General features: G+C 43.9%; 3 protein-coding genes across 7 annotated transcripts; 1 reads left to right on the top strand and 2 right to left on the bottom strand.

Moving 5' to 3' along the window:
• Positions 1 to 7,129: 7,129 nt before the first annotated feature.
• TMEM60 (transmembrane protein 60) lies at positions 7,130 to 10,453 on the top strand. Its single transcript, XM_014063307.2, has 2 exons — positions 7,130 to 7,219; positions 9,798 to 10,453. The coding sequence occupies exon 2, from the start codon at positions 9,846 to 9,848 to the stop codon at positions 10,248 to 10,250; it is 405 nt and encodes a 134-aa protein (XP_013918782.1). The 5' UTR covers positions 7,130 to 7,219; positions 9,798 to 9,845; the 3' UTR covers positions 10,251 to 10,453.
• A 17,343-nt stretch (positions 10,454 to 27,796) lies between these two features.
• Positions 27,797 to 61,516, bottom strand: RSBN1L (round spermatid basic protein 1 like). Its single transcript, XM_087722350.1, has 8 exons — positions 60,862 to 61,516; positions 52,922 to 53,041; positions 49,357 to 50,033; positions 35,761 to 35,898; positions 35,212 to 35,354; positions 32,983 to 33,150; positions 29,403 to 29,511; positions 27,797 to 29,315 (listed from the first exon to the last, which is right to left on the bottom strand). Exons 1-8 carry the CDS (start codon positions 61,460 to 61,462, stop codon positions 28,668 to 28,670), a joined length of 2,604 nt encoding a protein of 867 aa, XP_087578476.1. The 5' UTR covers positions 61,463 to 61,516; the 3' UTR covers positions 27,797 to 28,667.
• Positions 61,517 to 67,308: 5,792 nt separating this feature from the next.
• On the bottom strand, positions 67,309 to 123,092 carry PTPN12 (protein tyrosine phosphatase non-receptor type 12). Of its 5 annotated transcripts, none has more exons than XM_087722346.1 (18): positions 122,889 to 123,092; positions 97,806 to 97,914; positions 95,773 to 95,849; positions 93,651 to 93,746; positions 93,132 to 93,170; positions 92,327 to 92,398; positions 91,637 to 91,696; positions 89,979 to 90,121; positions 84,743 to 84,809; positions 83,994 to 84,071; positions 83,787 to 83,885; positions 80,368 to 80,453; positions 76,324 to 77,306; positions 74,656 to 74,694; positions 73,406 to 73,497; positions 71,273 to 71,303; positions 70,759 to 70,875; positions 67,309 to 68,180 (listed from the first exon to the last, which is right to left on the bottom strand). In XM_087722346.1, exons 1-18 carry the CDS (start codon positions 122,985 to 122,987, stop codon positions 68,119 to 68,121), a joined length of 2,349 nt encoding a protein of 782 aa, XP_087578472.1. In that variant the 5' UTR covers positions 122,988 to 123,092; the 3' UTR covers positions 67,309 to 68,118. The 5 variants fall into 5 exon arrangements, 4 of the variants coding, with proteins under 4 accessions (XP_087578472.1, XP_087578473.1, XP_087578474.1 ...); XM_087722347.1 differs by having other exon boundaries at positions 73,406 to 73,491; XM_087722348.1 differs by lacking the exon at positions 74,656 to 74,694.
• Between the last annotated feature and the right edge of the window lie 19,823 nt (positions 123,093 to 142,915).

Genomic DNA, 142,915 nt, shown 5'->3' with positions numbered 1-142,915 from the left:
GTGTGTGTCCTCCATGGCTCAATTCATAGGGCATGCAGAGCCACGCTGAATCACACAGGAGAAAACAAACTCCTAAAACCCCATAACATCCTGATAATGCATAACATAACATTCTGAGATGTGCCCTTACCATTGACGTCCAGGATTTGACCATATATAGACTGAGCAGTAGATTAGAAATTGTACTTTTACAGGCTGTTTTTAAGCACATGCTGATTGCTCCTCCTGCCTTTGTCCTATCTCAATAAAAGGGGCTCAGACCCCCAATCTGGGTCGCTCCATCTCGAGAAAGTTCGTGTCCTGTCTTTTCTCAACATTGGCCTCATGGACGACCCACGGGAACATCACATTTCGTAGCAGAGGATGGTTACTTCACATCCGCCATTAAGACCATCTTTCCAGCCAACTTCCGTGAATCCAGTGCCTTTTCCCCCACTTGGACCTGAACCCAGGAGGACATTCCTTCCAACAAGGACAAAAAGAGGGAGAGGTGTACTCTAGATCTGCAGAGGGAGCAAGAGGGGGAATGTGGAGTGAGAAGGGGCCGAAGGGTTGAAAACGGCGAAGTGTAAATGGGTAGAGATTTCCATTTTGAAAAGAAAAATATCTTCAGACAGAGGAGGAGGAAGAGACAGAAGAAAGAGGGAAGAAGAGGGAGGAGGAGAGGGAGGGGGAGGAAGAAAGGGGGAAGAAGAGGAAGAAGGAGGAGAGAAAGAAGAGGAGGAGATGAAGGAGGAGAAGGAATAGGAGAAGAGGAAGAAGCAAAAGAAAAGGCGGAAGGAGAAGAAGGAGGAAAAGAAGAAGAGGAGGAGGAGGAGGAGAGGAGAAGAAAAAGAAATAATAATGATGGTAGACAAGGAGGAGGAGAAAGAGGAGAAGGAGGAGGAGAAGAAGAAGGAGGAGGAGGAGGAGGAGGAGGAGGAGGAGAAGAAGGAGGAGGAGGAGGAGGGTGGTAGAGAAGGAGGAAGAAGATGAGGAGAGGAGGGAGAGAAGGAGAAGAAGAAATAATAATGGTGGTAGAGGAGGAGGAGGAGGAGGAGAGGAGGAGGAGGAGAAAGAGAAGAAGAGGAGGAGGGGGAAGGGGAAGGAGAAGAGGAGGAAGAGGAAGAAGATGAAGAACAAGAAGAGGAGGAGGAGGAGAGGAAGAGGAGGGGAAGGGGGAGGAGGAGGAGAGGAGGAGGAGGAGGAGAAAGAGAAGAAGAGGAGGAGGGGGAAGGGGAAGGAGAGGAGGAGGAGGAAGAGGAAGAAGAAGAGGAGGAGGAGGAGGGGGGAAGGGGAGGAGGAGGAGAAGAAGAGGAGGAAGATGAAGATGAAGAACAAGAAGAGGAGGAGGAGGAGAAGGAGGAGGAGGAGGAGGAGGAGGAGGAGGAGAAGAAGAAGAAGAAGAAGAAGAAGAAGAAGAAGAAGAAGAAGAAGAAGAAGAAGAAGAAAAGAAGAAGAAAGGTGGTAGAGAAGGAGGAAGAGGATGAAAAGGAGAGGAGGGGGAAGGGGAGGAGGAGGAGGAGGAGGACAACAACAACAACAACAACAACAACAACAACAACCAACTTTCAAACCCTTATCTACCTCACATGCACATATATAAAATTTTCCCAGGATGGTTAGACGGATAATTTTTTTCTCAATTCCCTACAGAAAATCCACTTATTGAGTCTTCTTGAATCCTTGCAAAATGTAAGGCAAAACAAATCTCCATAACTAAACAGCAACCAAAATGTACATCAATGAATATTGAAGGGCCCTCAAGCCAGGGGGAATTCCTGCCGACCACCTCAGTCTGTCTTCATGTCATCCGATAGAATCGAGCGATGGCATTTTTGAGCCACCCCTGGCATGTAACAACTATAATAACCCTCTCCGGACATTTATTTACACTCCCAAACTTTACAAGTCCTTTCTTTCCCTCGTTGTCTCTCAGCGTCCGGCTATGAACAGCCCAATATGATCGCTGAAAGAAAACACAGTTTTAAGAAAGGAAAGAAAAAGTTCCTTTCCTTTTTAATTTTTCGCAATTAATTCTCGCCATCCTTCTCAAATAAACTGTCCAACTTCCGTCTTGAGCCCGATAAATGCACAAAAAAATAAATAACAATTCCGCCACCTTTTCGCACCGTCTGTGAGTTCACGAAGCTGAAAATTACCTGCACATCCATTAAACAAATGCCCAGGTCCTCGTTTCATGCCTTTTCCCTGCTCTTCTCTGCGTTTCAAAAAAAATCCAGCTTTTTAAAATCATTATGATAAAGGTTCTTCAAAAGAAGAATTAAACATTCTGCCAGGCCCACCGTTAGCCTCAACGTTGCCGTATTTCTGCTTTGCAGAATTTCACATTTCCTTCGGTTAAAAGCTGTCACCATTCCACCGGTCCAGCGATAAGCATCTTGGCTACACACACACACACAAACACACACACACACACAAATTGAGCTCCTTTTTCAGCTTTGGCTCTGTTGAAGCTTTAGTCTACTCAGATTGTGTTTCCAAATGACTTCTTTAGCCATGCAATAACCAGAGGGGCATCTCCCGATTAGGAAACTTTATTCTGGCCCTCAAACTTTTGGAGAAGTTTCTGTAGGCTGCAGCTTCTGTGACCCGTCAAAACCGCGGTCCACTAAAGCGCGCTCGATCAAAGCGCGTACGTGACATCATCAGCAGCGCGACAAATAAAATTAAAAATAAATTAAATTAAAATTAAAATTAAATTAAAGCAAGCCGATTCACGTAAAGGTAAGGGTTAGGTTTAGGGTTAGGGTTAGGTTTAGGGTTAGGTTTAGGGTTACGTTAAGCGTTAGGGTTAGGGTTAGGATTAGGTTAAGGGTTAGCGTTAGGTTTAGCGTTAGGTTTAGGGTTCGGTTAAGGGTTAGGCTTAGGGTTAGGTTTAGGGTTAGGTTTGGGGGGGTTAGGTTTAGATGTACGCGTTAATTTTAAGTTTACCGCTCACAGCGTGCTGTTTTCGTCGCGCTGTGATGACGTCACGTACGCGCTTTCGTCGAGCGCGCTTTAGTCTACCACGGTTTTGTGGTGGAACCCCAGCTTCCCCCCCCCCCCCCCCGCGCCGCCCCCAAGTTGGATTTTTGATCTTTCCAAAGGACCTGAGGGTAGGGACAAGAAGCAACGGATGGAAACTCAACAAGGAGAGGAGCAACCTAGAACTAAGGAGGAATTTCCTGACAGCGAGAACAATTAATTGGTGGAACAACTTGCCTCCAGAAGTTGTGATGGCTCCAACACTGGAAGTTTTTAAGAAGAGACCGGACAGTCATTGGTCTGAAGCAGTGGTGGGTTTCAAAAAATGTTTGGGACCTCTTCTGTAGGGGTGGCCTGCTTTCCGGGTCCACTGGTGGAACCTCTTCTAACCGGTTCGGTAGATGTGACGAACCGGTTCTACTGAACCGGTGCGAACCGGTAGGAACCCACCTCTGGTTTGAAGTGGTAGAGGGTCTCCTGCTTGGGGGCTGGATTAGAAGACCTCCAAGGTGGAACAAGCTTGCCTCCAGAAGTGTTCTGACCCAGCTCCCAAACACGACAAAAAAGTTGACTCAAAGATTCCTTTATTAGGAGTTCCAGGATCCCCGGCAAAAAGTTTCTCTCTCATCGTAGGCCAGTGGTTCTCAACCTTCCCAATGCCGCGGCCGTTTAATAGAGTTCCTCATGTTGTGGTGACCCCCAACCATAAAATTGGTGTCTCCGTTCCTACGACCACCGAAAATATGAGATTTCCGATGTCTTAGGCGACCCCTGCGAAAGTCCGAAAGTTGTCTGCCACATCTATTCATCTCCACCCACTGCCTTTTATCCCTAGGATGGGGCTTCATTCTTCTGTCCCAAGGACCGGCCCATAGATTTCCACTGCTCTCCTCTCCTCCTTCTCAAGGACCGGCCCATAGATTTCCACTGCTCTCCTCTCCTCCTTCTCAAGGACCGGCCCATAAATTTCCACTGCTCTCCTCTCCTCCTTCTCAAGGACCGGCCCATAGATTTCCACTGCTCTCCTCTCCTCCTTCTCAAGGACCGGCCCATAGATTTCCACTGCTCTCCTCTCCTCCTTCTCAAGGACCGGCCCATAGATTTCCACTGCTCTCCTCTCCTCCTTCTCAAGGACCGGCCCATAGATTTCCACTGCTCTCCTCTCCTCCTTCTCAAGGACCAGCCCATAGATTTCCACTGCTGTCCTCTTCTCCTTCTCAAGGACCAGCCCATAGATTTCCACTGCTCTCCTCTCCTCTGCTTTCTGTGCATCCACGCGTCAGGCACTGGGCCTAGCTGTTCCTCCTCTTCCTCATCAGCCACCTCCAGTCCTGGGGGCTGTTGACTCTCCAACTGAGAGCTGATGGACAGCCCAGGCTCCGCCTCCCTCTCTCTCTCTCTCTCTCTCTCTCCCCCCTCCCTCTCTCTGCCAGCTCTATTTCCTCTTCCCCCTCGAAGCTCCAAGGCTGCCTTGATGCTGACCCTCCCACGCCTCTTTCTCCTCCTCTGACTTGGCTGCTGGAGGGGCCGGCGGCCAACCACAAGAAATCGTGGCTACTCCATCACCGGAGGTTTAGAAGAGGAGATTGGATAACTCTTTGTCTGAAATGGTTTTGGCACTCGCTCCCGAAAAGAAGCTCTCCCGGGTGCGGCCAAATGGAGACACGTCCCAGGAGGCATCACCCAACATCTTGCTTAATCGGATCACTGAAATAACCCCTGTCCTGCTTTCACCCAAAACCAGGGCTGTTTGCAACACCATAATCACCATTTTCTCCCTTACTCCAGAGCATTGTAATTAGTTCTGTTTTGCTATCTCTCTCTCTCTCTGTTTTTTTTTTTTAAATCTGAATTACGGGAGAAGTGGGAATGGTAGGGTGCCCAAAACACAAGCGATCCACTCAAAATCAGCCAGAAGGAAGCGGAGTAGTGGATTTTCCACCGGGATCTACCTGTCAGCTTAATTCAGCTTAGCATGCTGAATTAAATCTTGAATTACTTGAGGCTGCTTCCCTGGGAAGGATCCAGGCAGGTGGGTTTTCTGCAAGTGCAGAATAGCTGCTAGGGGGGGTCCTGACTGTGCCCCTCCCCTGTTCCATCGCCCTGCAAGGGGGCAAAGCAGCTGAGACCCCCCCCCCCTTGTAGATGAGGGGAGGAGCTCCCTCCCTGGGAGGGGGCCAAGCAGCAAAAAACCCTTCCCCCGGGGGATTTTTGCTGCTTTTCATCCCTTCCTACTTGGCAAGAAAGTCGAGACCCCCCACTCTTTTACTGAGGGCTTAGAGCCCCCCACCTGACTTTGTATGGGTTCCCAACCTCCCTGAGGGGGGACCAAACAGATCCAATCGTACAGGGGAGGAGGGGTGCAGAGCCCCCTCCTCACCTGCTCCCTCCCCTCCTATCTCTCTGCAAGGGGGCAAGGAAGCTGAGACCCCTTTTGGGGGAGGGAAGAGTCCAGAGCCCCCACTTTTAACTCCTGAATCCCACCTCCCTCCGAGGGGACCCAGCAGCAGAGAACCAGCCCTAAGGGGGTGCACAGAGCCCCCTCCTCACCTGTGCCCTCCCCTCCTCCCCTCCCTACAGGGGGTAAAAAGCAAGCAAGATCCAGCCCAGAGCCCCCTCCTCACCTGTGCCTTCCCCTCTGCCCTCCCTGCAATGGGGGCAAAGCAACCGAGACCCCTTTCTAGAGATCCAGCCCAGAGCCCCCTCCTCACCTGTGCCTTCCCCTCTGCCCTCCCTGCAATGGGGGCAAAGCAACCAAGACCCCTTTCTAGAGATCCAGCCCAGAGACCCCTCCTCACCTGTGCCTTCCCCTCCTCTTTCCCTTAGGAGGGGGGGAGTGGGGCAAAACAGTCGAGACACCTTTCTAGGAGAGCCCAGAGACCCCTCCTCACCTGCGCCCTCCCCCTCCTCCCCACCTGCAAGGGGGCAAAAGCAGCAAAGACCCCTTTCTAGAGATCCAGCCCAGAGACCCCTCCTCACCTGCGACCTCCCCCTCCTCCCTCCCTGCAAGGGGGCAAAAGCAGCAAAGACCCCTTTCTAGAGACCCAGCCCAGAGACCCCTCCTCACCTGCGCCCTCCCCCTCCTCCCTCCCTGCAAGGGGGCAAAAGCAGCAAAGACCCCTTTCTAGAGACCCAGCCCAGAGACCCCTCCTCACCTGCGCCCTCCCCCTCCTCCCTCCCTGCAAGGGGGGCAAAAGCAGCAAAGACCCCTTTCTAGAGAGGGGGGGCATGCAACCCCCTCTCCTCTGCCTGGCATGCAACGACGCCCCCCTTCTCCCCCCCCCTCCCCAGTCACGTCGCCCTCCTCCAAGGACAAGCCCCCCCCCACACTCAAATCCTGGCTTTGCATCCTCCCTCCTCCTCCTCCTCCTCCCCAGCGGCAATCAGCCCCCCCCAACCTCCCAGACCGTTCCCCTCCCAGCTGAAAAGCGGGGTGGGGAGGGGGGGGCACTCACCGGGTTCTTCGCTGTCTGGCAGGCGAGGGGCGGGAGGAGGAAGAAGACTCCCCCACCCCTGCAAAAAAGAACCTCTGCAGAGCCGGGAAAAGGGGCAGCGGGAGCAGCGCGTGGTGGTGGGGGTGCACGCGCGCGCGCGCTCCCGAGACGGGGGAGGGCAAGAGAGGGAGGGAGGGGGGGGGAAGGAAAAGCCGCGGCAGCAGCAGCAACAGCGCGCCGCCGTGGGAGGACGGCGTGCCAATCTGGGCTCTGCTGGCCCCGCCCCCTTTCCTCCTCCTCCTCCCCGTGGGCGGAGCGAAAGGAGGGCTCCGCGGCGCGCCAGGCTCGAAAAATCCGCTCACGTGACCCCGAAAGCCTTCCTTTCGCTGATTGGGCGAGACGTCGTCCGTGGGGCGGGGAGGGGAGAGAGGGAGGGGCGCGGCCTCAAAGCGCTCGGGCTTGGCTGGCTTGACGTGATTGACGGGCGCGCGGCGAAACCATCCAAAGGGAAATGACAGCTCCGGCGGGGGGCGGGTGAGGGCGGGACTTGAAGAGAAAACGATTCTTGATAGGCAGCTTGGACTGCCGAATAGGGCAACACAGGGGAGGAAGGAGCCGCGCGGGAATGACAGGCAGCGCCTCCAGCCGATGAGAACGGCGGAAACGAACCGAGACCGGCCAATGGGGAGAGATGCGTGGTGGATTGGCGGGGGGGGGGGGAAACTCTCTGTCTCTCTCTTCTCGCTGGTCAGGCGGGCCCGGCAGGTGCCGTCCTAGAGCGGCGTCGCTTGGCGGGCGCCCATGGGGTCCTGAGGCGGGTAAGTAACGGCCTTTCCCGCCTTTTCGGGGCTCTGGAGACGAGGCCGGGGCGGGCCGGTCGGCCTTGCTTTGCCTTTCGCCGCCGCGGGGACCAGGCCGGGCTCGGAGACCTTCCTCCGGAGCCTCCCTGGAGCGGCCTCGGGCCTCTGTGCGGTGGTTGTGGTCGGTGGGGGTGAGCGGCGGGGAGGGAGGGAGGGTTTCTTTCCTCTCCCCATGAAGAGCTGCGTTGTGTGGAAAGGTCGAAGGGGTTTTTTATGGGGGGGAATAGCTTTGTTTGCCCCTGCGACTCTGGAGCCCCTTTTCGGCCTTTTAGCAAAAAGGCCCAGCGCTCCCGGGAGCCCTGATGATGTTCCCTAGTTGGGTCACGCAACGTCCGCCAAGAGAACAAGCCAGCTCAGAAAGGATCAAAATCCTCCTCATTTTTCTCCTCCGCAAACCCCACTCCCTCCTAGTACTCCTGATGGTGTTCCCTAGTTGGGTCGTGAAACGTCTTCAGGAAAAACCCCAAGTTCAGAGAGCACCAAGGACCCCACAATCCTCCTCCTTCCACTCCCTCCTGGCATTGGTGATGTTACCTAGCTGGGTAAGGAAACGTCTTGGAGACAAATCGCCCTACAGTCCCCCTTTCCCTCTACAAACTCCACTCCCTCCAAACACTGATGAGGTTACCTAGTTGGGTAATGAAATGCCTGCAAGAAAACAGTCAACCTCAGAGAGGACCAAGGACCTCCATAGTCATCGTCCTCTTCCCTCTCCTCCTCCACTCCCCAAACCTCCCTCCCTAGTAGCACTGATGATGTTACCTAGTTGGGTATTGTAATGCCTGCAAGAAAACCACCAAGCTCATAGAGCACAAAGGACACCACATTATTTTCTCCTCCTCCTCCTCCTCCCTTCTAGCACTGATGGTGTTCCCTAGTTGGGTCATGAAACGTCTTCAGGAAAAACCCCAAGTTCAGAGAGCGCCAAGGACCCCACAATCATCCTCCTTCCACCCCACAACTTCCACTCCCTCCTGGCATTGGTGATGTTACCTAGCTGGGTAAGGAAACGTCTTAGAGACAAATCACCTAAGCACACAGAGTATTGAGGACCCTACAGTCCCCCTTCCCCTCTGCAAACCCACTCCCTCCAAACACTGATGAGGTTACCTAGTTGGGTAATGAAATGCCTGCAAGAAAACCACCAAGCTCATAGAGCACAAAGGACCCCAGTCTTCCTCCACCTCTCCACAAATCCCACTACTTTCTAGCACTGATGATGTTACCTAGTTGGGTAATGAAATGTCTGCACCCAGCTCAGACAGCACCAAGGGCCTCCATAGTCCTCCACCACCACCCTTCCTTCTCCTCCCCTTTTCCCCTTGTAGCACTGATGATGTTACCTAGTTGAGTCACGAAATGTCTGCCAGAAAACTAACAAGCTCAAAGGATCAGGGACCCCCAAAGCCACCGTCCTCCTCCACAAATCCCACTCTCTTCTATACCCCTGATGGTGTTACCTAGTTGGGTAATGAAATGTCTGCAAGAAAACCACCAAGCTCAGAGAGCACCAAGGACCCCACAGTCGTCGTCCTCAAACCCCGCTCCCTTCAAGCACTGATGCTATTGCCTACTTGGGTAATGCACCATCTGCAAGAAGACCAGTAAACTCAGAGGGCTCAAAGGACCCCCTTAGTCCCCCTCCTCAAACCCCACTCCCTCCTAGCACTCCTGATGATGTTCCCTTGTTTGGGTCATGCAAATTCTTCAAGAAGACTATGAAGCTCAGAGAGCACAGAGGACCCCACAGTCTTCCTCATCATCATCTTCAAACCCCACTCCCTTCTAGTCCTTATGCTATTACCTAGTTGGGCAATGAAATGTATGCAAAGCCACCAAGCTCAGAGAGCACCAAGGATACCAAAGTCCTCCCCCTCCCTACTCTTCCATTCCACAAACCCCCACTCCCTTCTAGCACTGATGCTGGTGCAACATTCAGCACTGTCAAACTATTTACTAATAGTTTGCATTACTATCACTATTCATCTTCTCATCGTTCCTATCACCCATCTCCTCCCACTTAGGACTGCAGGAGTGTAACTTTGCTGCTTGTATCCTTATGATTTATATTGACTCTTAGTATGATTTGATGGCTTATTTGTACCCTATGTCTATCATTAAATGTTGTACCTTATGATTCGTGACAAATGTATCTTTTATTTTATATACGCTGAGAGCTTAAGAACCAAAGGCAAATTCCTTGTGTGTCCAATCACACTTGGCCAATAAAGAATTCTATTCTTATTCTTATTCTATTCATTGTCCTATTCTATTCACTATTCTATTCTCTATTTTTCTTCTCCCTCCCTTCCCTTTCTATTCTATATTCTATTCTCTCTAGTGCAAATGAATTAAATGGAACAAGTAGAAATTTCCCATTCGGTTTTACAGAACTCATAAAATTCCTAGTTCACGTTGTCCCCTGGTTTTTTTGTTTTTGGAAAAATAGCAAAAGCTTAATGGCAGAAACATGCAGAATGTCTTTTTATATGCTTTTACCCATCACCTTATTTTTTTTCTTCCCCTTTTATTCTAGGGTGTTCTCTTTTTCTGTTTTGGCTACTGACCTACCGAGGCTGTTTAAATGAGAATGTCCTTGGCCCAGAGGGTGCTACTCACATGGCTCTTTACGTTACTCTTCCTGATCATGTTGGTGTTAAAACTGGATGAAAAGGCTCCCTGGAACTGGTTTCTCATATTTATCCCGGTTTGGATCTTTGATACCATCCTCCTAGTGATGATCATCGTGAAAATGGCTCGCCGTTGCAAGTCCGGCTACGATCCTCGCAACGGTTCTCAGAACCTCAAGAAAAAGGCTTGGTACCTTACGGCGATGCTTCTGAAGCTGGCTTTCTGCCTCGCTCTGTGCGCGAAACTGGAACAATTCACCGCCATGAAACTTTATTACGTCTTTATTCCCCTTTGGATTCTGCTCATTGGAGGGATGATAGAACTGGGCTATAATATTTTCTACGTAAGGAGGGACTAAACTTCCCCCCCCCTCCCCCAACATTCCTGAGATTCAACATTTTTTTTTTTCCAATAACACCGCAATGAGCTTTACCGCCTCTAAAAGGAATGATTTCAAATAGGCATTTGCTCTGCAAGTTGTTAGACGTGGTTCTTCGGTATGCGAAGCGGGGCCATCTGATCTCCATGTATATAATGTAAATAAAACAACCTCATATTTTCTGTGGTTTCTACATTTTAAGTTCTTGGCCTCCGACGTGTCTAGCGAGCGAGTCACGGGACACAAATTTGCAATTACACAGCCGTACACCAGAAACCTTACTATTTCTGCTGTTGTCTTCAGCAATTCTACCGTCTTTCCAATGTGTACAAATGCCACAGGTTAATAATTCTGGTAATGAAATCTACGCTTCTTCGGGGCATCCAAATTGCAGAAGGTGGTTTTAAAAAGGGTATCCAAGAAGATGAACAAATTCTTGCAGATAATCAAAAAAATAACAGTAAAATGAGAATTGGGAGGGGAAGGGGAGGAGAAGGGAAAGAGGAAACTCTAGGATAAATGGGAAAAGTCAGCCCTTTTGGTGCAGTAGAATAAGGCAACTACATACAATCTCAACTCTTTAAAGGTAAAGGCTTCCCCTGGCCGGTTATCTCCGACTGAAGGGTATGGTGCTCATTTCTGTTTCTTGGTCGAGAGAGCCAGCATTGTCCAAAGACATTTTCCATGGTCCCCTGGCCAGCATGGCTATATGCCAAAGGTGCACAGAATGTCGTTCCCTTCCCACTGAAGTGGTATCTATTTGTCTACTCGCATTTGCATCCTTTTCAAAGAATGGTACGGTAGCCTAGGCGCGGAGCTCTCGCCTCACAAACAGGAGGCTGTGAATTCAATCCTAGGTAGAGGCAGATATTTCTCTCTCTCTCGGCACAATGAGAATATATCTGCCGAACAAAGCTCCGCATTGGCGACAGGAAGGGCATCCGGCCAGTAAACACTCACTCAGCTCCATTCAGTTGCCCAGACTCCACCCCACAAGGGATTATGGGGGTCGTTAAAAGGTAAATTTGCATTCTTTCAAACTACTAGGTGGGCAGGAGCTGAGGCAAAGAACGGGAGCTCACCCCAGCACGCAGAGCTTGGGTCTCAAACCTGGCAGCTTTCCACCTGGCAAGCATCCTTTTGCATACAATCAACCAACTCCATAATATGGTTGATGCTAGCAGCATTAGATACCAAGCACGTCTTCAGATACAAAATACTACAACGTGGAATTTTGTCTCCGGTGAACATTTTGCTTTCTTGTTTCCAATACGGGACAGGCTTTATACTGCTAGTAGATACAAAGCTACGGAGGCTGCGTATGGAAAGATTGCTGCTCAGCTGTTATCTGCACAACATATTTAAGTGGGTCAAGGTAGAGATTGGTGGGTAGCTTGAAACAAACTTGAAATAATCCGTTCCAGGCCTGATTTAAGCCTTTCTCAGCTACGCCATGCAAACTATCAAATTATTAACAGCCCCTTCCCACGTCTCAAGACGGAAACCGCATCCTAGGGATGCTTTCTGACAATGGGACTTTTTAGAGTTCCCAGCCACACGGTGGAGAAAGCAGCAAGAGAGAATTGAAGAACTGGCGGGGGTGTGGGTGTGAAATGCCTATGCACACAATCCACGATTACACATTGTGGTGCCGGAGAAGTTGGTGACATTACGTCTTCCTATACGGTAAAGGTTCTCCTCGCACATATGTGCTAGTCGTTCCCGACTCTAGGGGGTGGTGCTCATCTTCATTTAAAGCCGAAGAGCCAGCACTGTCCAAAGACGTCTCCGTGGTCATGTGGCCGGCATGACTCAACGCCGAAGGCGCACGGAACGCTGTTCCCTTCCCAACAAAGGGGGTCCCCTATTTTTCTACTTACATTTTTTTTACGTGCTTTCGAACTGCTAGGTTGGCAGAAGCTGGGAGACAAGTAACGGGAGCTCACTCCATTACGCGGCGCTAGGGATTCGAACCGCCCACGTTTCTGATCGACAAACTCAGCGTCTTAGCCACTGAGCCACCAAATCCCACTTCCTATAGCAGTTGGCAATTCCTCATTTAGTAACTCGGATATTCACCGAGCGTTTCTGTTCACGCATATGAATAGAATTGAAATGGATTTGTGCAAGTATGAGTTAAATTCAGGGCTGGGGGATTCCGAAATCGAAAGCCGTCCAATGACCAAATGGATGGTTTCACAGCCAAGTCTTATTTTTATTTTTTTATCAGTTTGAAAGAAGCAGTAAAATTACTCAAGCGTACAAAAACTATAAAATTTAACTGCACTGGGTATATTTCGTAACTTTTACCTTCCTTGTAGGACTTTTAAAGTCCCATAAAAATTCCTGAATTATAGAATGATCTGGAAGAGAATGTGAAAGATTTTTATAGCTAAATAGATCTAAATCAGGGGCGTCAACTTCAATTTCAGGAAAGGCCGCATCAGGGTTGTGTTTGACTTCTGGAAGGGCTGAAGTGGGTGTGGCCACCATGACATCACTTGTGGGGGCACACCTGTGGGGGCCCAAACACACTGCCAGCAAAAACGGGCTCCTGAGCTGCGTTTTCAGCTGCAACGGCCTCCTGCAACCGTCTGCCAGTGAAAGCGGAGCTCAGGGCGGCCATGCCCAGTGCTCATGAGCTCCGTTTTCAGCTGGGACGGTTTCCTGCAACCGTCTGCCAGCGAAAATGGAACTTGGGAGGGTTGCACACAGCCCTCGCAAGCTCCGTTTTCACTGGCAGAGGCATCGTGGACCGGTCAATTGCTATTTCTAGGGTGGCCCGTGGGCCGGATCTAAGCACCCAGTGGGCCGGATCCGGCCCCCAGGGCCTTGAGTTTGACACCCCTGATCTAATTGATTCAAAGAGGTATCTTTCCATTTGAGCACCAACCTCTGCAGATTTCATTGTTGTATAAGAGCCGAGGTGGCGCAGTGGTTAAATGCAGCACTGCAGGCTACTTCAGCTGACTGCAGTTCAGCAGTTCGGCTGTTCAAATCTCACCGGCTCAGGGTTGACTCAGCCTTCCATCCTTCCGAGGTGGGTAAAATGAGGACCCGGATTGTTGTTGAGGGCAATATGCTGACTCTGTAAACCGCTTAGAGAGGGCTGAAAGCCCTATGAAGCGGTATATAAGTCTAACTATTGCTATTGCCTTTCTGCTTTCCAAACTACATCGGTAATCTTCCTTTCTCGACACGTTTTCAAAAGTGCCATATATTCCGCCGTATAAGGCGACTGGGCGTATGAGGCAACCCCATACTTTCAGGTACCCACGAGCCGACTGAAGGCCTCCGAGCTGCCGGGCTTTCGTAGTTTGAACGCAACGCTTCCTCCTCCAGACCACCAGCCAGACCTTAGTAAGCCATCCCAGCGCTCATCCATCCACGTGCCCAGGCGAGGAGCGCCGAGTTATCAATTAAAAATCCGGCATCTGTGCTGGTGGCGGCGCGGATTTTTGCTTGGTGGCGTTGGTTTTTCTTGTGTTTTGTTTTTTAGGGTATGGCCTCTCTTACACCCGGCGTATAAGACAACCCCCGATTTTTGAAATAATTTTTTGGGTTTAAAAAGTCATCTTATACGCCAGAAAATACGGTAAATGTGGCATTCAATAATCTCGGAAGCGCTCGATGGCTAATACTCAATTTTTGCCCTGTTGGAAGCTTTTGACACTGTAAACCAAAATTAAAGTGCCGTAACCACTTACTAAAGGATTGTATATTTAGTTATAGGCGTTTCAGTTACACCCTTCCATTTAAGGGAAGTTATTGGGCAGTATGCAAAGATAATAATAACCACTTTGTTCCTGTACATAACAAGATTTCAAATTGGGAACAAGACACATCACCTCTATCGTTTTCTCAATAATCATCTGAGGATCATTCATTTTCGCCATTATGAAAATGTTAACCTGCATTTGAACCAATCTGAACACTCCATCTAGCCAAGTTTAAGTCACTCCCAATTTTTATGCTACTCCAAGTTTTGCTTTCTAATTTAAAAATAAAATAAAAATGAGAATATTGGTTACCAGACAGCTAATAGGCATAATATATTCTTTATAAACCCCTAGCTGATAACCGGGGTATTTATTCATAAGAGGGAAATGTCCAGACTAAACCTACTTTCTAATGTTGGATTTTCCCCCTTACCAGAGGGAGCCCCCTTGGGAAGTATTATGAAGCCGTTACCATAGCAACTCCACTCCACTGTGCAGTAGAAGCCGTTTTAAGGCACAACAGGCTGTATCTTAACAGAACGCACACACCCACAGTATTTTTCCCCGAGCGTAAGTCATCTGTGTACCAAGTTTGGTTGAAATTGCTCAAGGTGTTCCAGAGTTATGCTGGTGCTCACACACGCACGCACGCGCACACACACACCAGAGCCATTTTTATATATATAGAAGATTCAGCTAAGCAGATAATAGATATTTTCATGCCATTAACGAAAGAAGCTCGTAAAGATGAAGGAACTTTTTTTTCCCCTACCTTGGTAAGCAAGAAATTTAACCACAACGGATGAGTATCGATCTTCCAACTCTCTCTTCAGAAAAAGGCCTAGCTGCTGAAAATTGTTTTGAAGAAAACAATTTCTGAAGGAATGGATAACACTGTTGGCCGGAGGAATTTGGAAACAGGCGATCTTAGAAAGTCTGGTGCTCTACTCAAGAGAAAGAGTGCGACCAATGCCCAGCCTGGGGAAGAGCTGACTTTTAAGTCAGCTCTAGTCATGTTTCAAGATTAACTGAGAAATGAAACTCTTTCTTGGAGTTACTAACTTCCTGTTAAGAGAGGAGACGGAACGAATTCCAGGGAAGGGGTGTATTAGTAACACCATTGCCTGATCTGACCCCTGCAATAAATCCAAGGAGACATTTCTTTGCCCAAATACAACAGGAAAAGGCTGCCATCTGCTGGGCTGCTGATCATCTAGAGATGATCATCTAGAGTATCCAACACTGGCAACTTTTGGTGGACTTCAACTGCCAGAATTCCCCAGCCAGTATGACAGGGTCTTAAAAATGCCAAGTTTGGATACCTCTAACCTTAGATAAAAGGGATGCGGTGGTTCAGGGGCTAAGACACTGAGCTTGTCGATCAGGAAGGTCAACAGCTCGGCGGTTCGAATCCCTAGCGCCGTGTAACGGAGTGAGTTCATTGTCCCAGCTTCTGCCAACCTAGCAGTTCGAAAGCACGTAAAAAATGCAAGTAGAAAAATAGGAACCACCTTTGTTGGGAAAATAACAGCGTTCCGTGCGCCTTTGGCGTTGAGTCATGCCGGCCACATGGACACGGAGACGTCTTCGGACAGCGCTGGTTCTTCGGCTTTGAAATGGAGATGAGCACCGCCCCCTAGAGTCGGGAACGACTACCACACATGTGCAAAGGGATCCTTTACCTTTAATGTCAGATATTGCCGTGTTGAACTCCAAGATTGGGATGTGTATATTTCAGCTTACGAGTACCAGGAATGTATCTCAAATGCACTCCATTCTCATTACCAAAACGGGGAGCTCTCACGAGCAGGAGAAAAACCTCCAAATCTCCTGACAGCATTTACCCATTGCCTCATGCAGGGGTTTATTAAACCACCATTGGCTGGTTTGAGTCACAAACCACAGCTTACAGATCACAACTGGCTTGACAGCTGGACTAAAACAAAAGCAGGTTATAACTTCAGCTGTTATGTTTATTAGAAGGTGCAACAGATGATTATATACCTATCCTCCGCGAGCTGCACTGGCTACCTGTTGATCTCCGGGTGCGCTTCAAGGTGCTACTTATCACCTATAAAGCCCTTCATGGTAGTGGGCCTGGGTACTTGAGAGACCGCCTACTGCCAATTACCGATTGCATCGCATTGATTAGGCCTCCTCCGAATCCCATCTTCTAGCCAGTGCAAACTGGCAACTACCCGGAGGAGAGCCTTCTCGGTGGCTGCTCCGACCCTTTGGAACGAACTCCCCGTGGAGATTCGGACCCTCACCACCCTCCAGTCCTTCCGCGCCGCTGTAAAGATCTGGCTGTCCCAGCTGGCCTGGGGTTAAGATTGTAGCCCCACTCGAATTGTGCGATTGTTGTGTTCTTTTTAACATGCTGTATTGTCTATTGTTTGTCTTTTCCCCCTCCCTTTTTGAATTGTGAGCCGCCCTGAGTCCCCTCAGGGAAAAGGGCGGCATACAAATAAAGGCAATAACAATAACAATTAAGTGCTACCCAATAAATGCAACCTCAAAAGGGTCAAGAAATTTGAAAATCTGCGTATCAAACCATTATAAAGATGCCACGTGCCCAGACTGTGATTGCAATCATAAACCTAGCCTTACACCCAATTTCTTCTTAGCATTCACAATGAACTCCTCCAAAGAAAATGTATTCAGCTAAAAATACTCCAGAATCTGGCGCGCAATCGATCATGATAAAGATGGCCGACATGAATAGATCTATCACAAAAAAAATCCACCACTTGGGAATCTGATCAAAGCAGAATATTATGAACATTAGCTTGGAGGGTTGGGAGACCGTCTTTGGAGCTGATCAGTTCAGAATCATATAATATGACCCTTCCCTTAAGACAACTTCATAAGAGCTTCATCATGGAGCCACTTGATTTCAAAGCAAAAAACTATAAGTGTCAGCAAATACGAAAGCATTACAACTACAGAGAACTGAAGAGGCTTCTTGGGATGAGAAGCAAAACCTCTTCCAAAAAAACCCGGAAAGTCCAGTTACCTCTTGTGGGGGAGGGGGGAGAAGCACCTTTGGGACAACCATAATCTGGATGATCTCCATAGACAACTGCAGAGATTGGACCTTAAAATCCCCCCCAAAAAACGCCACCAAGCTCAAAAGAAACAGCCACCTCTTCCAAGCTGACCCGTTGAAGAACACCAACGGATGGATCTAACACTACTTTTCCCTCTTTCAAGATAGCAAGAACAATGGCAATAGACATCAACATCACCCTGGCCCTGTTTGCCACAGGACTAGCCGTGGACATTCAGGTCATCCCGATTACCGCTTGTTCATTCTGGAGACACTAGGAGGATCTTCAAATTGGCGATGAGCACAAGGAAGGCCTGTCCAGTTACAAAGCTACTTATAGTAACCAGGCTCAGACGGGCCTTCATCTTGGCACCCCGAAATTATAAAGGAGTAACTCCTGAGCAGTCAACTCGCCTCAAGATACTGTCACACGTGTTCACCTAATGAGCATCCAAATATTTTTATGCCTAGATCAGGATCTTCTGCACCACGGGTTGGGTGGGAGTGATCCAGGAGGAGGGCTACTGGCTTATTTTCTGGAGGGAAACAAATGCTTTCTTAAGTTTCTAAAGTGGTGCTACACATCACGTGTGGGTGACAGGATCAAGCCACCCTGTGGTTTTCTTTTGAGCTTAATGTTAAAACAAAGGGCTGCAGATGCTTTAAAAATGACACGGCGCTGCTTAAAACCTTGTTGAGATCCATTGCTATTTCTGTATATAGGACAAGCTAAGGCTGTCTGGAAAATATAGGCCAAAGATGGATACTAACAAAAACATTCTTGCTAGCAATACGTAAGCCCTCCTATTAATTAGTGTGCCTTTCTGTACCAACATCTATCTAGCAGTTAGCATGGAATGCGGAGCTGCTCACTTTCCTCCCTCCCCCCTCCCTATTCCTTATCTCACTTCTCCTGCCCAGGGAAGAAGCAGCCCCCCTGCCACTCACCCCCTCTTTTGCCCAGAGACGAAGCTTTTTGCCACGCTGTATATTTATCATTGGATTATTTAGTCATGTGCCTGTTGATGTAATATTGTATACACCTTTCCTTTGTTTGGGACTAATAAAAAAGCCTCCCGGGCATTGCTCGGGGCCAGAGCTCATCACAAGAAGGATTTGTCCGGTGTTTTTCTTCCCATTCGGCTACAAGCATGAGCGGCCCATCAGAAGTGTGTAAAAGCCGCAACTGGTGACCTCCGACGTGATTGCTGATCAATCCGTCCCATTTGGAGTCCTCTTACTCATCGGCGAAGGAACGCCTCTTGCATACCAGGACCGGCCGTCGTAGACGGAGCATCCTCCCAGATTCGTGAGTAATGGGGGCAGAATTCTCTAAGCCTCAGGTTGCATACCTTTTCGAACTTAGAGAATTGTCCAAATCCTCAATATTAATCTTAAAAAACAATGGGAACTTTCTCCCCATCCCTTCAAAAAAAGATCTTACTAACTTTCTCAGGTACATTTATCAAATTTGTCCCACCTATCCTGAGAAGGGCTCAATTCGAACAAACATTTGGGCAAAATTAGGGAAGTATTTTCTCCAGCCCCTAAGGGCACCAGCGAAAATACTCCCCACTTGGCAGATTGTCATGGAATGCTTAAAAGTTCATGAAAAGGCCATGATGGGGGGACCGGACCCCCCCCTGCCATATTTGGAAACCTCTTCACTAAATTCACACTTTGAATCCAAGGCTTTCTCTTCCTTTATATGCATGCCTTTGTCACCCTCAGCCTTTGAAGCTCCCCGGCATCACATCCCTTTAGAGGAAGCTTCTGCCTGCTTTCCAACCTGACTCATAGTCGGAAAACTAAGCCAGCCTCACAAAAAAGGCTGCTTCTTATCTTCCTTCTTATTTCAAACTCTTGGCATGCTCCAATGCCTGGCTCTTCTTACTTTCTTCCGGTCATCCTGGCTACCTCTATGTCTCAAGGAGTTCTTGCTATTCCTTTTCTTACTGGCTCTTTTGATTTCTTTTCTGTTGCTTTGATGACATTGTCCTGCCTGAGCACCTGAATCTTTTTCACAGATGTTTCACAGAGCAATTGATTTATAGGATCTGAATTGGAATGGAGAAAAATGCTTTTGTGCATGCATGAGTGTGTTTGTGTGTGTGTGTGTTTGAGGGAGTAATAGAGAAAGTGACTGAAGAATGGAAAAGAGAGTGAAGAGAAAGTGATAAAAGAGTGGGAGAGAGGAAGAAAAAAGAGTGACAGAGACTGAAAGAGACAAAGAGAAAGAGTATGAGAGAGACAGAGAGAGAAGAGAGAAAGAGGAAAGAGATATCCCACAGCCTTTATATTACCCCAGTGTTTGTTATAAAAAAGAAATCTGGTAAATGGCGTTTTTTGCATGATTTGAGGGCTGTTAATAAAATTCTCCAACCGATGGGAGCGCTGCAGTGCGGCCTCCCCAATCCAAATTTGATTCCCCAAGGGTGGGATCTCATGATTATTGATTTAAAAGATGCCTTTTTTTCTATACCACTCCATGAAAAAGATCGCAAACTGTTTGCTTTTACTGTCCCAGAATTTAACAACTCCAAACCTGCTTCTCGCTTTCAATGGACAGTCCTGCCTCAGGGAATGCTCAACAGCCCCACCTTGTGTCAATATTTTGTAGACAAAACTTTGCAGCCGTATCGGACGGCACATCCTCACTTTTTAATTTACCACTTTATGGATGACATCTTGGTGGCAGCATGTGGGCCCCCAGGCACGGTTTTAGCAACATTACCTTTTTTGACTAATCTTCTCCATAAAAATGGCCTGCACATAGCTCCAGAAAAGGTTCAAACAGCACAACCTTTTTCATATCTGGGTCATAAGCTTTTGGCCTCTCATGCTGCACCTGCAATGCCAAAATTGGACTTGCCACACACTCCCACATTAGTACAGTTACAGCAATATTTGGGCTCCATTAATTGGGCACGCCCATATATGGGGCTCACAACCCCTCAATTGGCTCCATTGTTTTCTGCATTAACAATGGGCAAAAACCCTGCAGATGTTATTAAATTAGATGAAACACATCAGCAAGTTTTAAAAGAGGTAAATGAGGCCCTTTCACAAATTTGGGTGGATCGTTTTCTGGATAACACCCCCTTAGCTTTCATTATATGTAACACTCTTGGACTCCCAACAGGAGCCGTGGTACAAAAAACTTCAAAATTATTAATTATTGAATGGGTACATTTGTCTCACACCCCAAAATCCACAATTTCTCAGAAACCTGCACTTTTTGCAGCTCTAATTACAAAAGCCCGTGTCAGAACAAAATTGTTGGCAGGAATTGAACCTTCCACGATCTTTGTCCCTTGTTCTTTATCAACTTGGGAGACCTTATTTGCTAATTCGGAAAACCTTCAATTTGCACTCGCTGACTGGCCAGGTGAGATTTCTTGCCATGCACCCCCTGACCCAAGATTGGCTCTTTTGAAAACTGTTCCCTTGCAATGGCACACTCCATATTCCCCCCTCCCACTTCCTCAGGCCATGACTATTTTTGCTGACGGAAGCAAAACCTATGGTGCTTGTGCCTGGCAGGAGAATGGTCGGTGGTGTACAAAAATCACCCCCCCGCAGACTTCTGCACAGCGTGCGGAGCTTGCTGCCTCCATTTTGGCTTTTTCAACTTTTCCAAATACACCCTTTAACTTGATTTTGGATAGCCTCTATGTAACTCAGATTGTGAAATCAATTTATGAGGCCTATCTTTCTCCCTCATTAGAACCACAATTACTCTCGCTCTTTTTATCTTTGCAGAAGTTAATCTCTGCCCGCATTCACTTTTTTCATGTTTCCCACATTCGAAGCCATCAGCCCTTCCCTGGGCCTCTCCAGGAAGGCAATGATGTGGCCGACACTGCAGCAGCGGCTGCTGCCAACTCTTCTTCTCTTTTAACCTTGACAGCTCCCACTCCATGGGAGAGTCATTCTTACTTTCATCAGAACAAGAAAGCGCTCATGAAACAATTTGGCATTACTGCAAATGAGGCTTCTGCTATTATTCAGCAGTGCCCTTCCTGTAGCCAGCATGCAAACTCTCTCCCTATGGGGGTAAACCCCAGGGGGACAGAGTGTTGCCAGATTTGGCAAATGGATATTACTCAATATCCTCAATTTGCCCCTTGGAAATATTTACATGTTTCCATTGACACGTATTCAGGCTACATTATGGCATCCCCCCAAAGGGGCGAAGCCACCAAACATGTTATTAATCATTGTATTCGGACCTTTGCATCGCTGGGACGCCCAAAAGAATTAAAAACAGACAATGGCCCTGCTTACACAAGTGCAGCCTTCGCTGCCTTTTGTAACCAATGGGGCATTGTACATAAATTTGGCATTCCTTATAACAGCCAGGGTCAGGCGTTGGCTGAGCGCGCCAACCAGACATTAAAACATGCCCTGGACAGATATATTGGCAATAGGGGAAAAATGCCCCCTGGCCTCCCAGCAGTGCAAGACACGCTTAACCTCTGCCTTTATACCCTGAATTTTTTAAATCTTACCGGCAGCCCACCATCCTCAGCAGCGACTCGTCATTTTGCAGCTCCACCTACTGCAGACACCCCCCGTCCACCTGTCTACTATCGCTGCCTGCCTGACCTGACGTGGCGAGGACCTGCTGACCTGATCACTTGGGGACGGGGCTACGCTGCCATCCAGCTAAAAGACAAGGTGCTCTGGGTGCCAGGAAGACACGTAAGACCTTTTCTTCCTAAATCACCACCACACACTTCCAGGGATGGCGATCGTCCGTCAGTCCCCAAATGAGGTACAGCTTGTGGAGGTTGCCTCCTGGCCTGACCTGGAGAACAGGCCAGGACACCCTCCACCATATGAGAACACAGAGGCTGTTTCCTGCCCCGACCAGGAAAACGGGGAAGGACACCCTCCACCGTATTCGCCACCAGAAGGATGTCCCTTATTTCGAAGAAGACCTCCAGGTTATCCCCTGTCGCGGTGGCAGGAGTGTATGAAACCTTTCAGTTTTAGAACTTTTTCATATCATTATGTTATTTTTTCACTGTGTGGCATAGTTTTAGTATTGCTTGCATTTTTAATACGCTGTGAAATTTCCCATCGTGCCTCTTACAAGTTACAGGAACCATTACATGTGCCTACTAGATCTCTCACACATAGGGTGAAAAGGTCAGCTGCTTCTCACAGTCTGCACACTCAAATGACATACAACCTGTGGATGCGTTTGGCAGAACAGGCAAACGTATCCAATTTTTGCCTAAGCGAAGCTGTGGACCTGAACATGTTATTAGGGAATTGTTTAATACCAGTTTGCACACCTCTTTCTGTTATTTTAAAAGACACCCAGCTAGCAATGTTTAAAAAAAGAAAGGAAGTTAATTACGGTGACTCTATGGTGTGGGGCCCTTTTACAAGACGGCTCCCAGCTGATGCCATGTCTCTCACCACACCCTTTGTAGCTAGTGGACCCAACGTTACATGTGCACGCATTCAAAATTGTACTGCTTCTCTCACACAATCCTGTATGCCCACGGGAATCTTTCCCGCCAACTGTTCCACCTACGAGAACATTTCCTACAATCGGGCTCACGTTCTGCTTCCTGCTGGTTGGTTTTTCACATGTGGTCAAAAAACTTTTAATTACATACCTGCTAATCTATCAGATACACGTTGCTGTCTGAGTCGCCTCACTGCGGTTCTACCAACCAAACAGGACCTCACTTCACGACCACAGAGGTCGGTAGTCCTTGATGAAACATGTGACAGCTCAATTAATCTTTTTAACGAGGCTGAATATCTTTCCCTTGCTACCTCTATAGTTGGTGTTCCGGCATTAGCAATGCATAACCACAGGACAGCCCATCGCATTGCCTGTTCCCTTGCAAAAACTATAAACATCACATCTGCAGCCATAGCTGCCTTGAATATGGAACAGGCAGAGATTAGACATGCTGTCTTAGACAACCGTGCTGCCATTGATTTTCTGTTACTGGTACATCATCTAGGCTGTGAATCTGTCAAAAACATGTGTTGTTTTAACCTGTCAGACACCTCTCAATTGGTTAAGCATCAGATCAGTTCCTTAAAGGAGTTGGCTTCCCAGATTCGAGAAGACGTCCTGCCAGCCTGGTGGGATGGTCTGTGGTCCTGGCTACCGGATGGCTCCTGGTTAAGAAGCATTTTTTCCTCCATTATATGTATTATAGTAGTGCTGGTGTCCCTTTGCTGCTGCATTCAATGCCTACCCTCCCTATTTCAGCTATTCAAAGGCCTTTTTTCCTCAGCTAGGAAGAACGTGCTTATCCACGAAACTAAGTCCCTTCTGGACGCTGAGGACGACCATGAGTTGGACAACAATTCGTTTGTAAAGGTGTTTGCTATAACCAGTGATGATGAAGAATCTGCATTTTGATATGTTTGCTTTCCTCCTTCTCATTTTAAAACAAAAATGAGGAGATGTTGAGATCCATTGCTATTTCTGTATATAGGACAAGCTAAGGCTGTCTGGAAAATATAGGCCAAAGATGGATACTAACAAAAACATTCTTGCTAGCAATACGTAAGCCCTCCTATTAATTAGTGTGCCTTTCTGTACCAACATCTATCTAGCAGTTAGCATGGAATGCGGAGCTGCTCACTTTCCTCCCTCCCCCCTCCCTATTCCTTATCTCACTTCTCCTGCCCAGGGAAGAAGCAGCCCCCCTGCCACTCACCCCCTCTTTTGCCCAGAGACGAAGCTTTTTGCCACGCTGTATATTTATCATTGGATTATTTAGTCATGTGCCTGTTGATGTAATATTGTATACACCTTTCCTTTGTTTGGGACTAATAAAAAAGCCTCCCGGGCATTGCTCGGGGCCAGAGCTCATCACAAGAAGGATTTGTCCGGTGTTTTTCTTCCCATTCGGCTACAAGCATGAGCGGCCCATCAGAAGTGTGTAAAAGCCGCAAAACCTCACGTGAGCATGAGACTTCCCTGCTCATTAAAGCAGCCACAACTTTGGTCAGGCCACCCTCAGGCCACGTGTTTGCTTTTGAAGGTCATTTTAATGAGTTGATTCATTCAAGCAGGCATGGTTTTTGAGTCTCCCGCAGCAGCCCAAGGAAAGGCTGCTTTAATTAGCAGCCGAGATGTCCTTTGCTCATGCTAGAGTTTAAATCAGTCCTGAAGCGTAATGAGCCCTGTATATATATACTAACGTATCATTGGGATTTATATTTTAGCTTAACCAATTGCAGTTTATTGAATAAACCATAATTCAATGCGGCAGGCAAGCCGATCAACGGATGCAGTTACCAGGGTAAGCAAAGATGGGCCTTGTTAGCGGAATCCACTTTGTGTTATACTACCAAAATAGAAATGGTGATGGAGAGAGTTTGGCGTTGGGGAAGTGAAGTCTCTCTTTGTGTATGTAGTCTCTGCTAGTTCGTTTCATGCTCATTTCTGAAGTCTTAGAAAATCCAGACATTTTCATGGAAAAACCCAGTTCCACCAAGAAATCTTTGTATTCAATATAATTCATTAACTCATTCATTAAATTTATTAAAATTGTGTGTGTGTGTGTATCCACCTACATGTCACAACTAATTAGTTCTATGTGTAAAAAATGATCGTCTAATATTGCCCTTTTTCAATGAAGAAAATAAAAGCAATTGACATTAAAGTGCTTTATGTAATAAGATACTCATGAAGATATATTGCTTCCTCATTGTTACTTACCTCTTCCATTTACACCAGGTATTCACACATCATATTAAACCTGTACTGTGGTTTGTTTCGGTACAGATTAGCGAAATGCAAATCCCACCATTGTGGCCATGTTTAAACCATGCTTAAGCCAGATCAGCATAATTTAGCCTCGCCTTACATACAATGACATGGAACCAAGAGTTCATGTGCTATTTCACTTATTTTTCAACACCAGGAGAACATTTTTGTTTGTTCTCAATAAAGGTAAACCGATAGTATTCCATGAAGGAAAAATGTGGCAACTAATCAGGTTTTTAGTTTTCAATGAGAGCAAAGCGGCTTTTTTTTTTAATGATATGGTTAGAAGAATTTTTGGAAGGATGCATACAGTTAACAGGAAGAATATTGCAGTCGTGATCCGATTCCTGCTTGTTCTAGCTTCTGCAAATTTATATTGATAGAAATCTAGAAGGTAGACATATGTTTTATTTCCTTCCCTTGCTTAGTTGACTAGGGACCAGGTAGTAAGGAACTGTCTTTTGGACCAAAGCCATTCAGTTTCGTAGTAAGAGTTTAGATATAACCCCACACATATTTTCCCAACTTGGTCTCTTCAGAAGAATTACAATTTTGCTTGACTAGTTCAGTATAAATAGTGAATACGTTATAGGACTCTTCCATCAGGAAGTGCCTATAGCATTCATCACCTTCTCAACGAAGCATACGTGATTTGCATACTATGATTAAACCAAGTTTTAAGCATAATCCATGAATTAGAAGTTTTGTTGCCTAGAATACACAGTACAAACATTTTTCACTTCAAAACAAAATTTGTAGTCGATTACATGACTACAAATTGTGGAAAATCCTTCGTTTTTCAGAAACAGTAAGTCGTATTTTGCTATACTTCACTGAATAGGGAGTTGTTATAATCGTATCTCAAATTCAAAAATCAGGGGAAAAAAATGTTTTAAGCACAAATCTCTCCAACCCAATTGCTAATGATTGCCTACTACATAATACAGGTGATCCTCAACTTACAACAGTTCATTTACTGACCATTCAAAGTTACGGCACTGAAAAGTGACTTATGACCTTTTTTCACACTTATGACCATTGCAGCCTCCCCCATGGTCACATGATCAAAATCCAGACACCTGGCAATTGACTCATGACGGATGCAGTGCCCCAAGGTCACGTGATCCTGTTTTGTGACCTTCCGACAAGCAAAGTCCATGGGGAATCTTGATTCACTTAACCACCGTGTTACAAACTTAACAACTGTGGTGATTCACTTAACAACTATGGGAAGAAAAATTGTAAAATGGAGCAAAACTTATTTAACAAATGTTTCGCTTAGCAACAAAAATGTGGGACTCAACTGTGGTCATAGGTCAAGGACTACTTGTATGTTAAAAAAAGTAGAGGGAGGGTAGGGTGTCATAACGAATCTAATCCCAACAATTCAGATCCTACTTGGGAAAGATTAAACTATACAGAATGAAAATAGTTTTTTTTTTTTTAATTGTAGAGTGAGGTGGAGGGTATGAAGAAGCTCAGAGAACTTTTTTTTTTTTAAAAAAAGGTAGCATTTATCTGTTGTTGCATCATTCAAAGCAGGTAAGTGGCAGGAGACTAGAAAGGACATATTTCTGGAGAAAAGAACAAGACTAAGGCTAATATATTTGGGATGCAAAGATGGGAGATAAGTACTAGATGACAGCAGAGAATTAGAAGACCCACTGCTGCCTCCTAGAGGCCATCCAGGTTTTCACACGCCAGATATAATAGCCCTAACCAAAGACAGAGATTACAATATCCAATGACAGCTTAGTTTCGGATGAACAATTGGTTTAAACAAAAGGCTTCAGCGCTTCGTAACATTTTCAGCACACTGCATAAACCTCAAAGGGAAAACACAAAAGGAGCCTCTTACAGGAACTGCCTGATATTGTTAAGACATGTTTATCAAAGGTGTACCAAAAAAAAAAAAAATCAACCCAACCCCACAAAAATGGTGGCGTTTGCTGACATCAGCAATCTGAAAGGGCTGTGAGCATCACTTTGTATAGAAAACCATGTTGATTCTTATATTCAGAGTCTTCTAGTGCAGGGGTCTCCAAGCTTGGCAACTGTTAAGACTTGTGGACTTCAACTCCCAGAATTCCTCAGCCAGTGAGGAAGTTGGAATTGAAGTCCATAAGTCTTAAAAGTTGCCAAGGTTAGAGACCCCTCTTCCAGAAATCATTCTCCGTGCTTAGAATGCACAGCAATGATGACATCTGGTTTTAATAAGGGCATCTCTGCCTCTCTTTTGTATGGAAACAGGACGGTACATATTCCCTACCACAGATCAATTTTAAATTAGAGATCCCCTAGTCCCATTGAAGGCTAGCTCATTCTCAAATCTTTTTTTCTGGCAGCAGCTTCTGTGGCATTTTGGATTCAGGCCCACACATTAAACCTCGTTGTAAAAAATAAAATAAAATCCCACAAGCAAATGAAGTCTAATGATTTGCTTGTCTCTAAAAATTACCACAATTACAGCTATGCAAGCTAAGATATTCAACTGATATGACCAGGAGAGGTTTTATTGCGTATTTAACCGAATTGTGGGGCCGGGGGGGGGGGGTGATGCTGCGAAAATAGTCATCACCTGAATGGCAAAGCTGAAGGCTCAAAATGGAATTGATGAGACGGGTGGATATTTTAATGGATTTTTTTTCATATTATACTCCCCGCTGGGAATAATGGAAGTCATAATTTGTGCCAAAAAAAAGAGGGTCAGAAAGAGACAGCTGTTTCTGTGTTCTGTTACATACAGGAAAACGTTTAGGTTCTGGCACAGAAGGAATTAAGCTAAGCATGTTCCTAACTTTATTCAGCCAGACGCATGAGGAATGAGATGCTCTTCCCCCCCTCCCCTTTCTTACATTTATCGTAAAACTCTCTTTCGTCATCTGCTTGTTGCCATTACAGAATTAAGGGCCCAGCCAAAGGATAGGGGGGGAAAAGGAATTAAGTAGATCACTGCTGGTCTATTTATATATTTTGTTCAAATAACTGGCAAACTGAAGTAGTATTCTTTTTTTTAATCCCTCTTTTTTTGTATTTATTTACGATTTGCACTCATTAGGACTCCACTTTAGTGATATGCCAGTCAAGAGTACTCAAATGTTCAATCCTTGCTGAAGTCTAACGTTCGTAAGATAGGAAAAAGGAAGAAAGTTATGCTTTCATTCTGACATCCTGTCTAGCATCCGACCAAAAGGAAATGAACCTTCTTATTCTTCTCCAGATAGGATTTTGTGGAAATTCAACAACAAATTTTATCTTACTTAATACATCTATGCATTTTTAATATAAGAATATTTCCCTTTTTTTTTTTAAACCAGGATTGAGATTTTCCAAAATAAAAATAAGTATTATGAACCTTTATTAAGCGGCTCACATTTTAATATAAATCACACTAAAAAGTTTTTTGTTTTTGTTTTGTGTTCGTTTTGTTTTTTTTAAAAAAAGGCTATTTACACTACAGTGCTGACACATTTAAAAAGGAAAAAAAAATGATATAAATAAGCTCTATGGAAAAGCCTGGAATTGTCAAAAAGAATTCTGGCTTATCTTACAAAAAATATATATGTTAAATGTCAGCTCTATTCTAAAACCTACAACTCATATTTAAAGACTTTTTTTTATGTTATACCTGCAGTGTTTACAGTGCATCTGGCCCTAAGTGCTTTCAAACAGTTTACAGTTACGGACAGGCACTGAGGAATGTTACAAAGCTACATGTACTATTTTTATGTTGCCACAACTGCAAGGGCAGGCCAGGAAAAGACATCCTGCCTCACAGAATGTAAGCCTCCTTACATTGTCGTCATTATATTTTAAAAGTACTTTAAAAACATATACGCACGCCCACGCCCACGCGCACGCACACACAGACACACTTAACACAAAAAATCATCTTCTGGTTTGCCATGCAGACTTGGGTAAGATGAGCTCCTGGGTCTCGTGTCTTTCAGATTCACACGACCCCCGGGGCACAAGCTGTCCTGTAAGTATTTGTGGCCAGGCTCAGGGTTCTGGTCAGTCTCAAGTCTCCACCCTGTCAAATATGCGTGATCCAGTCTCGCTTTCACTTTCGGACATTCTGCAGCACTTGAGGCCGCCATCTTTTCTGGAAGGTCGACGGGAAGGGTCTCCTCGGGATTCTGGAGAGATAAATCGGGTTCGTGTGGCGGGCACAAAACCTCTTGTTTCACGCATTTCGTCTGAAGGCTACTTAAGAATTTGGTTCCTTCGGAGGCGTGGACGTCTGCGGGATGGGTGGCACCCACAGTCTGAAGTCCCGTCACAGAAGACGTGGCATCGGTCGGGGGATCCGTGTCGCAGGCGGTTTGGTTTTCGGCCTCCGAGTGGTAGAGCTTGAGCCGCACGTGCCACGCCAAACTGCACACCGCTGAAACCGTCTTAAACTGATGTATAACATTCCGTGGGATAAAATAAATATCGTTATCGTACAACTGAATCCTGGCGTATCGGATGCCTTCCCTTCGTAACTGGTTAAGTTTCGCGTCGTCCACCCATTGGACGCACTAGAAGGAAAAAGAGAGAAAATAAAAGAACCCCCCTTCAAAGATTCGGAACATTCTTAAACGTCATCCGGCCATCGAGACAGTTACCTGGGAAAGTGGAGGCTCGTGCAAATCTAACTGCAGTCGTTGAACTACTTCTAAGAAATCGTCTGCGTGAAAACAAATTACGTCTTTGGTTATGCGAGGCTGTTCAACCCTATACATGGGAGGAAAGAAAAAAGTTGCCATTCAGAATTATTAATAATGGTTAGTAATTTTTTATAAGCAAGTGAAGCTAAACTTACAATGCAAAGAGCTGTACAGGTAAGTCTCTGACTTACAAAAGCTCGTTCAGCGATCATTCAAAGTTACAACGGCACAGAAAAAAGTGACTTACGACCATTTTTTCACACTCATGACCGTTGCCGCAACCTCATGGCCACGTAATCAAAATTCAGACACTCGGCAAGGATAATGGCAACAGCACTTAAATTTTATATACTGCTTTACAGTGCTTTACAGCCCTCTTTAAGCGATTTATACAGTCAGCATATGGCCCCCAACAATCTCGGTCTTCGTATTACCAACCTTGGAAGGATGGAAGGCCAAGTCAACCAAATGACTCATTTATGACGGTTGCAGTGTCCCGGGGTCATGGGATCACCTTCTGACAAGCAAGATTCACTTAACAACCGTGTTACTTATTTAACAACTGTAGTGATTCACTCAATGAATGTGGCAAAAAGGTCACAAAATCAAACAAAACTCACTTAACAACTGTCTCGCTTAGTAACAGACATTTTGGGCTCAATGGTGGTTGTAACTCGAGGACTACCTGTACAGAACTATGTCTTTAGTGTCATATAAATCATAGCAGCACATAAACTGCATTTAGGATAAAAAACATTTAAAGCAGAACACGAAACCCCACTTAGCGAAGAAGCAGTGGCGGAACACTATGTTCAGGGTGACATTTATTATGGGGAATAAAACTAAAAATTAGCAGTTAATACGACTGCAAAAGTACACCTAGATTTGCATGTCTGTGGAACTGTCTAATCTTGGAACTGTGAACATACAGATGGCGGAAGGTTTGTCCCAATGGAGGAAAGTTAGGCTTTAAGGGAAAGGTTACATAAAATAACCCAGAATGAATGCCTCACACTGTGTCGGATTTGCAATGCAGATGAGACTGGCTTATTCTGGCGCACGGTTCCTAAAACACTCAAGCAGTTGAGGATGAAGGATGAATAGAGGAGGGGGGGAAATTCAGCCAGGGGAAGATCTTGGCATCAGGCTGCACGATCACAGATGGAGTGCCCAGCTGATTGCAGTATGCAAATTGCATCAACCAGTAGTGCTGAAAGGCATCACGAACCACTTGCCAATCCTATCTTGCAGTTCACTGATGTACAATTTGTATAATTTACATTATCGTTTCTTTCAAAAATAGCTCTTCTTCTTTGTGCCCAAAATAGGAAGTATTAGATGTTGAGAATATCACTTTAGCAAATGAAAGTTCTTTCATCCATCAGACAAAAACATTGAGAATGAAGATGAAAAATTTAATATTGAAGTCTATCAACCAGCCAATGAACTATTCTTGCAACCAAGAAGAGGCGATAGCTATGTTGGAAAATGAAACAGGAAAAACAGTTGAAGGACGGCTATGCTAATGGATTTCATAAACCACCTTTGAACGTTAGCAGTTTACAAATTGTTTTTTTTTTTAAAGCAAATAAATTTTCTAATCTTCATTAAGGGGGGAAATGCCTTACAATGTTGATAAGTGCAGTTTGAAGGGTTGGACTACAGCAAAGCCATCCCAAAAGCTGTTGAGTTCTATTTCGTAGTGACTTAAGAGGTATATCGTGGGTGATATAAGATAGTGAAATGAGGAAACTACACGGATCAAGAAATCAAGATGAGAATAAAAAAAACTTGTGAAATCCCAAAGTAAAATTACTGGCTTTGAGAGATCCACCTCAATAGCGTGATTTCTGTCATTGGTTTCTCATCACATCATGATGTCCAGTGTACTATCCACATGTACATGCTCGTCAAGAGATAAATATATAGGAACAGCCTGTTTCCAAGATTATTAAAACTGGACATTTTCTTCAAGCCAATCAGAAAAAGAAAAGCATCTTTTCTCTTCTCACCCTCTCTCCCTCCCTCCCTCCTTCCTTCCCTCCCTCCCTCTCCCACTCCCTCTCTCTGCGTGTCTCTATTTGCTTGTTGGCTTTTCTTTCCTATTGCGTTCTGTAACTAGAAGTTGATTCTGATATACAATTACTGGAAAATTAAATGTCATACAGCAATATTGCTTTTGTAACTGTACAAAATGTAAAAAGGGACTATTGAAAATTGTCCCATGTATTGAGTATACCGTGGAAATAAAGCTCACTTAGCATATCTTTCAATTTAAATTTAACAGATATAAAGAAAGGCATTGTAGTAATTGATGCCAAAGTTCAGCATCTTGTACTAATCGTTGCTTAGTGAGGAGAGAACCAAATAGTTCGGCAACAGACTCACGGAAATGAATTCAAGAAATGTTTTTCACTGAGCTATGAGAAGAGAATAAAGCAGTAGGATTCACAAGTCAGATAAGCTGCTGACTCAGTGCAGAGCAGCATCTGGCTAGCACTGTCTGAGGTTGGAAGTTATGCTGAGACCATCTTGGTTAAGGTGCAGGGATGAGTAACCATCAGAAACAGATAGAAGCAAAGTATTATTTCCAAGAAAACTACATGGAGACTGGAAATATCCGTAGAGTAAGTCACAAGGACTTGGAGGCTTTACTACTAACTATATAATCCAATTTCAAAAGATTTATTTATTATTATCCCATTCTTCCATTCTTCAAGTGCCAGGGTAATTACCAGTTCTCCAATCAAGATATAATTTTCATTTTCTAGGTAACTGTGTGGATTACCCCCACTGATAAATATGGCAACAAAAATAAGTCTTCCTTCAGAATCATTTTAAATGTCTTCCTTTAATGCTGCTGAATGCTGTTTAATATGAAAATTCTTACTAAATTTTATTTTTGATAAAATGCCTAGAAAAAAATGGGAAAAAGACATTTAATCCGACCTCCCAGACTAGTATGTTTGAAGATATCCAGTGAAAAAGATCTCAAAATCTCTTGGTTTAATTGGTTCCACTATCAATCTGCTCTTATCGATAAGATATATTTCCTAATCCAAAACTGCCCTGATCTATAATTAAAAATCATTGTGTGGGGTCTTTGGTGCTCTCTGAGCTTGGTAGTTTTCTTGCAGGCATTTTATTACCCAATTAACATTATCAGTGCTAGAAGGGAGTGAGGTTTGCTCTTACACTGGCAGGGCAAGCCACCAGTATACAAAAATAAGAGCAAACGCCACTCCCTTTTAGTACTGATGGTGTTACCTAGTTTGGTAATGAAATGTCTGCAAGAAAACCATCACGCTCAGAGAATACCAAGTAGCCCACAATTCTGAGCTATATTCTATCTATAAACATCGGTGTGCCATATTTTGCACTTTTGAATGACAGAAAACAAGGCTTGATCTTTTTCTGTGAGACACCCCTTCAAGTACTTGAAAGATGCTATCATAACCCACTTTCGGACAATTTTCTCATTGCTAAATACGTCTAGTATTTTGCAGATATTTTCCTGAATCGACTAGCAATTACATACCATTCTCCACAACGCACTGCCTTTAACACTCCAACGGCAGCTGTAGTCTGTCGTTCAAACCCTTGTCCTATGTGATCTGCGTGTGCTCGCGTCCTGTCTTCAAAAAGCATTTCACGAGGCTCGCTAGTACGAGGTAGGTACTGCAGATTTTTAATTTCATTGGTAGTTCTGTTAAAACAAAATAAAAGAAATTGTACTTACTCATTTTAAAGATTTCAGCTTCATAGGCTTAATTTCACTCACAGCATAAACTGGAGAGAGACAGTCCTACAAATAACCCGATCCCAACACACACACACACACACAGAGAAAGACACACACACACATCACACCGCTTTCCAATTCTTCCATGAGATAGGATGGGTTGAGAAAGGGTGATTAATCCAAACAGCACCAAGTGATTTTTTATGGCTAAAAGTGGATGTGATCCTGGGATTTTCCTTGCCCTAAACCACAACACCTTTATCACTAGACCATACCCGACTCTTTAATTAACATAACCATATCCCTTTCCATAAAGGAAGCCTCCACCACACTGTCAAAATACGAGCACTGAGTTCTCAACACTGAGACATGTCTGCCTAAAGACTAAATAAAAACACTTAAGGCCAGAGTCATAGATATGAGCATGTCTGATCAAACTCTGCAAAAATGAGTATTTACATATGAAATTAAATCACAGAAAGACCTACCCAATCTGTTGTTGTTATTATTATTTAACCATTGAATGTCACCAAAGATAGCAACTCATAATTGAACATGGACAAACTAATTTTAGTTTATTTTTTTCTTCCTTCCTTCCAGCCTTCTTTAAGTCCTATAAACAGGGCTCCCTAACCGCTGGGCCGTGGACGAGTATCGGTCCATGGCCTGTTTGGAACTGGGCCACATAGCAGGAGGTGAGCAGCGAGAAAACGAGTGAGCCAGCTCCATCTTTATTTTGCAACCGCTCCCCAGTGCTAGCATTACTGCTCCAGCCCCAACCGAGATCATCAGGTACTGGATTCTCATAGGGGAATGAACTCTACTGTAAACTGCATATGGAAGAGATCTAGATTGTGTGATCCTCCTCCCCTGCCCCACCTCGGAGCCAAGGAAAAATTGTCCTCCACGCAACCAGGCCTTGGTGCCGAAAAAGTTGGGTACTGCTGCCATACATAAAAATCTAACTCCCATTTTCCTCTACAATTTTTGCTTTCCTGACAAAGTTCTTATCATTTTACCCAAATCCATTTATAAATTTTATGAAATAATTTCTCTGATATTTCAATGTAAACGCATAGTCCACATCATACTTTTTAAAAAAATAGTTTTTATTAAACATTTTAATCTTTAAAAACAGAAAGAAAAACACAAGAAAAAACAAAAAACAAAACATATATAACAATATAAAGTAATTATACAGCCGTATAATTATTCCACATCATACTTTTGATACATTATTTGTATACTGATTTTTTTTAAATGATCATCCAATTCCATTTGTAAATCCAGTATTTACATCTTTCTTTCTTTCTTTCTTTCTTTCTTTCTTTCTTTCTTTCTTTCTTTCTTTCTTTCTTCTATTTGGGGAAAGGGACCCCACCCTTTAAAAATATATTTTTGTGTTAGGTTGATGGATTTATCTATTTTATTTAATGATTACTGAAATAATTGGGGGGGGAGAACCCAAATAACATTAAAAAGTGGCATACCTGCTGTATGCAATGTGGGCTGCTTATTTTCTTAAAAGGAATAATTATTAAATAAATTTATTTCTTTGGCAGGAAATAGCATCTTTAAGAGCAAGAGGTGGGGGGAGGAGGAACATTAACATAATCTTTAATTAACTATCTGACATCAATCTCTAAAGCCCTTTTTAGATTTTAGCTGCTGTTTTGGACAAAATATGTGATAACTGAGAAACCAGTTCTTTAGGGCCTGCCCTCTATGCACTGGCTATACACAGTCACTGCATTGCCAATTGTCAGACAGGAAAGATCAGGTTCACACATAAACCTATGTACCAGAATCTTCTCAACTAAAGGCAGGTACCTGCTTAAGAGTTAAAGGTCAAGGGAATTCAAGGGAGGTTGGACTTAGTCTGCTTGTGGCTACATAGGATTCTAGACTGATTGCTCTTTTAACTCCACCTCCCAGATTCTGCCATTCCTTCTGCTACACCAATCCTGGAACCGAGTATTAAATATTATTGAATATTAAAGACAACCAGATTTTATTACAACATACCTTTTCCTTTTGAAAGGCGACTTTGGCATATCTGCCACAGGAATCATCTGTTCTCCTGGACGTACCCACATGATGGGACCATCATCGCTATCTTTCCGACTTTCTAGTTTAAGACTAGAAAGAGTCCCCCATGGTAAAGTACACTAAAATGAAACACTTATGTTTAAAATCTATGTTAGTTTCTGATACTATTTTAAACTATTTATTTATTTTACAAAATGAAAAAGCACTGGGTATCAATCTACAAACATGATTGGCAATTTGATTAATGCAAACCATTGGAACATTCAATTTGAACTGAGATTGAAACCAAGACCAAAACTTGTACATTCCCAATATTTTGAAATCAAAGTGATGAGCATTGCAAACATGCCTATTTCTGCAAGAGACAACCTACTATCTACATGTTATGAGCTTCGGAATTTTAATATTTCAGTTTTGCTTGAAGATGTGCAATGGATGCAGTTTTAAGAAATTAAAGTATAAACTCTTAAAATATGAATGTAACATACAAGTTGACATATACATATATAAATATCTACATCTTACTTTTAACAAAGGTGAGTCTTCCAACATATCAAGGAACTCTGGAAAATAATCTCCAACTTCCTCATCTACTGCTCCAACCAAGCTGATTTGTCTCATCGGGCCTGCTCTGTATGTACCATGGGAATATGTTCTTTTTACCTGAACAAAAGCCAATTAAAGTAAAAAAAGAAAGCACAAGTTTATTTTATACCTAGAATAATGTGCAGAATTATATAAATATGTAAAAATATCCTAAATATTTTCTGAAACCCAAGCAATACTTGGTATTAAATGTTGTTCAGAAAACAATAAACATAATTTTAGATACAGATTGTTGTCAAATGCAATGTTAAATTACCATATCAATATATGTGTAATGAAAGAATATAATCTTAAATATTATAAAAATTAAACTTAAACAAAAATGGCAAATTTTCCATTTTCAGGTCAGTTAAAAGAAGCAGTCAGAATATGTTCTTAATTTTAAAAAATGAAAACATTCATACACAATATTTAATTTTTATTTTAAAAATACCAGTATTGAGAATAATTGTTTACTTTTTATTACTTTTACCTTATTACTTTATGACTTCTCTGTGTCAAGGTATAACTTTGAGAATGCATTTCCATTTATAAGAGGAAAAAATGGTCTCTCATCTAATTTGCTATCTCATTTTTTTGCCAACACTGCTTTGAATGATGGAATCAATCAAGTTGTCATCACACTGTACTTTCAAGGTTATTCAACTGAATAGTCAGCATCCAGTAATGGCTTTTTAAATTACCAGATGATCTAATGCACACACAGAGTTTCCTATATTCAACCCACTAAAATAACAGATTGTACAGTTGTCACTTATGCAGCAGGGCTAATCTTTACATCTCTCTAATCAAAGATTCAAGTTTCTGGGCGTTAGACAATGCTTTTTTTCATTTGTGTGTTTTGTTTTTTAAAAAAGTATGTTGTTCCCACAGACAAAATGCAATAAACCATTCACTAGCATCCTGGCAGCCAAATAGCAGTCCTAATCCATTAAGCATACTACTTTCACAGAAGCCCCTATAGATAACTTTAATTTACTAACCCACCAATCAAAGCTGGATGCCCTGTATTTTTACACACAAACTCATACATGCATGAGGAAAATTTCTGAAGATATTTTGAGAGATTAAACTCTTTATTTTGCATAATTCATATACAGACCCAATTCCACAAACTCTGGGCATCTTACTGAAACAAAGCCAAAACCACAAGAACACTCAATTAGCACAATGGACATCATTAAAACAGTCTAATGGACCAGGTCTTAAAGGCTAAGAACCATTTGGTTTAACTTGCTGAGCATTTTAAAGTGCACTGCAGGGTACTTGCTCTGTAACTGATTGTGGAAAATAATATATCCAAATTAAAATTAAAGACATTGGTATTGATTATGTAAGTAATGCAGTAACCACTCTGATTTTAAAAAAAACAACCAGTCAGCCTTTTTATAACAATTTTGGTTTTAGATTTTGATCCAATAAATGTAGTTAAAATCAAGCTTATTCTATTAATTCTTAAATTACACTTTTTACTGCATCCACAATGACATCAAAAACACTCTCAAAAAGCATGCTAAAAAAGATGATTATAAAAACTTTTCCAGAAATTTATCATATGGTATGGATGGAAAGTTATCACACAAAACATTCCGGCCTATTTATAGATGTTAGAGAATGCAACATATTTCAGGGAAATTGCCTGCCCTGTTTCATCTGTTCTAGCTATACAGTATTATAAGAAAAATGATGAACTTTTATCTATACAATTTAAATAGTGGAATAACTATCTTTTCCTCACTCAGAACTGTTTTCATTTCTGCTGGGCATTGCAATTAATACAGGTAGTCCTCGACTTACAACAGTTCAAAGTTATAATAGCATTAAAAAAGGTGATGTATGACCACTTTTCACACTTACATTGCAGCATCTCCATGGTCACATGATTAAAATTTGGATGCTTGGCAAGTGACTCATATTTATGACAGTCGCAGTGTTCCAGAGTCACACGGTGACATCTTGCGATTTTTTGACAAGCAGTCAACAAGGAAGGGAGATTCACTTAACAACTAATTTAACAACTGCAGTGATTCACTTAACAACTGTGGCAAGAGAAGTTATCAAACAGGGCAAAGTTCACTTCACAAATGTTTCGCTTAGCTACAGAAATTTACAGCCCAATTGTGGTCATAAGTCGAGGACCACTTACGCCATCTAATCTGTTTTCCTTCATTTCCATCCTTTTCTTCCCTCCCTCTTTTTGTTGCCTTTACTGTAAAGTCTGAAGTTAAAGACAGAATTGCCACTTCACGGATTGTTGTCACCTGCTAAAACTAGGGATCGTTTTGAAATGATTTTTCACAGCTAAGCAATTCTGTTTTCACTTCCTTTTTCTTCTCCCCCTTCTCAACTGAAAGTTCTACTGAGGCAATATTCTCATTGCTTTGTTGCTGGCTCGTCAGGAAGTGGTTCATCGGCTTTTAATTGCCTCATATATTCTTTGTCACTTAATAGACAATAAATAGAAGAGAAAAATCTAAAACCGCATAGATAAGTCTCTCTCTACACACACGTGCGCACACACGGAAGGGGAGACAGAGAAACTAAATAAGAATTCTGCTTCCACCACCCCTTTGAATGAGAGTAATGAAAACAAACATTATTTCATAAAGACAATATCAATCAAATGTTTACATTGTGAGAAATGACTTAACCTCTTGATACATTGTAATGTACTTTGTTTGGTTTACGCTAAATGAAATAAGTCTAGTTTTTCTAGTTTCCAAGCCGTGATCTATGCCCTAGTATTATGTATGAACTAGGCCAAGTGGCTTACTCAGCATGCCAAATTATATCTGACTTCTAAAGCAGAGAAATTTGTCCACTACGTTTCTTCTAAGACTCAAAAGAGACATGTTGCATACGTAGAAACACACCTAATTTACAAAGCCTAAATGTAACACAGGTAGTCCTCAACTTGCAACAGTCTGTTTAGTGACCATTCCAAATAACAGCACTGGGGAAAAAGTGACTTATGACCATTTTTCACACTTACGACGTGACATGCAGCATTCCCATGGTCATGTGATTAAAATGACAATTGCAGTGTCCTGGGATCACCTTTTGCCACCTTCTGACAAGCAAAGTCATTGAGTGAAGCCAGATTCACTTAACAACCATGTTAATAACTTAACAACTGCAGTGATTCACTTAACAACGGAGGCAGGAAAGGTCATAAAGTGGGGCAAACTCACTTAACAAATGTCTCACTTATCAACCGAAATTTTGGGCTCAATTGTGGTCATAAGTCGAGGACTACCTGTAGTTCCTTTTCATAACAGCCTTGCAACTCCTTCTGCAAATAAATGCAAACAATTATTTTTTAGGAGAGTAACTGGGGAGTCTGATTTATATATATTGCACTAAATAATTTTTTGGTTTAATAGCAACTTACTGAATAGCAGGACTCATATAAAATATTCTCTCTCTCAAAATCCTGTTTACCCGCACTCAATATTCCACAATCACATTATCAAAATTCAATAGTCAAATGACCATATGTGTTATTTATTATAGTGCAATTTTGGGTGGGTTTTTTTATTTTTATTTTTTGATTCCCTCATTAAAAACAAAGAAGGAACTAAAAGTGAAAGACCTCTGGGAGATAAAGTACATTTTATCACCAGAGACCATATCACCATATTATGGCTTAAATTCAGTAACATGATTTCAAGATATCTTGGGAACTTTTAAACATGGATATAGTAGTTCTTTTTCTCTCCGAGGCCTCGCAATTTTTATTTCAACCCCAAATCTAGAAAGGGGGGGAGGGAGGATTAAGTCTTGTCACATCACCTGATACAATGAGTTGTGACTCCCACTACATCTTTATTTCACATACTTTTGCTGTACACAAATATGTAGCTTTGGATTTTTCTCAAATCCAGGAATAAATATGTTTTATTTGTTTAAATTGGGTTCTCTCAATTTAAATTTAGGACTTGGGGCATAGTATTATATAATACTATAGTGGCATTCAAAAATTTAGGGCAGTTTTTTTTAATATCACTGTATACTTTTTAGCTTCAGCTGAGTACATCCCAAGTTAAATTAATTATTCATTAAAAGGTACCATCTCAAAATTTAATAATCTCAAGGTTTTATAATGGGTCCATGATATGGTTGGAAAGTGAATCCTGGTGCATCAAGAATGGGGCAGATCTGCTCTTAAGCCTAGCAGGCATTTTGTTCAGCTCTCTAAATATAGAAAGAGAATGATTACATATGCTGTGAGTGAACCTGTTCTATTTTTAGAGCAAGAATGAAATGAACAAGTTTAAGAAGCACCAAATTATATTCTAATACAAACAATGAAACTGGCTGAAATTCTACTTCTCCACACAGGAGCAAAATCATGTAATTCGGTGTAATGGAACGTCTGGATGATTTTGGGGAAGGAGGGGAAGAGATTCTTCTTAGGAAACCATCAGACAAGAGAGCCCCCATACCTGCTTCTTGTTACTTGTTACTCGTTTGAGTTACTTATAAAAATAATAAAAGGCAGGATAAAAAAATAAATCTCAATAAATAAAAGGACAGTCAAGAAAAGAAACTTGTCAAGTACCCGCCCCAATGGATCAAGCAGTTAAAATTGCTGGCAGGAAGTTTGTATTTTCAGACTTGCAAGATTCTGTCAACATGTTTCCTGTCTGGTTTACCTGGGCAGGCAGATATCAATCTTGCAAGTCTAAAAGTCTGCAAGTCTAGCTGCCACTTTGAGCTGCTTGATTCATTAAGGGAAGTCCTTCCTACGTTTCTTCCTTTGATCATAAGCAGCTGGGGGCTCCTGCCTCTCTTCTCTGATTATTTCCTAGCCAGCATCTCTCCCACATTTTCCATTACATCTATCCAAGTATGAATAGAGTTCCCCTTTGTCATTCAGAAATCCTCCATTCATTAATATAATAAGGAATATATTTTTGTCAAGAGATAAAACAGTTTAATCACATTCCTCAAACATACAAAACTTTCATTTAAAAAATCAAACAGGAAATAGCCAGCGAATGAAAATGAATTATTGCAATTTATGAAAAGTGCAACTGGGCTCCCCCCCCAACAGCCCCTTAATTCATCCTAGCATCAATATTATTTTCATTATATAATTCCTCTCTGAACAAAAGGAAGAGGAGAGAAACTAACTTGCAAATACAGTACTTAAACATGTATTTGATACAAAGCCAAAACTGATACAAACTGTTTTCACAGGAAGAAAACAATAGCTAAAAGGCAATATATGTAAATAAATTTCAAAGACTTCAGTTTTGAGCTAGTTCTCCAAAAGAAAACACAATGTAGATATTGGCATAAAATTCTAAAAAGGTTTTCCGCCTTACATAATTCTCTTCACAACTTCTTTATTTTTCCCCCCAAACAACACCAAGTATTACTAAGATTCTGACAAAAAAAATAATCAATGTACAGGGTAGCAATACTAACAAAAAGAGCAGTTATTCTGGTTGGGGTTCTAGTCCCTTTGAAGGATGAAGTTTGTGACTTTGTTATGTTCTGGACATTACACCTCAATATCAAGGTAGCTGCTGTGACTATGAATGTCGTTATGAATCCCAGCCACTACTATTGCATCCTTTCCTCTAAAATATATATATGGGTGTATAGTTATATATCTGAGGTCAGCTTTCTACAATGAGTCATTTTCACCTCTACGGAATCCCAGAATTCTTCAATCAGCATGGCTGTTACTGAGAATATTCCAGGGTTTGACAAAGCTGGGTAATTCAACATCCAAATTAAATTACTGTAACAAATTCTACATGAAACTCTCATTAAGGAGTATCCAGAAGGAGAATAGAACAAGATGTGGTCACCCAATCATTTTTATAGCTTGCTAGGGGATGGTTCTCAGGTCCAATTCAAAGTGTTGCGTACTGAACCTTAAATTGCCTGGGATAAGATTATTGGAAAGACCATGCGCGAGAACGGGAATGGCCGCCGAGCTCTAACGCTCCGGCTACCGAAAAGAAACAGCGGGAAATTTCCAGGCGACGAGACCCCGAATATGACAACAGAGGGGTCCTCGCAAACGATCAGCTGTCAGGCTTCCAGGGAAGGTAACTTTCTGAGGAGGGGGCCACCTCCGGGTGGTCCCGGGACGGCGTTACCTCCCTCGGTGACTTTTCTTCCGATCAGCTGGGCGGCGGCGGTGGCGGCGTTGCGCGAGCGGCGGCGGCTTCGGCCCCGCTGCCTCAGGAGGCTGCCCCGCTGCCTTGGGAGGCTGGATCCGGACTTTGAAGTGCCTGTTTGGTTTGGAGGTTTATTTTTCTACCCTCATCGTAATCCTGGTGCCTGGCATCACGGCCCTATTGACGGCTCCCTCTTGAACAGCTGGGCGGCGGTGGTGGCGGCGTTGCATGAGCGGCGGTGGCTTTGGCCCCGCGGTCCCAAGAGGCTGCCCCGCTACCCTGGGGGGCTTGATCTGTGCCCTGATCAGAGGGTAAGGAGCTGCATGGAAGTACCTGTTCGGTCTGGAGGACTTGGTTTCTATCCCCACCACAATTCTACTGTTTTGTATTGCGGCCCTGTTGACTGTTTTTTCTCCCCTTGGTACGACATCTCCTTTGGGTTTTATTGCTGCTTTCACTGGGCCTTGCAACGTTTTATCTACCATCTATCTTCCTGGATTGTGATCCCAGGACTGCAACAACAAACTTTTTATTGTGTTGGGTACCATCTGCTGCTGTTGCTGCCTCAGGAGTGCCACGTCAGACAAAACTGTCTACCAGACCATCTTGCATTGGACACCATTACTCCGGAAAGGCAGCATATGTGGTCCTCTGACTCCCTCCAGTGGCCATTACTGGCGCTTCCTCTAGTTCTTGGCTGGTTTCATCATTTTTACCATCTCTACCGCCTTCTTAATTACCACCTACCCACTCCACCTACAATTACATCCATAATTACATCTACCGGGCCTCTACACATGCGAACTAACTGCATCCAGCTGGTTAATATTATCTTTTATCGCCCAAGGGAAACCATCTTAACTGCCCAGACTTTGCCTTTACTGACACTATTGATAAATCGGACTTTAACAACTTTAATAATTTCTTCTAATCGCCTGGACTTTTTGGGACCTTCCCAAATATATAAGAAGGGACGAAGGCTACTCTCCCTTCTATATATATTCTTTTATAAGATCTACGGACGCTGCGCAAACTTTTAAATGGTATGGTGAGTGCATGGGATTGAATGTGTGAATTGGATGATCCCACTTTTTATTACCCTATGACTCTTGTATTTTATGTGTTTTAATTATTACGTGGGGACCGCTTGAGTGTATAAATGAGTGTGCTTGATTCGGAGGACCTGCCGGGAGTTGCGGGGGCTATGGGGGTGGCTGAGGGGGCTAAAGACACGGGAGAGGGTCGGGGTATTGCGGTCGTGACAGGGAGGGGCAGATACGGCGGGGACTCTAGGGCAGGCCATTACCGGGGAAGGAGGGTTCGCTACATCACAGAGATCCCTCCTTCCGGCCCTAGGAGTCCCACTCCAAGACCAGATGGTGTAAGTAATCAGGACCCTGGTCTCAGGCTGTTGTCGCTAAATGCCAGGTCTGTTGTACATAAAGCACCTCTCGTCCGGGACTTAATTTTAGACGAGAGGGCAGACCTGGCATGTATTACTGAGACCTGGCTGGGCCCAGAGGGAGGAGTCCCCCTTGTAGAACTGTGCCCAGAAGGATTTCAGAAGGATTTCAGGTGCTGCATCAGCCGAGAGCCCAGGGAAGGGGTGGGGGTGTGGCCGCTGTTATCCGGGAGTCGTTAGTTCCTCGTAGGGTCCCTGCTCCGGAGATTGTCGGGTGTGAGTCTTTGCTGTTAAAGTTGGACCTCAAGGGTCAAGTGGGTTTGCTGCTAACGTACCTGCCTCCCAACAGCGTTGCAGCAGCCCTCCCCTCGCTCCTCGAGTCAGTAGCCGAGCTGGCAGTTGAGTTCCCTAGGCTGATGGTCCTGGGGGACTTTAATCTGCCGACGCTCGGTGAAAACTCTGATGGGGCGCAGGAGTTCATGGCTTCCATGACAGCCATGGGCTTGACTCAAGTAATCCGAGGCCCAACCCATTCGGCGGGACACACGCTTGACCTTGTATTTCTCTCGGAGCAGTGGATGTGTGATCTTGGTCTGAGGGGGAGTGACATCGTACCCCTGTCGTGGTCAGACCATTGCCTACTGAGGCTCGACTTCCGGAGGCCAAACCCCCACTGTAGGGAGGAGGAACCGACCAGGTGGTTCCGCCCCAGGCGTCTTATGGAGCCAGTAAGGTTCCAGACAGAGCTTGGGGTTATTCCTGATACTCTCACCCACAGTCCGGTAGAGACTCTGGCTGCTGCGTGGCACTCGGCAGCGTCAGAGGCCCTCGACCGGATTGCGCCACTGCGGCCCCTCCGAGGCAGCGGATCCCGGAGACCACCTTGGTTCACCGAGGAGCTCCGGGAGATGAAGCGCCGGAGGAGATGCCTAGAGCACCGTTGGAGGTCCGATAAGTCCGCATCGAACCGAGCAATGGTAACCACCTGCACCAGGGAATATACTAGGGCACTTAGGGCAGCTAAAAGATCACATATAGCCTCCCTGGTTGCGTCCGCTGAGTCCCGTCCAGCCGCCCTGTTTAGGATAACCCGCTCCCTGTTGAATAAAAGGGAGGCGGGGGAACCCTTGCAGGGCAGAGCTGAAGAATATGCCCAATTCTTAGCGGACAAAATTGCTCGGTTTCGGACGGACTTGGACTCCACATCTGCAGTTCCAGCCGAGACTCAGGGGGACCAAGTTCAACAGCTCTGGGTTGAGTTTCAGGAGGTTACCCCCGGGGATGTGGACAAGGCCATGAGAGCTGTGAGTTCCTCCACCTGTGTTTTGGATCCGTGTCCCTCATGGCTGGTTTCTAACTGCAGTGAGGTGACACGAGGCTGGATCCAGGCGGTTGTAACCGCCTCCCTTCGGGAGGGGAACTTCCCCGCCACACTGAAGGCGGCGGTGGTGAGACCCCTCCTGAAGAAGTCATCCCTAGATCCAGCTGTCCTTAATAACTACCGCCCGGTCTCCAACCTCCCCTTTTTGGGGAAGGTTGTTGAGAAGGTGGTGGCCTTCCAGCTCCAACGGTCCTTGGAGGAAGCAGACTATCTAGACCCCTTCCAGTCAGGCTTCAGACCCGGTTACAGCACTGAAACCGCCTTGGTCGCATTGATGGATGATCTCTGGAGAGCCAGAGATGAAGGACATCCCTCCATCCTGGTCCTCCTTGACCTCTCAGCGGCTTTCGATACCATCGACCATGGTATCCTTCTGCGAAGACTGCGGGAGGTGGGAGTGGGAGGCACCGTGTTACGGTGGTTCTCCTCCTACCTCTCGGACAGGTCGCAGTCGGTGTTAGTGGGAGGGCAGAGATCGTCCCCAAGGCCCCTAAAATATGGGGTGCCGCAGGGATCGGTCTTATCCCCCCTACTATTCAACATTTACATGAAACCGCTGGGAGAGATCATCCGCAGGCACGGGATTAGATACCATCAATATGCGGACGATACTCAATTGTATCTGTCCGCCCCGTGCCAAATCAATGAAGCGGTTGACGTAATGGACCGGGGACTCGAAGCCGTCATGGACTGGATGAGGATTAACAAGCTTGTGCTCAACCCAGAAAAGACCGAGTGGCTGTTGTGTTTTCCTCCCAAAAATTCGGCTATTAATCCAACACTCAGGCTGGGGGGTCAAATTTTACACCCCTCAGAGAGGGTTCGCAACTTGGGAGTCCTCCTGGATCCACAGCTGTCATTCGACCATCATATAGCGGCTGTGACCAGGGGGGCATTCGCCCAGGTACGCCTGGTGCGCCAGTTGCGACCCTACCTGAACCGGGAGGCTCTCACAACAGTCACTCGGGCCCTCGTGATCTCTAGGCTGGAATACTGCAATGTGCTCTACATGGGGCTGCCCTTGAGGAACATCCGGCGACTTCAGCTAGTACAGAACGCAGCCGCGCGAGTGATCGCGGGTGCACCCCGATTCACCCGCATTACACCTATCCTCCGCGAGCTGCGCTGGCTACCTGTCGATCTCCGGATGCGCTTCAAGGTGCTATTGACCACCCATAAAGCCCTACATGGCAGTGGATCTGGATACCTGAGAGACCGCCTTCTGCCAATTACCTCCCTACGGCCTATAAGATCTCATAGGTTAGGCCTCCTCCGCATTCCATCGGCCAGCCAATGCCGGCTGGCAACCACAAGGAGGAGGGCCTTCTCAGTAGCGGCCCCGACCCTTTGGAACGAGCTCCCCGTTGAGATCCGTACCCTCACCACCGTCCAGGCCTTCCGCACAGCCTTGAAGAACTGGCTCGCCCGTCAGGCCTGGGGATAAGGACCATTACCCCGCCCGAATGGTGTATGCATGTTGTGTATTATTTTATTATGTGTCGTTGTCTTAGTATTGTATTGTATTGTATTCCCCTTTCCCTGGTTTCTGTGAGCCGCCCTGAGTCCCCTCAGGGAAAAGGGCGGCCTACAAATAAAATCAATTCCAATTCCAATTCCATCTATTCCCAAAGAATCTGCCCTGACAGCTGGGGCCATTGAAAAACTGTTCTCTACAAGAAAAGGCAGGCCAGATGGTGACAGTACACTGTTTTTTCAATGTAGCACTTCAATTTGACTTTGCCCTTCCTGCCTTGATACTTTTGAGATAAGCAGCCAATTTTTTTTTATTTTACAGGCTTTAAACAGCTTAATTGGTTGTTAAACTTGCTTCTTTGATGCCTCTTTCAAATTGCATTTTAAGGTATTTCTTACTTTAAGATATTGTATAAACATGTAATTAACTCATTCTGAAGATGGCATAAATGTTTTTATAATTATAACATCATTCCAATTCCAAGTTGGAAAATATTTTCAAACCCTTTAATGAATATTTTGATGTTGGATTTTGAACTTCATTATTCGTATATGTAATATTTCACTATTTTTTAGATTACAAGTAAGATAGAGATGAAGATTATTATATTGAACTGAAATGAAGAGGAATCCAAATCTGAGATGATGTCCTTCTGCCAGGAAAAAAAGTAGTCTCAAATAAAATTCAGTCGCCTCTAGATGAGATTGGCAGCATACTAGTTGAACAAACAAATAAATAAGTAAATAAATACCGTATTTTTCAGAATATAAGACACACCAAAGTACAAGACACACTCAGGTTTTGAAGAGGCAATTTTTTTAAAAAAGTAGGTAGATAGATAGAGGGAGAGAAGGGAGAGAAAGAGAGAGAAATACAGTAGGTAGGTAGGGAGTGTGAGAGAGTAGGTAGGTAGGTAGGTAGGTAGGTAGGTAGATAAAAGGATAGAGAGAGAGAAATACAGTAGGTAGGTAGAGAGAGAGACAAAGATAGATAGATAAATAGATAGATAGATAGATAGATAGATAGATAGATAGATAGATAGATAGATAGATAGATAGATAAATACAGTAGGTAGGTAGGGAGATAGAGAGAGTAGGTAGGTAGATGATTCCAGGTGTATTTATCCATGTGCTGGAGAAGGAAATAGCACCTGTAGCACCTAAAACTTTGTTTCTTCTGGGACAGCACTTGATCAATGTAATTCTCATCAACCACTCTAATTAAACAGCTTTCCGAAAGGGGAAAAAAAGATTTTGCACTCTGCAAACTTCCCCAAAACGGCCTGTTTTTCATGAAAACGGGCCTGTCTTTTTTTAAAAAAGAAAATACATAAATAGCCTTGGGGGGGCTTGCAGAGTGCTCCTGTGAGGGGGGCAAAAACAAGCAAAGAAACAGCCCATTTTTTTGTCAAAAAAATTGCATGCATAGCCTTATGGAGGCTTATAGAGTGCTACTGGAGGCTGGAAGGGCAAAAAATGGCCCGTTTTTTTGCTCATTTCTGCCCTCTCCAGCCCCCAAGAGCTAACTGAAAGCCACCATAAGGCTTTCATTTCATTAACGCCATTTTGGTGAAGGGGCGGGGCTTCAGGAGGCAAAATATGATGTATTCAATGTATAAGACGCACCCAGATTTTCAGTCTATTTTTAGAGGAAAAAAGGTGTGTCTTATACTCTGAAAAATATAGTAAATGAAATGATTATAACAGGCAAAAGATCCTGTAGAGCATAGGTGTCAAACTCGTGTCACGCTGCCATCATGTGACATTTTGCAACGTTTTTCTGAATCGGGAAGCTGGGGTGGGTGTGACCTGCACATGACACATTAGGCCGGCAGGCTGCCAGTTTGACACCCCTGCTGTATAGCATCTGACTTTCTCTCCTTTTCAACCTAAAGTTTCCAAGTGTACTGAAACCAATCCAAGAGATTCCCTGCTCTATAAATGGGTATATGAGGAAATATCCCCCCCTCTCCCCTTCCCTTCCTCCCTCACCCTCTCTCTGTGTCTCTCTGTGTCCACATTCCCCCATCTCATATATAGCAAAGCTTATTAATTAAATGTAACAATCTTGCTCTTAACATTGAACTTTTCCATGGAATGATTACTAAATGATGAGTACTCTTGGCCTTTCTTTTAAATGCTTCGAAACAACGGTGGCCTAGGAGAACTCAAACATTAGCAAAACCATACATCTTCTGCAACATAAAAATAACTTTATGCCACACACTGCTTCTGTTCCATTTTGATTAAACGCTTTAATCAAAGCAGAAAATTGCTGGATGTTTGTTTATAGCCAAGTGGCAAATACTAATATGTGAAAAACTCGAGAATAATCTATTTTTTTAAACAAAGTGTAAGTGGAAAATCCAAAATCAGAAACTGTCAATCTTTCAAAAGTCCACTTGCAGGCATAAAACAAGCGTGGATTATTATTCTAATTTTGCAATGGAAGGGTTGGATATATTGCATTTATTTTCCTTCAGTTACTGTAACACAACCACACCTTAAGATGGGCTCAAGGCTTCGCTGGTCCAGGCGTGATAAGCATATACAAGACTGGAGGCAACTAGACTTTCTTGTTTTTTCTTTTTAAGACTCTTCACTTCTCATTCGAGAAAGTTCTTCAGCTCTGACTGGATGGTGGGGAATGGAAGCATTTATACCCCTTACAGACATCTGGTCATTTGCGTCCTTTTAGAGGGTCATGACCTGGATGGCTGAGAATCTCCATAGACATTGACCTGCTTCGATTTTCATTAACTATTTTTAAGAATTGTTCTTTCCCCTACAGTTTCTATTTTTTGTTTTTTTAGCCTTAATCAAAGCGGAAAGGTCCACAGACATTCAGAATATATAAACCTAGCACCTCCTACCCCAGAGCCAACAAGGGAATACAAGGCAGAATTTCCATGAATTATGTAGGCAATCTAAACTGTGACCAGGTAATTCACAGGACCTTTTTATTCGCCTTATCAAAAATAGATGTTACTGCTATCATTTTTGTACTCGGTCATTGTCTTACCTAACAAATTTAGAGAATGTCAGCGAAAAGGAGCAATAATTGGAACACTGTATAGGAAGAAAAATGTTTTTTTTTAAATATATGAAAGATAACCTCTTACCTGAGCATGGAAATTGGACATGGTCGTAGTCTCTATGTCTTTCTTTCCCAAAATCTCCATTTTCACTGGCGAATTAGGAAAATTAAATGAAAAGTAGTCTAAAAAGTCAGGTAAATAAGTAGCTGCCCCGTGAACAATTCCCATTACATAGTAAGCGGCACAGTCCTCCTTTTCACTAAAAACCAGAGCCAGAAATTCTTCTGCAAATCTCTCCATCTCCACAGGAGACAAGTGGGAGAGCTCCTTCGTGTAGGCGTGAACCACCGAGGCACCTCCATTAGGCTGGTGCTCCACATGAATGAACTCTTTGAATTCCAGCGTGTCCAACCTTTGCAGCTTATCCTGAACCCGCGGCTCCTTTAATGAGACAAAGGGAAACTCACTGCTGTCCACCCTCTTGGACTCAGAGTCCTTCTTGGGATTCTTATGTTTCTCATTGAAATCTTTACGATGATGGTGGTGGTGGTGGTGGTGGTGGTGGTGGTCGTGATCCACAATGCCTTTGGCTTCTTGATCCTCAAAATCGGAAAGCAATCCTGAGCAGATGGTCTGAATAGATTTACTGTACATTTTTGGACGCTTCCGTTTTTCGCACTCTTTGTGTTTCTTTTTCTTTTTCTTCTTTACTTTTTTAATCTGTAGGTCGTCTGCGTTGCTTTTCACTTTTTCTTTTATGTCTATAAAGAAAGAAAAGTTTGCTTTAATTTATCAAAAGCTGGAGCTACGTGAAGATGGAAAATATCCTGTGCAATAATATGCCAAGCACTGTAAACCGATTTAAGTTCCAAAGTATAATAAAAACATACTACACATGAATCCTGAAGAACAGCAATATCACTTTTACCTTCAATCATTAATATAGATAAGCTATCAGGTCAGGGTTGCAAAAAGATCTGGGATTCCTAGTCAAAGATAAATATTACCCGCAAGGTTCCTGGAGTCGGGCGTTTTAAATTGTTGGTTCCCTTCTCCAGAATAGGATCCCCCTGAAGGCAGACAGGATCCAACCCTATTGACTTGCCATTAAGACTAGGCTGCTATTTCAGTGAGTCCTTGGACTGAGTGATTGCTCTTGTTTTCCTGATGGTGGGAGTGGGTGAGGGCAGGGGTGTGTGTGTGGAGGCAGTTGCGTATACGGGATACAGCTTTTCGTCAGCAGTAGGAAATGTTACCAATATATTGTTCTTTTCTAGTTTATTTCATTACTGTTTCAGAAGTCTGTAAGATGCTTGAAGTCAAGAGAAGCATAATGAATGATTAAATAAACATTGCAACGAACGCTTGACAGCAGGAAAAAGTTAATGTTTTCCATTTCTTTTTGCTACAAGTAGTTGTCTGGAGTTTAGCAGGCTAGACCTGAAAATAGTAATATCAGCATGCAACAACTATTGGAGAGATGCTGCAAAGATCATAGCTGCTTCTCACTTTCTTTGTTGGACCTCGATTGCTTATATTTTGCTAGCTGAAATTACTGAAAAAAATTACACCATCCACTTCCTGAAGCAGTGAGACTGCCGTCGGAGAAGTTCCTTCTGAAAACTCTTGACACCAGATTCCTTGTTGTGTTTGTCTTTATGCAGATACAATGGCAGGATTGGTACAGGTAGTCCTCAACTTACAACCTCAATTGAGCCCAAAAATTTCTGTTGCTAAGTGAGACCGTTGTTAAGTGGGTTTTGCCCCATTTTGTAATTGTTAACGTTAGTAACAGATTAGTGAATCTGGCTTCCCCATTGACTTTGCTTGTCAGGAGGTCCCAAAAGGGGATCACAAAGCTATGGGACACTACGACCGTCATAAATGAGTCAGTTGCCAAGGAACTAAATTTTGATCCCATGACCATGGGGATGTTGTGAGGGTAGGTGTAAAAAAACGGCCATCAGTCACTTTTTTCAATGCCCTTGTAACTTTGAATGGTCACTAAACGGATAACTGAAAGCCAAGTATTATCTGCACAAGGACGTATCAGAGGAGACTGGAACCTGGCGACTGCAGGGTAAGAAAGTCAGAGGCGGTCAGTTGCCCTCCTATCTTTCAAGTGACAGCCCACACAAGGAAGTCAAGGGTTCACCAAAGGTGGACTCTGCAGCCTCAAAGTTCTGCCTTCTATTGCCAGGCTAACCTGTGGTGAAACAGCTGCTATCAGGATTGAATCCTGAATGAAAGCACAATCCTGGCATGCATTAGAACTGCCAATTATCTACCCAGTTATGAAAGATGTTGTAAGGTATTGGCTTTGGAAATGCTAAATGACTTATGGCCTAAGGGATTGCCTTTCCTGCTACGAACCTGCCCTGTATTTAGATCACGAGCGAGCAGCTTCAGAAGACGCTTCCATCATTGGCAGAAGTTCATTGGAATGATTTCAATTTTGATTTTAGTGTATCTAAGATTTTTCTACTATTGTTGTAAGCTGCCTTATGTGCTTGTATCAGCAGGGTATAAATGTACAAGCACACAAAATGAAAATCATCTAAGATTGAAGTACTTTTTCAAATAAGTTGGACTCAGTCAAGGTTTTAGGGGGTAAAATCAATACTGATTAAACCCTTCTATCCAGATTAGCAGCGTTTTACCAGATTTTGGCTTGATGGACTTCAAATACTTATGGATTTTGGTTTGGTGGATTGGTTTGATGTTTGGATAAAACCTACATGTAACAGAGTCTTTTGTAAATCATGAGTTCATTCATATTATTACATTACTGCCATTGATTTTCAATTGAATAATTTTCAATTTGGAAGTAAGATGGTGGCGCCTTGTTTGGTTGCGGCTTGTGGCTGCATTGGCTCTTGGCTCTAATATGATTACGTATTTAATAGTCATTCCTCCCTTGCCATTCTAAATGATTAACTGCATTTTAAAAGTTTGGATATATTATCTTCAATTTGGCCACTAACCGTGCAAAATCATCTTTATACCCAGGTTGAGCTTCCCGGGATGATTATCTACAGTTTAATTGTCAGGTTATCTTTGCAAAGCATTTTTCATGGCAATAAAGTATGAATTCATCAATGTAGTATGGGAGAATAAAAGTTCCACACAAATTTCATCCCCCAATAGATTTCCAATTTCAGATTAATTCTGAAATTAATCTCCAAAGTGCAATCAAGACTACCATATACCAACAACTGAAAACCAATTTAGTAGCCAATCCAAAATAATACTGTAGTCACTGTTACAGAAACTCAACAGAAGAGGAAAAGAGGTGGGAACCTATATGACCCATTTTACAAATATTTTGTTTCATATAAGAGTGGGATCCTAGAAAGGTGCCACGAATTCAGATTTCAAGCACAATTATTGTGCACTTGCCTTTAATTCTCACATAATTGTTTTGGTATTCAAATTACCGTTTGTAAATTAAAGCTTTTAGACATGTAACTAGATAAACATGATACCCTTTCTCTTAAGAACTTGAAATGGGAACCACAGGTCATATTGCCACTTATCATTAAGAAAAACTAGAACGAATCAGAATTAAATATATTTAAAAACATACACAGTTAAAAAAAATCTTTCATGTATATACCATCATCCTCGTTGTGAAAAATACTGTGCTCACCTTTCTGAAATAATTTCATTTCTCCATTCTCTTTTTTAATTTCAGACATTAATCTGTGCTTCTTTTTTTCTTTCTGCTTTTCCTTGTCTCGTTCTGTGGTTTTTTCTCTGATGATTTCATCTAAAAAGGAAGTATGTTCATATTCAATATAGATAAAAAAGTTTTAGAAGGAAATTACCCACAATCAACACAATTATTCATTTGACTGGAGGATAGACTACAGCTTTAATGCAGAACAGAAATAGGTCTTAAATAAACACAACTTTCCAAAATCAATAACTGAATGCCTTTCTTCTCACAGTAGAAAGTTTGGAAAATCAGATTATTGTTAAACAATAAATTAATATAAAGAGATGATTAACCAGAACACTGTATTTCAGAAACAAACTGACTTAACCAGGGTTCATCATAGCCATCTAGTTTTGCTCCTGATGTTTCCAAAGATAAGCAAAAATATTACAGATTTCTCTTACATGTATTTAGGTTTTTTAATAATCTACAAACTGTCATTCCTTAACTAAGAACCATAATTTAATTTCATAAAATGCAACTGCAGTGACAAAATACTGAAATTACTATAACCCATTAATATATCACTTTTAAAATGCAAAGTGCTCAAGATCTTCAGCATGCTACCTCAACTAAAGCGCCTGACTAGTATATATTCCAATTTACAGCAGGTAAATTAGGTTTGAGAATAACTTTCAAAGCCTATACTGTGAATGCAAATAAATATGAGCTCTATACCCTTATGTCATTATATCTATCAAGATTTTCAAGCACCCAGGTCATGGTTGTCCCAAAGGTGCTTTTCCAAAAGGCAACTAGACTCTGATTTTTTTCCCTTGAAAATCTTTTGCTTCTCATCCAACAAGCTTCTTCAGTTGCAATTTTTTTCAGTTCTGAACTTCTTCACAACTGAAGAAGCTTGTTGGATGAGAAGTTCCGTTCTGAACGGAAGCAGCTTCTTAGCTGTGAGATGAGAAGCGAGATGTTTTCAAAGAAAAGAACTAAGACAGACCAGTTGTCTTTTGAAAAGCACTTTTGGGACATGCCGTTATATATTTTCCCATCCTCATGATGTTGAAATCTTGGCTCAATAATCCCTTTTGTTTCAAAAAGCCAACCAAATATGAGGTTTGGGAGATTCCTAATGCTATGCTGGAAAAAAAAACGGAGGAAAAAGAATCTACTTTATATCTCTTCCACTAATTAAGTCACTAATTAAGCTCATCCTCTTGACAGATGAGAAGTTGCTGTTTGGCAAAGGTCAACATTTCATAAATCTGTCCAACTGCAATCCACCCGAGAACCCTTGAAAACTGTCCAATTCAGAATCCTAATAGGGAAAACAGATTAATCTAGAAGCTTTAAAACTGGATCAACTAGTTAGAACATCCCCTTATAATATCTTCTTTTCCTTAACACGTACTTGTGTTTTGTAATATAATTCTCCTCAAACTTTTAATCAAGTTGGCAAGACCTTCCTTTAAGTTTTATTGGTATTCAGAAAACAGATTAACAGCTAATCATGACTCATATGGAGTCATCTACAAACGCACAAATAGCATTGTACTCCAAGAAGCAACATTCAGAAAAGTAAAGTTACTAAGTAAATTTGCATTTGCTACTTCTTAAGAATTTCTTTAGAGCCTCTAAGTCAGGGGTCCCCAAACTTGACAACTTTAAAACTTGTGGATTTCAACACCCAGGATTCTCCAAACTTTTTAAAACAGTTATACAACGCCTATGACCAATGTATTTCAAATTCCTGTTGCAAAAGACCATACAGTAATATCCCAATACTCTGAATTAAGAAATACTACTGTAATAGCTAAAGAATCCCTAAAATAACATTAGTAAAAATTACAGAATACTTCACTGAAGCTATAAAATGATCAGCCTTTTGAAGTTTCATTAGTATAGAACTAATGTTTATCTTGATGAAATTTTAATCTTTAGATTTTATTTTATTTTCTAATCATATATTTAATCTTTTTACAATCTTGCACACCTACAGTACGGGTTTTATGTTATATTGGTTTTCTGTTAGCAAGCAAATACCTTTTGCACAAACTTCCAAGAGGATCCCACATCAGACTATAAAAGAAGCCACTGAGATCTAGGGCAGTTTATGAAGTTGAAGCATTGTCAAAAGGCATATGAAATTACTGCATCAAGAGGTCTAATCATAGGCCATTAGATCAGCCACTGTGACAACAATCCTTCCTCTGTCCAAGACAACCTACTGCTAGGCAAACACATGTAATTCACTTTCAAACACATCTAATACCAAGGTGGCGCAGTGGTTAAATGCAGCACTGCAGGCTACTGCTAGATCAGCAGGTCAGCGGTTCAAATCTCACCGGCTCAGGGTTGACTCAGCCTTCCATCCTTCCGAGGTGGGTAAAATGAGGACCCAGATTGTTGGGGGCAATATGCTGACTCTCTGTAAACCGCTTAGAGAGGCCTGAAAGGCCTATGAAGCGGTATATAAGTCTACTGCTACTGCTATAATACATAGGTTTTAGAAGCTTAGAAGCCCCGTTGAGATCCAGACCCTCACCTCCCTTCAGGCTTTCCGCAAAGCAACTAAGACCTGGCTGTTCCGGAAGGCCTGGGGCTGTTGAATCTTCCAGCCCCATCCGAGGTTACAACTGTTGCTGTATTTTTAAATTGTTTGTCTTTTTATTTTATTTTGTACACCGCTTCCCCTTCAGATTGTTAGCCGCCCTGAGTCTCTTGGGAATAGGGCGGCATACAAACTAAATAAACCTTAAACCTAAACCTTATTTTGAACTCAGAAAAGTCTAAGGAAGCCTTTGAAGAAATACCTAAGCCATCTAGGTATTTATAATTAGAATGTTAACTTGTACTATTTTCCAAAATTGCTACAGGAAGGAATATGATCAACATTGTATCTATATGTTATTTCGTATATGCTACTTTTGACTGTAATGATTGCTTACTGTTTTAAACTGGATGAGTAAACAAAAGTAAATCAGAACCCATCTGCATGTCACAGTTCCCTTTAGCCAGCATCTGTGCATACTGAACTTCAAATATTTAGGGTCAAACATTGAACAACTCATCATTTCAAGAGTAAAATAGGTTATATTGTTATTTCTTTTGTCTGGAGGGCTGCAGCATTCTATGAGTCCCACAGATCTATAGCAAAGCTTAAATTCAAGATACAATCACAATATAAATGCATAAGCATTTATATTCAATGAAAGCAATATAATATTTGTAGTTTAAATTCCCTAAATTCTCATATTGCTGTATACAAAATTAAACTATTTTAAGCATTCTTTGAATTAAAACTATGTAGTTTCTTCTTATCTATAATCGTAAGTATTCCCTGAAATCTAATGTTATTTAGAGCTGTATAATAGCATCTGCTTTCCATAACTTCAACTGCCTTTTTTCAAAATGAGAAGTCCTGTATGACAAACCTCAGCTTACATGTAGCAAGAATTTCTACTCAACTGGTTAAGAATGTAAAATGTAAAAAAACTGAGATTTGTATCAGGAAAATGAAATGTAAAATTTTAATAAAATAGGCTACAGCCTTCTACAGATGTCTCAAGTATTGAATGTATTCTTAGGGTAAAATAGCAGGACTCTACATTTGCTTCCTAAAGCATCTATTACAAGATGTTTCTTTTGTCTAATGCTACACTAATGCTAAAAACAAGTGTTGTATCCTCACACTAAGTATTTGAGATACCAATGGTGAAACTGTAGTTTCAGACAACTCACTGTGGGAAACTAGTTTAGAGACAAAAAAAAAAGTTATGGCTGACCAACAAGCATAAAAACATATCAGAACTTAATCTTCTCATTTTCTATAGGCACAAAAACCCATAACAATTTAATTGAATGTCCTTATTGCATTTCAGATTCCTCTGCCTTCCTTAAGATTAGTATGTTAAAATAAGAGCATATATTTTGGAGGAAGTAGTAGCAAGATATTATCAGATTAGGAGGAACTGAAAGAACTTTTTAAAAGAGTAATAAACCAAGCAAAGCCCATGAATTTCAAGTACTGTTATAAACTTAGAATACTGGGTTGCATTTAGTGGACACATGGCATCCTTCATGGCCTATTATATGTGCTACTCTGAAAAGAAACTTTCCTGCTTTTCAGTGAGACACTGGTTTTAATTCTTGTTATTAGTTTTGATATTGTACTGCTTGGATTAAATTGGTATGATTGCTATAAACTACCAAGGGGTAAGCTTGCTGGGGACATCCTGGCATATCAGTATGTCAGGCAAATAAAATAGAGAATAAGACATGTTTAAAAATCTCAGCACTTTCTCTATAGTTTGTTCTTAAGTACAGTACATACAAAATTGACAAACTTTGACAGAAACATCAATGACAACTACATTTAAAAATTATCAACTTTCTCATAATGTGGAAGGAAATGTTACTTTAAGTGGACATCTTGACCATACACTTATTACTAAGAAACTATTAACCTTTCTAATAAACCTAAGAGCATGCTAATATGTAATCTAGTATGTTCTGACCTACAGTCAACTATCCATACAGCATTCACAAGTTCTCACTAGGTAACACAGTAACTCAAGTGATCCGCACCCCAGCTAGAAAATAGAATACTTTGAATTCTATTCAATCTGTTCTTTGCTTTCCTGTGGTCATGTGTCAGATCAGAAGGACAAGTGTAAACAGCTTATGGGAAGCATCACCTCAAGGGATGGGTCTTTAGATGAAGAACTGACTAGCAAGGCCAGCCAGGCACTTGGGTGGCTGCATGTTAAGAATGCTCAATCAAAACTAACACTTCTACCTCCACAGAGCTGAATGTCTACACAGCTGTGGTACCACCTCTCCTGTATGGATGCCGAATTCTGGACTCTGTATTGAAAGCACATCAAACAGCTGGAGAAATTTCACAAGGATCCTCTCTGATCTCTCCTTGGCATTGACAAGATCATGTCTCCAACATGGGGATCGCCAGCATTCAGCCCTTGGTTATCAGAACTTGGAGGAAATGGGGTGGATGGATGGATGCATCATGAAAATGGATGGCTGCTATATGCCTTACGAGTTGCTCTCTAGTAGTACTAGAGTCAGGGAAGAGACCTCGAGGTTGGCCACGCAAGCACTATAAAGATGCTGAGAGAAAAACCCTACACATTGTCAAATCCAGCCAAGGAAACTAGAAGTTGCAGCTGTTGGGAAAAAAACAAAAACTGGTGAGCCCTGTGCTATGAAGGCAGGTCCTGCCAAAAACGGATAGATACTGAAAAGGCCAAGAAGTTTTACCATTACATTATTTTTCACCTTACCTAAAGGAAAACTTAATCATGTCACAGGTCTGTGATATTCCTTTAAATTGCTCCAGTGATTGTTTCAAAGCAAATGTTACCCTCTTACCTCCTGTTCTTGCAAGCTTTGCAAACACTGACTTGTTAAAGCTAAAACTTCCAAACAGCCTTGAACATTACTAGATGCAAAAGAACACTAATGATTCAAGAAGCCAGCAGATTAGATTTCTATAAACCTAAAATATTAATATCATTCTGGAAAGGTTAGAGAAGTGTTTTTACTGTTGACTATTAAAATTAATTTTCATTTTTAACTCCAAGTTGATTTCATAAGTATATAGTTTTACTGAGCCAAAGTGGATGTGACAGGAGAACCATGTTTCTTCCCCTTATCTGTTTATTTCACCAATAAAGCAGCATTTAAGATTTTTAAAGCATTTTTTCCCAGAAGGAAAGTTTACCTTCACATCCTTTTTACTATAAATCTGGATTTTTTTAAAAAAAGGCATTAAGAGCAAGATGAATAGTGGATAATTCACATTGATAAACAATCTTAGATAAACTATACAACCATACAAATATAATGTACATGATTACTAGTCAACATTTATTTATTTCATTCTATATTAGATGTTTCACTGATAAATACCCTGAGGTTCTAATAAAATAAGTTCTCCTTAGAATAGCCTAATTTGATTACTCCTTACAAAGTCATATTGAAAAGTTATGAGAATTATTTGAACAGAAATTCAAATGTTGAATACAGTTTCAAGACCTCCTAACTTGTTAAAAACCTCCTGACATATTAAAAACTACCACCTATTTCTCTATTCCAACTAAAATGGCTGCCATTAAAATCCTAGCTTATACCTGCATAAACCAGCTGGTATCAACTTAAAACAAGATTCCTTTTTTTGTTCAACAATAATTGATTGAGTATAGGGATCCATGTGAGGTTCTTGGAACTTCTGCCACTTAAACAGAAAAGAGCATGCATGTTGTTTAAGATTACATTACAAGGCCCATTTTTGTAGCTTGTTTTTTTTAACTTTTCAACTTCACCAAATTCAAAAGTACCAAATCTTATTTCTTTTCATCTGAGGTTGATGCAATGTTCAGCTGGATTGCCCAAATTCCTTAAGCTACGGTGGTGACGAAAAAGGTTTCTCAGATGCATCCATACTGAAGGTATATTTGTAGCAGTTCTTCAAGATAACCCCAGCTAGCTTCAGACATATTTAACAACCAAGCCCTGTATATTCAGTAGACCTTACTTCTGAATAAAAAAGCAAAAATTTAAGGCTTTTACATCCTGTCTCACACACCTACATCCTGACATTAGACAGCACTGAACTTCACGTTCATTCTTCCCAGCTTCCCATTAGAATGTCAAAACTACCGTGGACTCGGATAGCAAAAGATCACTTTTTTAAAAACCCGATCTTGCTAAAGTGTCTTATATAAAGAAACACAAGCCACTCCTTTCTTGCTCACCAGAAATAGTATTTTAAACCCAGAAGCATGCAGTGCATAATAAGGGGGCACGGCCGTCCATATGCTTCCATATCCCAAAGGTGGTTTTTTTTTCCCCAAAAGGCAACTGGATTTGAAGATGGAGAGAAAAATGAAACTTTGATTTTGGCCTTTACTGATTAGACACGTTTGTTGCTATAGAAATGGCTAGTTTATGCTACTATGTAAAAGTCAAAAGTTGAGGTTTGATATTATTACCTTATTCTACTGCATCCACGCCTGTCAGAAGTCAAGGCCTTTTCTTCTCCCCCCCACCCTTGCCCTACACTTTCCTCCTTCCCTATTTTCCTACTACTTCCCCTTTTGTATTTTTGGTTTTTATATTATAAACTAATTGTTTTTTAAATTGGACTTTTTCAATTTCTTCTTCCTAAACGTTTCGCTCCTCAATTCCAGGCGTTTTTTTTCCCCGCATCCCAATACACTACGATATAGATATACCTTTGGGACAATCCACGACCTGGATGATGGGAGATTCTCTCAGTAGGCATATATGCTTTTCCACACCGCACTCTTTAATATATTTTTTTAGTTATTTATATAGTCAATTTATTGGCTGCCAACCTTTCGGACTTCAGGGACCACTAAACTCATAATTTTAAATTCCACGGACCAACTTAATATGATTTTTTTTTAAAGATATAGCATTTAGTGCAATATAAAAATGCAAATAATTGTTCTGCGGACCACCAATTTTTTCTCAAAGACCACCGGTTGGTGACTGCTGCCCTAGGCAGAAGTGGGGTGGGCAGAAGTTACCCCAGATCTGGATGTGTCAGCCCCACTGGGTCTTTCCCACCCACCTACCCATATTTAGTGCTGCTGCCAGGCCAGGCAGCTCCCACGCCCCCTTTTCAGCCTCCTCTGCCTGGCTTTGCAATGGGAGACCCCTGCAGCCTCCACCCACCCCCCATTCCCAGGTGGGGACCCCTCCCCAAGTAGCCCAATAGGAAAACGGGGTGCAGGCCAGCCCCCCCAAACCCCAATTTCTTCCTTGCCCCTCTTTTCTCCTCTTCCTGCTCCCCCCCCTCCATTCCCATAGGGGGAAGGCCATTTTCCAGCCCTGCCAACCTCCCTTTTTATGGATCGAGGGGGGTGTTTCCTCACCGCCTGGGCGATGGTGGTGCCGATGGTGGTGCTGCTGGAGGAGCATCTTCAGGTCGCCGTTCTCTTCCCGGCCGCTTCCCTGAGGCGCCGCCGCCGCCGTTGTCGTCGTCCCCGGCAGGGTTTTCCGCCTCTCCTTCTCGCGTTTCTCCTTGGGCTTCTTGCTCTTGGCCCCGCCGGGGCCCTCCACGCCGGCCAGGCAGAGAGAAGGAGGCGGCGGCGGCGGAAGAAGCAACTTAGGGGGCAGCTGAGGCTGGAAGACGAAGGAGCCGCCGCCGCCGCCGCCGGTCGGGCCGCCGCTTCCCCCGCCTGAGGAGAAGGCGGCCAGGCTCCACACGGCGGGGCCCGCCGGGGAAGACGCCACGGGGATGTGAGGCGGTGGAGGAGGAGGAGGAGGAGGCGGAGGCTGCCTGTGGCCCTCGCCGTTGAGGCGCTTGGCCGCCTTGAAGCCGCGCTCGTCCCCTCCCTTCAGGCGCTTGGCGGCCGGCGGCTGGAGCCCGCGCGGGGAGACGCGGGCGTCGACGGCCAGAGCCGGGGGAGGAAGAGGAGGCGGCGGCAGAGGCGCCACCGTCGCCCCTCGCACGGGACTGGGCAGCTCCGCCATTTTGAGATCCGCTTCTATTTACCTCACAGCGCCCGTCGCTGGAGAGAGAGAGAGAGAGAGAGAGAGAGAGAGAGCCGGGAGGGGCGGGGAAGCGGAGACGGGGGGGCGGGCCGAGCGCGGCAAGCGCCACTTTCGCCAACCAATAGGAAGGCCGCCCGCCTCGGAGAGACGCCCGGCGCCGCCAATGGCGGAGGGGCGCGCGAGGGCGGGAAGAAAGGGAGGGAGAGAAGGAGCGGTTGTCCGCTGAGGCGATTTTCGTGAGGGGGAGAAAAAAACAAAAACCGCCAGGCGGGAAGCGTGAGGTGAGGCTCGGTTGGTCTTCCCGGCGGGCGGCCCTCGTCGGAGCTGAGGGAAATGTTGCCGAGGGGCTCCCTTTCCCTGCCAAGGATAGCCGCCGGCGGGAGAAGCTTCTCTCCTCAGAGCCCCGCCGGAGGGCCTCGATGCCCAACCGCCCGCGGCAGCCATCTTGAAGAGGCGCCTGGGCGAAGATGGTGCCTCAGGAGCGGGGGCGGCGGCGGTGGTGGAGGAGGAGGAGGAGGCGTCGCCGTCGGCCCGCCCCGGAAAAGCCCGGGGAGCGCGGAGAAGGGCCTCTCCGCAGCGCTCTGGAGGCCCGGCTTGCGGGAAGGAACCCGGGCGAAAGAGGGGAGAGGGGGGAAAGCTAGAGTTCATGGGCCGTTTTGGTCCGCAAAGCGAATAAAATGCTTTCAAAGCTGGTCCTCGGGAAGTGGGGGGGGCGATATATAACGCGCCGCCGAGCCCGGTCTTGCTCTGAGTCGTTGTCGTCGTGTGAACGGAAGAAAAGTGGCAGGCAAAGGCCCGGAGAGTCCGGACCCGGGTTAGGGCGAAAAGTTACCTTGGGCGAATCTAGCCTTGGTTGGGTTTTTATTTTTGGTTTAAGGAGAGAATTAAGTGAACGTGGGAATAGGAGAGAGATAAGAGACGCGCGTGCTTCCGTCGGTCTTTTGGAAAGGGCGTAACTAGCCGAGGCTGTGGGCAAAATTTCCTCGCAAACTGCGGGATATTAAGACGATTCGGTGGAAGTTGAGAATGACAACGATGGAAGATCGTTTTGTAGAATTGTACAAGATCCTTCTGTGGAAGTTGGGAATTGCAGTAGAAGGACTTTATATACAAATTGAGAATTGCAATAATAGATGGTGGTTCTTTGGAAACTCAGAATTGCAATAAAAGATGATCCTTCTATGGAAGTTGGGAATTGCAATATAAGATCCTTTTATAGAAGTTGAGAATTGCATTGAAATCTTGGCAGGGTACTTGTTGTTTGCAAGCTACTATGTAGTTGGGTCAGTCTGGTGGTGTGGATCTTTGAGGCTTAGTATGTATGTTTAAGACCCCTTTAACTTGCATGCTATAACAATCTTGTGGATCTTGGACTTGATCTTCATAAATGTCAACGTCCATAAGGCAGTGACCGTTGCATTGTGAAGGCCAGGGGCAGGACGTCACGGATTGGAGCAGTGTTTTTCAACCACTGTGCCGCGGCACACTAGTGTGCCGTGACAGTGTAAGGTGTGCCGTGGGAGAATTATTTTATATATAGGCACAGAGTTAATTTTTTTTAACATTTTCTAATGGTGGTGTGCCTCGTGATTTTTTTCATGAAAAAAGTGTGCCTTTGCACAAAAAAGGTTGAAAAACACTGGATTAGAGCACGCCAGCTGTACCCAGCCTATGAGAAACCATAGCCGGTCACAAGCCCGGATAAATGGGGAGTGTTGGTTCCCGTGGCGACGGAACCGTGAAACAAGCTGAGAACCCAATGGCAGGACAACACACTCTTGTGGATCAGTTTCTGAAGCCTGCCCCTTTCAAAATATCCTGAGTAAGCTGTGGGGACAAAGTTTTTTTTGGATGGGGAAGTCCTCCCTCAATTAAGATTTGTGGCCGAGTCTGCTTTCCTGAACTGTCTGCCCATTTCCATCAAGGGCTTGTCTTGGGGGCAAGCAGGGGCAATAGGAAAGGAAATGCACCTGTTGCTCGATTGCCCTCCAGATATTTTTCTGAGCTTGGTCATCCAGAATTTCTCCAAATAGCCTGCAACTTTTGAGCAGGCCTGAAAGTAAGTCTGACTTGCTCTGCATCCCATGTTTCTTTGGACGCAAGAACCATAGAGGGTATCTGGCCTTTGAAAATTGCCCTCGCCCCAGACTAACAATTGTAGAATAACTAGAGTTGGAAGGTCTTCTAATTCAATCCACTGCTCAGGCAGGTGGGTATACCATTTCAAACGGATGGTTTTCCAATAACCCTGGTCAGCTTCATACCTTGCCTAAGCTATGTTCTGAACTGCCCTCTTGGAGAGGGAGGGAGAGAGACAGGCAGGCGGACAGACAGAACCCATGCAGAGGTATTCAGTTGGTTTGGATGAATGGTAGCAGAAATTTTGAGTAGTTCGGAGAACTGGCAAATACCAAGGCCCCCATCCTTCCTGCCCTATATTCCCTTTTTTTAGCTCAGCTGATTCGCGCGGCAGAGCAAATTGCCGCACCTCAGCTGGGCTAAAAAATAGCTCAGTTCACCAGCGCTGACACCAAGGGTGGTCTTTGAATGCTCTGCGCATGCGCAAAGCACACATTAGGCATGTGAAGTGCAAGTGGATGGACTCTCATAAAACCGGTAGGAAGATTTGGAATCCCAGCACTGATCCCATGGCCTTATATCTTCTGCCTGTGACAGTAAGTTTGTGAAGATCAACAACATGACCTAACCTTTGTCTCTCCTTGATCACCCCAGTAGAAGGCCCAAGTTAAGGATTAACCAATAAGAGAAGCAACCTAGAACGAAGGAGAAATTTCCTAATGGTGAGAACAATCAACCAATGGAATAGCTTGCCTTCAGAAGTTGTGGGTGCGCCATCACTAAAGGCTTTCAGAAAAAGACTGAAGAACCATGTGTCTACAATGGTATAGGGTTCTTGCTCGAGCAGGAGGTTGAACTAGAAGACCTCTTAGGTCCCTTCCAACCCTGTTCTATTACTTCCTCTTCTTGCTTTTCTTCCCACAGTTAAGTCATAGATGTTAACTACTTTATAAGATCATGACCCAACTAGGGGTCCCTTGAGATCTGTAGATAATGGTATCTGAGTTTTTCAGGTAGGATCTTACCTGCTGAAGCCATTGTAGCAGCACTAATGTTGAGGTTTAGAAGACTTCTTTAAATGTTTGAAGTGGAAAATATGCTGAAAATTTTGAAGGACCAAAAAACCCCTATAAAGTTGACGTTGTACCTTGATAGAAATGTATTATGTAAACAGAAAAGCTAGCTTAACAGGGTTTTTTTTTAAAAAAAAAATTACTATCAGAACAAATATATTAACTGAAAAGTGAGACCTACCTAGGGAATTAAGACTATATTACACGAACATTTCCTCTATTTCTTGGAAATGTGTCGGCTGAATCTGGCATTCTATAATACAAGTTTTTGTTAATGCATTACTTTGTAAAACTTTATAGAATTATGAAATTTTCACTTAGAGGTGAAATATGTTAAGATTTGTATCATATTAACAATTTCAACAGCATCAAGCAATGAGTACTGAACCACCACTTTCCTTCAGATTGCAAAAACAACACATTTCCAAAGGCATAATTTGAAAGTACCCAATTTATTTATTTAAAGACTGGAAATCCTATGTATAAACTTTATGGTCCAGTAACAAATTCGTCCAAAGAACTATAATTAGCTTTGTGATGTCGTGTTTATATAATGGTGCAAGTACTGCAGCTGCTCAATATTTTAATCAATCTTCACGATCTAGATTGTTCATTTCCTCTTATTCCGGTTTTTAAATTTGCCCTGGTTGCAAGATTAAATTTGACATTCTTTAGTTATCTTAATAGTGTAAGAACAGTATTAGCTAAATTTACATTTCTGTTACGCTTGCAGAAACTATTTGAACTCAGAATGCTTTAAAAGTTTTGTTTAAAAAAGTTTTGAGGTAATCTTTGAAACTCAAGTGTTAGAATAATTTTAGAATAAGAATTACATAGAAGCATTTTAGAATAAGCATTGTCATTCATGAGAAGGCATAGATATGGAAGTTATTTTAATATTAAAACTAGAGATTTTTATTATCAGCGCTTTTGAAAAAGCACATTGTTCTAAATACACAATGTCCCTGATACCTTAGTGCATATTTTCAAACTGAGCTGTAGGGCCAATATAAAAAGTTAGCAAACCAACTGTATAGTTTTTCAGATTATTATCTTGGCATTCAAGGCAAATGGGGAAAAGAGTTTTCATTGTTTAATTAGGTTCTCTTCATCCAATTTTAGGACATAATGAGGAAAAGAGATGACATTTAAAGTCATATTTAGACAGAAATAATGGAAATTCAAAAGGGTTTGCAAACCTTTAAGCACTACTGTAAATATATTCCCAATAATTTTTTTTTATTCAACTTGGAAAATTCAGGAAGAAGATAAACTAAATTACCTTTCCTAGGACTTTGGGCAGTGGTAATAAAATTAGCATGTTACTCTGACAGATGCACTATACTCTTGTGATAGTATTGTGCTTTTCCAGAATATATTTCTGAGAAATGACTTTGTTTTTAAGAACTCATAACAATCTTCTGAAACCTCACTTGCATCCATAGGTGGACAGACACATCAAGATCCTACACCATACCTTTTTTCCCCCCTGGAAGCAAGAACTGCACTAATTTAGCAGCAAATTGCCATAAAGGGAACCATGATCTCCCACCAGGTTTTGCTGGAGAAAAAAAATAAGCACATTAGCCTCAATTAATTGTTTGGTCATAGCATATATCTTCCTCCCAGGCTGATTTTAAGGACCCCCTTGATTTTCTGAAATACAGCTTTCAGCCACATAAAAGTGCACACCCTGTATTAGGACACTTAAATTCAGGTAACTTTCTTTATGTAGAACAGCTTAAGCCAGTCCTTCCAGTGGCAAAACCATTCTGCTTACTGAGCTTTGCAGAAAGTCTGCTCTAGAAATTATAGTTGATAGAACCCAATCTTCCACTACCAGCAAAAGACTAAGCCCAAAACACATTATTGATTTCTACAGGAGTCTTTCACTCTTAATAAAAAGCATAAATTCTGCTCATTTTCTCCTTGCACAACATAGCCTTTTCTATCAAGGCTGAGAGAGAGATAGGCGTACACATTACTGATATTTCAATAAAATAATTGGTTTTGAATCATCAGGTTAGTAACTGCATGTGTTACACTATAGCAGACCAAAAGTCAAATGAAAATGTCATCATATAGGAACTATACATATTCCCAAAGAATTTGAACTTGGTAGTTCAACGTATGTTTGTGAAGGGAAAGGATGGCTTGCTAACCCAAGTAACAATTTTTGGCTATTATATTTTCTGAGAATTAACAGCCTTCAGAAATTGCCCTGGGCTTATAATGAAAAAGGGTAAGAACTCTAGGTACTTTCGTTTTAATTGCTATTGTTAGAGTGCGATCACTAGCATGCAAATCGAAGAGGGGCAGGGAAGGGACTTGATACAAAAGTATTTTATAACCAGAAGGACATTTAAGCCCAAGTAAGTAATGCTACCTCTTCTAGAATATATATGAATAAGCATTAATTCATTTCTTGAAGAATCCCTAATATAAACTGAAACAAATTGGTAGGAGCTTGGGACTTTGCCAATGAAGTTTGTCGAGGAAGAATGATGCAGTAAGAATTTTGGTACTTTTAAATGTTTACATAAAACTGTCTTAGGGAAAATATTTTACTAGCATTATTAGTCATAATTTTAATCCTGATGATACTTACCAAGGTTTTCCTTTTGAACATTCTAAGGATTTAAATTGAAATACAATATAAAGGAAAACTTAAAGGGTTTTAAAATATTCTCTTTTACTGACAGTTCAAATATGTTGATAACACTAGTCTCTATAGGTAACTTGTTCATGCTAAAAATCTGGTCTTTCAAGGCACTTATGGAATATCAGTGACTAGATGAAAACCAGGACAAATTAGGACTGACAGTTGAAACAGTATATAATATAAAAATAACTTTTTGCTTACAATTTACAAAATGTATTACAATCTTCATCTCTGCTATTCTGTAATTCTGAATGTGCACCAACATTTTCTTTTTAAAAAAAACTATTTTCTAAAACATTAGGGCAAATAATTTACAAGGTACACAACTTTAGTTCATGCAGAGATTTCTTACACCTTCTGTTAATACTTTACGATTGCAGCTTTATCAAATTATATACCTGGCTTGCCCTATACACATACACAAAATAAAATGTACATGGTAATCAAACATTTGCAAAAAAAGTTCTTCATAAACTCAATTTGTCAAAAGTTTCACCATATTAACATGTCTATAAACAAGTGTTTTAACAGGTTTAAAAGACATTAAGGCAATAATACTTGAAGTAACAAACCATAAGTAATACTTTTTTTTAAATGTAATAAGGCAGATTGATGGCCCCAGCAAAAAGTTAAGTTTGAAGTATAGAATCCACCATTTTGAATCTTTAATATTTGTGTAGATGTATACAAAAGTGTACCATTGTGTAGCTATATGTACACCGATTGTTCCAAAAAAATAAAAGCATTGGAATACTACGGATCTTGTTCAGTGGCACTTGAATTTTCCAGTATAATTTAATATGTGTCCATTGGTTCTTGCATCATGTCCATTCTGAAGGAGGATCTCTTGGTCCTTTTGGTTTTCCGCAGCGGCTACCAAACCCTAAAGGAGAACAAATCCATTAAAGAATGTACCTCACTAACAATATACGCTTAACGACCGTTGACTTACCTGAATGGTCCTTCTATGTGCGCTGCGAGGGGAATCCAAGCATGGGTTAACTTTGTCCATTAGCCTAGAGACTGAGTTATGTAATAGTTGACTACGCCTCCTCTGACTGGATAGTTCAGTTTTGTACGAAGGCTCAGCCGAACCAAGAGGTGAAACAATTGTCATGGAAGGCGGTGGCCAATGAGGTAAGTAATCGATCCAATGTCAACAGTCAAGAGGCAGATAGCCATAGTAGTGAAACGAAGTCTGACGTCAATGCCCGGACCAGCCGAGGGCGGGTTTGGATTCCCCTCGCAGCGCACATAGGACCGTTCAGGTAAGTCAACGGTCATTCTCCTGTGTGCTGGTTGGGGAATCCAAGCAGGGGACTGCATCAACACCCTGTGATATGGCAGCCGAGATCATTTGATGCAGCTAAGGGGGAAGGCCTAGCTCAGGTCCTTCCATAGTTCTGAGCCCTGCAGCCATAGGTGTAAAGGTACCTGTGGGCCTAGCATGCGAGCGCGCTTGGGCTGAGGCTGGACTGGCTTCAGAAAGGCCGAGGGGAGATTGGGCCTCCAATTCCCCCTCCTCGGATGCCATCCCTTGAGTTAAAGGGAAATCAGGAGACCAACCGTGGGTCCCAGTCAGACCTAAGGAAACGGGAAGGGCTTGGGCGACTAGTGTGGGAGGCGACCTACTTGTGGCCATAGTGGTTTTGGCCGAAGGCTTGGCTCTGTCCTTGCGCTTAGCGGCCCTATCCGGCGCCGCAGGAGGCGCGAACTCTCTGGCTAGAGGCGCTGGTGGTGGCCCTGCCTGCCCTAGCGCTGGCCTCTGTAGTGTTGGAGGGGAGAATTAGAAGCCCCAGCACTGCCCCCGGAGATAGAATGATCTGCCATTTGAACCACGGGATGGATTGAAAGGCTCAACCTCACGGTCAAATATAGAGAATGTGCTGCTAAGAATAGCGAGGCTGTCTCTGGCTGCTGAAGGAGGGACTGCGTATGCCGACAGAAAAAATAGCGAAAAAAACCGTTGCAATCAGGTGCAAAACGCAAGACACGCCCCTTCCAGCCGCTCGTCAGTGCGCAGCTAAACGGCTTTCAAAATGGCGACCGCCATCAAGACCGGCGCAAAATTTAAATCTGTCCCAATGGTCACAGTTCCGCCGGATTCCTCCCGCAATCCGGGCTCACAGCGCCTACCCAGCGGCAGTAAAGGCAGCAATAAAGGTGGCACGGCAGCGCAAGGCGGCAAAAACCTCAGAGGGACAGACCACGCTGGCGTTAGCGGGTCACGCCTTCCCTGATTGACGCGAGAGCGGTGAACCGACTCCCAACTGCGGGCAACAGTGAACGGAGAGTGGCAAACCTACTCTCAAGCGCACGCGAAGGTAAGTCAGGCGTTTATCGAGCTTTCTACGGCGAGAATTTTCCCCGGCCACTAGAGCCTTAGGGAAACTGCCAGACATGCCAAAAGAATGTGAGGCTGACAGCGAGCTGCTGCCCTCCAGAGACAGGCACAGAATCGCACTTCGTTGCTTTTAACCAGTAATCAATTAAGTCGTGAAGAATCCAGAAGAATGAGATAATTCGCCTAATAGTCCTAGAGCAAATTGTTTTACGTCTCTTTAGGCTGGACTGAGTTACAAAACTGAACTATCCAGTCAGAGGAGGCGTGGTCAACAATTACGTAACTCAGTCTCTAGGCTAATGGACAAAGTTAACCCATGCTTGGATTCCCCAAGCAGTGCACAGGAGAACTAAACGTTCACAAATTTTCACACTATTGTAGCCGAATTGTCACATGCTACTAACTGACAGGATATAATTTTCAAAGAGTTATGATATGAGGTGTAGGAGACCTCACCTAAGAGCCAAAAGACCAAAAGGAATGGAAGCGGCATAACCCAACACATCTGTTCACTTAGAAACTTACGTGGGTGGCTTCTCTATGGGAAAGTTAAGTAAATCCAACAAAAATATGAACATCAGTATTTTTGTCACACTGTCTATAAGGGAAGAGGAGCTTAAAAAATGATATAATAGGGTAATCTTAAGAAAAAAGTACATTTACTATTATTTGGAAAATACGAAGGACTTTCTAAAAGGCAATGATCCGTAAAATTAAGCAAATACTCTGTTTCTTGCTAAATCACATCCAGGTTAATTTCACTTTATTACGTTTTAGGAAACCTAAAACGTAAAAGTATCGCCCCTTGGAGTAATTGATTTCTCAACAATATTCCTGCTTTAAATGCTGCCTAAAAATATCTTTCTAAAAATCTGTAAATTTGGTAGCTATGCTTATTTGGACCCCATCCCCCCAAGAAGATACAATCCGAGGGGCCAACACGATGTAGCTGTCGTGCTGCAAACGGGGCTTAGATATCAGACATCTCCCACTTTTGAGGCCAATGGGAAAACAAGCACAATTTAAACTGTGTAACAGAGACAAACACGGTTAACGCTATTTTTCATTACATTCGCCAGGGGTTAAAATTGAGGTAAGATAGTAATCGGCACTTTACCAATATCTGTAGTCTCAATTGCAATCTCTGGTAAGGGCTGTCCTTTAGGAGTTAGACTGGTGGGAGATGGTTGAGGTATTGTATCCGTTGGAGATTTGTCTCCCAGCTCTGAGTTATCTGCAAGAAAAGAAAAGGGCAGTTTTCAAAGCTGAATTTTAATATCTAGATTCGTAGATCTCTTAACATTCCAGATATAGCTGGAATGTTTTAGAATTTAATATCTAGGTATCTAGAGCAGTGTTTCTCAACCTTGGCCACTTGAAGATGTCTGGACTTCAACTCCCAGAATTCCCCAGCCAGCTTTCGCTGGCTGGGGAATTCTGGGAGTTGAAGTCCAGACATCTTCAAGTGGCCAAGGTCGAGAAACACTGAAGTAAGGAATCTGAGTGAAAGCCGTTAATCCGAACCTGGGAGACTTCATATAGTTCGGTAATTACACAATTCCCAACCCACAACAGTCTGGGTTGAACTTGATTAGCGAGACAGTGTTCTGTTAAGTTCTTAGGTTGCTTACCAGGCTGTGAAGACTCCGTGATTTTCATTCCCTGTTAACATAAAAAAACCATATAAGAATTGTGGTTTCGTAAGGGAGAGCTAACGGCACAAATCGGAATGACAAGCATTATATGGTCCAAAATAACGGAATCTCTGCACCTCGGCATTGAACTACGGAGTTCCTAGTGCTCTCTGAACTGGGTTATTTGCAGATGTTTGCTTATCTAACTAGGTCCTGAGGGTGCAGTGATTAGAATGCAGTGTTGCAGGCCAATTCTGCCAACTGCCAGCAGCTTGTTTCTGGCTGGCTCAAGGTTGACTCAGCCTTCCATCCTTCCGAGGTGGGTAAAATGAGGACCCAGATTGTTGGGGGCAAAGGGCTGACTCTGTAAACTGCTTAGAGAGGGCTGTGAAGCACTGAAGCTATATATATATATAAGTCTTATTGTGCCAATAAGTGTGGGATTTGCTCTCTGTTTCTCTAGCTTCTCCTGCCTACTATTCATTAAACAGGGAGCAAACCCCACACTCATGCTGGTATTACCTAGTTGGATAAGGAAACATCTGCAAAAAGAACCAACCCCAAGTTAAAAGAGTACCTGCAAACAAGCTAGAATAAAATAAAGCACCCATTACAAATCCTTGCCCTCATTGTTGAGTTAACTGAAGGGCGAATGTCTAAGATTAAAGGGCTACAACAAAGGGGTTTAATGGCCAGAATGTGCTGGGCTTAATGATTCTGATTTGGAAGAGAGATTTCAAGAGAACCAGCTCTAAAGACAGTAACCTCATCAGTCCCTGCTCAGTTTCCTGCGAGATGTGCAGACACAGTTGTTGGCAAAACATCTGGAAAGCTGTTTCCTGGACCTCAATTCAACATCGAAGCCCAACACAACTCCACATGAAAGCTACATTTGATCCTGTCATCACTCAATTAAAGGTGCTTAAAGGCAAAAGATTTATACGATCTGAAGAGAAACCAGAGTATTAATTAAATTAAAGGTGCTAATTCAACTCTTGTCCTCCTGTACTTTCACACTTAAACACTTTAAAGTAAGGGACACCAACTTTTCGGACCTCAGGGACCACTAAATTCAGAATTTTAAATCCTGCAGACCACTAATCTGATCTGCTTAATGTCTGGCTGGGTGGGTGTGGCTAGATGGTCATGTGACTGGGTGGGCGTGGCCAATTTTATGTCACTCACGTCAAGAGGCGCCTCGCCGGCCTCTGCTTGCCCCTCCCCTCCCAGCCACTCCTCACCTGCCCGCCCAGGCTCCTTAGGGCCCCAAGAGGAAGCAGTTGCTGGAGCTAAGCAGCCACCAGGAGAAAGAGTTGGCAAAACAGCTCAGTTCAAATTGGATCGGACCGAGAAGGAGGCTCGGCAGAAGCACCTCACTGAGGACTAGGAGCATAGGATTTCCAAGCAGAGGAAAGTCCTGCGGGAGTGCGAGGCCAAGTACCAGCGCCTGGAGGCTCAGCAGGCTGAGATGGTCAGCCAGTTCCAGTCCCACTGGAACGAGGCCCTACGGCTCTTTGCCACCAGCGGCACTTCCCTCCAGCCTTCGCCCAAAGACCCTCACCAGGAGGCTGAAGCAGACCCCAAGTCAGACCCCCTTCGACCCACATAAAAAGACCCCGAAGGGGGGAGACTCTCTGCAGCAACACAAGCGTTCATTGTATGTACCCAGCCCAATGGAGCATAGTTTGAGGGCTCCTGATTTGGTGCAATATTTAAAAATGCCAGTATTTTTTCTGCGGACCGCCAAAACTTTCTCGCGGACCACCAGCTGGTGACCGCTGCTTTAAAGGGGGCTTCAAAGAGTTATGGGGGGCTTCTTCAACAGGTTTCCACAACCAAGGAAGGACAGACTATTCTCCCCATTCCATTCATGAGATTCCAAAGCAAGAACCAAGCGGGGAATTATTTATTATTCCACATCTCCAAGCACGGTCTCCGCTGTCTGTAATTACCCACAAAAAACACTCCACCGCTTACGGTTCTACAGCTTGGATCTGAATTCATAAATCAAGGGACTCCTTAGGAAGCTGCCAAATAATGATTTATGCACACACACACACACACCAGCATATTCCCAGTGGTCATTATAAACATCTCATTCATATTTTTTCTCTGTGTTACGGTACTTACTGTACATTTTGGTTGTTCAGAAGTATTCTGTTCTTGTAACAAATTCCATTCGGCCGACTGTTGAAGACCAGGGCTTTTTGGCAAAGCTGTGACTAAAACACAATTCAAAAAAAAAAATCTATTTGTAAAAACAAAAGTACACCTCGATTTAAAAAAAGAACCTCAATAAGATATCGACAATTGCATTTTAGAACAGAACGAAGCCGCGGAGACCAGACACGGAGCTCCGATTTCTAATTCGACTTTCCCAGCTCGGGTAGCGGAAGGAAAGGCTCCATCAGGTGATCAGGAGGGAGCCTCCAGAGATTCCACAGGGAATCTGCGGAACAGAAGCAACCGTCCAGCAACCTAAACAGAGGCAGTCCTCGACTTACAACAGTTCGCTTAGTGACCGTTCAAAGTCACAAGGTTACTGGGGGAAAAAAGAGAGGCTCGTGACCATTTTCTCAACACTTTTACGACAATGGCGGCATCCCCAGCGTCACCCGATTTACGTTCGGATGCTTGAACCACTGACTCACATTTATGACGGTCGCAGTGTCCCGGGGAGGGGGGGGGATGTCAGGCGATCCCCTTTTGCGACCTTCTGATGAGGAAAAATCAACAGGGAAACCAGATTCGCTTAAGCAATGGGTTACTAATTGAAGAACTGCAGGGATTCCCCTTAACAGAATGCGGTGAGAAAAATCATGTAAAGCCAACTCCCTTGACAACATAAAGGGGCCGCAATTGTGGCCATAAGTTGAGGACTGCCTGCAAATGAATATACAAGGGTTGTTCCGGGAGGGAGGGGGGGCCTGCTACAGGTTCACCCGGGTTTGGGATAATCCATAGCTAACGTTATGGCCGATTCCGAGAACCTCCAACTCCAACCCCTGGCTGGCCCTGCCCACACCACCCCTTCCATCCCAGGAGTCTCCACGCGGCCGGTTTTGGATGTGAGGTCAGTGTAGGGCCCGTGCGGAGGCTCGAGGAGGGGGGGGGGAAATGGGCTTCCGGAGTACGGGAGAGGCAGCTTTTCACCCTCTCAGAGGTTCGATGAAAGCCTCCAGAGCCTGGGGAAGGTGAAAATGCCCCCCCCTTCATGGTGCAGGAGGCCAACTAGGCCACGCCCACCCAGCAACTGGGCAGAGAACCTATTGCTGAAATTTTTGAAGCCCATCCCTGGTTGTTCTCCCCCCCCCCCCCACAACAGGTTGCTATTTGACCCCCCCAATCAGGTGCTCCCAGTGCAAGGGATGGGGGCTTACCCTGTGGACTTGCAAGCACAAGCAATTCCATCATTCTTTCTGGCAAGAAAGAGGGGAGAAAAATCATCATTTGTACCTGGAGTTTTGAGTTGAGTAAAAAACGTCAGGAAGCTCTGGGTTTCAAAGGGGCCACAGCTCAGTAGCGGGGACCCATGCTTTATAGCAGTTAAGACTTATATACCGCTTCATAGGGCTTTCAGCCCTCTCTAAGCGGTTTACAGAGTCAGCATATTGCCCCCAACAACAATCCGGGTCCTCATTTTACCCACCTCGGAAGGATGGAAGGCTGAGTCAACCCTGAGCCGGTGAGATTTGAACAGCCGAATTGCAGAACTGCAGTCAGCTGAAGTAGCCTGCAGTGCTGCATTTAACCACTGCGCCACCTCGGCTCTTGCTTTAGTGTGATGCCTCCTATAATAGCTGCTTTTTAAAAAAAAAATTACGTTTCTGGATGTTATCCTAAAAGAGGAGCTGACCTGGGGCGCTCACATTGCAGCACTGGTCAAAAGGGCCCAGCAAAGGTTATACCAGGGGTCGGCAACCTGCGGCTCTGGAGTGTGGCTCTTTCATCCCTCTGCTGCAGCCCCCGGTGGCCGGTTGACCCCACAATTGATAGGGCTTTCGGTTAGGACAGGTAGAGGAAAAAGGACGCCACGCTAGGAGGGGACTCTATGGTGGGGGAAACCAGACTTCCAGTCGGCTCCAGAATTGAATGCGGGGCTTCCAGTTAGGACCTTTGCGGCTCTTTGAGCGTTTAAGATTGTGGATACCTGGATTAGCCTTGTTTTTATTGTCCTGTACCGTCTGCCAGATGGTAATAGTTAAAAAAAAAAAGAATGCCCAGGATGAGTTGGATCTTTAAGGATGTTTTGAACTTTCTTAAGGCAGCGGGAGCTATAAAGCTCTTCCAAAGAGGGGAGGGGGCAACCCATGACCCTCCGGGCAATGACGTTGACCCTCTGGAGCGCTGTCCTAACCACCACTGTGCAGTTGGCAAACCAGACACAGGTGCAGTAAGTTAAAATACTCTCTATGGTGCAGCAGTATCAAGGGTTTTCAATTCAATTGTATAGAATGTGAAGGATGTGTGTTTGTTGTGTTATTTTTATAGTTATAACGTACACTGAAGATGGCATTTAATTTTGTTGTTTTGTTTTGATGGCTGATTTGTCTCAAAAAGCCAAAAAGGAAATAAAACAGAGCAAAACACCTCCTCACCAGCAATCAGCACCCAGATGAGCAGAGATTAACACCAAAATTAACACTATGGCAATAATCAAGAAGTAAACAATAGCCCAATCAAGGAACTACCAATTCAAACGAAGAGTAAACAGCCTAATTAAGGAACCACCAAGAATACTTCCAGCGACTCAGAAAGAGCAAGCCAGTAGTATAAAAAGAAAGAAAACTCCACTCCCTTCTAGCACTGATATTGCTACCTAGTTGGGTAATGAAACGTCTGCAAGAAAACCACCAAGCTCAGAGAGCACCAAGGACCCCGCAATCCTCCTCCTCTTCTCCTCCTCTCTGCAAATCTCCCTCCCTTCTACCACTGATGATGTTACCTAGTTGGGTAATGAAACATCTGCAGGAAAACACCCAAGATCAGAGACCATCAAGGACCCCCACCCCTCTTAATTCACTTGAATACAATTTAGCACAACTTACCTTTATCAGATTCGGAATGCATTAGGGCTAGATTATCCTGCCTCGCGATGGACATCGGCAACACTTTTCTAGTGGAAATGTTTTCTGTGTTAGTCGCTGCGGAAACCGTGGCGCTTGCCACGGAGACGCTATTCAACGTGCTACGTGCCACGTCCCCCTCAGAGTTTCTTTCCTCCGTGTCAGAGTCGTCCGAGTGCAGGGGATTGGTGAAACACAGAGGCGCTCTAACCGGCAGCGTGTCACTGTGGCAGTGGCCTGCCAGCTCCCTGGGAGGGGTGTCCATTTGACCTGGCGCATCCGAGTCCACGGACAGATTTTTAACTTCGTGACATAAAACGGGTAAAGGCGCCTCCTCCTCCTCGGAGAAGGGATGCTCGTTTTTAGTCTCTTCTAAGGACCACATGGCGTGTCCCTTCTCTTTATTAAGGGGCAAGCAGTCTGGCCTTTCCCGGGCATCTGTAGTAAGACTCCGATGTCCTTCCCGAGAGGATATTGCCACTGGAGTGACCGGCTGCAGATTGCATTCGCTGCAAGAGTTCTGGGCGGTCTCCATCGGCGCATCTCCGGAGCCGCGCTCCTGCGGTTTCGAGGCCATTTCCGCTGCACCCGGCGGGCCCGTTTTAATTTTAAGTGCGTTTCCCCGACTCAGGAGAGGGTTCCCGTCGAAGCTGCGCGGTCCTTCCTGCAGGGGCACTTTCTTAATTTCGAAGCTCAAGTTGTGCTCCAGCTTTTTATCGGCGGGGTCTGAGGATTCGTGCTTCCCTGAATATTCCCTGGATTTACCGTAGTTTTCGTTGAGGTCTGTGGGGTGCTCTGAAGACACCATGTGCAAAACAGGCTTGGGGTGGTATCGGTCGCTGTCTTGCCACACCGTCGTCACGGTCGGGTAGGCCGAAGGAGGCGATGGGGTTAGAATGGGGGGCACCGGATGGGGCTCTGGGGCCTGCAAAATTTCCTCTTTCACATCTCCCTCCACAAGGCAGCTAGGGACAATTGTGAGAAGACTGTTGTGAGTATTTCTGATACACACACACACACACACACACACACACACACACAAGATATAAGAGATTAGAGTCTTGGTGGCTCAGCAGTTAGATCGAAGCATAGCAGGCTGACTCTGCTGACTGCCATCAGTTTGATTCTGAACGGTTTAAGGTTGACTCGTCCTTCCAAGGTGGGTAAAATGAGGACCCAGATTGTTGGGGGCAAGAGGCTGGCTCTATAAACAACTTAGAGAGGGCTGGAAAGCACTGTAAAGTGGTATATAAGTGCTACTGCTCTTCCCTCCTCCCTCTTCTTCCCTTTCTCCTCCTCCTTCCTGGTGGCGCAGTGGTGAGAATTTGGTCCACCATTCTGAATCCATATGTTCAATATTTGAATCAAAGCTCAATCCGAATTACTAAAGATGCTGAAGACCACAACAATATTTAATATGCTGTGTGTGTGTGGGGGGAGGATGGATCATGTTATCTCTGGGAATTACCGATCCGTTTACTTCCTTCGGAAAGTTTAATTTTAGTTTTACGATCAGCAGGAAAGCAACACTGTCTTGTGGCCATCTTAAGAAGTTGAAAATACTGTGCCAGGTGGTGGCAATAGCATGCCATTCCTCTACTCAGCAGGGGCCGTACCCGAACACAGCGGTGACTGCACTGGAAGCAACCCCAAGGCCAATTGTCATCGTCATCATTTAAGGCAGGTCGTCCTTGACTTACGGCCAAAACCGAGCCCAACATTTCTGCTGCACCGTGAAACATTGGTTAAAGTGGAGTGTTGCCCAATTCTACGACTCTGCTTGCCACAGTTGTTAAGCGAGTCGCCGCAGTGGTTAAGTTAGAACAGGGGTGTCAAACTCAAGGCCCGAGGGGGTGGATGCTTAATTCTGGCCCACGGGACAGCTGTGGAAACTACGAAGGACCAGCCCGCCGTGCCTCTGCTAGCGAAAATGGAGCTTGGAAGAGCTGGGTGCGGCCCTCCCAGGCCACATTTCCAGTCTGGACGGCCTCTGCTATAAAGGGGTCGTAGAATGGAGCAAAACATTCACTAAACGACCGCTTCATTTAGCCAGGGAAATTTGGGGCTCCGTTGTGGTCATAAGACGAGGATTTACCTGTACAGGAATCTCCTTGCACTGTTTGGCATCTCTTGGGAACAGATCGGTAAGGCTCTATGGAGCTTGGGTGGATGGCTGGGGAGGAATGGATCAATCCGAAATCATTTGTGGCTGCATGAGGAATCTACCATATTTTTTGGAGTATAAGACATACTTTCCTCCCCCCCCCCTCAAAAGAGGGTGAAAATTTGGGTGCGTCTTATACACTAAATGTAGACCCACCCACCCACTGGTCCCTACTCTTTGGCCTCTGCCTCCCAGCAATTTACCGCCTTGCAGCAAACGGGGAAAATGGGGATTGCAGAGGCTGCAATAGGCTATAGCAGCGATGGCAAACCCTTTTTGGCTCGCGTGCCATAAGTGTGCAGGGGGGTCGTGTGCGGGCATGTCGCACCCATAATGCAATGCACAACCCCCCATTGCGCACGCGCGCGCTATAGGCGCTCCCCATTTTTTTGCATGCTTTTTTCGCCCCTCCCCAGGCTCCAGAGGCTTTATAGGAGCCCGGGGAGAGCGAAAACAGCCTCCCCCGTTCCCCCCCGGAGGCTTCAGGGACCTTCAGGAGGCTTCCCTGAAGCCTTCGGAACAGTCAAAACAACCCTCTGAGCAAACCAGAAGTGACTTCCGGTTTGCTCGGAGGGTTGTTTTGAGCTCAGGGACCTTCAGGAGGCTTCCCTAAAGCCTTCGGAACAGTCAAAACGATCCTCCGAGCAAACCGGAAGTCCGTTCCTGAACTTCCGGTTTGCCCATAGGGCCGGTTTTCTGCACTCCAGAGGCTTCAGGGAAGCTGATGAAGCCTCCGGAGGGCCTCCGGGGGGGCGGGGGGGGACTCTTTTCGCCCTCCCCAGGCTCCTATAAAGCCAGCTAACAGGGCAGCGTCTCCTGTGCCCTGACAAATGGCTCCGCGTGCCACCTGTGGCACATGTGCTATAGGTTCGCCATCACTGGGCTATAGCAATCCCTGCAGCCTGAAACAGCTGATGATCATGCTGAAATTGAAAGTGAAACTTGCTGTTTGCTGCACAGAGGTAGATTGCTGGGAGGCAGAGGAAGATTTTTTTTTCCTTGTGCTAAGCAGGCTGTTTGCTGCAAGTATGTTAAGTCAATAACTATAAATGGCTATAGAATGTTCTGATTAAATAGTCTTATTTTTAGACTGCTTTATCATTGTTCCAGACAGCTTAGCAAAATGAAGAAGCTTTTTAAAATAATTGCTTAATCTGAAGAGGCCCAGTGCTATTGTATTTTTTTTCAAATAGCAGAGAATAATGTAACTTCCAAAAAGCCACATCAATTTTAACAGCATCTTTATAGCAATAGCAGTAGACTTATATACATACCGCTTCATAGGGCTTTCAGCCCTCTCTAAGCGGTTTACAGAGAGTCAGCATATCGCCCCCAACAATCTGGGTCCTCATTTTACCCACCTCGGAAGGATGGAAGGCTGAGTCAACCCTGAGCCGGTGAGATTTGAACCGCTGAACTGCTGATCTAGCAGTAGCCTGCAGTGCTGCATTTAACCACTGCGCCACCTTGGCTCCTGACGCGCCACCTTGGCTCCTGACTTTACTTTATAAGTATAGTCTGAAACGTAACACCACAAAGAGTGTATATTGTCTATACTGCTTGCTGTTTGGTGCAAGGAGGCAAATTGCTGGGAGGCAGAATCATATTTTCTCCCCTTGTTTTCCTCTCCAAAAGCGTCTTATACTTCAAAGCATCTTATACTCAAAACAATACGGTAGTTTAACCCTCTGTTGGAGTCCTCCACGTGCCTGGGAGTTTCCCAACACAATTGCTGGAGAATTCCTTCCTTTTCATCGCGCGGAAGACGCCTGAATTCCGTTTATGCAGCGACCCAAACGGAAATGTAGCCACGTCACAAACGGATCCCTAGCGATCTACCAAGAGTTGATTGAAAAGGGTACCTGCGAGTCCGCGGTGGCTTCGGGGGAGGGGAATCTTGTTTCTCCAGCTCTCCAGAACTGACAGCGTTCTCGGTGTTCACTTCGTTCTGTCGAAGGGAATAAAGAGCCGGAGGGATTTATTTATTCAAACTTTTAAACTGCCTCCCTCACAAACAGAAATTAAATTAACGTTCTAGAAGCAAAATGAGAATGCAAAATGTTATGGAAATTTAAACTTTCTTTCTTTCTTTCCTTCCTTTCTTTTCTTCTTTCTCTCATTCATTCATCAACTGTGCTGCCTAAAAATAAAATCTGAGTATAATTAGTCCTCAACTTACAACTGTTTAGTGACCGTTCCAAGTTACAACAGCACTGGAAAAAGTGACTTGTAACTTAGTTTTTCACACTTATGACCGTTGCATTATCCCCGTGGTCATGTGATCAAAAGTCAGATCCTTAGCAAGTGCTTCATATTTATGATGGTTTGTAGCGTTTGGGGGGGGGGTGTAACGTGATCCCCCCCCCCCTTTGGCGAACTCCCGATCATCAAAAGTCTGCGGGCAAGTCAAATTTGCTTTAACAACCATCTTGCTAAGTTAATAACTGCAGCGATTTGCTTAACGGCCGTGGCAGGAAAAGTCGTAAAAATAGGGGGCAGGATTCACTTAACAACCACCTTGTTTGTTGGGCTCCATCGAGGTCGTAACCCAAGGACCACCTGTATGTACGTTATATGTTATTTTGCTGCCCAGAAGAGAAATGAGTTAACGATGCAGGAGCAGCGTGACGAGACAGAGAAATTTTTACGGGAAAAAAGATCAGCCATGGGAAAATTGCTCCGGGTTTTTAAAACTCCTAAGATTGAAAGAATATATTTGCAAAAAAACTCTTTCCAAATCCAGACAATGGGATTGTCTGGATTTGTTTTCTCATTTTGTCTCTCATAGCTGGAGGTCTACCTGTGATGTCAATTACAGGCCTCTCTCATCTTTTTAAGTGGGAGAACTTGCACAATTGGTGGCTGACTAAATACTTCTTTGCCCCACTGTGACTATGAGTAATAATACCATGTCTATTTGTATTCAAATGTAGGATACCCAGGTATCACATTATTCACACACTGCTATGCATAAATAATATATATTAAAAAGAACTTGGTGGGGAAACACTTCCTAAGATTAAAGAACGCCGTGCAAAGGCTCAGCACGGCATCCACATATTTCTCTTGTGACTAAGAGCCCTTCCGCGGAATTCCACTGTCGATGTCTCAGACTAGAGAAATTCAGGAGCTTTTCAAAAACTCATTGATGTGGTCGCTCTGAGTCAAACTGTGTCAATGCAGAGACGAACGCTTTGTCTGCCTGTGGTTGCCTTGCTCGAATTACTCACTGAAACTGGATATGGCACAACTGCCTTTGAAAATGTCCTTTTGACGTCTGGAAATAAAATGCGTTTTAAGAAATTTGAGCAAAGACAGGTAAAACGAGACAGACAGGAACATACCCTACAATTACAGCATACCCGATATGTGCGTTTTGAACTTTGCTCTGGATGGGAAAAGATTTGCAATTTGTCAAAAAAAAATAAAAAATAAAAATTGAAAACTGGCACCCAGGCAACAATGGCAGAATTATACCCGGTTTCATTTTGACCTAATCAACACAAAGTACAAATTAAAAGACTGTATTTAGTATCCAGGCCAATTTCTATGAGTACATCACGTAAACACCCCTTCGGGGAAAAAATACGCACCAAGGTTTTGACGAGACAATTTTTTTTAAAAAAAAGTTTTTCCACTCTGCAAACCTCCCCAAAACGGCCCGTTTTTCGCAAAAACGGCCCTGTGTTGTTGTTTTTTAAAAAAAAGCCATGAATAGCCTTTAGGGGGCTTGCAGAGTGCTCCTGGGGGTCGGGGGGGGACGAGCAAAAAATGGCCCATTTTTTGTGAAAACTGGCCCGGTTTTTGTTTAAAAAAGGGCATGGATAGCCTTTAGAAAGCTTATGGAGTGCTCCTGGGGGCTCGGGGTGGTGGTGTTAAAATTGAGCAAAACACAGGTGATTTTTCGCTCATTTCTGCCCTCCCCATCCCCCATGAACACTCTATAACAGTGTTTCTCAACCTTGGCAACTTGAAGATGTCCAGACTTCAACTCCCAGAATTCCCCAGCCAGCATCCGCCAAGGTTGAGAAACACTGCTCTATAAGCTTTCTAGAGGCTCTGCATGGCCATTTTGGTGAAGGGGGCGGGGTTTCAGGAGGCAAAAAAATGCTGTATTCAGTGTATAAGACGCACCCAGATTTTCAGCCTCTTTTTTGAGAAAAAGGTGCGTCTTATACTCCGAAAAATATGGTAAATTAAGTAGGTTGTTGGGTGATCTAAATCAAACCTCTCCAAACATGGTCACTTTAAGACTTGTGGACTTCAACTCCCAGAATTCCAGGCTGGGGAATTCTGGGAGTTGAAGTCCACAAGTCTTAAAAGTTTCCCCTGATCTAAATGACTGGGTATAATTTACCATGGGCTCCAGAGGTGGGTTTCACATAAGTTTACCACCGGTTCGCCCCACGCGCGCGCACGCTTGCTTCGTGAGTGAGCGAGCGCACCTTCCGCACGTGGGCGTGGCCTTCCACGCACGCACTCTCCTTGCACACAGGTGCGCGGCTTAGAAAACATGATTAAACCAGCCACTACCAGTTTGCCTGAACCGGCTGAATACCACCTCTGTTTGGCTCTGTCAGTAACAAAACGTCGGCGTCTCAGAAGTGACGGCTGACTTCAAAAGAGCCACGCGGAGAATTTTAATAAGAAATGTCAAAAAAAATAAAAATAAGAGAGAAATGAACGGAACGTTATGCAGGACTCAAAATTGTGGTTTAACTAGGTCCAATGCAGTAGGGAGTTTATTGAAGCACTCACTAGGAAAGGCAAACAAGGCTAAATAAAGCAAAGGTAACTCAATTCATGGAAATGACACGGTTTCAAAGGTTCCACCACAAAACCGCGGTAGACTAAAGCGCGCTTGACGAAAGCACGTACGTGACGTCATCACAGCGCAACGAAAACATCGCGCTGTGAGCGGTAAATTTAAAATTAAAGCGAAAACCTTACCCTAACCCCCCCCAAACCTAACCCTAAACCTAACCCTTAACCTAACCCTAAACCTAACCCTTAACCTAACGCTAAACCTAACGCTAACCCTTAACCTAACCCTAACCCTTAACCTAACCCTAACCCTAAACCTAACCCTTACCTTTATGTGAATCGGCTTGCTTTAATTTTATTTTAATTTAATTTATTTTTAATTTTTTTCATCGCGCTGCTGATGACGTCAGGTACGCGCTTTAATCGGGCGCGCTTTAGTGGACCGCGGTTTTGACGGGTCATGGGTTTCAAAGCATTTAAAATAAAATAAAAAAAACTGTGATTCAAGCCACGTTACCAATCCATCTGCAATTTTCCACGCCGCAGAGCTCTCGTATTTTTGCAACTGTTTCTCGAATAACTGCGCGATGGCCCGGTGAACAAGCTCGTACTGCTCCTGTGCGCGGGAGTGATAAAAAGACAAGGGTGAGCTTAGATCGTTCGAAAAAGAGGCTGTTCCCCAAGAACCATCATGTCACATTTAGGTTCCCGAAGGCAAGATTACCTTAGTCTGTACGGCAGAATGCCTCTGGGTCCTCATTTCTTGTATTAAATTAAACACGTTGAATTCCTCCGGAATTTTCTGCAACAGAACACGAGAAATGGCGTTTGTTTGCTTTTGGACGGAAGAAACTCACATGTCAAATGTTCTCTCGAGTATTTAAGGTAAAGGTTCCCCTCGCACATTTGTGCTAGTCGTTCCTGACTCTAGGGGGCGGTGCTCATCTCAGTTTCAAAGCCGAAGAGCCAATGCTGTCCAAAGTTGTTCTCATGTGGTCGGCATGACTCAACGCCGAAGGCGCACGGAACGCTGTTCCCTTCCCACCAAAGATGGTTCCTATTTTGCTACTTGCATTTTTTTACGTGCTTTCGAAATGCTACGTTGGCAGAAGCTGGGACAAGTCACGGGAGCTCACTCCGTTACCCGGCGCTAGGGATTCAAACAGCCGAACTGCCGACCTTTCTGATCGACAAGCTCAGCGTCTTAGTCAATGAGCCACCGCCTCCCTTATCGTTTACAAATGCCTTAATTTATTTTTTTCTCTCTCGGCTGCAACGATGCATGCTTCGAACAATTGAAATGGCCTTTCCTTTTTCCCCGAGAGGAGTTAAGCCGTTCTGCCTTTCCTTTTTCTGCAAATCATTTCCGAAGTTTTGCCGTACAAAACTTGATTATTCTTCCATAAAGCTCTAATCACTTGCATAAGATGGCCTAGTTTTCCCAGCATGCTGACTGCTCTAAATCCTCCTTACCTCGGCTTTCAACAAATTCCATGTGTAATCTATCGCACAGATGGCCCCGGTCCTCCCGCACCCTGCACTGTAACAAACAAACAAACAAAAGGGAGACAGTTTGTTGAAAGGAGATTTGAATAAAACTCTACATGTTCATTTTGCAAGCATATTTTTTTCTCTCTCTCCAAGAATTCCTGTTTTATGGGTGGCATCCAACCCATTAAAATAAACCATAAGACATACAAACATTGGTGTGTATTCAAACGTGAGTGTGTATATACAGGTGGTCCTCGACTTACGACCACATCGGAGCCCCAAATTTATGTTGCTAAGCGAGACGTTTGTGAAATGAGTTTTGCCCCACACGTTACGACCTTCCCTGCCACTTTCGGTAAGTGAATCGTGGCGGGGGTTAAGTCAGCCACCCGGGGCCGAGATGGCGCAGTGGTTAGGGTGCAGTACTGCAGGCCACTTCAGCTGACTGTTATCTGCAGTTCAGCGGTTCAAATCTCACCGGCTCAAGGTTGACCCAGCCTTCCATCCTTCCGAGGTGGGTGAAATGAGGACCCAGACTGTGGGGGGGCAATATGCTGACTCTGTAAACCGCTTAGAGAGGGCTAAAAGCCCTATGAAGCGGTATATAAGTCTAACTCCTATTGCTATTGCTATTGTTAAGTGAATCTGGCTTCCCCATTGACTTTGCTTGTCAGAAGGTCGCGAAAGGGGATCACAGGACTTTGGGGCATGCGGCCGCCATAACTACGAGTCAGTTGCCAATCATCTGAATGTTGATCGCATGACCGTGGGGATGTTGCAACGGTTGTTAAGTGTGACAAATGGTTACGCGTCACTTTTTTCAGTGCTGTTGCAACTAAACAAACTGCAAAAGTTGAGAGTTATCTGTATAAATATATTTTTCCCACCCACAGAAGAGTAGTCCTCAACCTATGGCTGCAGTTGAGCCCTAAATTTATGTCGCTAACTGAGAAATCTGTTCAGTGAATCTTGCCCCCATTTTACGACTTTTCCTGCCACGGTTGTTAAGTGCGTCGCTGCACCTGTTAAGTTAGTAACACGGTTGTTAAGGGAAACTGGCTCCCTCGCTAACTTTGACAGGACACTGCAACCGTCATAAAAGTGAGACGGTTGTCAAGCACCCGGATGTAAATCATCGTTAACTGTCTTAAGAGTTAAAAAAAACAATCATGTGTCACTTTTTAATGCCGTTTTAAGTTGGAACAGTCACTAAATCAACCAAGTCTTCAGGGGTTGAAATGTTATGAACTTGTAACCTCTGGGGTTTTTTAAAACATTTTATTTATTTTATTTATTTGTACGTCAGTTACCCAGCCATTGTCATGCCTAAGGCAGGATTAGAACTCACAGTTCCTTGGTTTCTAGCCTGGTGTCTTAACCATCAGACCAAACTGCCTTGCACTGAGGTTTGATGAGTATTCTAAGTCTATATGTACCCTGCATTATGTTACTATTTCTTAATGTATAAAGGTAAATGTTCCCCTTGCACATATTCCCGTCTCTAGAGGGCGGTGCTCATCTCCGTTTCAAAGCCGAAGAGCCAGCGCTGTCCGAAGACGTCTCCGTAGTCATGTGGCCGGCATGACTAAATGCCGAAGGCGCATGGAACGCTGTTTCCTTCCCAACAAATTTGTCCCTATTTTTCTACTGGCATTTTTTAATGTGCTTTCGAACTGCTAGGTTGGCAGAAGCTGGGACAAGTAACGGGAGCTCACTCCGTTACACGGCGCTAGGGATTCGAACCGCCAAGCTGACGACCTTTCTGATCGACAAGCTCAGCGTCTTAGCCACTGAGCCACCAAGTCCCGTCTTAACGTATACTGTATTGTTTTTAGCTCAATTTTTTTTTTAAATACAGTTGGGAAGGTGGCCACTTAAGCCATTCACAATCGAAATAGGCTGCAAGCCAGACGAATAAACAAACACGCATTAAAAAATGGCTTTTAAAGTAACGGGAAATGTATAAAAGAACTATTCATCGGGCACTTAAAAAAAAAAAAATTATATAAAGGCACCCTTTCTCCTCTAGCCACCCGTCTCGCCTTATTTAAGCAATCAAGAGACTCTTGTAAAGTGATTACTATCAAAGGATACAAGAGGAAATAGGGGGAGGAAACACATCCTAAATGTTCAACAAATCTATTACCGAAAATGTTTCTAATCTTGTGGCATTCCACAAACTAATAAAGCTTTATTTCTATTCCTGTCATTTATACGTAGCGCTTAAATCTTTCAGTATATCACATTTTTAAAATATTTCATATTTTTTTTAATACCGTATTTTTCGGAGTATAAGACGCACCAGAGTATAAGACGCACCTAGATTTTAGAGGAGGAAAACAAGGAAAAAAGTATTCTGAACCAAATTGTGTAGTAATATATTATTTAATAAAATGCCAGTATAGCAGAATTTTTACAACCATGTATACTTTTTACAACAAGGTATACTTTTTACAATTCTGTAAAGTCAACAGCAGTATTAAGAACCATCATCACTGTCATTAACAAAAGAAGAGAGACTTGAAGGTTCAAGCACTCCTTTTAATTTTCTGGAAATTCTTCATCGTCGCTGGGGTCAGAATTTAGGAATCTCAGTTGCTCACGATCACTTTCTCCCTCGCTACCTTCATAAATGATGTCATCTTCAGTCCCATCAAAGGCATTGCTAATGCCACATTTTTTGAAGGATTGTGTAACAGTTTCATCCTTTACTGAGTTCCAGTAAATTCACAAACTTGAGTGATAGTGGGCCTCATTAATTCAGAGCATGATTTTCCAGCAGCCATCCAGTTGTTCCCACTCTTCTCGCATGTAAACTTCGAATGGCTTGTGGATGGAAACATCAAGAGGTTGCAACTGGGAAGACCCCCAGGAATTACAGCTAGATGGGGGTCTTCACTTCTTTGAATCTTTTTTTAGTGTAGTCAGTAATATGTGCTCTAAACTGGTCAAGCACTAATAAAGCTGGTTTTTTTTCAGAAGCCCTTCAGGACGTTTCAATCCATACTTTCATGCCATCCATCCTTTTTTCATGGACATGCACAACAACCACTTCTTTTGGGAAGGCTTTCCTTTTAAATATTAACATTGGTGCCAATTCGGTGCCACCTGCACAGCAGGGCAACACAACTGTGTAATAATGTGTCTTCTCACGTCCTGTAGTTTCTACAGTTATGCTTTGGGCACCTTTGACATCAACACTCCTGTTTGAGGGCACATCAAAGGTTAGCGGGGCTTCATCCGTATTCCCAATCCGGCCAATGTCAAAATCGTTTCTCCTCCTGGAATCCATCACAAGAGCATGAAAAGACAGAATCTTAGCCTCATCCTCTTTTGGCGTTCTTTCCGCAATCCTAGTTTTGGTGCGCATAGCAAGGCCACGTCGCCTCATAAATCTGAAGCACCACGATGGTTGTTCCGCTAAAATCCTGAAATGCCTTTCCGTGTAGCAATGCGCTTGGGCTTCACACATCACCATTTTTGCGGCGACTGCGGAGCCACTGATCCGGTGACCTAGGATCCAGTTTTCTCATTTCCTCCTCTAACTGTGGCCACTTTGCAGGAAAGCCCACGAACGTTGTGCTCGCTTTTTATCTTTTACCTTTTGCAGCTTATCCACCTGTTCCTTCCACTCTCTTATCACCTTTTCAGTTGGAGGCGGTCCAAAATGTTTCTCTGCCGCTCTGTTTCCATGCTCCTCGGCATGTTTCAAGACTTCCAGCTTGAAAGAGATTGTATATGCCTGCCTTTTTGGCTTTGACATTTTTCTGCAAGAAAGAACAATAACATGTCATTTATAACGATACAGTGCGCTGTAGCTGAAACCACATTCATAAACACAAACATTAGATCATTAAACCCTCCCCCTAAATACAATTAGCCTTAACCCTAACCCCAACCTGCAAACAGGCAATAAGCTTTAAACCTTAAAACCATAAGCCAAACCCATTGCAAAAGTGCTGACAGCTTTAAGACCTGTGGACTTCAACTCCCAGAATTCCTCCTCCAGTCATGTTACCTCCGGATTGCTGCAACGTAAAGTCCACCACGTTTGAAGACCCTCGCCACCCCTAACCAGGGCTTACCTGTGTGGTGTCTCTCAGGAGCAGGTGGCAGGTTTCTCCAGGCAGCGTTATCTGGTGCAGGAAGCAGGTGAGGCAGGAGGCTTATCCAGGCAGGCGCTTTGATTTTGCCCGGGAGCAGGTCAGTCTCCTCAGGCAGTAGCGAGGCGACGGTGGCGGCTGTAACTTTAAATTTTGCCCAGGAGCAGGTCAGGCTCTTCGGGCAGTAGCGAGGCGGTGTCGGCGGCAATGGTGGCTTTAATTTTGCCCAGGAGCGGGGGGGGGAGGGGGGGGAGCTCGGGTGGTAGGTCATCTTACCTACTTTTGCCATCGATTGCCGCCACTATACCTCTCACTCCCCCCTCCCATCAGGTATGGCTCATGCCACATTCAGAGTATAAGACGCACCCAGATTCTCAGCCTCTTTTTGGAGGCAAAAAGGTGCATCTTATACTCCGAAAAATACGGTATTCATTTTTATTCATATTCTATTAAATACATTTCTTGGTGCTTAATAAACATTGTGTTTTCTGGGTTTTTAATTTTGCTTAACAATACAAATTTGCATTCCTAATCTCCACCCCTTTTTTCCAACCCTTGGTAAAATATATTCCGTGTTTGATAATATAAAATATAGAATAACAGAGTTGGAAGGGACCTTGGAGGTCTTCTAGTCCAACCCACTGCCTAGGCAGGAAACCCTACACCACTTTAGACAAATGGTTGTCCAATCTCTTCTTAAAAACCTCCAGTATTGGAGCATTCACAACTTCTGGACTCTTTCTAGAGTCTCCACACCTTTTAATATTCTACATCTTGTGTTTAATTTGCAATGCCAATTTAAAAATTTCTGCACAATTAAGTATCTTCCTGATTATTTCTTCATCTTGCGGTACATCTTCATTTTTCCAGTATTGTGTGAATATAATCTTCGCTGCTGTTAAGATATGTAACATTAAGTACATACTTTTCTTATCATTTTTTTTTCTGATTATACTCATTTTTTTCTGATATTATACACACTTTAAAAATATTAAAAGGGGCAGAAAATGCTCTTCCCACATTGTTCAGAAAAAGAAAAACGACTCAATTTTTTTTTCCTATCGTGACTCACTGAATTCCTGAAATAATCCCGATCAAAAAACGAACAAACATACCTGCAGTGTATGCAAATAGGAACATCTTCGTGCTCCTGATATTCTCTCATTAAACTGATCATGTCCAGAATAGAATCGAAGGATGAAGGGACATCGTGGTCAGGCCAATTTACATAATGAAACTGATAGATTCTACGCGATTCCTAGGAGGATAAGAAGGATGCTGCATTATTTATAAAACCGTCCCTTTTGAGCGGGGTGCTTTTTCTTAAATTTCTCATTAGGGACGGGTAATTGTACCACACTAAAGGAACTCGTATCAATAGCTTTGCACGAATTGCTAAGACTGATCTATTTGGAACACCAGTGTTGGGGTCTGCCGGCGGCCTGTGGAGCTGGCAGCTGATTCAGACAGTGAGGAGGGTTGGGGAGGAACATGGGCCAGTCCTGGAGTCTGGGGAAGACTCGGACAAGGGCTCTGTGTCGTAGGCAGAGAGGGGGCCAGGGCCATCTGGTAGTGATGTGCTGCCTCTGGAGCCTCCGGTGTCTGACATCAATGAGGCAGAGGAACAGGGGGAGCCTGTTCCCAGTGCGTGCATGCGCAGAGTTGCCAGAAGACAAGAACAGTTAAAGGAAAAAGGGGTGACTCGAGAGTAAGGCTTGGAGATGATTGGCCCCTCCCATAAGACATAAAAGAGGAGCAAACGGAGGTCAGCCTTTGCAGGAAGCAATTTGTTCATTTTGTTCGGTTCAAACTCTGAAGCTCCATTTGACTCTGTGCTCCATTTGGCCTTGCAAAACTAATTGGCAATTAGGTCTCTGGCAGCCTTTCAAGGGAGATAAAGGTGGGTGCTTATCAGCCTTACCCTGAAAGACTGTGGCAGACTTCTGTCGGACTCTTTGCAGACTGTTTGTGAATCACTGCAGGCTGTGAATGACCATCATTCACAGCGGTTTAAATAAAAGAGGGGTTTTGGGACTAAGCGTATGATTTATGCTTTATCAGGAAGCCTAGGTTCAGAACAACCAGCTGGCGTTTCTCTTGAGTTTCACAATAATGGGAGAAAGACAGAACCTAAAGCAATCCAAATTTCCAACTTATGTATCTTTATTTATTTGGGGTACTATGCAATAGTCTTATCAAAATAAATCAAAGAACTGCACTTGGGGCAGGGTGGTGTCTTGGGTTTGGTAAAAGAACAAGATGTAATATTCAACTTCTGTATACTTTTAGTGCATTGGAAACCTGCCTGTAAAAATTGCAAGATCCAAGCATCTAAAATTAGGGGCCACTTTAAGACCTGTGGGGACTTCAATTCCCAGAATTCATGCTGGCTGAGGAATTCTGGGAGTTGAAGTCCCACAAGTCTTAAAAGTGACCCCAAGTTTGGACACTCCTGATCTAAATCCTATTTGCAAACCTACAGTCAGCTCAGTCCAGGTTCCAAGGTGTTTTCAGAGGACCGGTGGGCTTTCCGGCGCTCATCCGGTTTCCGGCACATGAACGCTCCTGTTTCGGCTCAGTGCCAAAAAGGTTCACCGACACTGATCTAAGCTAAACAGAATTTACCTGCTGACTCTCACAAACTGAGAGCCATTCCTTTATTCTATTAACACGTTGTCACAAACAAAACAATTTCACACTTTTGGGGGCAGCCAAAATAAGCATCCTATCACATTTAGCTTGATGGGAGCAAAGAGATATTTTATCTACTTACATTCTGATATTCAATCAGCAGGGTTCTAATGTAGTAATCAGTCCTGACCTGTTCAGCTTCCTAGACAGACAGAGACAGAGAGAGACAGAGAGAGAGAGGGAGAGATTAAAATTTCGCCCAATTTAACTTAGCCTTACATACACTCACCAAACCAAGCCAACTTCAAACCATGATTTATAAAGCTTGATGGAAGCAACGGTAAAGTTTGCTCCGATTGACCAATCTATCCAGGTTTGTGCAAAACATCAAACTGTGGCAGTTTAAGAGTGGAAATAAAATCTGCCAATCTTCTAATTGCATCAGAATTGATAAGAGGGGAAATGTCGAGGGCATACCCATAGCATGGTTTCTTTTTAAACTTATCATCTGAATAAGACTAACGTCCAATTCCTCATTTATGAAGTATTATTTCGAGGGGAAATCCTCCATTATTAATGCACACATTTTTATTTTATTTTAATCTATTGTCTGAACAAGTTGTAGCATCGCCAAGACTTTAAATATCTGCTTTTGCTTCTCATACAATTATTAATCTATTCAAAGTAAAAGCACTTCAGAGCCACTAGTGACTAATTTGGGTAACTGCAGAAGAATGCAAAACGAGTTTGTGTGTTCGATATTCGCCCAACTAGGCACAAATTACAACTTCATTAAAAAGCTACCGATAAATAAAGAAATAAAGACACTTACGCAAGAAATGTGGAATGGTCCAAATGAGATGCTTTCTTCTCCATATAGTGGCCAGTAGCGTTCACATTTTTTCTGTGAAGCAGAATGAAAGTTTTAAAAACACTTTGAAAAGCATACATTTTAGACTTTACCTGGATAAAGGTAAAGGTTCCCCTCGCACATAGGTGCTAGTCGTTCTCGACTCTAGGGGGCAGTGCTCATCTCCATTTCAAAGCTGAAGAGCCAGCGGTGTCCGTAGATGTCTCCGTGGTCATGTGGCCGGCATGACTAAATGCCGAAGGCGCACGGAACGTTGTTACCTTCCCACCAAAAGTGGTTCCTATTTTTCTACCTGCATTTTTAGGTGCTTTCGAACTGCTAGGTTGGCAGAAGCTGGGACAAGGAACGGGAGCTCACTCCGTTACGCGGCGTTAGGGATTCGAACCGCTAAACTGCCGACCTTTCTGATTGACAAGCTCAGCGTCTTAGGCCCTGAGCCTCCTTTTACTTGGCTGGTTTTTCATATTTAAATGTTTTTGGAACTTGAAATTTCCCAGTAATGTTAGGATCTGCTTTGGTGTCTGAAAATTCAGCAGTGTGCGAATTATTATAAACTGGTTGATTTACACGGCGCAATAAAATGATGCTGTTTGATTGAAAACTGACTCTTGAGACGTCAGTAAAACGAAATGAATAAACTAGTTGTGGTCTTCTCTAGAGAATTTTTTTTGACGCTAAGTAAATCTAAAACCGTTTAATCAAGTTTTAATTCCATTCTCATCCATAGCAAATTTGGCAAGGAAATGAATATGTGATTCATACATACCCTTCCCATTTCAAATTCCCGACAGGCCATTACGATAATCTGGGGAGGGAAGAAAAAAAATACAACCAAATGTGTCTACAAAACATTGCCAAAATTGTCTGCCGAGGGGCGAGTTTGCATTTTGTTACCAACCGAAGCTTCCATATCCTCGTCAGCCCTACAGACTCAAAAGGCACAAGAAGTCCTCGGCTTCTGACTACGATGAAGCCCCAAACTTCCTGTGCTAAGCAATTAATTTTTTTAAGACAATTCGGTGAATGTTTTGTCTCGTTTTACGACCTTTCCTGCTGCCGTTGTTAAGCGAATCGCTGCAGTTAAGTTAGGGACACGGCTGCACAATTGAAATCCGGCTTCCCCCGCTGACTTTGCTTGCCGGAAGGTTGGAAAAAAGGGACACAAGCTGCAAAGGTCGTAACTGCGAAAAACGGTCGTGAGTCACTTTTTTCAACGCCGCTGTAAACTTTGACCTCTTACAGGAGCTGTTGTGAATTAAGAGCTACCCGTACTTAAGACACTTACCGCCACATTGTACTCCCATATCATCCGCCAGAAATCAATTACTGTATTTGCAAGGGGTCCCTGGGTAGCCACATACGCTTTTGGTCCATATACTCCCTGAAATTGCAACATGCAAATGAATATGATGAATATTATTTACAGAACCAGATGCATTTTAAGAACTGCTCTCATGCATAAAAAAAAATCCAACCAAGATTGTTCCAAAGTTACCGTGTTTCCCTGAAAATAAGACAGGGTCTTATTTTCTTTTGACCCCCCCTCCCCCTCCCCAAAATAAGCGCTTGGCCTTATTTTCGGGGAGGTCTTATTATTTTTGAGCTGCAGGAGACGGCGAGGGTGGTCACCTCATGGCTGCTGCTGTGCTGCAATATTTTCAGGGAGGGCTTATTTTCGGGGGTTTATTTTAGCGCATGCTTATTGGGAGGTCTTATTTTTGGGGAAACAGGGTAGATGCGATTCGAAAGTAGCTCAATTTTAAAAACGGATGCTGAATGTCAACAAGCTCTCCTCTCCTTTCAAACTTAAAGGCATAATTAAAGAGATCCTAGACATGTACCATTTTTTATGAATGAAATACAAGTTCATAACAAACCCTCACCTAAAAATTCAGCGTTTTAACAGCCCAAAAGTTCAGGGAGCGTTGTTAGGGGGGGGGTTCCCCCCCCGCCCTCCCCAGCTACAGATTGCAAAACGTAGGAATTGTTTTCTTTAACTGATCGCTCTTCCTATTGGCCTCGTTTTCCCAAAGTTAAAATGGTTTATTTATTTATTTTTAAAAAGTCAACAAAACCCAACACCCAATTTTGAAGTTTTCATTTAAAGGACTCAGCTATTAAGAATTGCCTGATCTGGTTTTGAGGAGAAGGCACTGCAGATGCGAGGATCCAGAGCCCTAAAATCTAACCCATAATAATTCTTTTCCATTATGTAAGCTGCTCATGGATACACAAAGGGAGCTGATGGGTGACGTAGAGTATTCCCTAAAGGGGCTGTATTGCTAGCGAACCAGGAAACTGACTTGGATAAAGTTTTCTTTACCGGATACACAAAGAGAGTTCCGTTAAGATCTCGAAGGATTTTATGAGAAATAACAAACAAAATGACAAAATTTTACATACTGGATACACGGAATGTTAACATTCTGAAATATTTCTGGCTTAAAGGGGCTAAAAGGAAAGAAAAATTATGTATGGTTGCCCTTAGTGAACTTTTACTGACAATGAACAATTGACAAAATGTTTAGATTTTCTTTTTAACTTAAAAGGTGTCTTAAAAGAGAGATTGTATTTAGGTATTTATTCATGCATTTATTTATGTATTTATTGAGCTTGTACTGTATTTAGAGATGGTGATGTGCTATTAAAATTGGTTTTACTTACTGGGGTAAAGGGGAAAATTACACTTCCTTTTTTCCTTCCCTCCCTTTTTTTCTTTATTATTTTACTCTTTGCATTTTTGTAGTAATTAGTATTTGCTTTGATTCTTTTCATTCATAATTCTTAAGAAAATTGTTAGAGAAAAATAATAATAATAATAATAATAAATTGCTTTGGGAATCCCATTCCATTGCAGGAATCGCTTCTGTGATATAAATAAACAGAACAAATGATGGTAAGTTACTTCTGCCTTCTGGAAGGATTACATGCTAATTCATGATTAACGTGTTTATATTTCCAAAGGCAGGAATAAAAAAAAGGGTTTCAACATTTGCTTGTACTTTGCAATATACGTATCACATGCTAACAGCCGATGAATTAAAAGTAATTCACTTACTAATATATTTTATTCAAATCTTTTAATTAAGGCGTCTTACTCCCTGTCCAAATTACCACAGTCAGTCAAACAGGTTATTTGCCTATTGCTAAAATTAGAGATTTTATTTCCTTTGGTTTTGTGACTAATTTTGCTGTCTTAGTTTGGCAATTATTGTTTCCTTCACTAATGGGTTTACATCTTTTCTTTGCTTGTTTTGGTTTTTTTAAAAATAAAATTTCTTTGCATTCAAGCTCAACCACACACAATATTTCCATACCGAAGTGGATCTCTAGGGAGAAATTTAAGTCAAGTCTTTTGAGGTATTCACACGTATGTTACCCGGGGTAATAATAACATTAATACGTACCTTAATGAAATTTGCATTGATGTAGTCAGAATCTTGGGTGGGAGTTTTTAACGTCAGTTTAACTCTACTGTGATCAACTGAAATACAGATGGTTTTGGGGAAAAAATTACTTCGCGAGTTAAGGAGGGGTGCTGCCTAGCACAAAAATACCAATTGTAGGCAGTCCTCTTAAATAACAACTCAATTCCTTTAGCTAACCCTAGATGTATGTGGAAATAGCCCTCAGAAAATGAACATAATTGAGGCCAGAATCTTGGGTCGTTGAGCAAAGAAACTGTTAGGCGAAATAGCAATAGCAATAGCAGTTAGACTTATATACCGCTTCATAGGGCTTTCAGCCCTCTCTAAGCGGTTTACAGAGTCAGCATATCGCCCCCAACAACAATCCGGGTCCTCATTTTACCCACCTCGGAAGGATGGAAGGCTGAGTCAACCCTGAGCCGGTGAGATTTGAACCGCCGAACTGCAGCTAACAGTCAGCTGAAGTGGCTGCAGTACTGCAGTCTAACCACTGCGCCACCTTGGCTCTCGGAAATGGCTTATGTGACTCCTTCGCTCAACAACCACAACCCCAGGGACTTTCTAGTTGCAGTCGTTAAGCTGTCTCCTAGGTCGCCAATCAGATAAGAGTAAAAGAGATGCTTCCAAAGGATCCCAACTCTACGTGGAGCTGAAATCCTTCCGGTAGGCAGCCCTTTTGATCTCAAATGTTGCTGCAGCCTCATTTCATATCTTCCATGCACAGAGGGGATTTTTTTTCGGGGGGGTGGGTGGGAGGGGAGGACCGCAGGAGCAGAGCTAAAATCTTTAGGAATTCAGCTCTGTTCCTGCAGCCCCACCATGGGTGTCCCTCCTCTTCTCTGTGCAATCCTTTATGGGACAGCAGCTGAAGATTTCAGCTCCATTCCTGCAACCCGTGGGAAATTTCAGCTCCCCTCCCCCTCCCTCCCCTGTGCTGGCATCCCAGCTGACTTCCAAGGAACCTTCTTGGCAACCAAGACGCAAATCATAATATTGTAAAGATGTGCCATTTTACGATGGCTGTAAGCGCTTTATAAGCTGTAAAGCCATCTTTTCAAGGACAGTCATTAAAAGGCTGGTTGTAAATCGAGGAATATATGTGGTCTTAGCATCCCACTAATCTAATCACACAACAGGAAGTGAAAAGAGATTAATTTAATTACTGATAAGAAGTTAAAAAGCAGCCAAAGAAAACAAAACAAGGCAATTGTCATTATTTAAAATGCCAACACTACAGAAGAGAAATGTTGACATATTTAAACTTTCACTTCAAGTCTAGTTAAACATTCACAAAAGTGGTTTTTGTTTTATTTAAAGCTGTCACTTAAATATCATGTACGTTCAAATAAACGATCAGAAACTATATTCTGCTCACAGTGAATATTCATTCCAGCTTTTCTCTCTTTTCCCCTCAAGTTGTAATAGGACTTTTTTTGAAAAGTAGATGGGCATATTTATTAATATATAGCATATTTGATGATTAAAAAAAACACTTTTGCTACATTCGTTTGGCCACAAAAATTGGAGAGAATTTCTAAATAGACAATGCAAGGGTGGCAAACATAAAAAGGAGGATTAATTTAGCCAGATGAAACATCTTTGGAAAAAAAATATTCCTTTCTATAAATAATTACCCTCTAATTCAGTGTTTCTCAACCTTGGCAACTTGAAGATGTCTGGACTTCAACTCCCAGAATTCCCCAGCCAGCGAATGCTGGCTGGGGAATTCTGGGAGTTGAAGTTTTCATTTCATTTTTTTCATTTATTGAATATTTATAGGCCGCCCTTTTCCCTGAGGGGACTCAGGGCAGCTTACAATCACAAAGGAAAGGGAGTGTAGGACAGTGCAAAAAGAAATGTGAACAAAAATAAATTAAACAATAAAACTCAACAGTCCAGATATCTTCAAGTTGCCAAGGTTGAGAAACACTGCTCTAATTCACCCACATACAACGCTGTTAATGTTAACAGAAAGATTGCAACCTTATTAAAGAGAAGAGATTCAGACTTACATGGCAGTATATCCTTATATCTGTTCTTTTTCACATTTTCTTCTTTTTCCCCAGTGATGGTCGGGTAGATCTTTTCTGTTCTATACTTTGTTGACAACCTCCTCAGTCTCTATAATTAAAAATGTTCTAAATTGTTACTTATTTAACGGCTCCAAATCCTTTTTTTTCCACGTTGCCTCTACTTCAAAGGAATATTTTCCTCTATTTTCTTCTACAACTTTTTTTCCCCCATGAACTTCTATATTTACATAAACTATAAAGGCTTCCTCACATTTACACCGCGAACCACTTATTTCCAAAATTAGGGACAAGCTAATAGAGGGGAGAGAGAAAAAAAAAGGACTCTAGAATTAGCTACCCAACTGTTCAGAAAAAAAATACTGGAGCTACTGGTGATTAAAAATTGACCGTGTAAATGAGCCAAATAAGAGGCTGCCTATTGGTCTCCGGATACGCTTCAAGGCGCTAGTTGTCACTTATAAAGCCCTTCATGGTATTGGACCTGGGTACTTGAGAGACTGCCTGCTGCCAATCACCTCCACTAGACCGATTAGATCCCACAGATTAGGCCTCCTCCGAATTCCATCCGCCGGCCAGTGTCGACTGGCGACTACCCGGAGGAGGGCCTTCTCTGTGGCTGCTCCGACCCTCTGGAACGAACTCCCCGTGGAGATTCGAACCCTCACCACCCTCCAGGCCTTCCGCAAAGCCCTTAAAACCTGGCTGTTCCGACAGGCCTGGGGCTAAAGAGCTGTTGCCCCCGTCTCGAATGGTATGACTGTTGTGTGTTTTTAAATTATGCATTGTTATGTTTCGTTTTTATTTTTTGTCTGTACCCCCTTTCCTGATTTGAATTGTGAGCCGCCCTGAGTCCCCTTCGGGGGGAAAGGGCGGCATATAAATATAATAAAATAAAATCAATCCAATCAAATCAAGAGTAAGATTTAAGATACAGGAACGTACACAATTTTCTGACACTTGTTATTTTTTTTCCACCCATCTGCTGAGCTTCAAAGAGGAATGCAGTCCTGTAATACAGTAAAGACTAATAATAGAGAAGAATTTTTATGGGCTTGTTAGCTCTCCTTTTATCAGCTTTAACTGTTTGCGTGGATTCTAAGCCACAAAAACAAACGCAACATCGTTTGCTAAGGGGAAACCATATAAAGAAAAGAAAACAATAACGTGTTTTGTGCAACAGAAGTTCAACCAAGCACTCCAAGAACGAGACTAGTAAATTGCTGGTGAACAGGCAACATGCATTTTGGTCGAAGTGATAATTTCATTTTCAGGTTAAGCACGGAGAAACTTAATTTAAATCTCCTTCAAAAATAACTTCTGCCAGGACCCTAAAGAGTTTTATACATTATCACGTAGGCCAAGCTTCAAAAACCAAGAAAGACAAAGCTCTTTTATTGTTCCTCACTTGCAGACAGAATCTTGCCAACCTAAAGCAGGTTATCAGCTCCATAAGCCCATACAGGAAATCTGCGACTTCCTTGAGTGACTGTTCAAAGTTACAACAGCACTGAGAAAAGCGACTTATGACCATTTTTTCAGAGTTACAACCTTTGCAGCATCTTCGTCACCACGTGATCAAAATTCAGACGCTTGGCAACTGGTCCATATTTATGACCGTTGCGGTCTCCGCAGGTCATGTGATCCCCTTAACAACTAGGTTGCTGGCTGATCAACTGCAGCGTTTCACTTAACAACTGTGGCAAGGAAGGACATAAAATGAGGCAAAACTCACTTTAACAAATGTCTCACTTAACAACAGAAATGTTGGGGTTCAAATGGGGTCATAAGGAGAGGTGGTATTAATCCGGTTCGGACCAGTTCACACGAACTGGTAGTGGAAATAGCGGGTGGGCCTGCCCACACGTCCCAGCTCTATATCGTCCTATTTAGGGGTGTTTTTCTGGCTGGGTGCATGTGCAAAGGGCCGAATTTGCAGACTGGAAGGGGGAGGTAAGTGAAAACCACCCCTGGTTGTAAGTCAAGAACTACCTGTAGTCTGGGAACTATTGGGGAGGAGCTGTCTTCACCCTCTTTCACTCACACAAATGATTTAAACTGTGTTGCCTCTTCCCGCTCTAGAATGTTCTTCTTCCTTCCCTCCTGGGAATCGAGACAACATCCCGTCACATGGATTACAGATTTCCTGGACATCTGCCCTTGCTCTAGCATAACTTTCTCCCATGTTAAATTCATTTAAAAACCCATTGAGTTCTACTTGTGAAGCACATGATACGTGAGGGGCGTGGGGAAATGACACACACATGAACAGAGGCAGGATTATTTTTAACCGCAAGAGTACAATTCCCCATTCAAAACTAGCGCGAGAGCAACGTTATCTCTTTGTGTTCTTTGAGATTAAGTTCAGCACCGCACCGTGTAATTTATTTACTATATCTTTATCAGTTATATATGTGTGTGTGTGTGTGTGTGTGTGTGTGTGTCTATGTGTGTTATATTTGTGCTGATAAATAAATAAAGGGAGACTAATATAGATCTATTTCAAGCTATTTAGCTCTCATCAGCTAGCCATACCCTTATTGGGATGATGAGAGCTAAATAGCTTGAAATAGATCTATACTAGCCTCCCTTTATTTATTTATTTATCAGCACAAATATAACACAAAATGTGTAACAAAGGCAACAGTAAAAATATTGGGTTTCTGTCGTGATGGACTCTTGTGACGAGCCGATTGACAGATGATGGAAGCAGTTAGCTTCCTCCCATAATTGGGGCTTACCAGGGGTTGTGACTCTAAATATTTTTACTGTTGCCTTTGTTATATTTGTGTTTTATTTATTTATCAGCACAATTTATTTATTTAGTTAGTTTTATTTATTTATCAGCACAAATAAAACACACACACACACACATATACATACATACATACATACATACACACACACACAAACAACATTTCTAGCGGCTTCCTGAGGCAAATTATTAAAGCACGTCAAGAGAAATCTTAATCCAGTTTGTGTAATTTTGGGTAGTGCTGATCAAAATCCACACCACAAGTGGCTTTTAGGCACTTTTAGAATGACTCCTATAGCGAGTTTTTCAAAGTGGTTCTGAGTGCCACAACAGGAAATGCTCCAACGATCGGCTTCGTAAAATGTGTCACATACCCCCATTGTACTCATGACCCACAAAGAACTGTCTTTACAAAATTCAGATTAATTAGCCTACGTTATCAGTTAATTGCAACTGAATTAGAATACTTTTAAATGGGACGAGTCGTTCCAATAGTGAAAATAAATCCCCTTTTCAGCACCATACCGTGTTTCCTGAAAATAAAGACAGGGTCTTATTTTCTCCCCCCCCCCTTATTATCTTTTGCCCCCCCCCCTGGCCTTATTATTTTTGCGGTGCAGGGGGTGGAGAGCGTGGTCACCTCATGGCTGCTGCTGCGTTGCAATATTTTCGGGGAGGGTTTATTTTAGTGCAAGCGCTCAAAAGTCCGATTGGGCTTATTATCCGGGGAGGTCTCATTTTCGGGAAAACAGGGTAGATGCGATCAAAAGTAGCTCAATTTGGCAGCGCAATACAGCCACTCATCAGCTGGATGCTTTTCAAAGCACCGCTGAGCTGCAGGAATAAACGGCGGTAGAGAAGGGGTGGGGCAGCAGGTGCGTCGCTGGGCCTGCCGCTCTTTTTGTGGGGGCCATTAGCGTGAGAGAAGGGGCATGGTGGCTAGGGTTGCAGGAGAGTCCGTTAGGTAAGGGTGAGTGTGATGCGTGGGGCATGTTTCAATTTCCCTTCCACCCCCCCGGCCTTTTGCCTCCTCACCTCATATTGTTTGCGCAGCCAGCAACCAAAGGAAATGGCGGGGACTGGCTGCGCATGCGTTTAAATATTTTCAGGGAGGGTTTATTTTAGCGCATGTGCTCAAAAGCCCGATTTGGCTTATTATCTGGGGAGGTCTTATGTTCGGGAATAATGAGGAACAAAAATACATTGTGCGTTAGGTTAATATTTGTCCACAAATGCACAGTTTTTCCATATGTGTATATTTTATTTTTCCACTGAATCAACAGCCAAATCAGCACATGATACAATTCCTACTGAAAAATGCTCCAACAGGCATTATTATTTCTATGCAGAAGTCTCCTTTCCACATAACATCATTCCCATCTGTACCTACATGTATTAAAGAGATTTTATTTATGTACTGACAGGCTCTTTCCTGGTACACTGGGAATAAAACAATATTAATCTAAAAAGCACCACTGGGGTTTTTCTTTTCCCTAGAAAGTTTATACTCAATGGAAGCCGGAACCTTTGGAAACATAATATGAATTCAATCATCTCAGCAATGGATAATCTTATTGTTCCCGAGCTTGTTTATTTATTTTCATCCCGCCTTTTATTATTTTTCTTTTTGAAGAATAATTCGTTACTTGGAAGGAAGCGGGATCTTCCGTTTTCGCCGTTGTTTTAACCTGTCAAATGTCACTGGTTTTCAGCAGTTATTACATCTTGTTCTTTAGCTTAATTTTTCAATGGAAATAGGAAATATGGTTGAAACCATAATGTGTAGAATAGATTGACTGATATTAGGGGGGGGAGGAGGAGAAAGTGAAGAAGAAAGAGAAGGAGACGAGGGAGGAGGAGGAGGAAGACAAGAAAGATGAGGAGGAGGAGAAGAAGGAGGAAGAGGAGAAGAAAGAGAAGGAGAAGAGGGAGGAGGAGGAGAAAGAGGTGGTAGAGGAGGAGAAGAAAGATGAAGAGGAGGAGAAAGAGGAGGAGAAAGAGAAGAAGAAAGAGAAGGAGGAGGGGGGAGGAGGAGGAAGAGAAGAAAGATGAGGAGGAGGAGGAGGAAGAGGAGGAGGAGAAAGTGGAGAAGAAGAAAGAGAAGGAGAAAGAGGTGGTAGAGGAGGAGGAGAAGAAAGATGAAGAGGAGGAGAAAGAGGAGAAGAAAGTGAAGAAGAAAGAGAAGGAGGCGAGGGAGGAGGAGGAGGAGGAAGAGAAGAAAGATGAGGAGGAGGAAGAGGAGGAAGAGAAAGTGGAGAAGAAGAAAGAGAAGGAGAAGAGGGAGGAGGAGGAGAAAGAGGTGGTAGAGGAGGAGGAGAAGAAAGATGAAGAGGAGGAGAAAGAGGAGAAAGAGAAGAAGAAAGAGAAGGAGGAGAGGGAGGAGGAGGAAGAAAAGAAAGTGGAGAAGAAGAAGAAGAAGAAGAAAGAGGAGAGGGAGGAGGAGGAGGAGGAGACCAGAATGATAAAGGGTCTCTTGCTTGAGGGGGCTGGACTAGAAGACCTCCAAGGTCCCTTCCAACTCTCTTACTCTGTATTCTCTTTTCAATCAACTGGAATGGCACCTCTACTTTTTTCTAGTCAGACTATGCTGATGTTATCAATTTCTAGCTTTAAAAATATCCTTGTACATTGAAATCCAGGAGTTTCTCTTCAGAATAAGCCTTTTTTTTCCGTTTGCCATTGTTTATTCTTCTTCCTGACTCTCCCTCGGTGAAAACAGAAACAAAACAAAAAGAAAACCCACAAAACAGACATGCATTCGAAGAGCAAAATCCACACTACCGAAATGTACAGGAAGCCTCCTTGCTGTGGTGGCTTCTTCTTTTCTTTTAAACGCTCATTTCTTGGACAAGACGATGTGGGAAACTCGAACAGCGGAGCCACAATTCTTAACGTTCTCCTAGAGTCATGACGGCCGACCTGTGGCACACCTGCCAGAGGTGGCACGCAGAGCCCCCCCCCCTGTGGGCACATGCACCGTCGTCGCCAGCTGCTCTTCTGGTTCCCAGCGCACGTGTTCGTGCGAGCCAGCCAGCCTTCAAGCGTCACCCCGCCCCACTCCTCTCAGGAGTCCCCACACGACCCGTTTTGGATGCAGGTAAGTGCAGGGCGCGCACGGAGGCTCCGGGAGGGAAAAAAATGGGCCTACCGGAAGGAAGTTCGGGGGAAAAAGGTTTCCAGCGTCCAGAGTCTGGGGAGGCCGTTTTCACTCTCCCGGAGGCTCAAAGAAAGCCTTTGGAGCCCGGGGAGGGCAAAAACACCCCCCCCCTGTCATGGTGCAGGCGGCTGACTAGGCCACGCCCACCATGGCCACGCCCACCCAGCAACTGGGCAAAGAACCCCCCTTGCTAAAAATTTTGAAGCCCACCCCTGGCTCCGGCGCACAGGTACATTTGGTACCGAAAAGTTTTGCCACCACTATCCTAGAGGGTCTTATCATTTTCAAGATGATTTCAAGTAAAATCTCCCACCTTTTGCTGCATCAGATCTTAAGCAAAGCAGCACAAATAACCCCTGGCAAAGGATCAGACATCATCATCATCATCATCATCATCACATATTCTCCCTGTTTCAATATGACTAAAAAGGATAAACCAGACTTTTCTTATTTATAATTTATTGTTACAGGCCGACCTCAACTTACGACCGCAATTGACCCTCCATTGCTAAGCCGGACAGTTGTGAAGTGAGCCGTGTCCCTTTTTACGACCATTTCACCGAAGCTCTTAAGTGAATCGTGCGGTTCTGGTTTCCCCCCCGCTTCCCAATTTTAACTTTGCTTGTCAGAAGGATGCAAAAGAGGATCTCATGACACCACCACCACCACCCCGGAATACTGCAACCGTCATAAATACGAGACAGTTGCCAAGCGTCCCAATTTTGATCATGTGACCATGGGGATGCTGCAACGGTCATAAGTACTTCTTACAACTCTTCTTTCAGTTTGTAACTTTGAATGGTCATTAAATGGATGTTTTGTAAGTCGTGGACTACCTGTAGTAGAAACAGTATTATTAGAAGATGAAGGTAAAAGTCCCCCTTGCACATATTTGCTAGTTGTTCCTGACTCTAGGGGGCGGTGCTCATCTCCGTTTCAAAGCCGGAGAGCCAGCGCTGTCCGAAGACGTCTCCATGGTCATGTGGCCGAAGGCGCGTGGAACGCTGTTATCTTCCCACCAAAGGTGGTTCCTATTTTTCTACTTGCATTTTTTAACGTGCTTTCGAACTGCTAGGTTGGCAGAAGCTGGGACAAGTAGCGTGAGCTCACTCCGTTACCCGGTGCTAGGGATTTGAACAGCCGAACTGCAACCTTTCTGATCGACAAGCTCAGTGACTTAGCCACTGAGCCACCGCGTCCCTAGTATTATTATACCAACCAGGAATTACACTTTTGCATGAACTGTCTTAAGTTGTAAAACAAATTAAACGTTAACAACCTAGTGTTACAATAATAATTTGTAACCCGCGTCAGGCGATACCTTTTATGCTTGCCAAGAACTACCGACGGTCATAAATATGGACAGCCCATTAGCAATATGTTGGATAGCCATTTGTCTGAAACGGTATAAGGTTTCCTGCCTAGGCAGAGGGTTGGACTAGAAGACCTCCAAGGCCCCTTCCAACTCTGCTATTGTATTGTATTCTACAATAGATATCTGGAAGGGTGCCAGAAAAGGAATTTCTTAAATTATGAAAGTAATTCGCCACGACTGTGTCAGTAGAACTTTTATTATACTTCCTTTTTGTCAACAAAAAAAATGTTTCTTAGCAATTCCTGGAGACCAGTAAAATACTTAAGCTGTTGTCGGTTGGTTTTACTCCTGACTCACCGCAGAGCGAGGTGCGAGTTAAGCAGTAGTAGTGGGGGAGTTTACAAACAGAACTGGCAAAAGTCCAGCCAGCTCAGCATTTAAAGCCTGATCTTTCTTAAGTTTGCCTTTTATTTCATGCTTTTAAGAAAAAGTCTTTCCCAGATGAGAGTAGGTCCCGGAGGCTCCCATTATGATGAAGGCTAGGGCCTTGATCTAAAGCAGGGGTGTCTCGCGGCCCGCGAGCCAGATGCGTCACTCGCTGGCCACGCCCAGTTTAGCAAAAGGGGGGGGAGTCACGATATGTCATGTGATGCCGTTAGACACCCCTTATCTAAAGGTTCAGCTGAGTAGAGTAGTTGTATGACCCTGGCATCTCCATGTAAAGATAGAATATGGTATGGATGGAGGAGAGGAAAGAAGTAGGGAGGGGAGGGATTCCTACTATCCTATCAGAGCTGAAGAAGGTTCTGGAATGAGAAGTGAAAAGTTTCCAAAGACAACAAAAAAACGAAAAAGTCCAGTTGCCTCTTATAAAAGCAACTTTGGGATAACCACGACCTGGATGACTGAGAATCCCTACAGAAGAGGGGGGGGGAGCGAGGGAAGGGAGGAAAAGGAAAAAAAGAGGGAAGGGGGAAAGGAAAGAAAGGGAGAGAAAGGAAAGGAAAGCGATGGGGAAGGAAGGAAGGGAAAGGAGAGGAGGAAAAGAGGAAATTGATGGGGAAGGGAGGAAAGGAAAGAAAAAGAGGGAAGAGGGGGAAAGGAAAGAAAGGGAGAGAAAGGAAAGGACATTGATGGGGAAGGAAGGAGAGGAGGGGAAAGGAAAGGAAAGCGATGGGGAAAGGAGGAAAAGAGGAAATTGATGGGGAAGAAAGGAGAGGAAGGGAAAGGAAAGGAGGAAAAGAAAGGAAATTGACGGAGAGGAAAGGAAGGGAAAGGAAAAACTGAAGGTGAAATACAAGCTTAATGCACGAGACTATTAAAAGTCACAATCTCAACCCATGAAGAATAAAAATAAAAACCCTTTTAAAAACTCAGCTCCCTTAACGGGCAAAGCATGTCAAATGTGCCCCCTTCCAATTTGCCGACCGCTAAGCCCCGAGGCACACACACTTTTTCTACAAAAGTCCCTTTTGTGACCGAGCTCAGCAGAGATTAAAGAAACAGCCTAGAAAACCCCCTTGTACTTGGGCCTTCAACTTCAATAACCCCACCACTGGTTGAATACTGCGGGTTGATTTCTTTTCTTTTTTTTTCTCTTAAAAAAAGGAATGTAATGTTGCAATGGCTCATATTTAGGACCGGAGCTCAATTACGTGTTCAAAACAACACGGGCCTGCTTAGTAATCAGCAGTTAAAACAGAACAGCTTCTGAAAAATGGGCCCTTGTCACAGCTACTGCTGGGGACAGAATTAAAAAGTCAAATTTTGGGAGGAAGCTTCCTCCCAGATTAATTGGGGAACATTCCTTTTGATCATTCCTAATTTTAAAAAAAGGGACGTGGTTAAAGTTTAATTTGTTTTACAACTTAAGACAGTTATTCATGCAAAAGTGTAATTCCTGGTTGGTATAATAATACTAGGGACGCAGTGGCTCAGTGGCTCAGGCACTGAGCTTGTCGATCAGAAAGATCAGCAGTTGGGCTGTTCGAATCCCTAGCACCGCGTAAGGGAGTGAGCTCCCGTGACTTGTCCCAGCTTCTGACAACCTAGCAGTTCGGAAGCAGGTAAAAAAATGCAAGTAGAAAAATAGGGACCACCTTTGGTGGGAAGGGAACAGCGTTCCGTGCGCCTTCGGGCGTTGAGTCATGCCGGCCACATGACCACGGAGACGTCTTTGGACAGCGCTGGCTCTTCGGCTTTGAAATGGAGATGAGCACCGCCCCCCTAGAGTCGGGGACGACTAGCACATATGTGCGAGAGGAATCTTTAATTTTACCTTACTAAAAAAGGAAGCCGAGCAATTTGAAGGGACAATCTGCAGTAGGCATGTTTGAACCTAACCTAGATTTCCAATCCCCATCGGGACTCGGTGGGATTATGCCACCAAAGCTGATTTTTAAAAAGGGAACTTCACTGCTCATCAAACCATGGCTAAGCCGTTCTTTTAAGGAGCTTTGGTTATTCGTCATTTTATTTCCTTTTTCTTTTTTCCTCGTACCTTTCTTCTCCTCCTCCAAGTGAAAGAATTTCTTTGCCTAAACCAATTAAGTGCACTTGTAGAGGAAGCGTTTGGGAGGACAGGATAGAAAGCGAGGGATTTATTTATCTCTAAAGAAAAAAAAATGTTATTTGCTCTGCATTTGCAATGTTGATGGGTTAAGACTAGCTTCTGTTAAGATTGCACTACAAGGTTGCAAACAGGCTACTCCAAAAAATAAACGTAATATTTTCCAAGTTGCTCTTCTGTTCAAGCAGGAGAACATTTATGATTCTTTAATATACAGAATTATATTTTTTGACAAGACAACCAGAAAAGGATCCTCAATCTATATCTATATCTATCTATTGATAAGATAGATGATAGATAGATAGATAGATAGATAGATAGATAGATAGATAGATAGATAGATAGATAGATAGATAGAATGCGAAATACCACTCACACATCATCACAAAACCTCCAGAACAAAAAAGCCTACAAATGTGACATTCGGCAGCTATGGTCCTCTTGCCTTCTAAGTGTTTTTTGCTAAGAAAGGATTTTTCGACATGACCATCAGATCATTTGTATTTCTTATACAGTAATTAACACGCCCTGATGGTAAGGAGTTCTACTCCCCCTCCCCACCTGAAAAGAACTCTGTTCCAACTGCCAGTTGCCTTATATTAACATGCTTTGATGCTAAGGAGTTAGACATTCTTCTCCCTCTCCTCACCTGAGAAGAACTCTGTTCCAACTGCCAGTTTCCTCACATTCCATTACCTCAGTTCAAACTGGTAGATGTTCCACTCCTTCACTCAGGAGCGGTCGGGGCTCCTTACAGTATTAAATGTCGGTACCCCACCAAAATGTCTACGCCATCCACCTTTGGAACTGCTTCCAGAGTCAAGGCAGCGGGAGCGATATTCCCTTATGTGTTTCAATCACCGACCACCACTGAGCCAACGGATTGAACCGGATTTCTCCTGCACTGCCCGATCACATCATTTCGTCGCGAAACTAGTTAGTCCTCAATACAGGTACAAAATTCACTTAACAAATGACTCAGTTAGCAACAGAAATTTTGGGCTCAATTGTGGTTGTACTACCTCTAGATCTTCATCAATTAAGATATTATCACAGAGCCATTAAGAATGTCCTTTCCATCCTCCCTTATTTGGTTCTAGAAACTTTGGTTTGCCTCGTTAGACAAAATAATAATTACGGGGGGGAGGGGAATACGGCGGCTTCACATTTTAAGAATCTGTTTTGCTCTTTATTCCTAAAAGATTTTAATTCTGGAATCCCCCGGAGGCAGCTATAAATTACAGGTGACAACTTTCACACACTCGCAGCAGGGCATAGATGGTACTCAGATTCAAATTATCTATTTGCAGCCCGACATCAGCAAGCGATAAAACAAAAGAGAGTTTAAAGACAAGGAAAGCGAAAGGAGGACTGTGCGTGTTTGATGTTCGTTGCTGCCTTGTTTTAACTGCTGCGATAAGAAGCTTGGCTATTGTGTAGGCGGTTATGCGGTTTGCATCTCAGAGAATAAAGTGGGCGTAAAAATCGTCCATGCTATCGGGTGCACTTAGTTTACAAAAAAAAAAGGGGGGGGGAATGATGTCCTTTCAAGAGCCTTCCACAAATTACAGTTTTTTTTAAAAAAAACCACAAAAATAAAGGACAGGGTGAATTCTCTCAATTTCTCCCACAGCCACAAGGGCTGCACACACTGAGTTACAGGAATATTGCAAAACCTGCCAGATAACATCACAAATGGATGGATGGATGGATGGATGGATGGAAGGAAGGAAGGAAGGAAGGAAGGAAGGAAGGAAGGAAGGAAGGAAGGAAGGAAGGAAGGAAGGAAGGAAGGATGCATGGCTGGATGGATGGGAGGAAGGAAGGATGGATGGATGCATGGATGGAAGGAAGGATGGATGCATGGATGGAAGGAAGGAAGGATGGATGGATGGATGGATGGATGGATGGATGGATGGATGGAAGGAAGGAAGGAAGGAAGGAAGGAAGGAAGGAAGGAAGGAAGGAAGGAAGGAAGGATGGATGGATGGATGGATGGGAGGAAGAAAGGATGGATGGATGCATGGATGGAAGGATGGATGCATGGATGGATGCATGGATGGAAGGAAGGATGGAAGGAAGGAAGGAAGGAAGGATGGATGGATGGATGGATGGATGGATGGAAGGAAGGAAGGCAAACAGTATTCTCTTCCGACCTTCCCCTATCAGATATTTAAAACTAAAATGCTGACTTACTGAAATTATTTATTTATTTCCTGACTGTTAATGGCAGTTTTTAAATTTATCATATTTATACAGCGACCCGTGTCACAAATATAGGTTTCCTAACAGTGAGAACAAATAAACAGTGGGGCGACTTGCCTCCAGAAGTTGTGGGTGTGCCATTCACTGGAGCTTTTTAAGAAGAGATAGGACAACCATAAAAAGACAGAGAGGCAGTGTGGAATAAGGAGAAATTTCCTGACAGTTAACAATAATTAATCGGCTGGAATGGCTTGCTTCCAGAAGTTGTGGGATGCTCCAACACTGGAGGTTTCAAAGAAAAGATTGGACAGCCATTTGTCTGGAATGGTACGGGGTTTCCTGCTTGAGCAGGGGGTCAGACTAGAAGACCTCCAAGGTCCCTTCCAATTCTGTTAAATCTTGACTCTGGACGGCATACAGTCATAAAAAAAAAACCCAAACAATTTTAAAAATCAGCAATTAAATCGCCAACCAAAATTACTAATAATAGAGCTGTCGTTATGGGCAAGCCATCTTACTGTTGTATTATCTATAAATTGTTGTTTGAAATGTTATTGGATCCTAGAATGGATAGAATTGCTAGTAAGAATTGCAACCCATCGTAAAGCTGCAGGTGTGAATTCACTGAAAATTCAACACCCTGATTGTGTTTAAAACCACTTCGGGGAGAAAAAAGTCTGTCTTATTTTAAATCAGTATAAAATGATAAAAAGTTTTCTCACTGGCTCACAAAACTTTCAGTACTGGTGCAAAGTAGTGTAATTTTTCATTAAGCTTCAAGGCAAGGGGGAAAATGTTTTATTCAGGAGAGATCAAAAGAATATATTGGCAGAAGTCTTGCAAACACATCCATCTAGCAGCCCCCAACAGGACATGTTCATAGATCATGTCCCCCTAGACTAGATAATCAGCAAGGATGGAAACTGTGCAGAGTATTCATCAATATTCATGATAAAAGCATCCACAGAGTCATTTTGAAGCTAATGGGCATGGAAAGGCAGAAATAACCACTGAAGTATCAGTCTTTGTTAATTCCCCCGAAGACTTGACGAGGGAAGAATCTGCAATGCCCTCTTCTAAATCTCTTTTCACCTAGAATTAATTCAGATTAAAAAGGAGGATTTATTAGGCTACACCCCGGGGTCTCCAAACTTGGTTACGGGTAAAGTTTCCTTAAGCTTTGATGGACCTAATGTTGTGGCCCGCCAGCAGAGCTGGCAGCAGATTCGGACAGTGGGGAGGTTGGGGAGGAAGATGGGCCAGTCCTGGAGTCTGGGGAGGGCTCTGAGGAGGGCTCTGTGTCGGAGGCAGAGAGGGGGCCAGAGCCGTAGGCCAGTTATCAGCTGCCTTCGGAGTCAGACATCAGTGAGGCAGAAGAACAGCTGGAGCCTGTTCCCAGTGTGCGCATGCACAGAGTTGCCAGAGGAAGGGAACAGCTGAAGAACAGGGGTCGAATTGGGAGTAAGGCCACCGGTGGAGGATGAATGGCCCCTCCCAGAGGACATAAAAGAGGAGCGAAAAGGGAGTGGAGTTTGCAGGAGACAATTAGTTCGCTTAATTGGTTTGTGACTCTCCGAGACTCCTTGCCAAGTTTTGCAGATATCAGCCTGGCATCTCTCCAAGCCAGATAAGGTCTGTGACTGTAAATCCTCCCTTGAAAGACTTTGCTGGATGTGAATGAGCGGAATTCAGTGTCAATGAATAAAAGGGGTTTTTGTATGGATAAGGAGTTTGCTTCATCCTCTTGGGAAGCCTCGGTCAGAACAACTAAGTCTATCCTAACTTTATCAGGATTAGGTGCTGCTGAGTGCATCACAGCATCGATTGTAAGGGCAAATATAGTAGAGGTAGTCCTGATGAGACTCACATAATGACCATGTTACTAACGTAACAACTGCAGTGATTCACTTAACAAGTGTGGCAAGAAAGGTCGTAAAATCAGGCAAATTTCCCTTAACAAATGCCTCACTTATCAACGGAAATGTTGGGCTCAGTCGTGGTGATAAGTTGAGGATTACCTGTATCCAGGACTGTAGTTCTGGGGGAAGAGAAACATTTTAATTCAAAACATTCATTTTTTCCTCCATGAGTAGGACCTCTATTATTGCTATTTATTTATCTACGTATCTATTAGATTTGGAGATTACGGACGGCTTACGAGACAGTACTGCTTATGAAAAAAATGACAAATGAGAGATAAATTTGTTGTGCTACATTATAGAGTTCCACATTATCACACAGGAACCCATTTTCACTAATGTAAAAATATAACACACACACATATATACATATACATACATACATTACTCTTGTTTGTTTGATTGATTGATTGATTGATTGAATATATTCCTAAAAATATGAATTCTAGGTTGAGTTGAGTTTATTATATTTCTATGCCGCCCTATTCCCCGGAGGGGACTCAGGGCGGCTCACAACCAAGTCGGGGGGTGGGTGGGGTACAAATAAGAAAAAAAAGAACACGAACAAAACAATACCACAATTTAAAACACTCAACAACCATACCATTCGAGGGGGGACAAAAAACTCATTAGCCCCAGGCCTGTCGGAACAGCCAGGTTTTAAGGGCTTTGCGGAAGGCCTGGAGGGTGGTGAGGGTCCGAATCTCCACGGGGAGCTCGTTCCAAAGGGCCAGAGCAGCCACAGAGAAGGCCCTCCTCCGGGTGGTCGCCAGTCGGCATTGGCCAGTAGATGGAATTCGGAGGAGGCCTAATCTGTGGGATCTAATCGGTCTATTGGAGGTAATTGGCAGGTGAAGTTATAAAAGAAGAAACAAATTGATTAATGATGTATAAAGGCAGACACCTCATCAATGGTAGTTTTTACACTCTTGACGATGTTAGCAGGGGCTAACGAAAGCTAAATAGGTAATATATTTTAAGTTCCGGAGGATAGCAATATTAAGTGAGTTCAGGTTGTCACGCCAACTCACAAAGCTGTACAATCAGTGCCGCCACAAAATGCCAAAAATAGAATTTATCTTCCATTTTTCTTTTGCCGCTGACAACTATGAACATCGTTTTTCCCTGATGACTCTCGCAGACGGCATATTTCTACACTTTTTGCACTTCTGTGTGCAAAACAGTAAATGAACACTTCCCAAACAGAAGTAATAATTCACAGCTGGCCTTTTTGACGGGTATTTTACCATAATCCTTGCTTCGCCCGCATTAAGTTTTGCGCCTTAGCTTCTCCCGCCCTCAAATTTTCTAAAAGTAAATTTATCTAGTTGCCATGGGATGAGGAATCTTCCAAAAGGAGAGGATCTATTTTTTACTAGGCCAATAGGAAAGTATGACTGAACTACCTTCAGCAAAACGACTAAAACAATGCCTTGATTTGCACCCGAGAATATATTCTGAAATAGCGCCACAAAACAAAAAATTTGTTTTCTTCTCTCGTTTATACGGTGGGACACTTGACAAAAACTGCACTCAGCCACAATAGTACCCTCCTGCCTTTTGTAAATTATGTAAATTCAGAATAAAAACATAAGCCCGTACAAGTAGCCCTCGGCTTACGACAATTCACTTAGGGGGCGATTCGAAGTTACGACGGCACTGAGAAAAAGTGACTTCTGACCGCTGTGCACACTTACAGCTATGGCAGCATTCCCTATGGTCGCGTGATCAAAATTCGGATGCTCGGCAACCTGACTCACATTTATGACGGTTGCAGTGCCCTGAGGGAGGAGATCATGCGATCCCCTTTTTGTGATCCTCTGACAAGCAGAAGTCAAAGTCAGATTCACTTAACGACCATATTGCTAACTTGGCAACTGCAGTGGTTCGCTGAACGACGGCACCAAGAAAGGCCGTGAAATGGGGCCAAACTCACTTTACTGTCTCGCTTAGCAACAGATACTTCGGGCTCCGTTGTGGTCCTAAGCCGAGGACTGCCTGGATCAGGCCAACACAAAGTGGTCAAAAAGAGTATTTTGTAAACGAACACCAGCGAGGTCCTTTCTCCAAAAAAAACCCCAAATCTGTAACCCCCCAAAGCAGAGGTGAAATGCTCTGAAATCTGCTACCGGTTTGCTTCGCGCACCGCAGGCGCACCGCAGGCGCAAACAAGCCTTTTCTGAGTCTGCAAAGGTAAGTAGAACAACAATGGAGGGGGGGGTTTGAGCTGTGCCGCGTGATTTAGATTTACTACAAACCAAGCGGATATAAATCGTGAGTCACAGCTGATTGTCAGAACTTTTAAAAACCTTTTTAAAGCATTTTTTTTACTACAGGTGTGCCTGAACTTTTAAACTTAAAAAAAAAAGTTTTTAAAAAGTTCCGTCAGTCAGCTGCGCAACAATCAGCTGTGGCGCAGGATTTCTAGCGAATATAAATTGCACAACACAGCTGAGTTCGCACAGGTTTGACTACAGGTTTGCCCGAACCGGTAGCATTTTTTTTACTACTCTGTTTGTTTCCCTGAAAATAAGACTTCCCCGGATAATAAGCCCAATTGGGCTTTTGAGCGCATGCGCGAAAATAAGCCCTGCCTGAAAATATTGCAACACGGCAGCAGCCGTGAGGTGACCACGCTCACCGCCTCCTGCACCTCAAAAATAATAAGACCTCCCTGAAAATAAGGCCAAGTGCTTATTTGGGGGGGGGGGGCAAAAAGAAAATAAGACCCTGTCTTATTTTCAGGGAAACATGGTACCGGTTCGGGTGAACTGGTAGCATTTTTTATTACAGGTTTGGACGAACCAGCCCGAACTGGTAGCATTTCACCCCTGCCCCAAAGCCTTCCCTGGTAACCTCTCCAACAGTCACAGAGTTGTCTATCCACAGATGTGATCTACAGTCTCCAAGCAACTGTCCCCGTTGTTTCCCAAAGGTCCCATTTCCCCTCCAACTAGGGCTTCATTTAATCCCTTAGCAGGCTTTGCCCCACGCTCAGATGTTATGTTCCAATGCTTTGCGCAACCATATAAATATACACACGTCCTTCCCGGAACAAACTGTTTTCTATCATGATGAGCCACAGGTTCTTCCACAGAAACAGCGGCAGGATAGAAATTACCAATCACCAAGGTCTGAAGTTCTTCTTGATCACTAATCCACAATCAATGAGCAATCCGGTCTAAATAAATAACGTTATTTATTGGTCTAAGATAGGAGTGGGCAATGCGCAGCTCTGGAGCTGCATGTGGCTCTTTCATCCCTCTGCTGCGGCTCCCTGTCGCGAGTCGACTCCACAATTGATAGGGCTTTTGGTTAGGACAGGAAGAGGAAAAAGGACACCGCGCTAGGAGGAGACTCTATGGTGGGGGAACTGGACTTCTGATTAGCTCCAGAATTGAACCGCGGGCTTCCGATTAGGGCCTTTGTGGCTCTTTTGAGTGTTTGAGGTGGCCGACCCCTGATCTAGGAAAAGGCGGTAACTCTGCAGATTTGTGAGTGGTGTAGCTAAGGCTTCGTAAGCAAAAAAGACAGTGAGAATTCTCTCCACGCTTTTGCTCGGATATGGCTACAGGTCCTGTCCATTATCCTTTATACGAAAGCAAGATGTGGAACTTGAAAGATTTCAAAAAATTAAAACAAAGTCTTCAAGGCAGAACCATAATTCAGTCCAAAATTTGTATTGCCAAGCGAGATAGTTGTTGAGTTTTGCCCCATTTTATGACTCTTCTTTTCTTGCCACCGTCATTAAGTGACTCTCTGCACGTATCAGGTTAGCAATGGGGTTGTTTAATGAATCTGGCTTCCTCAGAAGGTCGCAAGAGGGGATCATGTGACTCCGGGACACTGCAACGGTCATAACTAGGAGTAAGCGGCCAAGCACCTGGATTTTGATCACGTGACTTTGGGGATGCTGCAACAGCCGTTGGCGTGAAAAACGGACGTAAGTCACTTTTCTTCAGGGCCATTGTAACTTCAAATGGTCATTAAATGAACTGTGGAGGACTGTCTGTGTAGAGTCAAGGGACCCTGGATTTTAAGCTGTTTTTTAAAACACATATTAAAATTGAGAAACGAATAACCCAGGCAGCGAAGATTCAGCAACCATGTTCTTTTTACCTTGATTGTCTATAACAGGGGTATCAAACTCAGGGCCCGGGGGCCGGATCCGGCCCACAGGATGCTTAGATCTGGCCTACGGGGCCGCCCTGGAAACAGCAAAGGACTGGCCCATGGTGCCTCTGCCAGCGAAAATGGAACTCGGGAGGGCTCCGCGTTCCGATTTCACTGGCAGAAGGTTGCAAGAGGCCATCGCAGCCTAAAATGGAGCTTGGGAGCCCATTTTTACTGGCAGAGTGCTCGGGCCACCGTAAGCGCCACCGACACGAGTGATGTCAAGCTGGCCGCGCCCCTCCGCACCCCGAGATCAAAATTGATGTGACCCTCAATGAAATAGAGCACTGATGGCTAACCTTTTCAACACAGAGTGCCGAGAGCGCGCATGCACACACACACCCATAATGCAATGCGCCCCACCCCCTGCATATGCGCAGGCGACCCCCCCATGTGCACTGCCCTGTGCATGCATGCATGATCCCTGTGCATTCACACGCGACACCCCCTTGTGTGCTCCCCCAGCGCATGTGTGTGCATCTTCCACATGTGCCCCGCCCCCTACGCATGCGTGTTGGAGACCCAAAAACCAGCTGGCTGGCAGGAGCTGTGCGCTCATGCACTGTGGAGCTGAGCTGAGGCGATGGCTTGCGTTCCCGCAGAGCACTCTGCGTGCAAACTGTGGCAGGCGTGCCATAGGTTTGCCATCACGGAATTAAGAGTTTGACGCTCCTGTTCTATAATCAAGCGCTGAATATCCACGTTCGCCGTTAAGGAGGTTTTATGCGGGCAGGAGAAAAAGTGAGCCATTATGGAGTACCAGAGCAGCTGAATGGCCACAGGATTGTCGAGCGCCAACGAAAACAAACACCCTGTTATGTTCTCACTGGACGAGGCTCTCGAGATATCCGCCGGACTCCAGCAAGTCAGAATGGAAGAGAACAATGGGAGGATGACCGATATCCTTTTTTGCACAACCGTCTTACAAAAAAAACACAAAAAAAACAGGCGCGCTTTGAGATCGTCTCAAAGTCTTCTCACAAGAACAAAACCAGAGCAGACCAATTTCCGCGCGAGAAGAAGGTTCCCAGAGCGGCTGAAAAAAAAACAGCACTGATGCTGAAGTTTTTGATACTGCAGGCTGGTATTCATGTAAATGTGATAAAGGCCCTGAAACTGGATTAGAGATCTGAGATACAGACCCCCGCCCCATGGCAAAAGATAAGACCAGGCAGTGTGGGTAGTCCTCGGCTTACAACCGCCATCGAGCCCAGCGTTTATGTTGCCAAGCGAGGCGTTTGTTCAGTGATTTTTGTCCTACTTTACGACCTTTCTTGCCACAGTTGTTAAGTGAACCGCTTAGGTTCACTGAGAGGTTAGTAGCATAGTTGTTAAGTGAATCTGGCTTCCTCATTAACTTGGCTCGTCGGAAGGTCGCAAAAGGGGATGACAAGACCCGGGGACACTGCAATGGTCGTAAGTGTGAAAAACGGCCGCAAGCCACTTTTTTCAGTGCCATTTTAACCTCGAACTTAAGTAACTTAATGAAAGGTTGCAAATCAAGGACTGCTTGCACGGGCTAGAATCTGTTTCTGCTAATAAAAATAATACGGATGCGTTTGCGCTCCGAGAATGGGAGAGGATAAAGGCCAGAGTAAGTGCCCTCCGTGCAGGAGGGGCCTAGAGAGCCCTTCAGAACACCTCTGAAGTAACAACGGGCACCTCACAAAGCATTTGCGGTCCGTAGAGACCCGCTACTAGAGAAAGGAAAAGGGGGGGGGAGGAAAAACCAGCCCAAGATGTCAGCCTGAGCACACGGGAGCAGCAGCGGCTCTCTGACGATCTTAACAATCAATCAAGGCTGTTATGGGAAGGCTGCCTGCCCAGGAGCCTGGACTAACAGGGTCTCAACTACTACAGGAAGCCAGATAGATGGATTGATAGGGAGGGAGGCGGGGAAGAGAAGGGAGGGGGAGAGGATAGGTGGTAGGAGACAGACAGACATAGATTAGACAGACAGACATGGATTAATGGATGGATGGATGGATGGATGGATGGATGGATGGATGGATGGATGGATGGATGGATAGATAGATAAAATAGAGAGAGATGGACGGACACACATGGATGGATGATAGATAGAAAGAGACAGATTAGACAGACAGACAGATGGATGATAGATAAAAATAAAGAGAGAGAGAGAGAGAGACATGGATGGATGATAGATAGATTGATAGATAGATAGATAAAAATAGAGAGAGAGAGAGACGGACGGACAGACACACATGGATAGATGGATGATAGATAGAAAGAAAAAGAGAGAGACAGATTAGACAGACAGATGGATGATAGATAAAAATAGAGAAAGAGAGAGACACACAGACGCACATGGATGGATGGATGACAGATAGAACACTTGCACTTATATACGCTTCATAGCGCTTTTACACTCCTCTCTAAATGGTTTACAGAGTCGGCCTCTTGCCCCCAACAATCTGGGTCCTCATTTTACCCACCTCGGAAGGATGGAAGGTTGAGTCACAGTGAGATTTGAACTGCCGAACTGCAGCTAGCAGTCAGCTGAAGTAGCCTGCAGTACTGCATTCTAACCACTGTGCACCCTTGGCTCTTAGATGATAGATAGATAGATAGATAGATAGATAGATAGATAGATAGATAGATAGATAGATAGATAGATAGATAGAGATTGATATAGTTTTGATTGCCTCAAATCTTATACAGAAAGTTCTCAGCTCACGACCACAATGGACCTCAAAATTTATGTTGCTAAGCGAGACATTCGTTAAGTGAGTTTTGCCCCCTTTTATGTCTTTTTTTGCCACACTTGTTAAGTGAATCACTGCAGTTGTAGAGTTAGTAACACAGTGGTTCAAAGAATCTGTTTTCCCCATTGTCTCTGCTTGGGACCCCCGGGGACACATTGAACCCATCATAAATATGAGTCAGTTGCCAAGCACTTTAAAGTTTTGATCATGTAACCATGGGGGAATGCTGCATCGGTCATTAAGTGTGCAAAATGATAGGAGTCGCTTTTTTTTCACTGCCACGGTAGCTTTGAATAGTCACTAAAGGAACTGTTGTGTTTCCTGTAAATCTGTAAATTTATAATAACTCTTAATCATCAATATCCTGATGACTAAAGCCATGTTGGCACAGTTAGAATGCGATATTGCAGGCTACTTCTTCTGACTGCTGGCTCCCAGCAGTTCGATTCTCACCAGGCTCAAGGTTGACTCAGCCTTCCGTCCTTCCGAGGTTGGTAAAATGAGGACGCAGATTGTGGGGAGGAAGGCAGAGCAGACCTCAATTTTGCAGCAAAAGGATACAACAGATAAATCTTTCATTCAAAACTTCATCTGCATTTCATGGATGAATAGTCATTAAATCAAAGACCTGTCCATTAAAAAGAGGGTTTATTGCAAATGTGCCATTAATGTCAATTGCATAATTGTGTAATTGATGCAAACTGATGTTAAGAGAAATAAATTTGGGTTTAATGGACAAGCCCTCCAAAAGGTCCATTAAATTGAGATTTTGCTGCATAAGCTTAATAGAAGCTGGAAACCAACTGATTGAAATGTAGTCAATACAGATAAACATTCCCCCCCCCCTTCACATATAAACGGAAAGGACATTTTACCTTATTAAAAGATGCATTATAAAGGCATTTTATTTGTAGCAGGGCTCTTAAAAGAAAATTTTCATTACAGTAAAATATGTAACATTCGCTGCATATTTCAAAAGCATACATCCGGACTGCAGTAACGCACAAGAGAAAGCAAATTTGAGGTGCTGAATCTACACAAAATTCCCTTTAAAATACATTTTCACTCCTCAGAATATAAATTCACGTATATATAAAAACAAACTTCCTAGCAAAATTATTTTCCAGCAACAGGCAAGGTAAGATGCTCTCAATACTCTGCATTTCAAGGACAATTAGGATTGAATTTTGCTACGATTTCTATAAACTAGCTGCAGTTTCGACGTTCATTTACTTAGCTTTCAACATTAAGCAGTATAAAAGTAGCCCCCAACTTAAAACAGTTCATTTAGTGACGGTTCAGTTACAAGGCGCCGAAAAAAGTGAGACTTCAAACCATTTTTTCACACTTTGAAGCATCCCCATGGTCAAGTGATCAAACTTGAGATGCTTAACAACTGACTCGTATTTATGACTGTTGCTAAGTCCAAGGGTCATGGGATCACCCTTTATTGGTTAATGGGGAAGTCAGATTCACTTAACAACCATGGCAAGACAGGTGGTGAAATTGGGGGGGGGCAAAACTCACTTAACAAACGCCTCGCTTAGCAACAAAAAACAGGGTTCAATGATGGCCGGGGGTTGAGGACTACCCGTTAAGTGTATTCTGGGAGCAAAACCCACACTTCCACTAGCACCGATGACGTTACCTACTTGGGTGATAAAATGTCCGCGAAAGAAGCGCCAAGCTCAGAGAGCACCAGTCACACGCCCCGACTCTCATTGGGGCCGCGCTCTGGAAAAGGCAAACTTCCGAGCCGTAGCGCGCATGCCACATTGGGCACGTGTGCCATAGGTTTGCCATCCTGGGTATAGGTTCTCCTGCTTGAGCAGGGGGCTGGACTAGAAGACCTCCAAGGTCCCTTCCAGCTCTCATTCATTCTGTCCTCGCTATATATATATTCTCTCCTGTTGGAACACGAGGATTCGCACTTTCGTTTCACCACCAGATGGAAAGCGGCAAGGGCTCTGACGAAACACCCAACGATCACATTCTTAAACCTCCGTGCAACGTATATTCCAAATTTATGAAACAGTCTGACAGCCGCGTGAAGGATGCGCCGCCAGTTGACCTCAAAGTATGTGAAAAAAACTAGATTTGCATCAGTTTTCTAGATCTCTCTCTCTGTTTTTTTTTTGTTTTTACATTTGCCCTGAGGAACAATGGGATCTTTTCAGCCAAAAGGTTGGTTCTTCTTTTTCCTAAATCAGGAAGAGGAGGAGGAGGAGGAAACGAATTCCTAAATCCGCTTCCTCTTCCCATGCCTCAAAACCTGACCCGGCTTTACGACAGTGCCTGGGGGTCTTTCACAACCCGCAGCCACTTCCACATCAGTTTTGACATTTGCTTCGAAAATTTCTGCCTTCCCAAACCGAAAAAACGCCCAGGAAGGAAACTGAGCGTTGGCTCTCTCTGCACATGTCCTTTTCTGCTCAGACTTCTTCCATAGGATGCCCTGAGACTGATCCTTACAAAGGAACTGCACCGCGATCCAAACGGATGTGTCCTCCCCCCCCTCCATATAGCCAAAGGGAGGGGGGATGATGTAAAAATATACATCCGAAGAAGAAGAAGGAGCTGGAACCAGTTGTTTGGCTAAATACGGGGGAAGCACAGGGGGCGTTTTAAGGCTAACCAGCTCAAAAGGGCTGCCAACTCTCCTAAGAAGATCAAATGAGGAAAAATATGGGCGGGGAGGGCAAGGAGAGAGAAGGGGGAGGCCGGGAGGCCCATTAAAGCCAAGGGGAGAGAAGGAGGTGGGCACACTCACTCACACATGCACACACTAACAGAGACCGGGTGTGGAGAAAGAGGAAAAGGGAAGAATTACATCACTGGTCCAGAAGGAAGATTTCCCCCACCTCCCAAAAAAGGCTCTGCTTTGCCCACCTTGATAAAGACTGCAATGCCCAGGAAGAGAGAATGGGGGGGGGGGGGGAGAGGGAAGGAAAAGAAAGGAGATACTGATAAGGGAGGGAGGCAGGCAGGCAGGAAAAAGAAAGGGGGGGGGAGAGGGAAGGAAGGAGGGAGGGAGGAAAAGAAAAAGGAGGAGGGAGGTAAGTAAAGGAAGGATTGGGAAGAAAAGACAGGAAGGAAGAAAAGACAAGGGAGGGAGGGAGGAAAAGGGGAGGGAAGGGAGGGAGATAAAAAGAAAAAGGAGAAGGGAGGGAAATAAAGGAAGGAAGAAAAAACAAGGAAAGGAGGGGGGAGAGGAGGGAGGGAGGAAAAGGGGAGGGAGGGATTAAAAAAGAAAAAGGGGTGAGAGGGAACTAAAGGAAAGAAGGAAGGAGAGACAAGGAAAGGAAGGGGGAGGGAGAGGGAGAGGGGGGAAAGGAAGGAAAGAAGGAATAAAAAGAAAAGGGAGGAGAAAAGAGAAAAGGGAGGGAGGGAAAAATGAGGGAAGGAAGTAAAGGAAGGGAGGAAGAAAAGAAAAGGAGAAAAGAAGGAAAAGAATAAAAACGAAAAAGAAGGGAGGGAGGGAAGGAAGGAACTAAAGGAAAGAAGGAAAGGGAGGGAGGAGGAGGGGGAAGAAAGGAAGGAAAAGAATAAAAAAGAAAAGAGAGGGAGGGAAGGAAGGAACTAAAGGAAAGAAGGAAAGGGAGGGAGGAGGAGGAGGGGGAGAAAAGAATAAAAAAGAAAAAGGAGGGAGGGAAGGAAGGAACTAAAGGAAAGGGAGGGGGGAGGAGGGGGAGAAAGGAAGGAAAAGAATAAAAAAGAAGGAGGGAGGGAAGGAAGGAAGGAACTAAAGGAAAGAAGGAAAGGGAGGGAGGAGGATAGAAGGGATAAATGGGGGGGAGAAAGGAAGGAAAAGAATAAAAAAGAAAAGGGAGGGAGGGAAGGAAGGAACTAAAGAAGGAAAGGGAGGGAGGAGGAAAGAAGGGATAAATGGGGGAGAAAGGAAGAAAAAGAATAAAAAAGAAAAAGGAGGGAGGGAGGAACTAAAGGAAGGAAGGAAAGACAAGAGGAGGAAGGGAAGGAGGGATAAAAGGAGGGAGGAAAAAAGAAAGAGAAGGGGGGAGAGAAAGGAAGGAAAAGGGGAGCTCCGAGGCTTCTTCCAGGCGGGGCCACACAAAAGGCGGCTTCCCACCTCCTGCCAGACGCCGCTCCATCATCCCCCCCTGCCGCCCCCCCCTCCCTGGGAGCATCCCTGCGCAGGAGCCCCCCCTCCCTCCCCCCCTCAGAGAGGGAGCCCCGCCCTCCTCCTCCTCCTCCCGCCCCCCCTAACCTCCCAGAGCGCCCGGCGTACCATGAAGTCGGCGGCGAAGTTGTCCTCGCCGTGTCGCTCGGCGTCCTTCATGGCCCTCACGCGCTGGATGAAGCGCCTCAGGATCTCCTCCTGCTCCATCCTCCGCCGACGACGACGACCCGGCGACGACCCAGCCTGAGGAGCCGCCCCGCCGCCCCGGCTTCTCTGACGCTCCCGCCGCCGCCCCGACTTCCGGCCCCTCCTCAGCCAGCCAGCCCCCCGCTCTCCCTCAGAGGGCCCCCCGACTTCCTCCCCGCCGCCCGCCCGCCCCTCCCTCCCGCCCTCTCGCTGGTTCTCCGCCAACGCCGACAGAAGAAAACGGCGCGACCCTCCTTTCCTTCCCTCCCTCCCTCCCTTTCCCCCTGCTGGACTGCCTTGCCCGCGCGCAGGCGCAGTCCGCCCCACGGCCGCCCGGGCCCCGCCCCTCGGCAGGGCCCGGTCAGCCAGGCTGCCCCGCCGTTGGCTGAGCGGCGGCCGCGAGCCCCTTTAAGATTGGCTCGCCCGCTTAGTCCCGCCTTCCCTCCGTACCGCGGGAGAGCTTCCTTTCCTTTCTCCCCCCTCCGCCACCCCTAAATTATTCCCTGGGAATGGGCTCATCCTACGGTTTCGGATGCAGGGCTTTGGGATGTACCATTGAGATGGGGGGGAGAGATGGGAAAGAGAACCCTGGAAATACATGGACGCTGGTCTGGGCTTCAGATGAGCATGGCTGTCATTCGTGCTTAGAACAGAACAATACAAATTAACAAGAGTGGGAAGGGACCTTGGAGGTCATCTAGTCCAACCCACCCACCCACTCAAGCAGGAGACCCTACACTGTTTCTGATCGGGGCTGAACTCACCTGCAAGGGTCTATTTTGCCCTCTTGTGTGCAGCCCAGTCCTGAAGATACTCTGCCAACCTGGGTCAAGGGTATTGTGTGAATGCTCCCAACCATGCATTTCTCTGTAAACCTTGCAGGTCGACGGGATAGGCTTTAACACAATGTACACAGGAGATCTTGGTTTCTTTCTTAGGCACCTACTGGGTTCATATCCCACCTTCTGCACAGATCTAAAGGTGGGATATATATATATATATATATATATATATATATATATATATATATATATATATATATATATATATATACATACATACATACATACATACATACATACATACATACATACATACATACATACATACATACATACATATATATATATATATATATATATATATGGATGTAAGTCAAGGACTGCCTGTATATATATAGTCCATATATATATATATATATATATATATATATATATATATATATATATATATATATATATATATATATATATATATATATATATATATATATATATATATATATATATATATATATATATATATATATATACAGGCAGTCCTTGACTTACAACTGTTCATTTAGTGACCTTCAAACTTAACCGCGGCATAGAAAAGAGGAAACTTATGACCATTGGGTTTTTTTTGTTTTTTTTTACACTTACCTCCCTTCCCATGGTCGCACGATCATGCTGTTTTTCGTGCCATTTTCAGGCTTTTTCCAGCCAAAATTGATCAGAAAAACAGCCTGAAAAAAGACCTGAAAATGCCCCCCAAATGCCCCCAAAACAGGCATATGTGCACCAACCAACTGGTCTTCGAATTTTCATGCTCTGGCGCCTACACGCATGTGCATGCATGTGAATTCCGGTCTGGGCTCTCGGTGCGAAAAAGGTTCGCCATCACTGTGCAATATTATTAGTATTAACAATACTAATTAGTATTAATATTTCAGGGCAATATCGGGTTTTCAATTTCAATTATAGAAAGTAATTGGATGTATGTTTGTGGGTTTTATTTTTATACTTAATAATGTACATTGAAGGCGGCATTTAATTTCATCATACCATGTCCAACGGCAATAAATAGCAATAGCAATAGCAATAGCAGTAGACTTATATACCGCTTCATAGGGCTTTCAGCCCTCTCTAAGCGGTTTACAGAGTCAGCATATTGCCCCCAACAACAATCCGGGTCCTCATTTTACCCACCTCGGAAGGATGGAAGGCTGAGTCAACCCTGAGCCGGTGGGATTTGAACCGCTGAACTGCTGATCTAGCAGTAGCCTGCAGTGCTGCATTTAACCACTGCACCACCTTGGCTCTGTACATAAAATATGCTAAACATTTGTACCCAGATGACACACGCTTGAATGAAAGATGGATTGTATTTAAAAAAAAATAAAGATACTAAACCATTTTCAAATTCAGTGTTATTTAGGGCCAAAATATGAATCCAGCTGACAGTTATCCAGATGTGTTTCCCCCCACCCCCCCGAAAGTGCAACAGCTAACCATTTTTGCTGGAGACGCGGAAGGAAGTATAGGCGGACTTCCCATGAAGCCGGGTGACGTGGTGTTTTTTTTTCATGATGCAGATGCGAAATGATTTAAAGTAAACAGGAAATGGATTCAGGATGTAAGGTGGACAGCTTTGCTGTCCAGAAATTACAATTAAAAATAAGTCTGGGTGGCCTTAATTTGCTACTCTATATGGGGAATAGGCGAGTCCCTTGGACTGCAAGGCCATCCAACCGGTCAGTCCTAGAGGAGATCCACCATGGCTGCTCTTGAGAAGGCCGGATCCTGAAGAGGAAACTCAAAGACTTTGGCCACCTGATGAGAAGGAAGGACTCACTGGAGAAGAGCCTCATGCTGGGAACGATGGAGGGCAAAAGAAGAAGAAGGGGACGCCAGAGAAGGAGTTGGCTGGATGGAGTCTCTCTCTCTCTCTCTCTCTCTCTCTCTCTCTCTCTCTCTCTCTCCCCAGTATCTATCTATCTATCTATCTATCTATCTATCTATCTATCTATCTATCTATCTATCTATCTATCTATCTATCTATCTACCTACCTACCTACCTACCTACCTACCTACCTACCTATCTATCGATCTATCTATCTCAAGTACTTTGGCCACCTGATGAGAAGGAAGGACTCCCTGGAGAAGAGCCTCATGCTGGGAATGATGGAGGGCAAAAGAAGAAGAAGGGGACGACAGAGAAGGAGGTGGCTGGATGGAGTCTCTCTCTCTCTCTCCCTCTCCCTCTCCCTCTCTCTCTCTCTCCCCCCAGTATCTATCTATCTATCTATCTATCTATCTATCTATCTATCTATCTATCTATCTATCTATCTATCTACCTACCTACCTACCTACCTACCTACCTACCTACCTACCTATCGATCTATCTATCTCAAGTACTTTGGCCACCTGATGAGAAGGAAGGACTCCCTGGAGAAGAGCCTCATGCTGGGAACGATGGAGGGCAAAAGAAGAAGAAGGGGACGGCAGAGAAGGAGGTGGATGGATGGAGTCACCGAAGCAGTCGGCATGAGCTTAAAGAGGAAACTCAAATCCTTTGGCCACCTAAGGAGAAGGAAGAAGAACTCCCTGGAGAAGAGCCTCATGCTGGGAACGATGGAGGCCTTTTGAGAGCTGTATGCAGTGAAAGGGCCTCTTGATGCTGGTGAAGGAGGAGAGTGCAAAAGTTGGCTTGAAACTCAACTCTAAGAAAACTGAGATCATGGCATCTGGCCCTCTCAATTCCTGGCAAATAGATGGGGAAGAAATGAAAGTAATGACAGATTTTACTTTCCTGGGCTCCAAAATCACCGCAGATGGGGACTGCAGCCAAGATATTAAAAGAGGCTTGCTCCTGGGGAGGAAAGCTATGGCAAATCTAGACAGCATCCTAAAAAGCAGAGACATCACCCTGCCAATCAAAAGTGTGCATAGTCAAGGCTGTGGTTTCCCCAGTTGCCATGGATGGCTGTGAAGGTTGGACCATAAGGAAGGCTGAGAGCCAAAGAATGGAGGCCTTTGAACTGTGGTGCTGGAGAAGACTCCTGCATTGAGTCCCTTGGACTACAAGGCCATCCAACCGGTCAGTCCTAGAGGAGATCAACCCTGGCTGCTCTTTAGAAGGCCAGATCCTGAAGAGGAAACTCAAAGACTTTGGCCACCTGATGAGAAGGAAGAAGGACTCCCTGGAGAAGAGCCCAATGCTTGGAACGATAGAGGGCAAAAGAAGAAGAAGGGGACGGCAGAGAAGGAGGTGGCTGGATGGAGTCACCAAAGCAGTCGGCGTGAGCTTCAATGGACTCCGGAGGATGGTAGAGGACGGGAAGGCCAGGAGGAACGTTTTCCATGGGCTCACGATGGATCGGACACAACGTCACAACTAACAACAACAAATGAGGAATATGGTGCTCAGCTTTCCTTCTGGTCCAACTTTCACAGCCATCCATTGCAACTGGAAAAACCACAGCCTTGGCTAGACGCACTTTTGATTGGCAGGGGGATGTCTCTGCTTTTTAGTCGGCTGTCTAGATTTGCCGTAGCTTTCCTCCCCAGGAGCAAGCCTCTTTTGATTTTTTGGCTGCAGTCCCCATCTGCGGTGATCTTGGAGCCCAGGAAAGTAAAATCTGTCATTACTTTCATTTCTCCCCCATCTATTAGCCAGGAATTGAGAGGGCCGGATGCCATGATCTTCGTTTTCTTAATGTTGAGTTTCCAGCCAACTTTTGCACTCCCCTCCTTCACCCACATCAGGAGGCTCTTTAGTTCCTCTTCACTTTCTGCCACTGTCTGCATATCTGAGGTTGTTGATATTTCTCCCATATGTCTTACTGTATTGTAACAGCTCCAAAGAATGGTGCCTCTCCAATGCCTTTCATTTCCACAATTCCCAATCAATTAAGTGGGAATTGCATTTTTTTTTAATGAATATATTTCGATAAAAGATTGTTCGATATTCACTCATCCTACATGCTGAAGTGTTTGTGGCCTCCGTTCATGTTTTTAGGGATTATTAATCTTTGAAGGCTGGGATGTAATGCATTTGCCTGGTGTTAGTTTTTCTCTTCCTGTGTATCTCCTGAGCATATGTAAACCATTAATCATGGCAAATTATGTAGCCCGCCCTTGGTTACTAATAGTCTCATGTATGTTTCAGTCCAAGGCGACTAATTTCTGGAGTGGAAAAAAACAAAGAATCCTTTATCGAATTCAAACCTTGGAACTCCTTCTGTAAAGAACCGTTTGAAATATATTTCATTTGTTGTCTCCAAAATCATCCTATGCCCAATTTCTCAAGCTCCACCGGAAAATAAGAATAAGAAAATAAGAATAAAAATGGCATTTAAGATCTTTATCAACTGGGTGTTGAATGTATAAGGTGAAAGTGCTTGTGCTACAGGTAGTCCTCAGCTTACGGCCACAATTCAGCCCGTTGCTAAGCATTGTTAAGTGACATTTTCCACCCCGTTTGTTGCCACCGTCGTTAAGTGAATCCTTGCAGTGTGTTAAGTTTACAGCACGGTTGTTCAGTGAATCTGGCTTCCCCAGAGTTACGACACTGCAACCGGCATAAATACCGGTAGTCCTCGTGTTCCGGCCACAATGGAGCCCACAATTTATGTTGTTAAGCAAGACATCGGTTAAGTGGTTTTGCCTGATTTTACAACCCTTTCTTCTTGTCACAGTTGTTAAGTGAATCATTGCATGTGTTATGAAGCAGTTGTCAAGCATCCGAATTGTGATCAAGCCTCGGGGATACTGCGGCGGTCGTAGGTGTGAAAAACGGTCGTAAATCACTTTTTTCAGTGCCGTTGTAACTTCCAATGGCCACTAAACAAACTGTTGTAAGTTGAGGATTATCATTCTGTACCTGCCAGTGGCCAAGTGTCTGAATTCTGATAACACGACCATGAGGATGCCGAAACGTTCCTAAATGTGAATGACAGTCATACGTCACGTATTTCAGTGCTGTTGTAACTTCCAGTGGTCACAAAGCGAACGGTTGTAAGGACTTGTCCTGTGAAATTAATAATTGTGATTTATTAACAGTTGTGTGCATACAAGCACGCCATAACATTGAATTGTACGAAACGGTTCTGACCCAGCTCCCCAAACAAACCCTCGGAGGTGAACTCAAAAGATTCCTTTATTACGAGCGCCGGCAGCTCCGGCAAAAAGTTTCACAGCCATTTTTATATAGGTAGATAGAAGAAGATATAGGTATTAATATAGGTTAAACAGTCTATTTATGCTACAAATATACCTCTTGTTCGCAGAAATCGTGTCTAATCTCAAGTCCCTCCAAACCTCCTTTTTCACAGCCTTTGTTTGCGGCCTTCCCCACTTGCTAACGGAGACCCGGTGTCCTTTTTCTTAACTTTTATTTCCACTGTGGTTGACTTGTGTGGGCGTGGAAGGCATTCAGCTATCTTTAAGGGCTGATTACAGTGTTCAAAATGAGCCCCAGCGAATCTGCCCTCCCAGCAGCTCCGACCATGTCTTCTAAATGGCAGGGCAGAGTTTTAAATATATATCTTTTAGCATCTGCTACAATTCTAAACGCTGTCAAAAAACAACAACAACGAACAAGATTGCTAACAGCCTTGTCTTTGTGGTAGTGTTATCACTGCATGCAAGACAAATGTAGAAAGAGGAGCTATCATCATGCGGTAACATCTAGGGACTTGTGCATCATAGTTTTGTGTGTGTGTGTGTGTTTGTGTGTGTGTGTGTGAATGGTGCAGAGAGCATCAAGGATCCCTTATTATACACACACACACAGAGGTGTACACACACACACAGGTATATACACACAGAGAGGTATTCACACACAAACACACACACACACACACACACACACACACACACATGTGCTTGGTGTTCTCTGCACCATATACTTACACACATACACAAACACACATATATATCGTAGCCAGTAATGGTATCCTATTAGCTTCCCTACCGGTTCGGTAGCGAGGGTGCGCGCGTCCAAGCAACGCCCACCAAGCCACGCCACGCCCACAGAACCAGTAGCAAAAATTTTTTGAATCCCACCACTGGTACAGTAGAAGCCATTTTAAGGCACAACAGGATGTATCTTAACAGAACTTGAATCTAAAATCCACACTATCACGGTCAAAAGCACTGTGATTTGACACTATAGATTATAATTCATTCCTTTTCATTTCAGCGGCCCAGGCGTTCCAGAGTTATCCTGGAACACACATACAGACACCCCATCTCAAGGGATGTTAGTGGTATATTACCCCTCCCCTCCCCCCCAGTATTTTTCTCCAGAGAGTAAGTCATCTGTGTACCAAGTTTGGTTGAAATTGCTCGAGGATTCCAGGGTTATGCTGGAACATATATACACACAGCCATTTCTATCTAGATTTATTCTGTTATGTTCATTGCTTTATGTCACATCCTTCATAATGGAAATCACTCCGTTTTTCTCATTTCTTCCATCATTTTTCTTTCCACAGGGAAAAAAAAAATCTGCCGGGGAAGAAAACGTTAGAAGAAACCACATAACGTCTTTGGATGCCAAAACAAGCAGTCTCTATTTTCAATAGCATCTGTTTTTTTTTTTAAATCAACAAAGGATATATTATTATTTTTTTCAACAGAGATCTTTAATTCCTGAGCCACAGAATCAGGACTAATTCAGATTTTACATTTGCGCTGAACTCAAATAAGTATTTTTATGTACAAGAGATGGACTACATAAAAATTTACCTTTTGGTTAAAAATAAAACATCTAAAACAAGCATTAAACTGACCAAGTCTTTGTTGCTTGAGTTGCTGGTATGAGATTCAGAACCAAATTAAAATAACTTATTGCACGTTACAACTGTTTTCACTTACACACAAAAAAACAGGTTATAAATGAATGATAAATACATTGTTTTGGACAATTTCCCCGAATTGTTTGTAGGCAACACGCACAAAAATGCAAATCGTTCTCCATTTACAACCATTTCCTTAGCATTACAGCGTTGCTGAAAAAAACTCACCTAATGACCATTGTTTCACACTTTTGCAGCATTCCCCAGGGTCATGTGATCAAAATTCAGATGCTTGGCAACTGACTCATATTTACGACGGTTGCAAAGATTCACATGATCGCTTGTTGCCAAGCAAAGCTCAGGGAGAAGCCAGATCCACTCAACCACTGCGTTCTCCTGATTTAAAAACTAGCAGCGATTCACTTAACAACAGTGGCAAGAACGATCGTAGAGTGGGACAAAACTCACTTAACAACAGTTCTCGCTTACCAAAAAGGAAATTTCAGGTTGAACTGCGGTCACAAATCGATGCCTTCAGAAGCGGTCATCACTGGAAGCCTTCAAGAAGAGACTCTGGACTGCCATCTGTCAGAAACAGTGTAGGGTCTCCTGCTCCGGCAGGGGGCTGGACTAGATGACCTCCAAGATCCCTTCCAGCTCTATTCAGATTGATTGATTGATTTCACTGGAGATCTTTAAGAAGAGACTGCACAACTACTTTGTCTCCACTGGTATAGGGCAGGGATCTGGAGCCGCATGTGGCTCTTTCATCCCTCTACTGTGGCTCCCTGTCGCTCAAAATATGCGTCACAACCGCCAATGTGTAACACCCACCAGCATGCAAGCTTTATTAAGCTTTTTGAACCATCTTTTTTTTATTGGAGTTCAAAATGTTTTTGTTGCATGCAGAAATAAAAAAAATTGTGTTCTCTGTAGCTGTTCATTGATTTCATAAATGCCACACACTATGACTATAGTTTTTTTAATATATACATAGCATAAAGATTTTTTTAAAAAACCAATATATGCAACGTTATCTTCCATTTAAATGTCAAAAGGGTTTTATGGCTCCCGGTGTTTTCTTTTCTGTGGGAAAAGGGGTCAAAATGACTCTTTTGAGTGTTTTAAGGTTGCTGATCCCTGGCATAGGATCTCCTGCTTCAGCAGGGGGCTGGACTAGATGGCCTCCAAGGCCCCGTCCAACTATGCTAAGTCTGTTGAGACTGCCTATTCTTCCCTGCAGAGTGAAATTATGTATTTCAAATAAAACGGCATTTCGGGCGATGAAAGGAACCTGGTTAAGGCTTGGGAACTGGGAAAGGCTAAGAGCATCCCATTAAACCACGATACGGATCTCATTCAGCCCGTTGCAGCTGCTGAAGTCAAGAAATTGTGGTCATTGTGCAAATTGTGTATCAGTGCAGGGCCGGCCGGGGAGGTTAAAATAAATTCAAGGCCAAATCCTGGGACATGTTCCCGGAGATCTTGCAGGGAGGACAAATCTCACAACCACGAACCGGTGCGTGGAAAGGAGAAACACGGGAGTTTATGCGAATTGAGTCTCCAGAAATAACCCCCGAAGTGCGGGGTGGATGCAAAAGCCAACCGCTCTCTGCGCTGTTACGCGTCAATCGAGCCAATATGGGAATGGTGGGACGGTTGCTGACAGTACTCTTCCGGTTCCCATTCGGCTCCCTCCCCTCCAATGCGAATATCTGCTTCTTCTTGTCCTGTCTCTATGGCAGGCCTCTTCGGCTTGGTGCTACTACTCTCCTGGCATGGCTGCACCCTCGTGATGCTGGGGGCGAAGGCTCATCAAAACAGAACCGAGATCGAGGAAAGAGCCTCCTCGTTTCCACTCAAGAGCCCCTAACATGGCTACCAGGGTCTTCCTAGCCTATCTCTATGGCAGATTCCTAGCACGGCCGACCCCCGCCCCGCATCCTGTCCGTTTCTTTTAAGTATCCCTTTTCTTCTCCTAACAGCTCCCGCTTTCCCACCTTTCCCCCTCGCCCACCAGTGCCGCTCATTTGTTCCCAGCCCCTATTCATGGCCGCCTGCTTTTCCCCCACTCTCCAATCTCTACTGCTCCCTATTGCATTCTGTTCTTGTTACGAGCCCTGGAGAGCCCTCTGGCGGCTCGGTTTGGCATTGCAATTGGGAAACCGTGAGAGAATACAAAGTAGTCCTGGACTTACGACCAGAATGGAGTCCAATGTGTCCTCTGCCTTTGTAGATCCACCTTAAGATTCTGGATCAGAGCAGGATGCGTGTATGTAGGAGATATGCAAGTAGTCTTCGACTTATGACCATAATGGAGCCCCGCATTTATGTTACAAAGTGGGGCATTGGTTAAGTGCGTTTTTGCAGAATTGGAGAGGCATTTGGGAGACCCAAAGGTGTTTTTTTCAGGAGACAACTGGACTTTCTAGTATTTCTTTTGAAGACGTTTCACTTCTCATCTGAGAAGCTTCTTCAGCTCTGACTGGGTGGGTGGGGAACGGAAGGATTTATACTCCTTGCAGACAGCTGGTCATTTGCGTCCTTTCAGAGGGTCGTTGAGGCCACTTGGAGCTTTATCTGTGTCCTCAGGGTCACCTGAGTTGGTGCAAATAATTCCTGCAGTCTGCAATTTTGTGGGTGTGGAGCCTTCTTGGAGCTGCTGAAAGGACTGTGTTGAGGATTGGAGATAGATGATTCGTATCCCTCCCCCTCTGTTGAGTGAGGGCTGTTCAATTTTGACATTGATGGCCTCTTTGACCTTCTCTTTCAAATCAGCAACCCTCTCTGTCCAAAATGTGGACTTTGCTGTCTTCAAAAGCGTGGCCTTTGTCTTTTAAGTGCAGATGGACAGTTGAATCTAGTCCTGATGGGTTTGTGCTCCTATGTTGTGCCATGCATTTATAAAGTGGCTGTTTTGTTTCCCCACCAATTACACTAACAGGTTGTTCAATGTCTATGGAGATTCTCAGTCATCCAGGTCCTGGTTTCCCAAATGTACTTTTTTCAAAAGGCAACTGGACGTGGTTTATGTTTCCTTGAAGACATCCCAGAAGCTTCTTCAGCTCTGACTGGAAGGTGGGGAAATGGAAGGATTTATACTCCTTGCAGACAGCTGGTCATTTGCATCCTTTTAGAGGGTCTTTGAAGCCGCTTGGAGGTTTATCTCTGTCCTCAGGGTCACCTGACTGGTGCAAATGGTTCCTGTAGTCTGCAATTTTTCCCCTCTGGAAATCCATTCCTTCTCCCACACCATTCCAAGGATCTTCATCCCAAATTGCATAGCTAAAAGTCTGTGGAGATTCTCTATCATCCAGATCGGGAGTTGTCCCACAGGTGTTTTTTCAGGAGGCAACTGGACTTTCTTGTTTTTTTCTTTTGAAGATGTTTCGCTTCTCATCCCAGAAGCTTCTTCAGCTCCGACTGGATGGTGGGGAAGGGAAGGATTTATACTCCTTGCAGACAGCTGGTCATTTGCATCCTTTTAGAGGGTCATTGAGGCCACTTGGAGGTTTGTCTATAGCCTCACCCGAGTAGGGCAAAAAATTCCTGCAGTCTGCAATTTTTTTTCTGGAAATCAATTCATATTCCCACACCATTTGAAGGAAGTTTGTCTCAAATCGCATCGCTAAAAGTTTCCATCTTCGAGGTCATGAAAAAGGTGCTTTTTCAAGAAGCAACTGGACTTCCTTGTTTTTTTTTTCCTTCGAAGAGATTTTGCTTCTCATCCAAGGAGGTTCTTCAGCTCTGACTGGATGGTGAGGAGGGAGGGATACAATGGAAGATTGCCGCTCTGCCAGTACGCGGGAAAGAGTTCGGGTAGAGTTGTGCGTGGCACGACAAAACCGCGGTCCACTAAAGCGCGCCCGATTAAAGCGCGTCGCTGACGTCATCAGCAGCGCGACAACAGCGACCGCGGAGAAAAAAGGATGCTTTAAAAAGCGCTTTGAAAGCAAGCCGATTCAAGTTAAGGTAAGGGTTAGGTTTAGGGTTAGAGTTAGGGTTAGGTTAAGGGTTAGGGTTAGGTTAAGGGTTAGGTTTAGGGTTAGGTTAAGGGTTTGGGTTAGGTTTAGCGTTAGGTTAAGGGTTAGGTTTAGGGTTAGGTTTAGGGTTAGGTTAAGGGTTAGGTTAAGGGTTAGGTTAAGGGTTAGGTTTAGGGTTAGGTTAAGGGTTAGGTTTAGGGTTAGGTTTAGGGTTAGGTTAAGGGTTAGGTTTAGGGTTAGGTTAAGGGTTTGGGTTAGGTTTAGCGTTAGGTTAAGGGTTAGGCTTAGCGTTAGGTTAAGGGTTAGGTTTAGCGTTAGGTTTAGGGTTAGGTTAAGGGTTAGGTTAAGGGTTAGGTTAAGGGTTAGGTTAAGGGTTAGGTTTAGGGTTAGGGTTAGGTTTAGGGTTAGGTTAAGGGTTAGGTTTAGGGTTAGGTTTAGGGTTAGGTTTAGGGTTAGGTTTAGGGTTAGGTTTCGGGGGGTTAGGTTTAGGTGTTAATTTTAGCTTTAGCGCTCACAGCGTGCTTTTTTCGTCGTGCTGTGATGACGTCAGGTACGCGGTTTCGTCGAGCGCGCTTTAGTCGAACGCGGTTTCGTGGTGGAACCGGAGTTGTGGGCCTCCTCTCTTTTAAAGATTACAGCATTGGTGGGAGCGATGTACCAAAAACTAGATAAACACACCTGTCTCCTAAACTTTGGAAATCACTGAAATGGTAGTTGTTGCCCTAAATTTCACCCTAAACCTCCTTGAAGAGTAGCTTGTGAGGCCAATGCTCTGGTTTGTTAAATCATCACGGTGCTTAGGCTGGTAAAAATGATGCCAAGTTTAAAAAAAAGAAATCAAAGCAAGATTATGAAATTGAAGTCAGTTAAAATGAAGGAGCGGGAAATCAATTTCAAAGTGAAGTTTGATGAAGAGACGTGTGTTTTATCCTACTCCTAAATCCTTGGGTGGGAGGAGAAAGAGCCACTCTCCAGGGTCCTGATCCACAGTCTTGAGGACTGTGCAGGAGAAGGCCCCTTCCGAGGGATCTGACCCTTTGCTTTCTGGACACAATGAATGTTCAAAAGGATGTCCACCAAAATCAGAAGAGTCAACATTGTTATGAGGTTACCTACTTGGGTATTGAAATGCCTGCGAGAAAATAGCCAAGCTCAGAGAGCACGAAGAACCCCACAATCCTTCTCCTCTCCACAAACCACACTCCCTCCTAGCACTGATGATGTTACCTAGTTGGGTAATGAAGCGTCTGCAGGAAAACCACTAAACCCAGAGAGCACCAAGGACCAAAAAAATCCCCCTCCTCTCCCTCCGCTCCTTCCTGCAAACCCTGCTCGCTTCTAGCACTGATGAAGTTATCTAGTTGGGTAATGAAACGTTTGCAAGAAAACAGCCAAGCTCAGAGACCACAAAGGATCCCACAATCCTCCTCTCCTCCTTTCCACAAACCACACTCCCCCCTAGCACTGATGACGTTGCCTAGTTGGGTAGTGAAATTCCTGCAAGAAAACAACCAAGCTCAGAGAGCACCAAGGAGCCAAATTCATCCTCCTCCCCTTATCCTTATCCTCCTCTCCACAACCCCACTCCGTCCTAGCACTGATGAGGTTGCCTAGTTGGGTAATGAAACATCTGCGAGAAAACCGCCAAGCTCAAGATAGCACTGAGGAGCCCCATGGAAGCTGATATCCATGTCCCGATTCAAACAAAGTAATCATTATTAATAAGGAGAGATCTAACAACTCTGTCAAGATGGTCTCTGGTTCCTCTTCAGGACAGATTCACAGGAGAGAATAGAATCACAGGCATCTGTCAGGGAAGATCTGCTGATCCCATCACACCCTTCATGCTAGGGTCACCTTTGGGAGGTAGCTCACAGGAGCTTGCCCAGAAGGACAAAGCTCTAACTGTCTTATAAGGTTACAGTAAGAGAATCTCACAAGTCTGAAAGTTCATCTCTCTCTCTACTCACTCACCTTTACAGTCCAAGACACCAGGAAGGTCCCTTCTGAGATGTTTGCCATGGTCCCAATCCTTCTGAAGACTCAACTCCCTTTGTCTGTTGGAGAAGAGAGAGAGAGAGAGAGAGAGAGAGAGAACAAGAGAGGGAGAGGGGAGAGAGAAAGGCAAAGTGAGAAAGAAAAAGAGAAAGATAGAGACAGAGAAAGAGAGAAAGACAGAGAGAGAGGGGCAAAGAGAGATAGAAAGCAAGAGAGAAAGGCAAAGAGAGAGAGAGAGAGAAAGGCAAAGTGAAACAGAGAAAGACAGAAAGACAGACAGAAAGACAGAGAAAAAGACAGAGATGGAGAGAAAGGGAGAGAGAGAAAGGGAGGGGGAGAGAGAAAGGCAAAGTGAAACAGAGAAAGACAGAAAGAGAGAAAGACAGAGACGGAGAGAGAGAAAGGGAGAAAGAAAGGCAAAGTGAAACAGAGAAAGACAGAAAGACAGAGATGAAGAGAGAGAAAGGGAGAAAGGTACAGTAAAACACAGAGTTAAAAAGACAGAAAGAGTCAGAAAGACAGAGAAAGAGAGAGAGAGGCAAAGTGAAAGAGATAGAAAGACAGAAAGAAAAAAAGACAGAAAGACAAAGACAGACAGAGAGAAAGGGAAAGAGAAAGAGACACAGAGAGAAAGACAAAAGAAACTAAAATTACAAGATTAACACAGTGACTTAAATGTGTAAAGTTTTGGGAGACAATGCAATCAGAAGATTATCTAAATAATTCATATTTTCTATACTTGGAACAGTAGGGGTATCTGCACTTTTTAAAAAATTTCTACGTAAATCTCAATTTTTTAAAAGTCTGTGCATTAAAGGGAAAGTTTACCTCCAGGGAGAAAAAAAAGGACAAAAATTTTGAATGGGAAAAGTGCTTGGGAAAATGCTTATATTACGAACTGTGTCAAGATGCGTTGCATGATAACAAGCGTACATTGAAAATACAATTTATAATGGGATTAAACAGTGGCTAAAATAAAATCAGCAGAGTCACCCATCCCTGATATTCTGTTGATTTTTCTTTGACTTCTTGTTGATTTTTCCACGGGGGAAAAAAAAAATCTGTTCAGAAAAAATCTATTCTTTTTTCTTTGACTAAAGATTATTCAACCATAATTTAATATCACTGCTACACTTACCTTCCTTTTGAACAAAGATGGAAAGCATCCAGCATTCTTCAGGGTTATAGGCCAACAGTTTTCAATTGTCACGCCAGCAAAAGCATCGTCAGAATGTTTTAATCTTGTGTTTTTCAAATAAGTAAGAAACTTTGGCAAAGTAAAATAATTTCGTTTATTTAATGCAGAATTATAACCTTAATAAAGCATGCAAAATTTATTGCTTCCAAACATGCCACTTTGTCAAGAGCATATTCAATCAAGTTTGTTGATGCAATTAAACCTTTGTAGACAAATATAATTATTAATTGTGAAGTCACCTTGGTTCATTTTAATTTTATAAAGCTAACTGACACGTGCACTCCAATTCTTCCACACACTTCCTCAAATTAGGGGTGAGATCAAATAACCTGTGGAATCAGTTTGATCCTTTGATTAGGATGAGATATAATTTCTTACTAATTTTAATGGGGACGTGAAATAGGAACATAGAATAATACTTGAAAACAATGTTCAAAAGCCTCGGAACATGTACATTTAATAACCCGAATAAGATCAGATGATCAGGAGGAAAATATGTTTAATTAAAAATAAATAAGTTTATAAGTAATAAATGTTCTGTCTTTCAGCCTGGCAGAACTCTGCTCTCCTTAATCAATATGATCTATGATTATTTAGATGACATTTGTAAGCTGGCTTAATTTTTTTCCCTCTAAATCCTGGCTTGATTGGGCAAGCGTGATTTTTGTTTGAATTAACCACGGTTGGGATGCCACAAAGCTTGAGTGCAAGGAACAGACATGGAACAAAACAAGATGCCATCATACAGTGCAGGCACCCAAATTTAAAGTGTCCTAAATCTCCGACACTAAGCAAGACAGTTCTTCAAAGTGAGTTTTGCCCCATTCTTTCTTGTCGTTGTTGTTAAGTGAATCACTGCAGATGTTAAGTTAGTAACATGGCTGTTAAGTGAGTCTGACATTACCCATTGACATGCATGTCAAACCAGTGGTGGGTTCCAGCCCATACTGGTAGTAGTTGGTACAGTGGCTCGGTTGACCCCCCGCCCACCCGCCCACCTTCCATACCTGTTTTTCAAGCAACTGGGTGAATTGCGCCTGTGCGCGGCACCTGCTCAACCTCCAACGAGCAGCTGGGTGACGCAGGGGGCGGTGGAGTGCGCATGGGTGTGCAGCACACGCCCGGTGCGTGCACAAACAGGCCACGAGCAGCGTACCAGTAGCAATGGTAAGAGCAACCCGCCACTGTGTCAAATGGTCACAATGACTCTGGGGACAGGCAACAGGCATGCATACATGCCAGTTGCCAAGCCTCTGAATTTTGATCATGTGACCGTAGAGAGGTTGTAACAGGTGTTTGAAAAACATCATACCTCCCTCTTTTCGGTGCTGTTGTAACGTCAAACGGTCACTAAACAAACTGTTGGGAGTCAAGGACCACTTGTAATTTCTCCCTTCGCTTTATTTTTTGCACATTAACGTCGATGCTAACATGCTGGATTGAAAACGGTACCAAATTTCATTGTGCACTTGATGCATACGGTAACCTACTGTACGTCTGCCATAAAGGTCTGTAAGGACATTGCTCAGTTAGCCCTGGATTGGGAATCTGTGGAATCCAGGTGGTCCTCGACTTATGGCCATTTGTTTAGTGACTGTTCAAAGTTACGACGGTACTGAAAAAAGTGACATGACCGCTTTTCATACTTATGACCGTGGCACCTGATCAAAATTCGGAGGCTTGGCAATTGGCATGAACTTACGACAGTTGCAGTGTCCCTGCGTGTGTGTGTGTGTGTGTGTGTGTGATGTGATCCCCTTTTGCGACCTTCTGACAACGGGGGAGCCAGCTTCCACTTAATAACCGTGTTACTAACTTAACAACTGCAGGGATCCATCTAACAACTGCGGCACGGAAGGTGGTAAAACGGGACAGAATTCACTTAACAAAAGTCTTGATTTAGTGACAGACATTTTGGACTCTGTCGCTGGTCGTAAGTCGAGAACCACCTGCACAATTTTCAATTAAACTAGAAAATATAAAGGGAGGTAGAGACTTTTGCCTTCTGTTATATTATTCCAAGTGACTTTATATTCCTGCATTTCCCCAAAAGTAAGACTGGGTCTTATATTAATTTTTGCTCCAAAAGATGCATTAGGGCTTATATTCAGGTTATTGTATTTTTCGGAGTATAAGATGCACCTTTTTCCCTCAGAAAAGAGGCTGAAAATCTGGGTGCATCTTATACACTGAACACAGCATTTTTTGCCTCCCGGACCATTGTTTTGCTCAATTTTGGGGGCCCAGCCCCCAGGAGCACTCTATAAGCCTCCTAAAGGCTACCCATGCCCTCTTTTTTTGACAAAATAGGGCCCATTTTTGCAAAAAAACAGGCTATTTTTTGCTCCCCCCCCCCTGAGCACTCTACAAGCCTCCTAAAGGCTATTCATGCCCTTTTTTTGATTAAAAAACAGGCCGTTTTTGGGAGGTCTGCAGAGGGCAAAAACATTTTTTTAAAAATTTGCCTCTTCAAAACCTTGGTGCGTCTTATACCCCCCAAAATACGGTAGGTCTTATTTTTGTGGAAATACAGTACTAAATGCATCCATGACAATCTTAACTGGGGCTTATTTTTGGGGTAGGGCTTATATTACAAGCATCCTGAAAAATCATGCTAGGCCTTATTTTCCTGTTAGGTCCTATTTTCAGGGAAACGGTATAACGTCTTGATAAATTACGGCATTGTGATCGAATAACACGGTCCTGACTTTGCAAGGCTTACGATGTGACCCCAAAAAGCATCGAAACAATTGCCGCATCAAAGCAGCAGCGAAAGGAAGAGGAAACGGACATGAACAGGCGTAGAAGGAGCTGTACAGTTAGTCCTCGACTTACGACTCCAATTGAGCCCAAGATTTCTGCTACGGAGCGAGACAGTTGTTCAGTGAGTCTTGTCCCCTTTTACGGCCTTTCTTGCCACAGTTGTTAAGCGAACCGCTGTGGTTGTGCATTCAGTCACACGGTTGTTAAGTGAATCTGGTTTTCCTATGGATTTTTCCTTGTCGGAAGGTTGCAAAAGGAGTGATCACCCCGGGACACTATGACCGTCATAATATGAGTCAATTGCCAGGCACCTGAGTTTTGATCATGTGACCGGAGGGGGCCCTGCAACAGTCATAAGTGCGAAAAACGATCATGTCACTTTTACAACGCTGTCGTAACTTCAAACAGTCACTCAATGAACTGTTGTAAGTCAAGGACTACCTGAATACACCATGACAGCGTAAGAATGGCACAGCACATCTTTCTAAATTAGACAGACTGAGAAAATGGGTAGAGGGTCATACAGTCACAGATTTTGAGCGATATTTGGGGGAAAAAACTATAAACCAGAGAACAATGAATTTAGTGTTTAGTAAATACTAAAATTGCTAGTGGGGAAACTCTCTAGGCCGCCGTTAGCATCAATGCCTAAACTGAGGGATATTTCTATTTCAGGGGTTGGCAACCTTAAACACTGAAAGAGCCACAAATGTCCAAACCGGAAGCCCCCCTTTCGATTCTGGGGTCAACCGGAAATCCGGTTCCCCCACCATAGAGTCTCCTCCTAGCGCAGCATCCTTTTTCCTCCACCTGCCCTAACCGAAAACCCTATCAATTTAGGAGCCCACCGGCGACAGGGAGCCGCAGCAGAGGGATTAAAGAGCCATGTGCGGCTCCAGAGCCGCAGGTTGACGACCCCCGTTCTATTTTTTAAAAAGGTCTTTAAAAAGATTGCCCTTGAAATCTGCGGGTGGGTTTGTGTGTGAGTGTGTTCTACGTATTTTTTTAAAAAAAATTATATTTCAGGGATGTTGTAACTTCGGTCACTAAAGGAACAGTTGTAAGTTGAGAACTGCCTGTAGTGCATAAGATTTTTCATTGAGCTTTTCCCCTCTACGGAGATTCTCAGTCATCCAGTTCCATCGTTGTCTCAAAGGCGCATTTCCCCCCCCCCAAAAAAAAGCAACTGAAGTTTTTTATGTTTTGCCTCAAAGGTTCAAAGGGACATCTTCAAGGAAACACAAAAGAAGTCCAGTTGTCCTTTGATAAAAAGAAGGGGGGGGGGAAATGCCTTCGAGGCATTTCACGCTCCTTCAAGACCCCCGTTTTCGCACCGAACAAACAAACCTCACTAAGATTAATTATGACAGTCCATTTCTTTCCCAACACATTTTCTGAAGCACACAATTCCTGGCCAGTTCTGTTGGACTTCAACTCCCACAATCCTCCCCGATAGCACCGGATTGTGAGGGGTGAAGCCCAACCCATCCAAAGGTCCTTCAAACTGGGGCAATCAACCTTGCAAATCTAAATGAATCCTCTATGTCAGTCACCTTTTTGCAATGCGCGCACAATTCCTCCCTCCCCATGTGCCCCATTTTGGGCTTGGGAGGCCTCCTGCACCAACCTGGAAGCCAAAACGGGGCGCGAGGGCGCTGCACGACGCCCCAAAATGCAATGTGTGCGCCCCCCCTGCGCACGAATGTGCACACCTGCCACATGTGCACATGCACGGCAGAGATTCAAAGACCAGCTGGCTGGCGGGAGGGGCGCACACATGCGCAGTGGTTGGGCTGGGGCGACGGCTGGCTTGTCCACAGAGGACTAAACCGTAGCATCTTAGAATTCAAAGTGCATGTGTATATTTCCTTTTTAAAAAAAATTGTGGGGCATGGGAGAGGAACCATATATATATATGCAGGTTTTGGTGTATTCAGGTCTTTTCCTGTGTAAGATTGAGAGTATCTTGGCGATGTTTCGACGAGGTCCCACTCCTCATCCTCAGGCTGGTGTCTTCGGCTTCGTGCTTGTGCGAGCAAAACGTGATCGGAGCTGCCGTTCCCCCTATAAATACTGGTGTTTGTGTGTGGAGTGCAGGCTTTGTTGCTGTAAGCGGATTGGTTGTCTGTGTTGTAACATCTTGATTAGTTGATGGAGTTGATCTTTGCAGATTAGTCAGCTGTTTCGTAACATCCTGTGTGGCTGAGGTACTGGCTGTGTGCCTATTGTTCTTTTGTGTTGTAACGACCTGGGTAATGGGCTGTGTGATGACCTCCTGAGCTGTATTGTAGTGATATCCTGAGCCCTGTGCTGCAACCTCCTGGGGAGTTGGCTGCGTTGTAACATCCTGAGTTCTGTGATGTAATGTCCTGAGCAGAAGGCTGAGGTGTAACATCCCGGGCTTTGGTTTGGCTCCAAGTTTGCGGTGTGGCCATGGCGTGTG

This window comes from Thamnophis sirtalis, unplaced genomic scaffold (assembly GCF_051295495.1).
Source record: "Thamnophis sirtalis isolate CommonGarterSnake01/CBP01778 unplaced genomic scaffold, rThaSir2_p1.2 scaffold_9, whole genome shotgun sequence".
Lineage (NCBI taxonomy): Eukaryota > Metazoa > Chordata > Lepidosauria > Squamata > Natricidae > Thamnophis > Thamnophis sirtalis.
This window is presented reverse-complemented; position numbering and strand designations above follow the sequence as displayed.

Coding starts and splice junctions, on each gene's coding strand:
- TMEM60 (XM_014063307.2), top strand. CDS start 9,846: ATGAGAATGTCCTTGGCCCAGAGGGTGCTACTCACATGGCTCTTTACG.
- RSBN1L (XM_087722350.1), bottom strand. CDS start 61,462: ATGGCGGAGCTGCCCAGTCCCGTGCGAGGGGCGACGGTGGCGCCTCTG. Junction 53,042..60,861: donor GCACCACCATCGCCCAGGCG/GTGAGGAAACAC, acceptor CTTCCTTTTTAG/ATGAAATCATCAGAGAAAAA. Junction 35,355..35,760: donor AAGACTCACCTTTGTTAAAA/GTAAGATGTAGA, acceptor GTTTCATTTTAG/TGTACTTTACCATGGGGGAC.
- PTPN12 (XM_087722346.1), bottom strand. CDS start 122,987: ATGGAGCAGGAGGAGATCCTGAGGCGCTTCATCCAGCGCGTGAGGGCC. Junction 93,171..93,650: donor TATGGGAGTACAATGTGGCG/GTAAGTGTCTTA, acceptor TTCCCTCCCCAG/ATTATCGTAATGGCCTGTCG. Junction 71,304..73,405: donor CTGAACAACCAAAATGTACA/GTAAGTACCGTA, acceptor TTATGTTAACAG/GGAATGAAAATCACGGAGTC.